Below are 121896 nucleotides of genomic sequence, written 5' to 3'. Positions count from 1 at the left end.
GGCTCTTCTGAAGCTGTTCACCAGAAACGTAAAACCAATGAAGGAGTTGTGGGTGAACTGAGCCATAATCTTCAGCTTTGGTTTTACAATATTGAAGAAAACGCAGAGGACAATCATTTATGGCAGTTCTAAAGAAAATTACATAGTTTTCTGTCTCTGCTGTGTGAAGGAGCAACTCTGGAATGGTACTGTATATGTCCACAGCTCAACTAGCACACATTAAATTCAGGTTTCAACCCACTAACAAACAACCAGCTGTTTCACCAATTTATCCATGTTCACAAAAAAATTAAAAATAAAACTTATTTTTACAGTAAATATTTCATATGAGCACTGTTGCCTTGCAGAAAGAAGGTCCTGGGTTTAAATGTTGGCCTTCAGTTATCCTGTAAGTCAAGCTCATTTGTCTCTTTAAATTGTTGTGTGTAAAGAAAATCCCGCAAGGCTTTATTTATTTATTTATTTATTTTTACAACGGTTTTAAATATTTGCAATGCTTTGTAGAACTATAATTACAACTGTGAATCTTTTGAACGTTTAGAGTCATTTTACCCCCCAATTCTTTATTACAAACTCAGGCAGGTTGATGTCCAGGTTTACTTTCCTCCACCTGCAGGGGTTTTCATGCAGGCCGGAGGGTTTAACCTTGGTCTCCACTGACCAGAGCAGCTTGTTCCGCGTGTTTGCTGTGTCCCTGATTTAGCTTGTGGAAAACTGAAAACAGGACTTCTGATGGCTTTGTGACAACCAGAACTTTAATATGGCTGCCATTGAACCATAAAGGCCATATTTATGGAGAGAATGAACAATAGCTGTCTTGCAAGCTAACAACAGCTCCCCTTGTGGTTAGTTTTATTATTGGAGTGAATCTGGTTGACTGATGTGATCTGAATTTGTACACATTAAACATATTGGTAAAAAAATGGTTTACTGATTATTTTTAATATATATCTCACAATACCGCAAGGTCTGTAAGTTTTAAGATCTATTTGCTTAAAGTCTCTTTTATTCAAATCACCCAAATACATGTTTTCTTTGATCTGGTTATGGTAGCAGAGTAATAAGGAGTCAGTTCAGTAGGGATGTTTGTAATTACTGTCGCTTATTAAGCATTTTAAGGGACACCTGAACTACTTTTCAAAGAAAAGTCCTTGAACCAAAGTTCCACACTGATGATGGACAGCTTTTATCAGCTTTTTAATCTGCGTTGCATTTGCTCAAGCTGCGCCTTTTACTTCTCCGTCAGCTTTGCAGAAAGGACAGGCTGTGATTTGTCCCTCATTAGAAGATCCCGCAGCGGTGATGGATGAAGGAACTGAAGCTGGAAAGGTTTCTCGCAGGTAATCCTTCCTCTCAAACTTACAGCTGGACAGCTGCCTGATGTTCTCTGGCAGAACGGCTCTGGATCGGATTGTCCCAATACCAGTACCTCTCTCTGCTTGGTGCAGGATGGACAGGTTGCTGGAGATGTTTCGGGGATCAAAATGAGAGAAATCACGGGGTGGGGGTTTCCTTTCAGCCAAAGCCATGAATAAATCTGACATCTGGGAAAAGAATTCCAAGAAAAGAACCTAGTTTTATTATGAACTGGAGTGGAAAGTGTGCTTCAATCCATCAGACATTAAAAATCAATTTCTTTGTAGTTTAATTCAAACTGATCTAGAAAGTGTTTTTATCAGTAGCTATCCAGGCTCCTTGAGGTATTTCAAAGTTTTTCTTCGGACTGTGACTGCTTTTTCATTTATTTTCATTCAAGTCCTTGAAACTGGTCATAAAGAGATAGTGTAGAATCTGCTTAAAATGATTAGAGGAAAAGTAGAGGACTAAAGAAGTTGTTTCTAAAAAAATATAAATTTGGAGCAAATGAACATCCTCTTAGTCATGTCTTTAACAACATCAAAATTAAAACTAAAGACCTGATGCAGGACCAGAGAAATGCTAATAGTGCACCTCTTCATTGCTAAAACATTAATTATCTGTAATTGTTTTATGGGAACCGATCACGTCTTCGAGACAGGCTCCAAGTAAACTTCCAGCTAATCCTTTGCAGATGCTTGGATTTTAGAAACAAGTTAAAGCCTTTTTAATTACCTTAATCCCATAAAACTCTCCACCTTCAGGATCACCATCCCTGTTCAGATCATCCATGACGCCTCAACAGTCTGAATGCATAAATTAGATGAGGCTCTCCTTGAATTAAAAAGATGACCCCAGTTTACTTAAGGAAAACTGGACAGAATGAATTCAGTAAGACCAAATTTAAACAATCATAGCAACATGTGTTTTTTTTTTTGGTCATTTGTTTTTCTCACCTAGAAAGTACCCCACACAGTGCATCTGTGGGCTTTTGCTCAATCTCCTGGTCCTTTCAGCCCCGGCCAGTTGTAGAAAGGATGGCCACTCATCCCAGGCCTGGTCCTGCTGAAGGTTTGTTCCAAAAAATAGAGCGGCTACTTTCTACTGTTGCCACATGCTGGCTCAGGCTGATCGATTGATGCAAAGTCATCAACTCGTCACGTCTTCTCAAAGAACTTTTTAATCAAGCGTTCCATTTTTTTCTTACAGAACCTGAGTATATTGCATTGCTGAGGTGAATTTGTATGCGAGTGGACCTGAATCTGACCACATAGCTTGAATTAACTAACCTGATTTTGTGGAAAATGTGACTCCACATGTTTGAATATGATTCAAATCTGTTCATTATGTAAAGATGAATACAAACTACCGGTATATAATCAAATGTAAAGTGTATTAATGTCATAAAACAGAACAAAGAGCTGAATTTTGCTTTTTATTATTTGTATGTACACAGACATATTGCACAGGTTAATGATTTGAAGAGCACACAGTCAACACAAACAATCTTGGCTCTGGTCAGACTAAAACTACCAGAAACTTTGTGTACTCTTACATGAGGGATACGTGTTTTTGTGCGTATTCGTTGTTCAAGGAATTGACATTTTATCTATTTACACGCAGATAAATACATACCTGTTAGAAGCCCATGAAACAGCTTCAAGACACTTGAGCTCCTCCAGTTGTTCCACGGATTAAACTGGAGAACAGGCCACTGCGCTACAGTGCATTTATAGAACAGCTTTGCCTTAATGTCTGGACGTCAGTGGAAACGGCGTACTTACTACCATCACACACTCTTAATAGTTTTAGGGACCAAAACCTCTCTAGTTCTGACTTCACGAACACCTTCCTGCACCAGTGTCCACTGCATTTATCATAAGATTTGACTGAAAATATTATGTGTAAAAAAAAAAAAAAAAAATAAAAAAATAAAAAAAAAATAAAAAATAAAAAAATGGATTAAAAACATCTAGCTTTTGATGTTTTCTCAAACAGGGAACTAAGACCAGTTTTTAAAACAAGATGAACTTTAAACTAAAATAATTCCTGGCTTCGACTACAGCTTGCTTTGAAATCTTCTAGGGCAAAAAAAAATAAAATAATGCATAGCTGGACTGATCTGGTACGCATGTGTGCGAATGGTCTGCAGGAAGAGAAGCGGCAGGAACTGAGGGTTGTCCGCATTCTTGAAGTTTTCCTCACGCCCAACATCCTCGTTGTCAGTCTCTCAGTCTTTAGAGAACAAGTCGGGGTTCGGACCCTGGGGAGGAGGGGAGGAGGGGGGGGTGTGGGTGGGCTTCCGCTGCGCTCAGATGTTGAAGCTTTCTCCGCAGCCACATGTGCCCTTGATGTTAGGGTTGTTGAAGACAAATTCACTGGACAGCTTCGACTCCACAAAGTCCATCTCGGTTCCCAGAAGGGTGAGCTGAGCCTTCTTCTCTATAAACACTCTCACACCTGAAAGAAAACACAAAAGGATCACTCTTAGATTTAAAAAAACAAAACAAAAACATGCAGCTTTCAATTCTAAATTTAAAGGCTTGATTGCATCATCACGCAGGCAGACCCATAGAATCAAGAGATCGTTTTCATAGAACACGTCTGACAAGATGAAGTAGGCTAAAAGATTTAAAAAAAAGCAACACATCAGGGCCTGAGCGGCCTAGTCAAAGTACAGATATAAATCCAGGGGGATTCAGGGGGCTAGTCACTTGTTATCAGAACAAGCCAGGTCAGTTCGGTTAGCTTTTTATTGTTTAATAAATCGGAGGAAATTGTATTAGGAAAATATGTCAAAACAGAGGAAGTACAAAATAGGTCACGGCAAAATTTAAATGTTGTAGTTTCCTTAATTGTGCGACTGATTTAGCAAAAAATTATGTGTCTATTATCAAATTGATGGTTATGTACATTTAATGGGTATTTGTTAAAAGTTATATTACCATCTACGGGGGCTCAAAGCTCCATGATAAATAAATATTGCTTTATTTGTTATAAAAAGGAACTAGAAATATACAAAAGAGGTTTTCAAGTGTTAAATTATAACAACAGTAGAGAAACAGTGCTCCTTCCTTAGGCTATAGCAGAAGATGCTAACAACGTTAACACCTTCATGTTACCTTCATGCTAGTAGAGCCATATTTAGACGAAAAATGGTCATTCTAGAAGTAAAGTTAAACTATTTACTGAATAAAACAACATATTGCAGGTACAACCCCTGCTTTATATTCATTTAATTTGCATTAAATGAAATGAACTAGGAATTAAACTAGGAATTTGCATCCTAGTTCTGGCTATGGACTGTTCATAACTAAACCACACTGGGTGAGAACGGTTGTTTTATTTTCAAAACAGACCCAAGGATGTAAAAGGAGTTGCCTCTTCAAACAACTCCCTTAAAAATGACAATGTACCGATAAGGTCTCTCCTTCCTTTAAAAGATTAAAATGTCTGAACTCTTTGAACCTTCTAAAGGAGACTTTTTGGCAGAAGCATCTGCTTATCAACAGCCTTGGACTTGTTGACCTTGTGAGAAAAATGACTCCATTAATCAAGGTTTCTTTGAAACAGTTCATCAAGTGTATAGTTGACTTTTATTAATCTGTTATGCTTTTGCTTTATTACAATGTAATAGTAAGTTCAATTAAAAGTAAATATGAGGAGTACAATATTAGGTAGCAACATTTTAAATATTAGTGCTGCACAACATATCTCAACTATATCATTACTTCAATATCAGCAGAGTGTGGATAGTGCAATTAAATATTTGCTGACTGTTATACTGCTTTATTAAAACTGTTTAAGGAGTGTATGTAGCTGGACCCAATTGACACGTGATGGTGATGTTAACGCTCCGTTTGAAGCTTCCTAATGATGGATCAGAACCAGGAGTGGAGAAAACTGGGAGTTATCACTACAGATAATGTCAGCTAATGATACTGTAATACAACATGTTGAAGGCTGCATGTAAGGACTAAAATTATTCATTCTATATTTAACACATAAGAGTAAATTATTATGATGTTTCTGATGCAGAATGACCCAAAACGACAGATGGTGCAGCTGACATCATTGTTTCGGGGCCGTCTTAAAGACGCCGCCGGTCTTTGCTCTGGCTGTTTTGTGATGAAGAACAACGCTCACCGTCCTGTAGCACTTCCTCGTCAGATTTCTCTCTCTCTGTCGTGTATTCCAAAGTGTAAGTCAGTCCATTACAGCCACGTGTTCTCACTCCCACCTTCAAACCGATCTGTTGGTGGAGCCGGACAAACAAATCAACACTTTTATCAGAAATAACAACACACACAGAGTGTATGAAGAACTCACGATCCAAGAAGTACAGGTCTGCTTTTATAATATATAACCAAGACATTTTAATAAAAACAATCCTCAACTCCAAACGTCTTGTATTTAAACTGCATTATCAGACATTTCAGACACGCTGAGGCCAAGTATTGGTGCTCTTGTCTAAACACAGTGGCATTTTGAACTAAACATCTATAAATCAATCTGGGAAGTCACTGCAGCCTCCTTCTACAAAACCCAACTGGAGATTTCTCTTAAAAGTAAATCAAAATAACAAAAGAACTGTATTTCCTAAAAACAGAAATGGCTTTAATGAAGGCGACTCTCAGTCAACCTGTGAGATTTGTTGCTTCTTTTTAACAAAACACAGATGAGTTCTCTGGAAAAACCAGTTTATCAAACAGCCCAACGGAGCGCAGTAAAGACGGAGGCGCCTCTGACTGAAAACGAGCAGAAAAGTTGCAGCGAATCGTTTGGTGTACTCACATATTCTGGTTTGTCCTGCAGCAACAATCTGATTTTGCTCACAGCTGCAGGAGTCTAGAGAAAAGGAAACCAACAGAGCGTAAAGCGTCAACCACAGAGCTGCGGCACATGTTGGCTTCAGATGGAGGCGTCCAGGACTTCACAGAGCAAACACAGCAATGCATACAAGCCAGAAATATGTAAAAGGTGTTTTTTTTTCCTGCTGTTTTGATACTTTTAATCTGATGTGAGAAAACAGGGACAAACTAAAACTTGTCTGAGATTCCATCCAGCACCTGCAGCGTGTCAAAATAACCCACGCGTTCACACGTGGAGGGGATTTGGGACTGCTGAGTGGAAACACATGGGCCACAAGGTGCTAATCTCTTTAAGCACTTAAAATCTGTGCTGTTGGTTTTAAATATACGGACTAGAGCTGCGTAGGGTCCTGCGTTGCAGTCGTCGTCGCAATATCCCCGAGTAAAGCACAGCAAGGGGTTGCTTGGATGCATTAACTGGTCGGCTGCTACACATTTCAGGTTTCCGTCTTCAGTTAGACGTTTAGCACCGACTCCTGCTGCCCTGAATGCCCAAACCTAAATTAGGTTCTAGTCACTGAGGTCTCAGAGTGGCGGCGGGGGCCTCGTAATGTTGGCAAACAAAAAAAAAAAAACAGGTCAAATGTTGTTTAATCCCAGCTGATAGTCAAAGCAAAGTTCAGCAATAGCATCACGTCTGTTTCCCTAAAGTCTTTCTGCCGTAGCTGTGTCACAACCTGTTATTTCATAACACCAAACAGTTTAAAAGCCACTTGTGAGATGAACTTCCATTTTTCCATCGGCAGCACGCGTTGTTTGCTTCTTCAGAAAAAGGCCGGTACCTGGTTAACCTCATTCCAGTTCCCTCATCATCACTGAGACCACGGCTATTCCTTGAGGGTTGAGTAAACGCTGCGTCACCTCGTGATGAAACGTTTACTCAAGGAGGGTTTATCTGCCGAGGCCACTGGACAAACGCGTTATCAGGCTGCTGCACTGCGAGCGGAGCCCCTCGGCTGATCGTCTCCATCAGCGACTCTGTTATCCCGCCCGATTCAAACGAGCCGCACCGACCGTTTACTTTTGGCTCCATTTCGCTGACGACAGACCGTTCGCCGCAACTAAAGCACCCGTGCATCGCGTTGGGTTTGACACCGCGGCTTAAAAGCAACACTTGGAGAAATGGCAGCCTCTGTTCTTCAACAGACACACTAACACAAATTAATGCTGTAAAAGATTTTGAGTTCAGACATATTACTAATAACACACGCAAGATCAGCTACTTCCATTACAGACATCTGGCAGACTCCTAACCGCCCCTCTCCTCTCCTCTCAGGTTCTTGTTCATTAGTGTGGGTAGAATATATTGATCAGTAGGATAGTGAAGCGTTCGCAGCACAGCGGACACTGCGCCGTCACCATCAGTTGTGCTGAAGAGGGTTGAGTCTAAAGATGAGATTTTTAATTTACCAGATGATCTGCATTCCTTTCCTTTGGTCACGCGCAGCAGGTAATGACCAAAGGAATGAGTCCAAGCAGCTAAAATGAGCCGCCTCCACAGGGTGGAGGGTTGACGTGCCTTCAGGGAAGGGGCGAGGAGCTCAAAAGGAAAAGATTAGTTGTTGTTTTTTTTCTTGCCGTCGCTGAATTTATACTTGTACTACTGGTTGCATCCTCTGCGCTAAAACAGCCTTTATTAGATGTCGCAGGTTTTTGTTCCAACAATCCCCATTTTTAAGAACCCACTTAACACCACCATCAGTTGTTGCTTTCAAGTTTCTATCTGAATTCCAGAAATTATCAATAATATTTATACGGAAAGAAATTAATATATATCAACAAAAAAAAGAAGTGTTTTTGCGTCAGGCCAGAATGTTTTCTTTGGCTGCTTTTTAAGTAGAAATTAACATATTGGTAAGTAAATGTTGGTATCATAGAGCTCCTACCGTCCCCGTTGTTGTACATCATATCAGTACAACAAATAAGGTAGCAATAAAAACTTTATCGGGGAAAACGTGCAGGCTCAGATTATTTTTTTAATCATATGACCTGAAGGACTATTAACTTAGAACATTTGCTAAAAGTTTACAGCAATCCCTAGTTTTGAGGTTTTTGAGTTTTATTGCAAAACGCGTCTAAATGCATAAACACGTGATCTTGGCATCCTTTGGTCAATTAATGTTCCTTCCTTAAAAAAATACTTTATATACAACTCGTCTGAATATTGCATTTAATAAAATGTATTGGAAAGGTTCCTAGGAAGGAGTTTTCAACGAGTCCAAACAGAAGAAGGCTCCAGGGGAGAGAGGAGATTTATTAGATTCTACAGGAGGGTCAGGCCGGGAAATGCTTCAGACTTTCCCCCCTGATGAGCTGGAGGGTGGAGCTGAGAGGAAGTCTGGGGTCTTTCTTTGACCTGGGCAGAAATAAGCAGGAGAAGATGGATATCTGCAGTTTTGTTGCTACTTGCCAGATTAGTGCGACCCGACATATTTCTATCCTGGAAATCTTTTCAAATGTGTGCTCTAGATTTGTTGTAACTTGAAAACATTATTGAGGACGTTCCTTTGAGAGAGGTTTTGTTTACAGAGATGTGCATGCTTTCCTGTCGCTAGAAACACGCACGACTAAGCTAAATTTATACATGAAAGAATTAAGATTTAGAGGAGCCTCGAAGTAAAGTCAAAATTAGGCTTCGGTTAAATGGCTCCTGTTTGGTGTTTTTTTTTGGGTTTTTTTTTTTTGTAAAATTACCAAACTGGTATCAGCAAGGAGGGTGGGACTAAATGCCCATTACGTTTTAACTTCATTTAAGATATTTTTAAGCGCGTAAATGCATATTGCCACTCTATTTTGTACAAATTAAGAAATGTATCTAATTTGATAGCCGTTGGTTTAATCGAAGTTTAGGCTTGATGTAAAATGCGTTCTGCCAATAAGCTACTTAGCAACAATTTATGCTGACCGATTGTTGTCGAGTTAAACGTAACTTTAAAGCCAAAAGAACTGAGCGCGTGCACACGTATCGGCTATAATGAAGCCGTTTCAGCAACAAAATAAACCCGGGACACCTTTTGGTAAAGGAACAAGGGCAGCGAGTCACGGACGGCTAGCTAACTTAGCCAACTTACACAACTGACACACCAACGGCCGCTAGGGCTGAACGCCGCACTTTGCAGGAGCCACGCTCACCAAGCGGAAAGCGAAACGCGTTTTTTCTTTTAAGTCCACAAGCCAAATGTTTAACTCACCAATGTTAAAGCGGCTCTTGTGGCTAAAATCTTCCTTTTATTGACCGCTCGGACGGTCGCTCGCACCAAGGAGGCAGACATGTTGATACTGTTAAAAATCATAACATTGATTTGCGCAGGCGTGTAAACACATCGGTGGGGGCGAGCCCTCGAGGCAAGGTCGGCAAATGATTGGCTAAGACTTTGACAGGCTGACGAGTCAACCAATGGTAAAAGAGGGAGCGGTCCAGAAAGATAAGTGTCATTTTCAGTTATATAACCTCGTTCTGTTACGTCCCATATGTTCTGTAAAGATCTTTATTTTATTTGATTAACTTTTTTTATATATATATATATTGTGTCGAGGGCTATATTTCTTTAAACCCTCGTGTTCGTGCAGAATGTTCTGGTTAAAACCACAACCGCACAACACGGCGAACGCCATTGTTTTCAGCTTCTGTTTTTGGATTTCGTGCCGAAAACATAAAGTTCGGGACTCAGTGTACCCGTCACGATCTAATTGTGTCCCAGCCCCGCCTCCATCATAACAAGCCGAACTATAAAGAAAGGACGGTGATTGTTTGGTAGCTTGGTTTAAATTGTTCTACCAATTTTACCTACTTCTTTTCCGAACACTACTGATAAGGTCGGAGTTACCTAATTTTGAGAATTAGTAAGGATAAGAATTTTTTTTCATTGTCCTTGCACATAAAATCTCAGAATTGAAGCTGTAAATTGACTTTGTATCATGACTTTATATAAAATAAAACAATTTTCTTTTGCTTAGTTCTAAACGTGAACTCGTGCAGATTAAGCTATTCTAACAAACAGTATTTACAAGTATGTGGACTGTCAAAGTTCCTAAAATACAATGGGAAAGTAATTAATTATGCTTGAAAATAATTCCTGATCATATGGGGCTTAACGGCAGGAGCACAGCAAGTTCAATTGGTCAGTGCAATCAAATGTTTTCAGAAAAAAAAAAATGTTTTTGAAAGATTACATCTTGTGTCTGCGTGTTATGTTTAATTTTCTGAGCCAATGTTTGTCTCATCAACAATTGAATTATGATAACACATAATGACAGTATTGATTCTTGATATCAGGGAAAATATTTAAGTAGGCACACTGAATGCTAGAGAATGTGACACTAACTTAATGTTCGTGTTTCATTATCCTAGAGTTGATAAAAAAATTGGCAAAAAAATTGGCAAAAAAAAAAAAAAAAAGAAAGAAAGAAAAAAGACAAACCTTTTTGGGAATAGGTTTTAGACTTTTTGTTACAGCTGTTGAGCAACATTTGTGACTTTTACATATTACTGAAATAAACATTTCATAAAAGTGCACATGTAGCAATATCTAACTAATTTACATAAAGAAAAACACTCCAGACAGGGTCATAAATTGATGTTTGTTTATTTTTCCCCCAGACAAGATGGATTGAAAGCCAGCCTTTCCTGCCTGGAATCAGATTTCCTTAATTGCATATTGAAGCTTTGATCATTTGAGTTCACCGAAACAAATATAAGAAAAGATAAGAAGGCTGGCAATAAAATAAATTTCAGAATTAGCCCTGGTCAAATCAAAAACATCTTTTTTAGAAAGTTTTAAAAAATAAAAAGGTATAATAACCATATTTTCAACGATGAATCAAATCTTTAAAACAAACCAAGCAGCAAAAAATTCTGAAGGGTGTGGACCCTCACAGTGCAGCTACCAATCTGTGGCATTCATAATAAAAGGACAAGATTTACAGGCTTGTGTGTGAAGATTGCAGCAGAGAATACAGAGCTGGTACAATTGGTGTGTTTTTTCTATAAATCGTAACCTCCTTGTTTGGAGAAACAGTGGAGGAAGTTCAGCTTCTGTCGTCCGCTGCCCACATGTAGGCAGATGAGAGACGGTGCAGCAGTGAGACGCTGAGAGGAAATTGCAGTTTAACAATACACTTGATTTTTGCCTTTTTTGAAGCCGAACTTAATGGAGGTATTTGGACAGCAAATAGGACTCAGTGCAGAGCAGAATTTAAGAGAGGATTTAAAATATATAGTGAAGAAAGAATGCCACAAAAAACACTGCCATTAAAATCCTCAAGTATTTCTTAAATTCAAAAGTCTTAATCTCTAGAAGACAAGAGCTGTGTAAACTGAGCTACGTCTTAGAATCGCAGTGATTTTAGTTTGAAATAGTTTGTTAATCTAACAGATTAAAGGCATCAAAAGATCGTCAACCTTCTTCACATTTCAGCAGATACTGTCTGTAAATAATACCTTATTTGTTTAATTTAACAGCTTTGGGAGCATTTGGGGGGGAGATGGGATTTGAAATTACCATTATTAGACTGCAGTGTAAATTATAATACTTAAAAAAAATAAAATAAAACTGAATGCAAACAAAGACACTGGACATGTATAATGGCTTCTCTTGATAAAACGAAAGCTTTAAAAGCTCCTTTGAGGAGGAAACACACATAAAAAGGCCCTATTTGGCTTCAAGTGTTGATGTCCAGGCTTTGGCTTTTTAATGGGCACCCCATGACCCAGTAGTTCCACTCAGGTTTAAGGATCTTCCCCAGTTTGGGATGCAGTCTGCAGGGACAACAGCAGAAATCCTGTGGTCTGAGTATCCAGTGGCCCCTCTCACTCCTCTGGGGTTTTCCTGGGACCAGAACGACCTACATTTCGACGAGCTAAACTACCTGAGACGACACCAGAAAGCAAAAGGTTAAGATTTTTGCAAGTGTAATTTTATCCAGACAAAATGAAGAGGGGAAAAAAAACAAAAAAAAAAAAAACAGCATCATCCACATATGTTTACAGTGGCTTTATTTTCTCCCCTAAAGTCTAGAAAACATTGATAAACAAATGTTCTCCAACTGCAAAGAAAACATATAAAAGGAGAACAAATATGCAAAGATTTAGACAAAATGGGAGGAAGACTGTACTCCACGGTCCAGAGGAACATGGAGGAATCTGGGTATGGTGCAAATATGCAATGCTCTCATTCTCTCTCCTCTCCACTCCTAAACAAGACAATCACCCACAATGTAAACAATACAGTAATTGACTTTTTCCAAGACCACTGATTTCGAACACCTTGGCCACAGAAGTGAATACGTCAGACACTAATGCTACATCCACACAGCAGGTCTTGATGGTCAATTCTGATTTTATGCTGAAATCTGATTTTTGTGGGGTGGCCGTTCATACTACTATGTAATGCGACCGCCATCAGACTGCTGCCTAAATGGTTCAACCTGCATGCGCATGCGCTGATAACAGAAGGAGACATCACACAGCAGCGATCTGTTTACGGAAGTAATGGTGAACATGGATACCGGCCGGCGTCTCTCCTCATTATTAGAAAGCTGCTGAGCAGTGGGAGCCGACAATATTAAGAACACATCATAGCCAGATGAAGGTAAGACAAAACCTGCCCAGCTATTAACAATAGTCTGTTGTGGAGCGCTGTGTGGATGTAATGAGAGCCAGGACAGTGACGTGAAAGATGGATAAAATGCGACGTTTTGAAAAATATCCAATATGTATGCAAATTAGTACCACACATGGAAGTGGCACAAATCAGATTTTTTGGGGGTGAAAAGATCGGAATAGGGCCGTTCGCACTGCCATTGAAAGAGACAGTTATAGGTCACATATGGGCAAAAAGATCAGATTTGGGTCTCATTTCCCTGCAGTGTGAACACAGCCTAAGTCTACCAGCTAAGATTGATGGCACGCTGACCATAGCCAGTAAACTATGGCTACGTTCACACTGCAGCCTGAAGTGACCCATTTCTGACTTTTTTTGCCCATATGCGACCTGGATCTGATCTTTTTATGACAGTCTGAACAACACAGATCGGATTTTTTCAAATGCGACCCAGGCCACTTGGATATGTGGTCCTGAATCCGATACGTATCTGATCTTTTCAAATGCGACCTGTGTCTGTACGGCCGGGTCGCATTTATCCGACCTGTACGTCACCGATACTCGACAAACGTCACTATTCTGCGTCCTGCTATGCAGAAACGGGAAGAAAGACGACACCCATAGCGGACTACAATGAGGAGAGCAGTCAGTGGAGAGAAAGCTCTGGTTAGAAAATAAATTAAAGATCGCAAAATGCGCGCCAGCATTATAATCCATGTTTACTTCCGCAAACACTGAGGACACTTGCTACTTGTGACGTCATCGCGTCCTCGAGTGCGCATGCGGGACACTTCGGTTCAACGCATTCAGTTCAAAAAAATCGGAATTGAGCATTAAGACCTGCAGTGTGAACATAGCCTTAGTCTGAAAAGAAGTAGCATCCTCGTTGGGAGATCACACCTAAAAGTCAAGGTAGCTAAGCATCTAACCATTGTGCACAAATCCCTCTGATTTAGGATTCTCCCTGCTAGGATTATTCAGTTTACTTGAAGGTGAAACTGTTAACAGTAATACGTGCAGCACACATATCAAATGCCTGAGTCTGTAGAAGCTGGGACAGGATTTTTCTGTCGCCTGTCTGACTTTGGTAGAGAGGATTTGGCAAGTTGTTCACGAGCGCAACCCAAACGCTGTACTCTGGACATATTTCCTCACTTATCGTTCTAAGTTTATGTCTTTATCAGCTGAAGTTGGGTCTTTTTTGACACTGACATGAGGATCATTGGCTATTACACCCAAGTTGCCCAACTTGCACCTTCACACAGTTTATGTTAAGCTTCATAACTATCGAGAACAGCAGTGTTAAAGAAACACTTTGCCTGACAAAATAGTTGTTAGTGGATAAGGAAACCAGAATCTTTTGAATATAATCCTCTTAATGTACAGTGAGCCACCTTCAGGAGATAAATGCTTTCACAATCAAGTGAAAGCTGCAGGTAAATGTCTCCCAACAGGGCTGCTTCATCAGGGGAGCAGCTTAAGATGTCCTTTAACTCCTTTACTCCTTCAACGTGTAGCCTTAAACAGAAAACAGCTACATTTGTTGTGGTTTTACATGTGCGGGCGGTATCAAGCTACCCAGTCCCCTGAGACTCAGTCTGCTACGTTCATCTAAGTCCACTCGAAGCAGAGCGAACTTCAGGACTCTGCGACAGGCTCTCTAACAGCAATGAAGACCAGGATTTCCCCCACCGTATTCTAAGCATCATTTGTTTGCTTGTTCTCAATGTTTAAGAGCATAAAACGCTCAGTAAAGTTCCCATCTGGGAGAAAACCTCCATAAGCTAACATGCTAGCTTTTATTATCTTGACCCACACTACGGTACCTGGTGGCACCCCTCCTTCAAGCTGCATTAACGCTCCTCACGCTTCCACTACCCACCACCTACCGCCAGGATTACTAAATTTTCTGAGGGAAACCCTGAAGACAACATTTCCACGATCTTGTGATTGGAAACAGTCCCAGCAGGTTTACGAGTCACAGTGGATGAAGTATACCCATAAGAACTTGCAGTAAAAATACTCTTTTTGCCTACAAGGGGCTATAACAACTTCACAAAACCTAACTTCCAAAGGTGTATTAAAATAACCAAAAAATAAATAAATGCGGTATCTTATGTAAAATACAAATATAATGCCACACATACTACATTGCCAAAAGTATTCACTGATCTGCCTGTGAATGCCATTGTTTTGTTTGTGCAATAATCTTGAAATCCAATAGATGGCGCTGTTGCACCTTATATAAGTTTGTACTTATTGTTTATTTTATATAGTTTTAATATTTGTGAAGTTGTACCTCATAATTATCATTTGTTTTGAAAATTATTCACAGTATTTAATTTAAATAACATTAAGATGGATGCACTTATTTTGAAAGTGACATTTCCGTTTCCTGTCAATGTTGTAAGCTATCGGCACCACACTTGTGGTACAGCGTGGACTGCAAGAGCTCACAAAAGCTAAGAACTACGTTTGGTAGTGAAAACAGAAGATTTAAACAGAAGAATAAACCCCAGCCTTAGTCACAACAAACAGGCCAAAGTGGTATGTTTTTTTTTGCTACATGTATTGTATGTTAAGTTATGTTGTGAGGCTAATTATTTCTGTTGTATTTTTGCGCTTATTTTGTCAGTTCTACGGTGTTTAAGACCATTAAACATCAGTAAAATTATGTTTAATGAACTCTTGTCTTCGCGTTGTAACTGAGGCCAGCATACTGCCTTCACACCCATATGAACTTCAGTGACGCCCCATTCTTCATCCAGAGTGATTAATATGTCCCCCTTCTACAGCTATGGAAGCTTAAACTCTTACAAGGAGGGTTTTCAGTAAGGTATAGGAGTATGTTTAAGGGAAAAATTACCCATCTTCCATAAGCACTTTTGTGATGACGGAGCCTGACGTCAGAAAAAAAAAAAAAAGACCAATCTCTCAGTCTCGACTCTTATTCAACCCAAAGATGTTCTGCCGGGTTGAGATCAGCACTCTGAGCAGGGTTAGGGCTAATGGATCCTTCCTTTGTGTGCCGGCATGAAGTCATGTTGGAACGGCAAGGGACCACCCTTGATCTGTTGGCAGTATGAAATTATCCAGGATCTCTTGGTATGCTGAACCGTTAGGAACTAATTTCACTGGAACTAGGCGACCTCTGGAGAGCCACTAATTCTTTCACAGATGTTTGCAGTCTGCTAGCCTGAGTATGAAACAGCTGTCGTCATGAAAATGATTGGAGCACCCAAATTCAATTATTTGGAAGGGTGAGCGAATACTTCCGGCAAAATAGTGTGTGGGGCCCAAAAGAAGATGCTGCAAACTCAAATACCTGCTTGCGGACTTAGAATTACATTCTGTTGCTTTCTCCTCCTCTCTTCCTGTGCAGATACCGCCTGAAAAAAAGAAACACAAAGATTACACAGCAGATCCTTTAAACATATATATTCTGACAAAAATCACTATGGTTGTGGGTCGACTTCAAGAAAACAAACCTGTTTCTCCTTTTCTCTCAAATTTTTAAGGTGGCCCGATGAGGCGGAGGTAAGGCTTTCCATTTTCACATTACCTGCAAAATGACACATTAGGATAATTAAAAAGGAAGCCAGAGATATATTTTCCTGCTTATCGGTTTCTTTATCTTTATCTGGTGTGGGTGTCTAATTTTAAGAACTTAAAAAAAAATCTGCCAGTGAAACTAATGTTGGAATAAAATTAAGATCCATCAAAGTTATGCAATAAAAAAATTCATACTGTACAGTTCACAAGCCTCTTATCTGATGAGGTAGTCTTGAGAACCAGCCCACCCTTTCTCGTCTTATCTCAGCTCTCATCGCCTCACTTTTTGCTGGTTTAACATCACACTGGAGCCATCTTCTTCCAATCCCAACACAATGAAGAAGCTTCTTTTATACATTTATTACCATCTAGCTATGAGGTCTGACACCTGGCGCCATCTTCATCCTAATAGGAGGCACTACTATCATTAGTTCAAGTTTGTCGTCAAACTGTTTTTAATATTTGCTTTTAGTTTCCATTTTCCCCAAGTTTTATTTGGTTTAAAATTTTCTGCATTTTATTCCAACTTGCTTTCATTCTGTTTTTATTTTCCTATATTTTAATCATGTAAAACACTTTGCATTGTCTTTGTACTGAAATGTGCTATACAAATACATATCACTTTGTGTGTTCGCTGTTGTGTTTTATAGCATCAATATTCCTTACACCTCAGTTATCCCTGGTATTGTCTAATTGCATCAATTAAACTTCCTAAAACCTTCACCAAAGCCTCTAGAACATCCTGTCAAATGCTTGAAATGTTGATTTCATATATCTCATAGAAATTTGCGAGAATGGAAAAACACAGCCCCCCCCCCCCACACTTGCACCCAGTGGCCCAAGGATCTAATCTCTCCTTCAATCCGCAAAAAGGTCAGTTACTCAGTGACAAATTCTCATGCTGAGCTTTGCAAGCAATGAGGAGCTTTTCTGCAACATTATACAACTCTTCAAACATATATTGGATTCAGTAAGGAGTTTATCCATACATGGGTCCTATCTTATTAACAAACTGGCTGCAGATATTGATTTCTGTCAGAGAAAGGGTTTGAAAGAGGACTTTAACCTAGATTATGATCTAGGTTAGAATCCATAGAGTACTGTATTTTTCGGACTATAAATTGCATTCATACAGAGGCGCGTTGCAGCTCGAAGGAGAGCCCAGATCGAGACAGAACCCCATCATCGGGCTGTCCGTGAAGCTAATAACAGCTAGCGTTAGCTTATGTTGTTTGGGCGGTTTACAATTTTGCTGATGCACATTCAAGAGCTTTAGTGACCTTTCTATGTTGCTGTCAAACATCCGTGTCAAAATGTTAGTTTAGCATGTAGCACCGTTATGCTGACGGTCTAATTTTAGCATAATTTTGACAACTTTCTTGCTGATAACTTGCTAGTTGGCTTGTTGTGCTACTTTCCCCCATTCAACCTCTGAGGTATGTTCCATGTTATTCAGCCTGTTGTGGTTGCAATTGTGTAATTGAATAAGTTGTTTTACCAGATTAAGTCAGTTTCTTGTCTTGGATTTTGTGAAAGAAATTTCTAAAATCAATGCGATTTATAGTCCGGTGTGGCTGATATATGTCTTTTTCCTCTTTATGACGCATTTTTTACTGATGCAATTTATATTCCGGAGCAACTTAGTCCAAAAAACACGTTATGTGCTTTGATTCTCTATATGTACCTGGTGATCTTGAATAATCTAGTGTGCATCTTGTCCCCCCCTGCTTATTTCTTTTTAATTCAATAAAAGTATCTTTGAGAAAAGAAAAGAGGCGTCCAAGAACCTGCGGGGCTTCTGTAAAGGTGACAGTCCTTCTTGATGTGGGCACTTGATCCACACAGGAAGCAGCAGCGTATGTCCAGTGCATCTCTTTTCTTCCAGTGTTCATTCTTGTACCTGACTGGATCCATTAAATCCTCCGCTGAATCAGGATCTCGTCTGTGCTTGGGTCTAGTAAAAAAAACACATACGTGTTACATGACGTTCCAAATGTTTCGATTGCAAACACAAGATTGACTCACACACACACACGTCCTGTGATTATACCCACTTGTTGCGCATGGGGCAGTCTTTTAAAAAGTGTCCAATCTTGCCACAGACGCGGCAGCAGCGATCGTTGGGAGCAACTTGTCCCTCAGTTAGAACTTCTGGATCAAAGAAATACTCCTGTGCACAACAAATATAATATCCCCGCTTAAATTAGACCAATAAAATGTAAAGAAATAGCTTCCAGCTTTCCAAAACTGACCATTTCACTGGGATATACTGGTGGCAAAACTTTCATCGGTGTGCCAAACACTCTTCTTCCATTGATGAATGCCTTCATGATAAAATTTGTCACTGTTTTGATGACAAAACAGGTTGTTACAGGGGATAACAGCTTTGCAAGGACAGAAGATAAAAAAAAAAAAAACGGGACAACAAGGTACAGACCATAAAGACGGAAACAATAAATTATCACATACTTCTCCTGGAGAGACCAGCACCCAAATTATGATTCAGGTCAAATGGATCTGGAATGTGAAGAGAGAGGCTTTAAGGAGACAGTCCGGCAACACATTTCTGAATCTTTCTTTGAGTAAAACAGACCTTCGATGACAATGTACTTGGACGTCCACTGTTTGTTGAACGTGGTGAGGCGGGCATGTTGTCGAATACAAACAACATGCTCTCTGAAGTCAAAGTCCTCTGTGTAGAAGCGGAGCAGGCCGAGCCAAAGCTCCCCCACTGTCTCGGTGTTCGTTCCGTACTGTGGCCAGAGACGAGGCTGCAGGTGGACCAAGATGACAACATACCACACGTTACAAAATCGTCACTTACTGTTTCACATGAACACACAAAAACCGTTTATTTGGAGTTATATTTAGATTTTAAAACCAACAGAAACTAGTTTAGAACTGTGAAGGGGAAGGGAAAAAAAGTGGACACGACAGCTTCTTAAACGATAGATGGGTTTTACAAATAAAACTCTGGAAAGTTGCATTAATAGAATGTATTCAGGCCCTTTTTACTCTTGCGCCTTAAATGAAATCAAACGTTTCTGATTTACTGAAGCAAGAACATGGGAAAGCTTGCATTACAATTCAATATTACCCCGATAAAATGCATTAGGGTTGTGAACAAGTTCATAGGCTATGAGTACTTTGCAAGGTACTTAAAACATACTCACCAGGGTTTTTAAATCATCAAAGAAGTACACGTTCCAGCCATCAACAGGCACTTCTGGCTTTGTTTTGCCATCAAAAATCTGCAAAACAACCGACACTTAATAAATCTCCTAAAAGGCTTTGAACTTTAATTTAATTTCCTAACTTACACAGAAAATACAAAATCATAAATAAATGAAACATTCCAGCACAAAGAGTTTCATTTGAACTTTTTTACGGTGCGTCATCTGTACCTCTTGCAGCACAGGAATGACTGGTGGGTTTCTCTGCTGAAGGAAGAACAGCACCATGAGAGTGTAGGCGTAGGAGGAGAGGCTGCCCCGTGAAGCATCTCCAATATCGCACATCTGTAATGGAGGGGGGGGCACAGAGTGAGATGCAGTATAAACAGAGAAAAAAAAGTTGCCTTAGGCGAACACCCTAGGCGTGTTCACCTTTGCAAAAACCTTCATGATATAACAGAGGATCTTCACTCTTCTGTCTATGGCAGCGTATGATGCTAGCAGGCGTGTGTTGTGAAGGGCCTGGAGAGAAAGAAAGAAAAAAGCTTTCAGTGGCCCCAATAATAACAAATCATAGAGCCAAGGACAGGGGCAGATTCCTACCAATGTGTTGTAGAGGCTGATGTCTCCCTCCAAGCCAGTGCGAATGTGATAAAACTTAACAATGGGTACTTTAGCTGTGGTGATGGGAAGTATGTTCTTAAGACCTGGCAACAGAAAATAAATGCCATTCAGACGTTACTTTAGCATAAACCACCAATGTTAACTTGTTTCACTTTTTAACATTCCTTAAAATGATTAAAGTCAACCCCTAAGTTAATCCGTCTGGGAAAACACATTTTGATGGTTGAGATTTTACTGGAACATTATTACCCAGAAGTTGGTGTACCGTATTTTTCGGACTATAAGTCGTTCCAGAATGTAAGTCGCATCAGTCAAAAATGCGTCATAGGGAGGAATAAAACTTATACGAGTCACATTGGACTATATGTCGCATTTCTTTAGAAATTTCTTTGACACAATCCAAGACTAAAAGCTGACATTTAATCTCGTAAAATAACTTATTCAATTACATAGCTGCATCCACAATGGGCTGAATAACATGGGACATCAATCGGAGGGTGAATGGGGTAAATTAGCTTAACAAGCCAGAAACTCAAACTGGGAAGGTTCTCGCTAGCGCACTTCAGCTTAACGCCGGTTACGCTGAAAGTTCAGTCAAATTAGACCATGAGCGTAGCGGTGCTACGTGCTAAGCTAACAGTACGACGCGAATGTTTCAGAGCAACACAAAGCTCACGCGCATCAGGGACGTAAACGGCCTGGACAACAGACCTGTAAGCTAGCGCTAGCTGTTATTAGCTTCACGGACAGCCCAAAAACAGGGTTCTGTCTTGGACTGGGCTCTCCTTTTGAGCAGCACCACGCAACGCTCCGCTGCGTGAATGCAGACTGAAACAGCAAAACATACAAACATGTTCAGTCTTTGTTGTCTAGAAGTTAATGTTTCACTTATTTTACTATATGCTGGTACAACAGCAGCATATAGTTTTCACAAGCCTAGAGAGCGCTCTTGTGGCTATAAATGATAATGTTTACTGGTTCATGTTGGTCAGTATGAGTTACTATTTAAAATTGATTTACAAGTCGCACCTGAATACAAATTGCAGGATCGGCCAAACTATGAAAAAAGTGCGACTTATGGTGGATAAAATACAGTAATTAGGTTAAAGTTCAATTAGTCATCGTTATCAAAAGTGAAATAGACTCAAAGCAATAACGACTAAGTGAATTCTGTCATACCTGGGTGTTTCTTCAGCTGTCTTGCCAGGCCTTTAATGATATTAATGCAGTCAAATTCCTGTCAGAAAGATACATAAGCAAAGATTGTCTGCATAAATATCACAAAAATTACAACTTATGCTTCTTTCACCAAAATATAAAAGTTCATCATTTAACTAAATACTGAATTAGCATAATTTAAAAGGTTTATAATAAATGCTGACAGACAAACACAGTATCTTAATAGCAGTGTGAATAACTCACATCCATGGTTTCTTTCCCCTCCAAAACCATGCAGATGTCAAGATCACTATGTCTGAAGCCAAAACCATTTTTGGATGAGCCAAACAGCTGCAGGCGAGCCCCTGTGCAGCAAAAGTGAACCAAAAAGAAAACGGTCTCCATCAACAATTCATACAGGCACAGTCATGTGAAAAACTGAGTACATCCCGTCAAGCGCCTGTAGACTTTGCTGATTGCACCACAAATCCCCTTCTCTCAGAAGTTCTGCAGAGGATTTCATGCTGTGTTTAGGATGCTTGCCCTGTTTATCACCTGGTTTGAACCAAGCCTTTGTTGTCAAACATGTCGTCTCGTATTGGAAGTGCTTTGAGTCAATGATCAGCATGGTGTCCGGGTTCTCTGGCTACAGAAACAGGCCCAAACCATCAGCCACAGTTGCCTTTCTAAGGGCACCACTGATGTTCTTACTCCTGGGAATAATGGTAACGCCCACCTCCATGCTCCAGAATAATAATAATAAATGTAATTTATACTGCACTTTCCATCAAAAAGCTCTCAAAGTACTACAGTTAAAAAAGAGAAAAGCATAAAAAGCCTGTTTTTTGGTCTAAAGAGGACCAAAAGCTTTGCTAAAAAGAAATGTGTTAGATAAGCTAACTCACAAAAATCTGTTCTCTCTGTTCTCATAAACCTGTTCTCTCTTGCTGATGATCAATAGATAAAGTGCTTTAATTAGAATCAGGTAGTTACTTTCACTTATTGTTATTATATCCTAGGTAGCAAGGATGTACGTAGTTTTTTCATAACTGCACTGAAAGTAAAGACATTTTTCCCCTTGACTGGATATGAAGGGCAGGTCAAAAGCTTGAGTAAAAAATAAATAAATAAAAGAAAAATTATTTAATAAATGAAAATAAAGTAAACAACCATATAAAAAAAAACACAGATCACCGTACCAGCAAACTGTCGTCGAACAAAGCTCTCCAGGTCTTGAAGGATGAGCTCTCTCACACCGTTTTCCCGGTCATCAGGGGCAAAGTCGCCTAAAAAAGAAAGACAAATCCGTTTGTGGCATCTTTCACATTATGGTGAAGTGATTAATGCAGCTCAGTCCTTCTGAAAGCAACTTGGATTCATTGTAGGAATCTTTCATTACTGGACAATAACAAACTAATATAATTTACCCCCCTAACTAAATTAATCCAATGCAGTTAATGTAAAAAGAAGTCTCTCAATGGTAAAGGCACTTTCTCAAAGCTCTTTAAATAATGTCTTTAGCTTCATTACAGACAGTTTGAAGTAATAACAGAAGTACTTTTGCTTTTAATAGCTCCATCTCCTTCTTATATTATTTAAACCTCGCAACTTTACAATGTTTAGTGAAAGGAAGAACAGGAAAGCTCAAAGTGATGTGGTTGCTTCAACTACAAGGCAGTACTCACTGTAGCATTGTTCACAGACTCTGTTTAGGACATGGAGGAAGTCTGGTGTCAGCGGGGGGAGAGGATCCAGCTCCACCTTCTTAAAATCCTCCGGACAGTCCTTCTTCAGATGCCCATCACGTTTACACAAGCTGCACACCACCGTGTGCGACTAAAACAGCATCATGAGTTTAATTCAGATGAAGAGTTTACCTTACACTTATACTGAAAAGTATAAAGTTATATTCTAACCCACCTTTCCTTTGGTAAAAGCCTGCTTGGTGAACTCGTAAGCCAGTCGGCTTTGTTGTTGGTTTTTAGCCTTGGCGCAATCATTTTCAGTTCCGCTTTTTGTAGGCGAAGGTGAAAGCCTGACATGTGCCAGCTCCTCCTCATCCTCCTCCTCCAGAGAACCCGGTGTGTCCAAATCTGGGCCCTCCTCGTCGGACAGAAGTTCCTCCCCAGAGATCTCATCAACTGGGTAAATGTCTTCGTCCTCCGTTGTGAAGCTGTCCAAATGCTGTCGATCATGCGCCTGAATATCACCATCGAGGTCTTCGTCCTGCTCCTCCTCATCCTCCTCATCTTCCGAGAGATTGCTTTTGCCCCCATCTGCCTTTTCTCTCTCTTTGTCAGAGTCACTGCACTCCTCGATCTCCTCCTCCTCTTCAATGATGCAGTCGGAGTCGTCGGGGCCGTCGTCTGCTGCCCGCGTTTGATTTGCACGTTGGGCCTGAAGGGAGAGCTGACTGAAAGCAGACAGGCCACTGAAGGCTCCGTGCTCACGGCCCCGCCTGGCCTCTCCTCTTTGGTCAGCAGCGGGCGTGTTGAGCGGAAGAGCGAAGTATTTGTAGGTGGTCTTGAGGCAGTGGAGGATGTAGTCAAACATTTGCTGGCTGTTCACAGAGCGGGCCACGTTTCTCTTTACAGCAAACGGGTCTGAAAAACAGAACAATGTCTCGATATTATGCCCCGTTTGCGTGGTAAACCTTCATAAAAGGTTCAAAGAGGGGGGGCCACATGAAGGGAGAGGGGGGGACTGATAATCAAGGTTTGACTCCCTTAAAATCAAAAAGCTACTACAGAATGTCAGGATTTTAGGATCCAGGTGTCACATAGAGAGGCACAGAAGTGAGAGATGGGAAAGTGTCCATCAATGCAGACAAATCTGCACAAACCTATATAAATAAATCATAATATCATGAAAAGGTTGAATCTCATTTGTCACTCATTACAGAACAAGAAACTCGTATATAGATCCATCACACAGAGTGAAGTGTTTCAAACCCTTATTTCTCTTGTTTTCGATGATTATGGCTTACAGTGAATGAAAACCCAAAGCTCACTGTCAGAAAATTAAAAATATTGTGAAAACAGTTAAACATTGAAAATTCATAGTGTCATAGTTTAATCAGCTAATCATGACACCTGCAAAGGCTTCCTGGGCCTTAAAATAGTCTCTCACTCTGGGTCAGTAGGCGACACAATCATGGGGAAGACTGCTGACTGGGCGGATGTCCAGAAGACGGTCGACACCCTTCACATGGAGGGGAAGGCGGAAAAGGTCAATGCTGAAGAACCAGGTGGTTCCCAGAGTTCTGTATCCCCACATTCAGAGAAGGTTGAGTTAAAGTAAAAAGTGAGGCAGGAAAAGGTGCACCAGTAACCGCAGCCTTGAGAGGATTGTCAAGCCGAATCATTTTAGGAATTTAGGAGAAGCTTTAGAAGGAGTGGACTGAGGTTGGAGTCAGCACACAAAAAGCCACGACCCACAGACAAATCCTGCACATCGACTACAAGCATCCTACGTGGTCTAAGGAGAAACTAAAACTAGACTGTTGCCCGGTGGTGCAAAGTCCTTTTCTTAGATTAAAGTAAAGTTTGCATCACTGGGTTTATATTTATATATATATATATATATATATATATATATATATATATATATATATATATATATATATATATATATATATATAAATAAAAAAGCCATAAACATCAAAATTAAAATAAATATGGGCTTGAAATATTTTAATGTGTAATAAATCGATGTAAGTTCCACGTTCTGAAATGAATAACTTTTTTTACTTTTCTATGATACAGACATTTTTTTGGATGAACCTGTATAGATTGGGCCATTTCCTCCCATGTCCCCTTTGGTCCCTCACTTTCTAAATAAACTCTAAATTAATCTAAAAAGCTAGCAGACAAAAGTACTGCTAAACAGCACTCAGAGCTTTCAAATGCCACCAAACAGCAAGGAGGCCTGTAAAAATCTAAACTAACATGCCCAAAGTCAGTCCTAATGACCTGCTGAGGAAGTAGTTCAGCCACTTGAAGCAGCTATTACAGTGCCAGGACTGGTCCTTGGGCACCAGAGGTGAACCCCCCGGATCTAGACCTCTATACGACCTGTATCATTATCTTTATTAAAATGTGTGTGTTTTATTGGGATTTTATGTGGTAAACCAGCTCAAGTTAGAGCCTAATTATTAAATGGATGGAAAATGATACAAGGTTTCCAAATGTTTAAGAATTAAAAACTCAAAAATGTTGCTTGAATTCAACTCCTTTACCCTTACATAAAACCCTGTCCAACAATTTGTAGTGAGAAATCACCTAATCAGTACGTAAAGTCCACTTGCATGTAACTCAAGCTCTCTATGAATCCAGCTGTTCTTCAAAGGGCTCAGAGGTCTGGTAGAGAACATTAGTGAACAAACACCATCATGGAGACCATGGAGCACAGCAGACAGGTCAGGGATAAAGTTGTAAAGCTTGGTCAGGTTATAAAAACCAAGTCGCAAGTTTTGAACATCTCGCATGACACTGCTCAATCAATCATCTGAAAATAAAAAGGCAGGTTTATCTATATAGCACATTTAAGTAACAAGACAACTCAAAGTGCTTCAGGCCAGGCTGGAGAGTCAGAGTCCAGCAGGACGATATTAAACATACAGCAAGAAATGGACCAATTTAAACCAAAGCGTAGTGGTGAGTTAAGATGCTGCAATCAAAGCCCAGACTCACAACCGAGTCAGAATCTGTGACAAGTCCTGAAACTCAATATCCACAGACCTTTTAACACCAATCTGATTGAGCCTGAGCTTTATCACATAGAAAAATGGACAAACATCTCCATCCCCGGATGTGTAAAGCTGGTAGAGACATACTTCACAGGATCTGCGGTCAGAATTGCTGAGTCAGGTGGTTCTGCTAGGTTTTGACCAAGAGGTGCTGTAAGCATATGCCTGCCACTTATTTTAAATGTTAAGCATAATTTCCCTTCCACTACCAAGTCATGCACGCCCCCCTGTGTAGGTCCATCACATAAAAAACCCAATTAACCATGTTGAGGTTTCTGGTATTTAAAGTGAAAAAAAGGTATGACTATTTTAGCCAAATGCCACGTTTCACAAAGGAGAACAGTTAACTTCGGAGAGCTCCTGACCCTCGATAGCGATGCGTTTCTTCGGCCAGTCTTTCATCTCCCTCGAGAGGACGGCGTTGGTTCGCACACCGATCACGTTGTCGGCCATGATGAATTCCAGCGAGTAGAAGCGAAGCATTTCTATCCAGAGGAGCCCCACTTCCACCGCAGGGTGGGCGCTCTGAAACACCAGCGGTACCTGAAAGTCACAGCCAACGAGCGGAAGTATGACTACTAGCTCTGAACTGTTCATTTGTTTGAAGCAAACCATGTTTTTTTTTTTTTTTTTTAGTAAATATCAACCATATTTATCATTATTTCTCTGTTTTGATATGGTTCTTGTTGCTCAGGGAGGTTATTGGGTTATGCAAATCTGTCACATAAAACATCTGATTAGCTTAGCCATTTTCAAAACACTATTTTAAATCAACTAAATGTTTTTATGAATATTTTACTTTTTTGATTTTTATTATTACCTTCCCCTTCATAGTGGAGCTCTTTGCTGGCTGGGAGGTTTCTTTGGCGGAAGGGGGGTTGTAGGTCCAGTGAACGTACCCTTCATCAGTATGTGTGAGATTGAAGGCCGACAGCCTACTCAGTGAAAAAACCTTAATCTAAAGACAATGAGATCCCAAGGTTAGTTTCTACAGACGGCAAATGGGGAGAGCTAAACATCGGTTGCAGATTTGATTAATTTCCCACTACAAATGTGAAGTAATACACACCCCCTGGTTTAGATAAGTAGGCAAGAGAGGCTCTTTGCGCTTCTGTAAGTAAAAGATAACCATGAGGGCAAGCACGTATGGAGGCAAACCCCCTTCCTCTGGACGGTCGATTTCACAGATCTATAGAAAAGCAGAAAACAAAAAAAGTTTTATCTACATGAAAAGTGTGGATGCTGCATCGGCTTTACAGACTGCCTGGCTAATCTGGGACAAAGTGAAGACGGACCTGCGCCCAGCGTCTGAGACCCAACACCAGAGGGAGGAGAACACCGTCCATGTTGGCAAGGGCAGACAGGTAGGAGGTGGTCTGGAAAGCGTTTTCGTTCCCGGCACTCACTTTGCAGATTAAGCCACTGTTGAGGTAAAAATCATCGTTTGCTGTCACAAGAAATTTGCCCACAGAAACAAAGTATCTTGCAAAAGTATCCATTTCCAGTTAGCTTTTTTTTACGTTATCATTTCCTCTACAATTTGTGTGACGGATCAAAAAAAAAAAAAAAAAAACCAACAGGATGCATAATTGAAAGGAGAAAAAAAAAGTTGTTTGAGCATACAGAGCACCTAGAAAGTATTCAGTTCTTTACAAAGTTCCACATGTTCTTCATGATGAAAGCGTTATTCCAAAATCAATTTTTTTTTTCCCCACTGAAAACTCTACCTGCCATATCCCATAATAACAACATGGAAAACATTTGATAATTTTTAATAAATTTGCTAAAAAAAACAACAACAACAACAACAACCAAGAAAATGTTTTATTGCTCAAAAAAAATTTAAATAAACTTTAAGGCACCTTTCCCAGTATTACAGTAATAGGGACATTCCAGTCTGTTTGGATAAGTCTCTGTAAGCTTGCTACACTGGTTTTGGGGTATTTTTCCCAGTCTTCACCATAGATCTTTTCAAACTGTCAGGTTGGATGGCCAGCGTCAGTAGGAGGCCATTTGTAAGTCTTTCTAAAAGGTGTATAATTAAAAGGCCAGGCTCTGGCCGAGCCACACAAAGGCAATCCCAGACTGCTGCTGAAGCCACGTCACCATTATCTTGGCAGTGTGCTTCGGATCAATGTCCAGTAGGAAAATTAATTGTTGCCTTTCTTGAAGAATCTCTTTATATTTGGCTTCTGTCATCTCACCCTCTATACTGTTTAGAGGCCAGGTTCCTGCTGCAGAAAAACATCCTGACCACATGATGCTGCCACCATGATACGTTACAGAGGGGATGATGTTAGCCGTGTGATGAGCAGGGACTGTTTTAGTCCAGACATGAAGCTTGGAGTTCAGGCCAAAAGCTTCTTTGTTTTTAATCAGACCAGAGTTTCATTTCTTCTGGTTCTAATTGCTAAGGTGGGTTTCTGCTAAGCTCATTATGCCCATTTATGTTACAGGTATGACTGGTAGAGTGCATTAGCAATTGCTGACCTTCTGCATAGCTTATGCACTTGTGATTTATTTTTACAACAATTATAATTACCTGTATTTGTCATAGCAACTTTTTGTTCAGTCTATTAAACATGTCCTCCACATTTAACCCACTCCTTAGGAGAAGTGGGCTGCCACTGAGCGGAGCCTGGGGAGCATTCTGGGGCTGAGGATATTGCTCGGGACCCCAGAGTGGCAGTCTGTGGGATTCAAACCCAGGACCCTGCAGCCTTTCCAGGATGTAAACGCCCTGCTCCATCTACCAGGCCACCGTCTTATTATACATTTGCAAACAACAAAAGAAAAACCTCAAACCCCTTTTTTTCTCTTTGTCAAAACGGAACAGGGTGTTTACATCTCACCCGGTCCAATTATTGCCACCGACCTCTTTCTTTCTTTACAGATGACCACGGGTACCCTGGCATGGAAATCAGCTTCCACATTAAGAAAAAGGGCTGAAAATAACAAACAAACAAAAAAACATAAGACATAAAACATTTAACGCAGATTAGCAGCATGACAGTTTTTATTATTATGGTGGGATTTGTTCTTTTAAACAGTGGTTTGAAGAATAAGGAGACTTACGGCTCCCAGAGAGGCTCTCCTTAACCAGCAGCAAGACTTCTGGCTGATGCATCTGTGGACACGTTTCAATTCAAAACATGGATATGAAAAATTAGAGGAATTTGGTGAGATCTACTACCCAAAATGTGAGAAATTAATTATATTATAGCAATACAAAAAAACCAATTATATTTTTAAATGAAAACTGTTACAATTATTCATGGTGTCAGACATAGGAACGAAAAATCGAACTGTTAAACTCAGAGGGGACACTTACGTGAGGCGGGTACTGAATGTCAATGTTGACATCCGAATCCTTAAATCCAAACTTTGTGCAAGATGAGCCGTATAACCGGAGCCTTATTTCTACAAGAGGATAAGACGAAAACAAAGACTGACATAAAACTGTCACCAATTAGTCAAAAGATTTAAGTAGTTTAACAATAGTAGCAGTAGTTGTTTGACTGTCAGTGAAATAGACGTAATTCAGTAAAATAAAAACAACCATGCAGGTACGGGTTTTTAACAACCGATGTATGCCTTGTGCTCAGAAGTTTCACCTGGCAGGACGGACACTAGAAGGTCTTGCATGATAGAAACAACATTCTCTCTCCGTAAAACATCCTGGTCATTCATGCCATGCTCCTGGGCAACAGCCTTTAGAGCTGCGGTCACCGCACTGACGTGCTCCGGACCCGGAGGCGTGATCTCAGTCAGCATCAGCTGCTCCTGTTTCTCCTTGGAACACAAACAGAGGAAAAGTACTCAGTACTATTTTTAAAACATGCACAATGATTTGCCACGCCTTGAACTTCATCACATTCTGTCATATTACAGCTCCAAACCTCAGTCTAATTTGTTGCGTGGTAGCCCATTATTGTGGAAGTGGAAGGAAAACGATACATGGCTTTCAGGGTTAACGTGTTTTTACTAAAACAAATCTGAAAGGCTGGATATGCTGGAAGGTATGCTTCACCCCAGTCTCAAGTCTTTGCAGCCTCCGGCAGGTTTTCTTTTAGGGTTTTCCTGTCTTGAGCTTCATCCGTGTTCCTATTAATTCTGATTAACTTTCCTTACCCTGCTTGAGTAGAGTACCCCCCACAGCTTGCCACCAGCATCACCTAGTTTAGGGATCTTCAACACACCTGAGTCAAATAATCAGGTCATTGGCAGGACTCGGAGGTAATTCAGCCATTTCATTCAGGTGTGAGGGATCAGGGACACATCTAAAAGTTCTAGGACACCGGACCCTAGTTTAACTGTAGGAATGGTGCGTTCAGGGTGATTTGCAGAATTTTTGTCTCGTCTGACCAGAATATCTTCGTGCGAATAAGCGCTATCCCCCTTTATGACCTGTCACGATCTTCATATGGGACTTTTTAAAGCTTTCAATCAACTAGTTTGCAACGGTTACCCTGTTGACAGATTATCCCGCCTGAGCGGTGCATCTCTGCAGCTCCTCCAGAGGTACAGTGAACCTCCTAGCCGGTGAACCTCCTAGCCGCTTCTACGATTGACGTTTAGGTAGCGTTTAGGTAGACGACACTGTCGTGGTAGGTTGACAGTTGTTCCATAGTGCCCATTTCCCAGCTGAACAGTGCCCTCTGAGATGTTTAAAGCTTGGGGCCCTACCATTCTACAACCATTACCCCACAAGAAGGTAAGGGTATGTAGTAAATTATTATACATCTGTGCGTGGACGCATTTATTTATTTTACATGGTGCCCTGATTACTTTAATATACTGAAAACATTTGCCTGATACGAATATGAGGATGATCACGTTGTTTAAACTGGATTATTATAAGCATTAACGCTCAATGCAGGATGTTCTTAACAAGTAAACGGAGTGCGTCAATGAAATAAGATAGCTTCTTTACACTTGGAAACCGCATTTTTGTTGCTAGATAGACCCCAGAATGGATCAGAAACAGATTCTAAATGTAATAAAATTAGAATTGAATAAAGTTACGCTCAAAAATATTCTAAACTCTGGCAGATCTAAATTTTAAAGAGATTTTCATTCAATTAAGTAGTAGGAAGGAAGAAAGGCAGGTAGCCTTTAAAACATAACCACGTATAAATGTACACGACAGACACTGAAACATAAAAAGAGACAGAAAAATGGATAAAAAAACAGAAAGATTAAGAGAGACAGAAGATGGATGCTCGTATAGAGCTGGATTTTGTGATAGTGATGGAAAGCTAAGTGGAAGTAAGCTCCCACAAGACAGAGTCTTCACAACACAGCTCGATTCACACTGAGATTAAATTACACACATGGGTGGCTTGTGTCTACCACTTAGGTGACTTGTTTAAGGCAAACGGTGGCGCTAGATTTATTTAGGGCTGTGAGAAGGGCGCTGCATATAAATGCTTGTCACACTTTCAGAATTTTATTTATAAAAAAAAAAAAAAAAAAGGATAACCAGGAATCTTTGCCTTCCATTTCCCAATTAGGTGTAACTTTGTATTAGTTTCTTTGCATTAGTCTCTCCCAATACAATACACTGAGGGTTGCAGCTGGAACACGTCAAAATGTGAAAACGTTTACGGGGTCTGAATAGTGCTGCGAGGCACTGTACTGCATACCGTTATTAAGCATTAGAACTTAGAAACGACTTCTTACCCGAGCCCTCCTCTTGTGTCGTTTGTCTCTGGTGTGTTTGAAGGCATGAGCCACCGACTCCAGGAGAATGTCACACAAAGTGCAGGTGTAAAGTGCCACCGGATTGCTATGGGGATTCTGAATCGAACAAAAACAAAACTCAATGGGAAACCTTTCTAACTGGATCACGTAAAAAAAAAAAAAAAAAACAGTTCAGATATGGTGTTCGTGACAGCCACTACCTTCCTTAGTGGGTGTATCTCGTCTTTTTTAAGCCTTCTCTCTGCTTGCTGAATGTTTTGGAGCTCCTGGACTGAGACTCTGGACTCTTCAGTTTCAAGGCCCCTATACTCTTCAACCAAAGCTTTCTTCTTGCTTCTCTTCCTACGCTTTTTTCCTTTAGAATAAAGAATTAGTCAGTAATTAGTCATTTAAATGGAACATAGATGGGGTGTGGGAATTTTTTTTACACACTGAAGAAAAATGTCATGAGTGACTGATGCAAATTTTAGTTTAACTTTGCTTTATTTCATAGGGAACAACTATTTTGCCAAAAAAAACTTACCAGGTTTATGAGCAACGTCATCCGCGTCCTCTCTCCTGCCGTACTCTCCGTCCTCATTTGGACTTTCTCCCTGGGTTCTCCTCCTCCAGTGCTGCTGCTGTGAATACCCTCGCCAGGTATCCTCTTGACTGAAATCACTGCTCACTGAGCCTGAAAACCACTGGGAGTCGTCCCTCCGAGAAGGGCTTTGACCACCTCGAAATCCACCAGGCGAGTGGGCCAGCGGTCCCAGCCCTCCCTTCTTGGGACTGGCCTTGTAGGGACCACCCTGGTTCTTCTTGCCCTCCAATCTTGAGTTATGCCCATGGACCTGGTCTTGCATTTTCCAACTTTCACCCGTGTCAGCTGCAGTAGCTCCCTTCTCCGAGGCTCTTTGCTTAGCCCTATAGGGTCTGCCTGAGTTTTCCATGATTCGACTGCGCTGTACCTGCAAGATGAAGTGTAATTGTAATCCAGAATTTTTTATTTATTTTTTTTTTTTTGTTGTTTTTCGAAATGAAACTGGTGGTGCAGGAGGAATAAACAACAGCATTTGAATGAAAGCTATGCAAAAAAATCTGGAACTCTTTTCGTATACAATTCAAACAACACTCTTGAATTGCCGTGGCTTCTGTATCTCAGGAAACTGAATTTTCTGTCGTGAAATCAGTTTTCCTTCGAGCTGTTTTTTTGTAATTTTAAGGTATTTGTTTTTTTGTGATATTTGTTTCATGGAAAACCTTAATAACACCTATGTCACACGTGGGTTCTACTTACAAATGACTTATAAAAAATATACTGCTCAAAAAAATAAAGAGGACACTTGGAGTTACATTGTATTAAGTGTTCCCTTTATTTTTTTTGAGCATTATATATATATTTTTTTTCTTCAAAAGGAAACAAACATCACCCTACTGTTCCTTTAGTTGTTTAAGAATAATCCTCTCGATAATTTAACACTAAACACCCGCTTGAGCAAACGGCATAAAATTTCTATTTTTTTATCTATTGGACTTCTGCAAACTAAGCTTAGCTACTCATCTTAGGACGTAACCACACACGTAGACGTATAATTAACCCCAAAAAATGTCGAATTAAAACAAAACTGTGCGAAAAATGAAACTATAACATTGACACGTATCACCAAGACACCGCGCACTAAGGCTGGTGTTAACGGGCAGATTTCTATTAGGCAACAGGGCTCAACATACGTGGCTAACTGTAACTTGACAATAACTGTGAGGTGTTGTTAGCTTAAGTTAGCAACGTCTGCGGCACTCATTCCCGTTAACGCTTCCTCCTGTTGAACCACGCCACGCCGTTACCCGCGTAACCAACAAATACCAGAAGTGTTGGCCAAACTTCACAACAGCGTTAACCGCAGCATAGTAACAACAATGCTAATATTAGCTGCTAATAGTGTTAGCTGCTAACATGTAGCTTGCAACTCAGGCTAGCTCCGCAGCTAGCCTAATGCTAATGTTACGCTTTGTGTTGCGTTTTTTCCCCCAGTCTGCAGCCGTGGGCCGAGAAGCCTTTTTTTTTGTTCAAATACAGATATACAAGTCCGCATTGTTGTTAACAATACGTTTAGTACGTAAACACGATACATACTTGTCGGGTTGCTCATGTTGTCTTGTTGAGTTTGAGAGATGACGTAAAGGAGAACAGCAGGGCAGGCTTAAAAAAAAACATGGGTGGATAATAAAATAGGATTAAAACGTGTAAATCATGACAGACAAATAGTCCCAATAACAGCGATATTATAAAATATTTATTTTAATACGGCAAAAAAGATGGAAGATCACAAATACGGAAATTATTTTAATAAGTGGCAAAAAAATGCCATTAATCAGAATAGGCAAATCATGGGAGAAAAGCATTACTTTTACGAGTACAGGTTTAAATGTATTATTTTAGTAGCACGATGAACTAAAACTGTTAAATTATACAAGATAATCCTATAATATTGCCATAAAGTATAACTGTCTTCTACCAACCAGTTTTATTTTATGGCAATATTATAGGATTATCTTATATAATTTAACAGTTTTAGTTCATCATCCGTACTTTTTGTCACCTGTTCCTTGCTCTCACCGCAGATCACAATGTCATCTGCAAACGTTACGGTGCATGCAGATACCTGTCTAACTTGATCTATCAACATGTCCATCACCACAACAAACAAGAAGATCTTCATAGCGGACCACGGATGTAGTCCCACTTCGACCTTAAACCCCTCTGTCACAGCTACAGCACACCTCACCACTGTCTTACAACTCTCATGCATTTCCCGCACCACTCTAACATACTTTTCTGCTTCCCCATATTCCCTCGCACAATTTCACAGCTCCTCCCTCGGCACGCTGTTATATACCTTCTCTATTCAATTCAATTCAATTCAATTTTATTTATATAGCGCCAAATCATGAAACATGTCATCTCAAGGCACTTTACAAAGTCAAGTTCAATCATATTATACAGATTGGGTCAGATTATACAGATTGGTCAAAAATGTCCTATATAAGGAAACCAGTTGATTGCATCAAAGTCCCGACAAGCAGCATTCACTCCTGGGGAACCGTAGAGCCACAGGAAGAGTCATCTGCATTGTACATGGCTTTGCTGCAATCCCTCATACCGAGCAAGCATGAAGCGACAGTGGGAAGAAAAACCACCCATTAACGGGAAGGAAAAACCTCCGGCAGAACCGGGCTCAGTATGAACGGTCATCTGCCTCGACCGACTGGGGTTACAGAAGACAGAACAGAGACACAACAAGAGGAAAAAAAAGCACAGAAGCACACATTGATCTAGTAATCTGTTCTACATTAGATGGTAGTAGCGGGTGAGCCGTCTTCTCTGGATGATGTCACAGTTAACAGAACGCCAGACCAGGTGTACCTACTATGAAGAAAAAGAGAGAGAGCAAAAAGTTAAAAGCTGAAATGACGACAGTCATTTCAATGTAATACAATGCAAAACTGGAGAACAGTAGACTGAAGAACAGTGGAAATCAGTAGAGTGAGAAAATTAGACCCTGATGTCCTCCAGCAGCCTAGGCCTATCACAGCACAACTATAGAGATAGCTCAGGGTATGAGCCACTCTAACTATAAGCTTTGTCAAAAAGGAAAGTTTTAACATTAGTCTTAAAAATCTACAAAACCATAATGCAGCTCCCTCTGATCTTCTCTGTACTTCTCTATCAACATCCTCAAAGCAAAAACTGTATCTTTTTCTTGGCATGAAACCCTAATGCTGCTCACAGATGTTCACTTCTGAGTCTGACCTCAGTCTAGGTTCCACTTTATTTGATGACTCATCTACTTTATCCCTCTGTAGCTGCCACAACTCTGCACACCTCCCTTGTTCCTGAAAGATGGTAAGAGTGAAATAAAATAGGAAAATGATGAAAGACAAAAAAAAAAAATTCTGGCAAAAGTAAAATTACATTGCATTAAATTAAACAGGCAAATCATGATAGACACATCGTATTGTTCGGACTATAAGGAGCACTTTAAATTTTTTTAATTTTCTCTTGGCCGATTACATGTGGTACAATACGCTCAAAAATGTGTTAAAATGTGTAAGTACGACTTTGGTTAGCAACGAAGCCGATCAGCTCAATGGATATTCGGAGCATTATGGTATACTGTGTTACTACCTGATCGGACCCCTGAGCTGTCAACAAGACTGCCTGACTGTAATGTCGTAACTAGAAGTGCATTGATGTAAGGCAGCCCGCGCCCAGAGTACACGCTAGCTACAGTGTCTTGATGGGTTGAGTAGTTGTCTTGCAATTGGAAGGTTGTGGGTTTGATTCCAGCTCCCCCTTGTCACATGTTGATGTGGCCCTGGGTAAGACACTCAACCCCAAGTTGCCTACTGAGCTGTGTATTGGTGTATGAATGTGTGCGTGTTACTGAGAGCGATTGGGTGAATGTGGCTCTAGTGTACAGTGCTTTGAGTGGTCAGTATGATTTGCAAAGAGGCTATTTAAGTTCAGCCTGTTTGACAATAAACTAATTAAGATAATTCAATATAAAAGTTAAGCTTATTATTTTGGCCTTATGTTACAAACAGGGCAGGGTAGTCGAAATACTCTAACCTCCCAGCAGAGACCAATAGCTCTCCCTCTCAGGAGAGAGCGGTGATAAGGAGGAAACACACCGGATGCGTTGCAAAGCAGCATAGGCGCGCCGTACGCTTAGGTTAGCTTTTCGTTTTAATCAGTCTGTAAATGTACACCAGAAGCATAATGCTACGCGATCGCTAAATTAGATTGAAGTTCTTATTTTAGACGCGTATATGCTCCTGTGTGGCAAGGAATAAACAGGAAAACATCCTGTGTCAAAGTTCACTTCCTGAAGTATCCCAAAATAAGAGTGATCAAAAATAAAGAGCCATGGATGATGTAGTTGTGACAAACTAACAAGCTAACAAACTAATACGCGATTTCTAATCAGATATGGTCAAGACACAGACTTTTATGATGATCAGATCATAGGATAATACTGCTAACCTTACTCATATATTACTGATAATTTGTCTTTCTTTAATTACTTGTCCATGACGAGAGTTCTTATCCCCGCAGAATCACACAGTTGTGTACTTTGCAGCGTCTGGTGTAAATTTGCACTTTTAAAAACACGCCCATAAGCCGTGCGGCATACATTACGCAGCCAGTGTATGTCCTCCTTAAGGTGACCAGATATGATTTCTCTAAGAAAAACTGGGGATACCACAGGTTTTGTCAAGCACATGTCAGAATGTCTGCCTGGGGGTTGGTTTGTTTTGCCAAACTGCAACACTGACAGGGGGCGGGGAAGGTGCGTTTGACAAAGCTCTACTACATCGGGACAGCGGCTGGACCGGGTAAATACCTGTTGTTGCGCTAAACTTTTTTTACTCCATCATGATGCACTGAAATCGGGGACATTTCGGGGGATAGCTTTTGCCGGGGACAGATCATCCAAAACAGGCTCTGTCCCCGGAAATCGGGGACATCTGGTCACTCTACCGGAGGATAGATAAAATATCTTCTTTATTGTTAAAATGGAAAGTTTTCGTGATCTCTTCCAAAAAAAATGTATCTACATATTTTGCGGCAATCTTTAGTTTCAAAGTTTGTGTCGGGCATATAAAAGGAAGGATATTACTGAAGTAGCCTACTCACAAAGATAATTAGTATATACATTTGTATAATGTGTATGTCTCACATATAACAAAATTACAACTGGCTATGGACAATGTGTCCAAAAGGTTTGCCGGCCAACATAGCAAAAAATAGATAATTTGGTTGCCACAAAACTTTTTAAATGAAACATTTTAAAATGGAAATGCAAAAGCAGTTTCATTGTGATTATTATTATAATACTATTACATGCCCAACAATAAACATGTAGGCCTATTAATATTTTGATGAAAGTAAAGTCAGATTTTTGTAGAAAAAGGATCAGTAATTCATGTTTAACCCACTGTATAAAATAGATATGTTGCCTTGTTTAAAGAGAGGCAAATTGACATTGTTTCGGGTCAATTATCAGTCAGGGGCCGCACAAATTCCTTCCTGGGGCCATTTGTAGTAATTTCACATTTTCAAAGGATTTTTTTTTTTTTTGACCGTGCAGCCGTCACTATACTAAATAGACAGGTCTAACTCTTGGGAAATCCTTTTTAATACTTTTATTTTGTCTGTTCAGTAAGCATAAAACCAACAGCTGGTAATTAAAGCCTAAGACGGGACGGTGGCACTTGGTTCCGGTTGCCAGAGCAACGAAAGAAAGCCGCGTCGCCAGAGCGGGGCATACCCCGGGAAAATGACGTCAGCGTGCGGCACCACTCACCGTTGCGCATCCAACACAGCGAGAAGTTTATGCGCAAACACTCCCAAGACCGACGGCCAGGTAGACATGGTGACATTTGGGCCGGACGAATCTGTTTGCGAAGCAGTTTGTGGAGGAAGACTCACGCCGCCTCAGCAGCAGACCGAAGAAATCACAGAAATCAGAGACTCATGTCCAAACTGGGCGACTCTGGATTCGAGGACGATCTGCTTTCCTCTCCCGTTCCGCCCCGTCCTCGAACAAATGCGCCCCGCCTAGGCTCGAAGGAACCAGACTGCGCTGATGGACAGCTGTCCAACTGGTACCTTCAGTACGGAGACGTCGGTTTCAGGATCCAGAGGGAGAAAGAGGCGCAGTTTCATCCCTGCCAAAGCCTGGCGCGTCAACCACAAGTAGGCTACAGCAAATATGGCCCATTGACAGTAGGCTGATGAATAACTGGCTGATCTACAGCATAGCTGGCTTTTTTTGACTCGTTTGCACATATGCAATAATACGCGATGTGCAATAGGACATTTTTTATCTCCCTATATTTTGCATCATATATTGGTTTTAGTCAACTGCTTTTCTTAAAACATATACCCACAATTCATGAATAATGTGTACTGCTGTAAAAACAGAGAGTTTAAAAAGAACAAAAATTAAATATATAGAATTGGAAGAAAATCTTTTGGGGATAGCTGTGCTGTGAAAAAGTATTTCCCTTGTACAGATTTCTTATATTTTGTCTTTTTAATTTAAACTAGTGACACCCTTGTTAGTGCCAACAATGTTTACAAAACCTGTTTGACATGATGAAGTAGGATAAGAACTCAAAAGGGAATGACACATGCCCCAAACTAAAGAAATATTTTTTTTATATCTATCATTCTTCAAAAAAAGAAGAAAAAAACTATTTTTAGAGTTTTTGAACTGCAACAGACTACCGTGAGACCTATTGTCAGCTAAAAGAGAAAATATAGAGGAGCAGTGAACCTTTCCTATTGAAAGGAGTGCATCCTGTTACATCTGGGGGAAACACAGTCATCCATGCAGTCAAACAGGGCTTTAGAAAGTGTGATGCTCTGGGGCTCTGTTGCTCCTTCAGGACCTGAATGATTTAGAATAATTGATGCAATCAAAAACTTTGCTCTCTGCGAATGGGTTAGGATGACTCTTTCTGTTAGTCACTGAAATCTTCCTCTGAAAACCGCATTATGTATTTACTTTAAAATATGTTTGATCCAAAACATTTAAGTGTAAAAAAATTGCAAACAAGTAAACTGTAGGGCAATGTATGTTTTAGGTCTGTTCTCTGATGATGATTGATTTTTGTCTCGTTCTGCTTGCAGCTGACTGCAGACGCGCGCTGTAAGCTGGTCAGCTGGCTCATCCCTGTCCATAAACACTTCCGCCTGTCCTTTGAGTGCTGCTGCCTGACTGTGAACATCATGGACAGATTCCTGGCATCCACCCCGGTGGCCGCAGACTGCTTCCAGCTCCTGGGCGTCACTGCACTTCTCCTAGCCAGTAAACAGGTCTGCCTTCAGTGACAGCTTTCAGAGTCATAGATCCCTCTGCCTTCTCGCAGATTTTCCCATCTCTGTTATCTCCCCGCAGGTGGAGGTGCGCTCTCCGTCGGTCAGCTATCTCTTGTCCCTGTGCTGCGACGCTTTCACCAAGGAGCAGATCTGCAACCTGGAATGTCTCGTCCTCCTCCGTCTCAACTTCCGCCTCGCCGCGCCCACCCTGGCCTTCTTCCTGGACTATTTCAGCAACCTCGTCGAGGCCGCCCGGCTTGTGACCGAGAGCAGCGGCAGCGATAGGTTTTCCGGAGTGAGTTCAGAGATAGGAAAGATCAGAGAGTGCAGCGAGCTTGCACAAAAAGTGTGCGAGTTGACCCTGGCAGACTACGCTTTCAATAAATACCCGCCGTCTCTGACCGCTCGCTGTGCCCTGAGACTTGCCGGTGAATTACTGAAAGCCGAACACCATTTTGCAGAGCGGGCGGCCGCAGAGCTGGCAGAGGACCAGTGGGACCAGTTCAGGGAAGATCTCTGTACGCAGACAGTCTGTATGCAGTCTTATGAAAACCCTGCTTTTAACCCTGGGGAGTGTTTGACGGCGGAGGCGTCTCCAGGCCAGGACTACAATCTGGTGCAGGAGTGTAAAGACAACCTAAAGCTGTTGGTGTCTCTCAATCAGGAGACCTTGAAGATGATGTCAGTGATGTAAAACATCACCTTTTTAGAAGCTTTCTTAAAAAAAAAAAAAAAAAAAGACAAATTACAGACCTTTATTTTAGATTATTGGGATTTGTTTAACGCTAATGTTTCATAGACTTGCACTGTATAAATACCTCATGAACAGTCAAATGTTTGCAACCACGAAAGGTTTACTTGGTGTTATATTTTTATTTATTTGTGTTACTACTATATTGTGTGAATAAAACCATTTTGTAACCTCTTTAATGAATGATTTGAAACCATGTTATTTATTGATTGCTTTAAGTAATAAACTGTATGAAGAAAAACTCTGCTTTTATTTTGATACAGCGATCCACAGCTCATTTGCTGAGTATGCCGTCATTGATCCTGTACTCATGCAGTCAAACTTTTACACGGGAGTGGCAGGACGAAAGCAATTGTTGAAATAAAACCCGAGGAAGTCCCTATTTAAACGTCACAAGCAACGTACAGTAAATGTTTGAATTTGATCTGATCTCTGGACAGATGAGACCCAAATTTGCACTTGGCCCACTAGTAAAAGGCTACCTGTGGAGGAAAACGGCCATCCCAAAGAAATAATTTTATTAAGCAGAAACAAGAAACCCGATCAGAGATTGTAGGAAGCCAGATGTTATAAAAACTGCATAAAAAAATTATGTTGCCCTTCTGGCAGGACAACCCATCCGGCCAGCAATACAACAGAATGATTTTTAAATGAAAGCCTACTGATGTGTTAGAACGGCCTAATCAAAGTCCAGACTCAAATTAAGCAGAGAAGCTTTAGCAAGACTTCCTAAAGCAAGACAGAATAACTCCATCCAACCCGACAAAGCTTGGGATATTTTCCAAAGAAGAATGGGGAGAGAAAAAAGTCTGTGCAAAACCGTTATAAAGCAAAAGACTTGCATCTGCAGCTGTAATGAAAGGTGGTTCGACAAGAGTATTGACTCTGGGCTGCTGAACACATGTACTACACACATTTTAGAAGTTTTACACATAAAAATGTGAAAACCTTGTTAATACTTTTGCCAAACTTTGTGTTGGCTCATCACATAAAATCTCAATCAAACACATTAAAGTTTGTGGACGTGACATTTAAAAAGGCTAATGTAATTATGCATAATTCCCCAGGGGATTTTACACGAATAACCTGCAGCGTGTCACTTAGTTCTAAAACAGTTGAGACGTTACTTCCGGCTGGATGATCCTGCACTGACAAAAAAAAGCAGAAAATCAAACCGAGAGATTGCGCCTGAAAGCCAGTGAACATGGTTAAGTGGGGCAGGAACTTTCCATCCTAGCGGTATTCCACTGGGATATCTATAAAAACTGAGGGGTAAGGTGGGGTACCTTACCCCTCAGTTTTTATAGATATTCAGATTTCGTGGTGTGTGTGCAAGGAATCATGCAAAGTAGGCATATCTCACAAAACTGCTGACAGAAAAAGAAAACCAGTGAAAAGAACCCTGATAATCCCTTTTAACCAGATTCCGAGTGACAGCAAGACTAACACAAGAAGCCACTCAAGACAGGGCCACGCAATAAACGCCTGGCCTTTAGCTGGAGTGAACAACACCGAGGATAAATACTTTTCTAAAAGTAGTGATTCCTGCGGCTATTGTTGCCCGAAGGTCGCCGTTTTTGTTAGCTGCAGTATTTGGAGACAAACTGTGCCAACACAGCCCAGGCAATTTCGCGGCTTTATCTGATAATCCATTACGCGTGGCAGCTCGGCCACACAGGTGCATTCAGCGCTGTAAGCACCAATTGACATCCCTCTGTTTGTTTACTAATTGGGACATTTGTCACAAGTGTTTGCTGAGCTGTCTGCTCTTAGTGCCTTTTTTTTCTCCCTTTTCCACTTCGCTTTTCATGCGTAACGTGCTCGAGGGGCGTGAATTGAGGATATCGTACGCGAAATTACGCACGAAAAAACCCATCAAGAGAAAATAAATTTTGTTCAGCATAAAGTGCTACTAAACAATCTCGATCATCTGCATCGAGGGCTACTGCAAACGTTGAGTGTATTTCCAGATATGTAATGCAACTGCAGTAAGATCTGACAGCTTGGGGATGAAGACGGAGGGACGGTGCGCACCTGCTGGCGCTGCGATGGCGCCGTTCTGCGCGGCACCTTTTTCTAATTTTATACAAGAAAAAAAACCCCGTACTGAGCTAATTTCATCTCCGAGGACGCCGACACTCCCTGGAGACCAAACGGGCGGTTTTGATTGGGCCAGGAGTGGGAAACCGCGGCACAGAGAGACACAAACCGGGAGAAAGTCGACTATATCAGCTACACTTTTAAATCATGTCCCTGTCAGCTTCTGACGGATGGAGTTGATCATGGAGACGCAAAAGAACAGCAACGCATTCGCTGCTGCTTGGCCCAACAGCCTGGGACAGCCGGGGAGGAGAGTGACTGTAAGCAGAGTGTCTCTCTTCAGAAAATTGTGCAAAAATGAATGAAAACCGTGATAACAGGCGCTATTCCTGCAGGATAAATTCCCAGTGCCGAGAAGCAGCAGTCCTGTCAGTGTTTATGTTGAATTACCCTGCATTCCTGACCAAGGTAATCCACTCATCTTTCATATGATGACCGAGCACCAAATAACATTTTCAAGCATTTTCACACCGTTGTTATCTTGCAGATTTTGCAACAATTGAATGGGATGATTTAAGGAACTGTGCCTCAGCAGTGAGACGAGAGAGCGCCTCATTTGACTTTCAGGTGAGAAGAAAATCCATTTTGGACAATAAATTAACCTCATTTTAAGATGGTTTTAACACTTGCTGACTCTTGGTTCAGCTTTGCAATTGATTCAAGAGCGATACAAGAGATTTAATGGGGATGCCGGTCTGAACCCCCTCTGTTAATAATTCACACATAGGCTGGAATCCTGCACAAGTGGTATTGTTTACTCATGACAGAGAGGCTACTAAACACTAGCACCTCACCTAAAGTCTTTTCCACACACTTCCCCTCTGCCCATCACACATCTGACATGACCAGCGAGATTCACTCTGGGGGCTCTGTTTTGGCTTGGTGGGATTTTCAGGTACAGCCGCTGTAGTGTCTTTGTTGATTTAGTTTTACCAAAAACACATTAATGCTCAGCTGTATTTGCTCACAGGGGAATGAGTCTGATCCGGATGAGCAGCACTATGGAGATTATGCGATGGAATTCATTGCAGGTGAGGGAACTAAGTCCTGACAGTGGGATGAATTCAACTTCAACTTCAACCATCCTTCCTCCTAAGAACTTCTATTCATTGCTTCCTTGGTGATCTGTCTCCTCTCTCAGATTCCACTGCCACAGGAGAAAGCTGTCTGTCTGAACTCGTCCCCTTTCAGGGATGTGTTATACCCCCCCTCACTCCCCAGAGGGATTTCTCTCCGGAGGACAGCATGGTCCACTCCTCCACAGACACAGCCCAGGATGGAGTTTCATGGAGGGGAGCTGCAGAGTGCCAGAGGTGGGCGCTGGGAGACTCCTTGGCCACCAACAAAGAGGTAACACCCAATTTTAATTATTTATATCAAAGGAGACGTGATTTTCTTTTACGTAACTTTCTGAGATGTACACAGTTAAGCAGAATGTGTACTCACTGTATTCATCAGTAGGGCAACACGCTAAGTAAATATCTCAACAATCTATAGATTGGTAATTTGAAAGAGGCAAGGTTTATTTAGAGGTACTTTGGGGGCCAAATTAAATTTGCCTGTGGAAAAAGAAGCCTAAATACCTTTACATTCATGCCTAAGTATGAATCTGTTTTAATTTGAATCTATGAACAAAAAGTTGCATGACCAGGGGATTCAAATCAGCTGTTGCCAAGCCTTGTTCTTCTGGATAAAACATGCATATAAAGACTGTATAGAAATGAATTTGGGAACTCAGTTCCCTTTGAACCCCTTACTAGCCCAGACACTATGTAAAATCACTTCCTTCTGGGTTTATTTACCATCCATCCATTGTTTTACATCATTTTCCTACAGTTATTTGGTTGCATACTGACCAGACCAGGCAGATCACCAGTCCGTTACTGGGACACACTCTCTTTTAATGGCGATTTAGAGACACCAATTAATCTCACATACCGATTTTTAGACAGGGGGATGAAGCGGAAACTATACCCGGAGAGAACCCATGCATGCACAGGGACAGATCATGCAAACCCCACATACAAAGCCCATAAATTGGGACTCAAACCCAGGACCTTCTGGCTGATGTTTACATAGCTATAAAGGTGCTTCAGAAAGAACACATATTGAGCGTTTTATAAAGTTTATTTGGAATGCTGTGTAAAGTAAAAGTCTTCAATTCATCAACAATGCACAAGAGTACAAAGCAGAAACGGATCAGTTAAAGAAGCAGCGGCTGCAGTCTCACAACTCAAGCAATTTAAGAGGTGTGGCATCGGGACCACATTTCAGACTGCTATACAGAAATTCAAACACAAGGGGTCTAATGCATGTTGGTGATTTCACAGCAATAAATAACATAACCAAAATGATCTTGCAATATTTGTCTGCAGCTCCAGGAGACTCTTTACAGGCAACAACAAGAACTGGACTCTCTCGAGGAAAGAAACCTGCACCTCAAGCAGCTGGCTAGTCGAGCAAAGCACCTCGCCTCAGTTCTCGAAGTGAGTGTGAGACAAGCTCAAAACCCATTTCATAAGGAGTGTTTCCACTGCAGGAACCGTTTCAAGAAGCAGGGATCCAGGAAGTGTATTTCTTAAGAAAAAAAACGTCTGATATAAACATCTGAACTTGTGATTGTTTTGCTTCTTTCAGAGACTGATGACAGACAAAGAGTCGAATGTAGGAGAACTGGCTGTGCCGCGCAGTGAAAACACTTCTCTGAGTCCCTGCAAGAGGCAGCGCCTGGACGAAGGCTATGAAACAGAGTCCTCGGACTCAGTGGAGGACATGCTGAGGGACGTCAGCACGCGCTGCAACGCTGTCCTGCTCAGCAGCGCTGCAGGAGCGCGCCAGGAGTCAGAGACGGTACGCATGTATGGTACATTCTCCAGCTTCCAGATGTGCACGCCCGACATCAGCACGGCGAAAGTTGATGCACCAGAGCCTGGAGAAGATGCTGCATATTTCAGAACCTCCGTCAGAGAACACTGCACCATTCGGACTCAGGTGTTTCCTCACGGGCACGCGTTTACGTCAAGGACCCTGCAGGGGGGGTACCGCTTCCGCTGGGTTCCCAACCACAGCTGAAATTAGAGACCGACGCAGGGGTTCTTGTACTGAAGGTGCCATAAATCTGAAAGAGAATGGAGAAAGGTGTGGGTGGGCAGCAGCTGTTAATGCTTAACTCCTTATCTATAGTGATATCTGTAAATGATTAAATGATCTCTTCCTCAGGTAGCTTGTGAGATAATCAGTCAAAAGTGGCGCTTTAAGGAAATAAGACTGCCCTCTCTGCTGTTTACATTTCTGTTTTTGTTGACACTCCTCAAAGTCTGTCTAATTTTGTATTTCATTGCATTTTTTTTTTTACTTGGATAATATATGTTTTTACAAGCCTGGAAATAAAAAGGTTTTGCTTCAACTGATGACCAAACTTGGATTTTTTGTTACTTCAGCAAATATGTACATGTGTGGAAAAGCGAGACGTGTTTAGGCAGTTGAACTGTTATCATGGTGAACTCTTCCTAATTAGAGAAACAAATGTAACCTAATGACCTGCTCTGAGAAGCAGAGGCTTCCTTCTCTTTTGTCTGAGTCTGAGAGACCATATAGTTTGAGAAAAGGTCTGGTTCTTCACAGCCAACATCCTTGTTTATATCCTTGTTCAAAAAATGTAAACAGCTTTTAGACTTAGACTTAGACTTAGACTTTCTTTATTGTCATTTTGTAGCACAGAGTGCATACAGAACGAAATTTCGTTTTTTCATACAGCTCAGAAAGATTGCAGTAACTCTACAGGATACCTTGCAGTGAATTTACAGTACAGGATAAGAAAAATGTTTCTTTTTTGTTTGCAGAGTTTACATGATCGATAAGACCTTCACCTCAGCCTGTTGCCAGTTTTAATGTGCAAGCAGAGGTCCCAAAACTTTTTCCATGAGCCAGATTTTTTTATTCATAAAACTCAGGAACATTTAATTAGAAGGAAATGATTATTGGTTTTAATGATAACGATGATTACATTTTGAATGGTTAATTGTACCATTTTAAAAATGAAATAACTGTTATTAAAATTGTAGGTGAGACCAGGAACATTAAAAACTCCAGGTTTTAAATGCAGTTTCTCAAATGCTATGGTAAAGCTATGGTTGGTAGTCCTGTTTAATACTTGGTAAAATGGTCCTTAAATAATGTATGTATGTATGTATGTATGTATGTATGTATGTATTCACAAATAAGAGGTTAAAAATATTATTTTCTTTGAGAGCTGTGTGCCTGTAAAAACTAACCAATCCATGCCCCTCGGTCCGAAGGGGATGGATTTTAAAAAGTTTTGTTCCTGCTTTCATTCCCTCAAGTTCCGGGGGTATCGCCTTATCTATTGGTTCTCCCACATGCCAATCATTCTAATGCACTCACGTAACTCCAGTGTCTGTTCTCATTCCTTGAAAGTTTCCGCTTGCTGGCTTTGCATGCACACTTCTAGTGTTTATGTATTCGGTTAACTTAGCGGCAAGGTTAGTGGTTAGTCATCCATTGTAGCTCCACTGCTCTGACCGTAGACTTTGGATGAGAGTCACATGAAGTGAACCACGATCATGTTTATGAGAAGAAGAGGAAGGACTCAGTAGAACACAATCCCCCTGAAGAGTGGAAGAGCGAAGTAAGCCTGTCTTGCCCTGCGCAGTTATTCAAAAATGGACTAGGGGAAACTTCTGGAAAAACCACCGACCCCAGCTTTAATGAAGAGCACCAAGCATTAAATGTGCCAAAGAGTGCCAAGAAAATATCCTGCCTTCCACTTAAACGTATTTTACCTTCACAGTAACTTAAATCATCTTTCTTTTCCATTCTGATGCTCTGTGTGTAATTCAGCAAGTCATCTTCACCACATCTAGGTGCCTAAATCTGTTGCAGTGATGCCATTCATAACTTCATATTTGTGTTAACAAGCAATTGAATAATTTTATCTATACAGTGGACAGCTAGATGTGCACCAATGGTACTGATGAGGGGGTAAAGACCTGGACACAACCTGGGCTTCCTTGACTCATCCGCATTGTTCAATCTGGTGTTTTTCATCTTCCTCAAGATACTCCACGGGTTCCTTAAATGGGTTTGATTCAGGCAAGGTAGTCAGCCATTGAAACACAGTTAAAGCTGGTGTTGGTAGATTTGGCAGGCAGGTCATGCTGGAAAATGAAATAAGCATCTCAATTAAGCTGAAAAGAGAACTTGAAGCAACAGTCCAGTCCTTTTTTTCCTTGGCCCAGGTAAGACGCTTCTGACATTGTGTTTGGTTCAGGGCTTAACACCAAGGATGTGACAGATGTGTTTTGTGTCACATGTGTCTGTCTAATTTAAGAAATTGTTTAAAATACAGTATATCGGCTGTGTGTGATGAATATACTTTTACATTGAATTACTTGAATAAATCGACCAATGGCGGTTCTAGACCAAATTTACCAGGGGGGCTAGGGTTTTTCCATGGGGGCACTGAAAAAAGAATTAAACCAGGAAAAACTGAGCAAAATGTAACCATTTGATATATTAAGTGAGCTACAGAGCCAAAGAGCAGCTTGTGTCTCTGGAACTGCAGGTTGCAGACCTCTGAAAACTGTTATCCTGTCTCAATACGGCTGAAGTTAAAAGTGAAACACAATAATTGTAAAACCATTATTACAATAAAAATGTAAAGGTAAAAGATGAAATGGGCACAAATTTAACCAATTAAGATGGCAACAAATTGAAGGAAGAAAAGAAAGCTACAGAGGCACCATGAGTTTATCAGGGGTTTAAACAAACTAGGGTGATAGGAAAGATGATATAGGATGAAAAGTAGATAAACAATAACATAATAGGGTGCGATTTAATCTAATCAGTGGAAAGAATAGATGATTAAAATATTACGTCATTCTGATTTGGATTAAGCAATGACAACGTTCTAACGACAGATACGTTTTTTTTTATCTTTTATTGCAGTTTTCGGTGGCTGAGTCAAAAAGCAGAGGTTTGTCGCAGACTGCCTCCGCGCGCACCTGTCGCGCACTTAAAGGGCCGAGCTCGCGCCGCGCGGTGTTTGAGGGCCCATATGGAGGTGGCAGGTGGCCAGAACGTGCGCCGCGCTCGCGCCGTTCAGCGAGTTTAGCGCCAGAACCGCGGCTCGTACCGCGCGGCCACAGAACACAGTTATTGTTTCTGACAGATGTCATACAGGCGGCAGAGTCAGACTCAGCTTTAGTCGCCAAGTTTGTTCACACAAGTAGAGAATTTCACCATGTCATCAGCACTTTGCTTTCAATAAAGACATTTAAAAATAGAATAAAGGTAAAATAAGGATAAAAAGTATTTGTTAAATATGCTTGTATACAGTTATTTTACTTGTTTTTATTTTGTATTGTTTTTAAAGAAGGCAAGGTGGAATCAGTGGATGCATGCATGGGTACATCAGATGGAATCCCTGCAGGAAAGAAACTGTCTGTGGCGGCTTGTTTTAGTAAATATCTGCGGCGTCTATCTGAAGTTAAATGTCTAAATATTTTATGCCCAATGTGTGGGGGTCTGCAGAGATGTTAATTGCCATTAAGCCTCGGATGGAGCGATCAGCCCTGATGATCCTCGCTTCAGGGCAAATTGTTCGTTGTAAGCTGGACCTGTCCGGTTTTGTGAATGAGCCAAATCACACAGTAATGTACGAACATGGGACAGACTGAACGATGGCAGTGTAGATGCTTTATTTCAACTAGGCAGGATTACTTCCTGAATTTTCTGCAAGGTGATATTAATTGCTCCCATCCTAATGGGAAAAATGCAGCTAAAATTAGTCATTTAATTAGTGAAGATATCCCATATTTTCGCTGTGTCTAAAGTGCACATATAACGAAATCAATAAAAAAAGTGCAACTATTTAACTATTATAACATGATATTTGTACAATGTTCAGGTTTATTTAACCTAAATAAGAAACGAATCTATTTAAACACCTAAGGTATTACATATTTTGTATTTAATAATAGTTTAACTTTATTGATCTCACAATGGAGAAATTCACTTCCCATCTCCTTAGGGAGCAGCAGCAACCTCTGGGACCGAAGCTCTGTGCTCTAACCACTAGGCCACCACTCCAGAGGACTCCATGTAGGCACGGGTGGGGTTCGAACCCACGATCTTCGGTTTACGAGACCGACGCCTTACCACTTGGCCACCGCGCCGTTTCCCCTTTGTAACACCTTGGACACACACCATCACAACACCACACACACACACACACAGATCTTATCTATCGATCGCTATCTCTTATCTATAGATATCAGATATATATAGAGCCGATATATATAATCGAGCTATGAGTATGATATCTATCTTATAGAGTATAGATTTATAATCTTCTAATATAGATAGAAGATATATATATATCTATATATATGTATATATATATATGTGTATATATATGTATATATATATATGTACTATATATATGTATATATATATATATGTATAATATATATATATTATATATTATATATACTATTATCTATATAATATATCTATATATATATATGTGTGTGTGTGTGTGTGTGTGTGTGTGTGTGAAAAAAAATAACACTATGATCTAACAACAAATATCTATTTCTTTTTATCACAATAAGAAAACAATTACATTTGCAAATACAAGAACGAATACAAAATCGTCCACATTCCTTCTTGGCATTATGACGGTAAATCCGGCTTTGTCATGTAATTTAGGCTTGAATAAATGAATAAAAGTCATGCAGATCGCTCTTGTTGGGCCAACACGACGCTGCCGCCTCCTCTATTAAAGCTTTACCGCGTTGCTGTGTTTCTTTACTTTGTCTACCTATTTGTTGCATTGGAAACAAGGACGCGGATGACATCGCTGAACACGCCACTAGAGGAAAAAACCCGGACCTGAACGCCAATGGCAGAGCAGAAGACTGAGCTTCCCGCTCCGCTGTCCGCCCTGCAGGAGTATTTAGGAGGGGAGTCCGACTGGAGAGTGGACCGCAGGTGAACCAGGACCTGGAGGACCCGCCTCTGTGCTGCCTAAAGGGGTTTGAAAAGAGAAGTTGGTATCTGTGAGAGGTGGGGAAAAAAAACACAAATGGAAGTTCAAATACGTGGGTAAGTATGATACAATTTTGAAACTAAAATACTAAGTTGTAGCCTATCAGTGTAATTTCTTTACCATGTTGCTGCTGTTGCTCCTAGGCAACAAATGCAAACTTTAAACAAGCCACAGCTCCTCCTTGGTTCTTCAGCCAGATATAGAAGCTTTTCAATGACTCTCTTACTATAGCTTTTAGTCTTGTTGGGCCCGTTTTACTGTTCAACTTTCTATAAAAAAACAAACATTATTTGACTGATGAACTGATATTTTGCCCCATTGTCTTCTTTATTAGGAGAACGATGAGATATTTGAGAAGAAGACCTTATCCCTTTAAGGTAAGATGTAAAAATTAAATATTTGTATTAAAACTAAATAGGAAACACTTTGATTTTTAGATTTTGGAGAGCTAAGGTGGTGATGGTGCAGGGCTCTGCTGCCTGTAGCTGCACTCCTCACCAGAGCCGGCCACAATGCTGCATCCTAGGCGAAATTTTAAATGGTGCCCCGCTACATGAGGGGTTTACGTTTACAAAGGAAATTTGAAAATCAATGTCACCCGATTTACATTTTTAACAAATTAGCAATAAAACAAAAATCTAATATATATATATATATATATATATATATATATATATATATATATATATATATATATATATATATATATATATATATATATATATATATATATATATATATACCACATCATAACATTCTGCAAAAAATAATTTAATGTAATAATTACTAAAAATGTAATAATTTAATAACAATAAGGTAACAACAACAGTAATGCATTATATATAGGCTACACTAATCAACGACAAACATCAAATTTAAATATTCAGTTAACACACAAGAACTCTATATACAAGCTACATTTAAACTATGCAATAGCTATATAAAAAAACGAACTTAAAGAATTATATACAAAAGATACATCAAATACCTACAACTATATGCAAACCTTTGTACAAAAAGGCCATTGTACTGACCTCTAGTGGTGCTTTTTATTAAGGCAGTCAGCAGTGTGATAAACCATGCAACCCCACACACATCTCCTGCTACAGATAAGATAAGAAATCCTTAATTGTCCCACAATGAGGAAATTTGGGGGCGACAGTGGCAAAGACACAGACAGAGTAACACACAGTTCACAGTAGCATATCTAATCTAGAGTTAGTTCTAAAGCAGTAGATGATTAAGTTTATCAGAAATGGCAAAACTAACAGTAGAATAAATAAGTAAGTAAGTAAGTAAATAAATAAATAAACGTCAGAGTAAATAATGGACAATTGTTGATAATATGGCATGCTCGGGTAAAAATAAAATACAATATATATTCCAGTTAACAGTGGAACAAAAATTGAAAAGCCTATTTACAGAACAATCTGAAAAAATATGCAATATGCATGAAGTAGAGGCATATGTCATTTTAAAATGTATAAAGTGTCTAAAACTGTGCCTCCTGTAGCGAACGTTGATTTTTTTAACTGTGTAGTAACAGCAATCTGCCACTAGATGTCAGTTTTCCCACAAAACATTAAAGCAACCCAGATATTTCCAAAAAGAGAAAATAGTGATGCAGAATGATGAGTTTAAAGTGTAACTCACCCTAATACCAACTTTTTTTTGCAGATGCACTGTATAAACTGGGCCTAAGGGTGCTACTTTTATGTTGCTGGACGTTTTACAAATAATTCTATGTGAACTGAAATTAAATCATGAAATCAAAAGAAACATTCTACACACGTGCAACCGGCCCTTCTAATGACTTCATGATGCCAAAGTGACCCACTATAGAAATGAGTTTGATGCCCCTGATGTAAACGATTCATGACCAAATTTCACCCAGCAAAATCAACTGTTATATGATTAAATGGCAACTACATATAGTGATATTAATTTGGCATTGCTCAACAATGTAATCTATGTTAGACTTTGAATTTTTAAGGAGTTACTGGAACAACTTGTTTTAAAATAATTGTACTGAAAGAGTTTTTCCCCCGATTTTGTGGTGCCTCCTGGAGAACACGGTGCATATACCTATATTGTCTTATTGGTCAGCCAGCTCTGCTCCTCACTGCTGCTGTCATGTCCTCAGGCATACATGCTGTTGAAACTGGGATGCAAAATCGCCCACAGGTGTTTGCTGCAGAAGACCTTTCAGTTGTGACTGGTATGGAGGCAGTGTAATGTTAGCTGACAAGTCCTCAGTCAGCTCACACTACTCTGCTACCTTAACAGTTACATTTAACCTCATTCAGCAGATGTTGGACGACTTTGCACACAACTCCAGTAAAGGATCTCCGGTGCATTCGGATGGTTCGTAGGCAGTGTCTCGTTAGCTGGTTGTGTCTTCAGATGCCAGCTTACCTGCTGCTGCCCTCCAACTGTCCGAGCAATCCACAGCTACTTGTCCTTGTGCGATCTTCGGTTTTAATTAATTACCGTTACGGTTAAACTCAGAGCTGATTTTGCAATTTCATATCTTGTTATGTTTTTCTGATTGTGTTGTGCCCAAATAATACGGAGAAATCATTACCATGTACCCACGTCACACATCACAGTCATCATTAACAAATACGAAGCCTCTCACGAAAAAAGCTTTGTTTATAAAAACTAAACCGCTGCTTCCATTACATTTAAGAAGAAAACCAGCGGACAGGTGCCTCTAGTGAACGCTTTTTATCGACGGACCGCGAGCAACTGAACTGTAACATGTTGGCCTAGTAAGTTACCTTTAGCGTCAGATTGCTCCCCAGGCGCTGTGAAAGCTGCTCTCTAAAGGGATGGGTTACATGCAGAAGACAAATGTCGTTGGAATGTAATAGCAATGACAAACATTTAATCTTCTGTAATTACTTTAATAATGGAGTACTGGTGCCTATCTGCAGTGGTCATTGAGCATTAGAATATGCAAAGTCCAAGCAGAAAGTCCCCAGGCCAGAATCTAAACAGTTGTTGGCACTGGTGCATGGCAACAGCGCTAAAAAGTATAAAAAGATGTTTACTGAAATTTAGTCATACAGGTCATACGGCACTCGTATTAAGAAGGCTTAGTTAACATTTCCTTCACACTAATTTAAGACTAAGTCTTATAAAAACAAAATGTGGTTCTACAAGCTATACTGAACATGGACCTCTTTTCCTCTTTTTATTGACAGTATGGATTCTATTGTCTTTTGTACACTTTGGATTTGAACAATATTAGATAAAATCCAAGGGTCTGTTTTCTTTCAACAACTACATCAAACGATATTTTAAATTATAAGCCCAGCACATGTTTATTTCGCAGCTCCAACTAAAATGTTGGTGTAATAGCGAAGCAAATGAATCATTTCCTGTACAAAAACAAAATATATTAAACTTAAGAACTTGAGGTGAATTATTTTATTGTTGGGAAAATGCAATACATTTTATGAGGCTCATATCAGGCACTGAGAGATGCAATGGCAGACTTCATCTTAAAAACAAGACTGTAAACTTTAGAAAATGACTGTAAAAAGCACAAGGCGAAAAGATCTTTTTTTATAAAAAGCCAACGCTAAGGGCTAAACAACCTTTAGGTTCAGTGGTTAGCAGCCAATAGAATGGCCGACTCTGACAAACACGCATGCAACATACATCACGTATGTTTCTGGAGCACCAGGTCTCTCACACACGCCCTCTGATCACACCTCAGTCATTCCTGGCTTCACCAGCACGGCTCCATCTGACATAAAGTGGCAAAATGTCCCCTATCTACTAAGGATTTGCCATCATAGCTCCCCGCGTTTCCTTATGATGATTTCTCGCACCAGCGCTGTCACCTCTTTTCGGATGCTCTCCATGGGTTCGTCTGTTTTCCAGAACCGGACCACTTTTCCTTCTTGATTCACCAGGAACTTCCAGAAGTTCCACTTTGGTAATTTCTGCACAGAATCTGAAAAGAAAGAAAGAAAGAAAGAAAAAAGGACAGTTTGAATGCATTAATTTAAAAAAACAGTTCTAATTTTATCACCAGGCAGGTTGTTTGCAATACAGATGTTAAGATAGAAACAAAATCAACTCTAAGATGATTTTCTGATAAGGTGATGTTATAGTTATGCAGAAACAAAGACATTTAGATATTTCTAAGTGCATTTATTTATCTATTTGAATGTGTGCTGTGACCTAATCTGGTGAAACCACACGGATCATGAGCAACTGGAACTGTTGCTCATCCCATCTGCTGGGAAGTTTTCCACACTCATAACTGATGTGATTTTCGTTCTTTTCGTGTTTTAAATTATTTAGTCAAACTGTTCTTTTTTTATTTATCCCAGAGTGAAGGGATTATACAACTAGTTTAATCAATCTTATGAACTAAAAGCTGGGGGCAACAGATTGAATTTACTGTGGATTTTCTCCAGCTAACAGTGTCATAACTACACGCTCATAGATACACAGAATAGAAATATCCTTTATTGTCCCTCGTTGGGGAGATTTAGGTGTATCAGCAGGTAAGTGACATGCAAAATGGAAGCATGCAAATTCACACAGGCCAAAATATGACAAAAATATGAATAAGATACTGCAGAGTAAGGTCAAATGTACAGCATAAGAAAAATAAATACAATACAGTTACTAAAAATAGCATACTCATACTGAGATTCAAAGAAATGTGCAACAGAATAGGATCGTTTTCTACTTTTTCTATTTTCTATTCAAGGTAATGATTTTTTTTATTACAAAATGTGTCTGAATGTTTGTGCATAAAAAACAGAAAACAAATTAATATTACCAATACTATAAAAAACTACAACGACCAGGTATTTAAACACTTATTGAGTTTGATGGGAGATGTGATGGTTATAAAGTCTCGCAGCTGCAGGGAGCAAGGATCTGCAACAACGTGAACTCAGGACGCTGCAGTCTGTCACTGAAGGAGCTCTGCAGCTCTGCAACAGCTTCATGCAGACATTGTCCAACAGAGATGTTATTTTTGCTATAGGTCTTTCTGTCTCCCACCACCTACACTGGGTGGAGGGGGCATCCTAGGACACCACAGCCTTCCAGGTAAGCTTAGGTTATTGTTTGGAAGTAGCTGATTCTCCATTGGCGATAATCTTAACTTAGGAAGACAGTTGGTTTGCCTAAGTCAGGGGTTCCCACACTTTTCTGTCTGTGGCCCCCCAAAATAACAGCCAAAAGGGGGGACTGATGACTTCAGTCTATTCACACCTGCACAAAAGAACCAAAGGTGGGAAACACACTCTGGTCCCATTAAAGTGGACCAAATGTTGCAGGTCTGAATACATACTCAATTAATTTTCTTTCTTTTGAGGTAAAGAGAATTTGGTGTTCTAACACGACAATGATCTGAAACACCAATCAAAACTAACTAGATGGTTTACAATAGCCTTCCAGGATTTCCTTCCTATAGTATCTCTTTTTATCTCCAATCCTATTAGAAATTTGTGCACACGCCAAAAAAAATAAAAAAAAGGAAAGAAAAGAAAGGTCTGTGCAAGGAAACAACCTAATAAAAATGGACCGCAAAGAGTGGAAAAACATCCAGACAGAATTATACAGGAAGCTTGTTGGTGACTAGAAAAAGTTACACTTTATTATCATTAATAGCCTAAATTACAATTATCTAAAATTAAAACTTCTCTTAAAACAAACAGTTTCTCCTTGGCTTTTAATTAAGCTTGAGATGTTGGCTCATATTTGATCTATTTATATAGGTTTGTTTTATTGTTAATGTTTATTAATTGGTTATATCGTATTTATGCTCGCAAGAACTGGTAAGTGTATGTTTGTGTTTTAGTCGTTTTTAATCAGTATACAGCACTTTGGTTAACAATGATGTTTTTAAAGCACTCTATAAATAAAGTTGGATTATATTTTATCCAGATATTAGCAATTGTACGGGCCGGTTTTAACCTTTTCAGGTTAAAACGCAACCAAGAACCTTAAGAACCATGCATTTAAAACATCTGGCTGGATATGTTTGAGCCTGTATTTGCGCGTTTGACCGTATGTTGGTTAGAGAAAATCTTAAGTAAATTCAAATGGAAGTTGCTTGTTGCGTAACCACTCCACGCTAAAAACAAAGCAAAAAACAAACAAACAAACAAAAAAACGGATTAAAACAATTAATTAACTCCTGATCGGAGCTTGTAAAACATGCAACAGAAACGGTAAGAGGCAGCCTGTGTTTTCCTGCCGACCTGTGAGGAACCTGAAGGCAGGCTCAGCCTCTGTGCCCAGGATTTTGATCTTGCTGAAGAAGGGGAACGTCACGCCGTAGGTGGACTTGGCGAAGGCCTCGATGTCGCGGCCCATCCCGGGCTCCGTGTCCCCGAACTGGCCGCAGGGGAAGGCCAGCACGTTGAAGTGGGACGTGCCCAGCTCCCGGTGCAGCTCCTGCAGAGACCTGTAGCTCGCCTCCGTGTGCTGGCAGCGACTCGCCACGTTTACAACCAGCGATGCCTGGACGGGAGGGCAAACCACCGCGCAATTACAAGCAAACTCCATGCAGAACACGGCGTTAACCGAGAGGAAAATAAAGAAGCGTGAGATTTGTTTTTTTTTTTTCAACAGAACCGGTGACTACAGATAATTTATGGGCAAGCCTGAGACGCCTGCTGATGATGTGGACGTACTTTTCCTCGGTACTTCTCCAGGGAAACCGTCCTCCCCTTCGCGTCTTTCACCTCAAACGAATAAAAGTCATTCTGTTTCCTGGGCTTCACCAGGTGCGTCTGCAGGAGGAACAAGCAGCCCACGCCGACTGTCATGCTCACCAGGACCCTTAACCTTTTTATCCTGGCTTTTGAGGACTTGGTGGGATAACCTCCGAGAGCCTCCATCTTGGAGGGGGGGAGTCAGGAATCCTGGCTGCAAAAAATCTGGGCGGACCCGAGGGGGATGAGAACTGTGAACTCCCCCCAATACACATGGAAAGCCACTGCCTTCAAAGGAAACACTAGTTTGTAAAGGTTGCAACGTTTTTACACTAGTCACAAAAATAACAGAACTTGACAGTAAGTCACGGTGATGCAGAAAAGGGAACAGAAAGGTCCCCCCCTTATTTGGAAATGCAAGTTTAAAAACTCAAAGGTTCCCCACAAAACCTCACAATCCTGAAGGTTGCATGTTAACTTACTTATCCTTCAAGGTTCCATTGTGAAAACTGCAGATAACCTTCAGGAAACATTTCTTTAAACTTTTGATTAAAACATTCGGGTAACTTTTATGCAACATTTTCCCCGAGGTTCTCCGATCGTTACTGCAAATGTTGTAACACGCTGGTAAGCCTGTAGGGAGGCCCAGTGTTCCCCAAAGATTCCCCGAGGGTCATATTGTAAGAGTCACAGCTAACATAACATTAAGCTGACAGTGTTAACTTTTCAACTGCAAACAGGCTTTAAATCGGAGGCAACCGGACTTTGGTTCAGTTCTTTCCGAAAACGTTTCAACACCTATCCAGGAGTCTTTGTCAGTGTTTGCTGTTGCGATGACCTGCATAACTGAGAACTTGCACAGGCATGTAACTTTTAGGGAACCTTAGGACAATTTAGCTTAAATGTTCCCTGATCATATTGTTTATCAAATTTTTAGCAAACCTTTTAGGAGTGTTCCCTAAAGGTGTATCAGTTGCAGCTAATCTAGAATTGAATAAAATATTTTATTACATTCATATTTACAATAATCTTACACTAGGCTTGGATTTTTAAAAAAATTTTCTTAAATAATTGTTGTAAAAGTTCAGCCGACCATCAATAAAACCTTTTCAGGTGTTTCCTAAAGAGTCTCTTAGGAGCTGCAGATTCTCAGGCCGATGCTTCAACACACCCGAGTCAAATAATCAGGTCATTAGATGGACTCTGGAGAACTTGACTGCATAAGTCAACTGAAATTCAATCAATTAAAACACAATGTTGCAATGTTGCCATGCAATGAGACTCATTTGTCACATTAAAAGAGCCTTATGAAAATAACTTTAAGAAGGTACTAAATTTTGCTTTAAGCCCATATTTCTGTGTTCAAAATATTTCTTCTTTTATTGTTTGGATGTAATATTGTAATCTTAATGTAATGTTTTAATTTGCTATAAGTGGAAATCATCATAATTCAAACAAGTAATGGTGTAAAAACATCAGTATGTGTGTAATTAATCTATTTTATTTAACTCAGTGAATTTAGTTATTGAAATAAAACAACCTTTCAAAAATATTCAAATTTATTGAATATGAACATTTTGTCACAACAGAGAAACATTACACATTAAAAAAATACCTTGCTCTATATACATTTTGATATTCTCAGTCAAAAACTGGGATTTTCATAGTCATCTTGATATCTTTAATAGTTAAACTCAATGTGATCAATAGTTTTATAATAAATAAATAAATAAATTATTTGAATTATTAATTAATTAATTAACAATTTTATAGCAAGCCTCTGAATGTAATCAAAAACCCAGATGTTACCTTTAGTATACATTGAGTTATGAAGAAATGTTTATTTTTATTTTTAAGAATTTCAGTCACAGTTCAGAGTCACTGAGCTATATAATACACTGGAGTGCTGATTTTGCCGAAAAACTGAAGTCACTGGCCGCCATCTTGCTACTCCCTACTCTCACAGAACCCCACAGGATTTGCTTGCAACAACAAGCAGTTTTCTGGCTGAGTGAAAACGTTTCACAGGTAATTCTACAGTCAGTGGATGTACTAACACTATCAGCTACTAGGAAATTAGGTGCTGAAATATTTTACATGTTATTCATATTAAATATACACATATGTATATATAAATATGTGTATATGTATATATGTATATATATGTATACACATATGTAAATATATGTTTTTGTATATTGTTATTTATATATTTATAAATGTTAAACATATATATTTAAACGAATAAAATGCAAAATATTTCAGAACATGACTTTCTCAGTACTTGATAGTTTTAGAACATAACATAAAAGTATATGGCATTTGACATTTTAAAAGTCTTAAGCCCCCCCTGAACATGAGAAAATCCTCGTTATTCGATGCTGTAGCGCACATATTCCCTAGTTACTGGGGGGAAATAGGGAGTACCAATATGGCGGCTGGTGGCTTCAAAGCGACTCGTTCAAACAGACGGTGATTAGCACTCCAGTGTATAATATAGCTCAGTGTTCAGAGTCACGAACATTTTATTGTGAAATTCCTAAACGGAAACACCTCTTCAAAAGTAGATTCCACTGCTTGTAGCCAGTTTTGGTTTAGTTGTGTTTGTTGAAGTATTATTCATCAAATATGTAATTTTGCAAACCAACTCATTTTCTAATACCATTCTTCTTTATAGGGCCAAATCGACGCCGATGAACTCGCATACAAACGCTTCAAGAGGCGGCTCATCCAGGGGAGCAGCAGAGGAGGTCCAGCTGCGAGTACACCGCTGCCCTCTGGAGGGCGCTGTGACTCTGGCTTTGAGTTCGACACCGTCTGTCAGAGGCTGGAGCTCGAGTCTTCACCGAGAGATCACAAGCCAGCACACGGTGTCCTGCAGGAAATAAAGCAAGGTGTTACGCAACACAGCAAAACCTTCGTCATACGAGATAAACATAATAATAATAATAATAAAAAAAAAAGAACAATTATACCAAAAGTTACTACAATTAGGCTTAACATTCCCTTTAAAAAAGAAGTGAAACAAGAATGTATGTTATGCTCATTTTCTGCATTCAAAATTTTTACGAGTTTGCGACGTGTCTATTTATTTATTGGGTTGTAAAATATATCCAATCCTTTTACAAGCATAAAATATACCTTCATGTTGAAGCTTTATTGTAGATTGTCCTCTAATCTGTATTTTATTCTGATATTACAGCTATGAAAAACAAAAAACAAACCAGTGTATTGAATGTAATGGCACTGTGCATGTAGCAGCATCCTTCTGATGCTGGCTTTAAACCACACTGAGGGTACCACTGAAAGCGTAAGACTCACACTTGTGCACGTCTGCGTTGCAAAGTCACACGTTTGCAGTTCAGCTGTGAAAAACCACGCCTTGACATATGGTTTGAATGTAGTTTCACTTTAGTCATTTTTTGTTTACAGGAATATGAACGACCCCCCATCTTATTTGTGTCAGATAAATATAGAGTTAGAAAACTCCTGTACTGTTTTGTGATCAAGTGTTTTTTTTTTGTGTGATGTTATGCAGCCGAGGCTGAGGCACCTCTCGTGGGCAACTGCAGTCAAACGTTTGGGCCTTTAAACTCATCTCAACAACACACTATGAGAGCCAGAAGATGGCTGGACACAGAGACGTCAATGAATAAGGTTTGTGTAATAGAGATGTGCAACACATAGCTTTTGCAGAGGTCTCTGACTTTCTGCAAGACGTTTTCTCTTACAGAGTAAAAAACAAAATTTAGCATACAATTTAAATTTATTTTTGTATTTCTCTAATCCAGTCAAAATTAAATACACCGGGTCCAATAGAAACATGTTCTCAGTTAGTAGTGGCAAAGGTCAGCAGCTTGTACTTTGTCTTTGGAAGGTCAAAATTGAGACAAATGAGTGAATCTGCGCATTGTCTACATTTTGAGAGCTCTGAAGTCCTCAAGTTGAATTGGTACCTCAAGTCTACAGCCTCCCTCGCCTTGCCTTTTTTGCAGTAAAGACATCTATAACACCATAAGACAGCTGTTGTGAGACTACATGATTTATACTTATGATAGAAAGTCCCATGAGGAAGCAGGAGGACATAAAAATTTCTTCTTGAAATGTATTATTTTATATTACGACTCGAGGAAAAATACTCCAGATATTGTCCAGCACGCGGGATAGAGCTATAATCACAAAACATTTTGACCAATCATAGGACAGTCCGTGTCCGGCGTCAATCCATTGTTTAGCTGGCATTTCAAAGGATATGTCTTCCAGAAATCCTAACAGTTATCTCCATGGTCAAAGTGACCTAAAGGAAGCGCAATATAAATCAAATACAGTATTTACTTTTGTAATATAACATTCATACTAACTAGCATTAAATGAGACCGGCATCATACTTCTGTCTGAATGGTTGAAGACCGCAAAGCAACCTGCATGCGTGGATAACAGAAGGAGACGTCTAAGAGCAGTGCGCTGTTTACGGAAGTAATGGTGAATGTAATTGTTTCTAGAAGTGGTCAAAAAAAAAAAAAATAAAAGGATACAGGCTAGCATTTCTCCTTGGTCAAAAATATCACCAAGTTGTTTTTTTTTACTTTATTACCAGAGGCCAATTTAATGCCATTCAGATTAAGTGATTGATTAAAAAGTTTATTTTTTAAACACTCTGATCCAAAGATGACAACTTCTGTCTTGTCAGAATTTAAAAGCAAAGCAATTGTAAGTCATCCAGGTTTTGATGTCATCAAGACATGCCTGTAGTCTAAGTAACTGACTTGATTCATCAGGATTTATGGATATAATCCCATGCTGTCTGATAATTTTACCAATGAAAGTATATATAGTAAAGAGAATTGGCTCAAGGACTGAAGCCAGTGGTACTCCACAAGTGACCCTGGAGTTTGAAGAAGATTTATTGTTAACATTAACAAACTGGAATCTGTCAGAAGGATAAGATTTCAACCGGCCTAATGCTTTTCCCGTAACCCCTACAGTATGTTCACGTCTTTCTATTGTGATCAACTGTATCACATGCAGCACTGAGATCTAACAGGACTAGTACAGACGCAAGTCCTTTGTATAATGTCGGACTTGTCAATAAAATTGTAGCATTATGGTTGGTTTCTTAGGCATTAAGCTGGCTAGTAGCAAACTGTTATGTATTTATTTTCAACAACACCTTGTTCAGGCAGAACATAGGCCTGTCGCTTCCTGATGGCTAGAAAAACAGTGTGGTTGAGTTACAACTTGCAGACATTTAACCAAATATTTATGAGGTTGGAGCTTGAATGTGTAATTTTTGACATTTTGTAAATCGAGGTAAGTGATGCTTTTGTTAAATTAAAAAGAAAGGTTCAAATACTTAAAATTCCCAGATTATTACATCAACCTGTCATGTGCATGTAAACTTCTCAGCAGATCTGTATTTGTACTGTTTATTCAAAGATCGGGTCAGGTCTGTTTTTATTTAGTATATTTATGCTGCTCTGAACCTAAAATCGGTTTGTCTAAGATTTTAAACCTGCAAACAGTGAAACATACAATCAAAGACATAGTCCAGAACTAATCATAATTTATTACGATTGCAGAAAGTGGAGTGGATTTGGAAAGCTGCGCATCAGTCACGTAGGCATTACCAGCAAACTGGTAAGTCATGAATGATAACGGTAATAACGGTGCTGCCTATCTCTATTAAAACCACAGTGAATACTCTGATCAACCTGGAGATTAATAAAGGGGCAGAAACTGCTAGCAGTTGCCTGTGTTTGCCTTTAGACTGACATGCATTAATATACTCTATTTATGTTATTGCTAATTATAAATTTTTTTTAACTTACACAAGTCCTATCTAGCTCTAAAGCATCTTGGTTCTGATAGCAGAACATTTGAAAACCTCTCTATAGAAACCACTTTAGTTCACCTGTTAGTCAATCAATATAACACATCCCAGTTAATCAATTTCTGCATGTATGCATTGTTTTGTTGTTGCAGATACTGATGAGAGAACATGTGACTTGAAGCCTTTCGATAATATGAGTGTGCAGGGAAACGAACGGATGACTTTGTGGACACCATCCCTGCTGAACGACTACTGTAAGAAAGAACACTTTTAACATAACTGAATTTTGAATTTATCAAAATTCTTGTAACAAACAATAACTCAGAAAAGCGTAACCCTGTTTTTCCTATTTTGTTTTTCTTTTTATCGTTCACATATATACATTATGCAAAATCCAGGCAGAAGATACCCAACTAAAATTTCGTGCAAAAGAAACTTTCACAAGCTGCTTTGAGTGAGAAATGAGGTTAGAAGTGCGGTGTGTAGATAGGAAGTGCACTTTGACTGACGGCAAAAAATCGCTCTTCTCTTGACAAAGTGGTTGTCGTGAACCACACTTCGATCACAAAAAGTGAGCCTGTACAAAGTTATATGATACTATATTATTAAAGTATGTCCTTTTTTTCAATTCACAGCAAGACAAATTGTCCACAAAGGATAGAAATTGTTGCTACTCGTAAAGATGCACAACACCTTGGCTGCATGAAACAGAAAGCCGTGCACACTAATCATAAAACCGTATGGTGCATTCAATTTCTAAGGCTAGAATTTCTGAGGTCCACAATATACAAATAAAATAGAAATCCCATATTCTCAGAGTTGCAGGAATACACAGTTTATTTGCATATTCTTGGGATGATATTCCAGCAATGGCACACTGATTTTGTATTATGTTTGGCTTTTTAGTGTTTGAATACATAAAATGGCTAGGAATCTATTATTTCCAACCTGTGCAACTAGCAGTTTAGTGTGGTCTCTGATCACATTCTGAGTGGGTTTGCATAAGGGTTTTGCTCAAAGAAGCCTTTACCTCGAAGCTTAAAATAATATGTATTATCATGATAGAGCTAAAAAAAATAATATGTAAAAATAGAATCTGTTGTGCTTTTATAAATTAGAGTAGATAGGTCATTTTAAAACACATTTATCTAAAAAAAGAGCCTATTAACCAGACTGACAAGCCAACGAAAGATGTTTATGAGCAGAAAGTTTTTCAGGAAAGAAGATGCTTTCTTTTTCTAATAATTAGCTGCTACCAATAATTCTGCTTATTGTTGGTTGCAGATGCCATCTGATAATTTCAGCCCACCTTACACCCACCTCATGTTTAGCTCTAACTCAAGGGGAATCTTTGGGCCAAGTGACATGAAAGAAAACTAATCATGAATTGACTTATTTGGTTTGAGTGGTGTGACTAAGTCTTCTTTTTTTTGGATAAGGTTTTTGCAGCTGCTCGGTTTGCTAATATTGTATTTATTTTAAAAAGTGGATCAAAAACTAGTTTTAAACTGTTTTAAAACCCTCGCAAAGCAGGGCTATATCACTCATTGTCACAGTAATCTTATGAAAGGATGGTCATACGGCAAGAACTATCAGCTACGGCAATGGGACATCAACAACAAAAAGCAACTGAGAAGGACGTGAAAGATGTCTCTAAAATGCCAAAAATGAACAATCAGCTACTGCAAACAGCTTTTTCATGACATCCCAGAAATCCTGAATAATTCAAGCATTTGTTTTGGGATTGTCTCTAGAACATCTTGTAAAGTAAATCTAGTAAATCTGACAACTTCAACTCAATAACTACGAGAAAAATGTTCTTTGTATTTGTAATCTTTGTACATTGGAGTTGGAGTGATCGTAACTTACAACAAAATTAAATTAACATTTATTTAATTCAAAACCGAAGTTCATGTGATTGAGAAGCGTCCACAAACTTGTAATGTAGTTATGGGTTGCCTTTACTCTATTGACATCTTCGTATAGGCCAACTTGTTTAAAAGCATCTTATCTTTTGTCCTTTTAATTTGATACAATTTTGTCTTTTGCGTTCTTGTATTAAAATAAGTTTGCACAGAAAGGGGAAACTGACTTCCCTTATTCAGCGATATGAAACCAAGTACAATATTCTCTTTGTCAGTACTTGACTTGTTGGGTGCAGAGTATTTTAGTCCGTTTCTTCTCCCCTCTCTGTCCGTTCAGATGCCAATCTTCTGGACTGTAGTTGTGATGGGATGATTGCTTTAGCGCTGGGATCTGCTGTTTATCTCTGGAACTCAGAAACCCGTGCCCTGGTGGGACACTTCCAGCCGAGTCCAGATCCAAGTCAACCTGGCTGCAGGGCTCTGTCCGTCTCCTGTCTGAGCTGGAGCAGGGACGGCAGAGCTCTTTGCACAGGGAACAGACGAGGGGAGATACAGGTGAGCTAGAAGCTATAAAACCATTAAATAATGATGGTGGTCTCCCCGAGGGGAAGGCGTCTGACTAATTTGTACAAGTGTGACAGTTTTTGGCGCCTCACTGTTTCTATTTCACGTTTTAGTTGTGGGATGTTGACCACAAGCAGAGAATGTGGCGTGTTCAGTCACACCTGTCTGTGGTGTCGGCTCTTTCCTGGAAACAGCAGTTGCTCAGCAGGTACTGAACAGTCGTTGATCCTGAACAGAAAGTGACTTATTTAAGCTGTCTTTCCTATTAAGGTCTGGTTTAGTGAAAATGCTGGAGTAGAAGGAAGTTATGCCAATTAGAAGCAGATGATAACCACTAATACAACGTTTTTCTGGAATCATAGTTTTTGCTGTTGTCTAACGGTGTCCACAATCTCACAGTGCCTCCACTCTTGGACACATCCATCACCTAGACCCTCGGGCTCCCGTGCCTGTTGTAGGTGCAGCCACCCAGGAGGAGGGCATCTGCAGCCTGGAGTGGTCACCGGGAAATGAGTGGCTTGCCAGTGGCTCCAAAGAGGGGCTTCTCCATATCTGGGACGGGGACACTGCAGGGATCAAAACATCCCAGCAGTCAATTATAACGATGAAACAGCCCAGCGCTGTTAAGGTGACTTCAGTTAGAATAAAATTAAATAATAAAATTGGTCCTTTTACTTTGCTCAAATAGTCTATTCTCAGCTTTGAATCTTATTATAGACAGACAGACAGACAGACAGACAGACAGACAGACAGACAGACAGATAACCTAATCCCGAAGGGAAATTACGTCATCATAGCAGTCCAGTATATCTGGATACAATAGAATAAAATAACGAGATAGCGATAATTGAATAGGTACAAACGCACTTAAGATACACAAGTAAATAATACTTGTCTATCAAAATGATAGCAATAATGATAATGATATGGTGGTTATATTTTTGTTGATAAACTTATGTGTAATAATTTTAACAGTATATAGTAATAACAATATTACCTATAACAATATTAATAAACAATGGTAATAATACAGGTACACAGTGCACAAGGTGAAATGTAGTATTTAGTCTTGTTCTGTGATAGTGGCTCAGGCAGAGATGGGTGAATTGTAAAGTCTTATTGCAGTTGGCAGAAATTACTTTCTGTTCGGTGGCCATGTCATCTGAGAATGTCTGCAGATGACACAACTCATTGCAGCACTGAAATTCAGCAGGATGTGTGGTGAAGAGCAAGGGGGACAACATAGTTCTCTGGAGGCGACGTGTGTCTGATCAGGCCACGTCAGACACACAGTCCCGTAATTAAACATACTGCGGTCTTTGAATCGTTTTATTACTGAAAGGTGCTTTATAAATAAACCTGCCTGCCCTGCCTTGATCGTCAGACTGACCCCAGTGATGAGGGGAGCTCCCCCCCCCCGCATGTTCTCCAGTTCGGCCTTCAGCAGTCTGGTCTGTACGGTGTTGAAGGTGCTGGAGAAGTCGAGGAGAGTACTCTATACTGAGGTGTTGGGTTAGGGAGGGAGACATATAGATATAGTCAGAGAATCATATGGGTAACAGTAAAGTTCAAAAGTATTCATACAGCCGATAGATTCGGTTTAAAGTTATTTTACTAACATGTTCTGACTGGACGTAATTTTAATGTTTTGGAGTAGCTCAGCCATGGTCCTACTTGAATCTGATGGACATTCTGTGGAGAGATCTAAGAATGATGCTTAATTTGAAATACTGTTGCAGGACTAGTGAATACTTTTGTATTTAACTGTGGGGCTAGGGTTCTTGAATTCCCAGGTTTCTACCTAGTCTGGAAAATTGTGGGAAAAAAATAATGTAATATTCTCTGAGTATTGCAATATTTAAAGGTTTTACCTATATATTAATCCAGCCATTCATTTATAGTTACAGCAAAGTCTGGCTACTGCTTGAACATCTGTCATGTATTCAGGCTTTGTTTTTTTTCTCTTTTTTGGGGGGTGGGGGGCAGGTATAAAAACTCAGAAATAAAGTAACGTTACTCTAGAATTTGAATTAAAGGCATGGAACATTTCCATCAAAGGTTATAGGAACTTTGTTATCTGTACTGCATTTCACCACCCGAACATTAAGTAAAATGTTTTAACTGAGATGTTCCTCATAAATGAAAATAGTGTAATGGTGCATGTGATGAGCTTCATTTGCCTGACTGGAGACAAAAACCAAACAAAAAGACAGATTTTGTTGCAGAACCATCAGAATACAGATGTTAGAGTTGTGACGATTAAATCAGATGAAGAATACATTATCCACAGGTGGCTATCAATCTCATTCCCAAGACCTTACATAGTTGTTTTTTATTGTAAGTACATGGAGCTCTCCACACCAAAGCAATGCAAGAATCACTGGCAATGACGATGGGCTTGGAGACACTGCCTCTTATTAAATACACACTATCAGACACTCAATGAAAGCCAACTTACATTCAAAGACCATTATGGTGGTGAGTTTTTGAAAATTCATTTAATTTGTATTTTCACATTGGGACAAATTATTCAGTCTTGTATTTTTTATTTTTCCTGAGGTCAGGGTCAAATTGATCAAAAGAATAAAACTGTCTCTTTTCAAATAGGCTATTGTTATTTTATTTTTTTTACAAAATATGCCATCACACATTATGAATGATACACTAGACAAAAACAACTTGGTTAGTCATGTTTTGAGATGTGCCATCTGGGTAAGTGTTTGGTTTGGATACTATATCTATGGCTCTCTGAGGCCTTTTGAAGTGATGTTCAAAAAGTCAATTTTATAGGTTTATGTTCACATTGGATGTGTGCAAGTTCTCTACAAAGGGGTTATCCTTCACTTTTGTCTCACACATGTTTACTACAAACTGCATGAAATATTTTTTTTTATTGTTTCAATCTTACAATGACATAACCATTGGCAATGTCCCCCTATGTTGTGCTGTCACAGCGTGGAAGTGGGTTATTTGCTGTGAAAAGAAACTTAGCATTTATTTCTGCTGCAGTATCGAAACTGCTTTATGCCGTTACCCCATCAGGACCATGGTTATGGGCCAAATGTTGATTTACTTCTACCATCACTGCTCTAGTAATAATGCATTGTTTTTATACGTATTTAAAGTGTTTTTTGTTTTTTTCTTGGGACTCTAGGCATTAGGATGGTGTCCATGGCAGAGAAAGACGATTGCTACAGGAGGAGGGTGGAAAGATGGACAGCTTAGAGTCTGGGACACACAATCAGGGTCTTGTTTGACATCCATCAACACAAATTCACAGGTGCGGATGGTTAAAAGTCTATCTGACGCCTTATAATTATCATTTACCGTGCAATAAATGCTTCATGGGTTACTTCCAATAACTCAATTTCCAGATCTGTTGTCTCAGATGGGCTGAAAAGAGGAGATATCTGGTCACAGGCCATGGGTTTCCTCATAACCTTATCTCCTCCTGGAGCTGGGAGTTCCCCTCCGTCAGCCCAATGCGTCAACTCACAGGTCAGAAGATTAATGACGCCCTATTTGTTCCACTGTTGAAGCAGTCACAAATTTCTGTTTCACACATTTATGCCACTCTGTTAGGAATAAGTGTACCGCATCATCACACTGCTGAGTAATATTATCACAGCATATCTGTCATATCCCACCAAGAGAGCTCATAGTTGAGGCAGTTTTCCCTGACTCATTATTGCTGGGGGTCTTCAGTGAAAATGAAACTAACAGTTAAATGTGATGCCACGGTTTTCTGTGGTGTTTTAAGGTTAAAGAAAATCTACTTAAAAACAGGCAATCCCGCTTTTGTCACATTCGATCCGGGTTCGTGCATTGCATAAAAAAAATAATCCATACATAACACTAAATAAATAAATAAATAATCCATATATAACAATAAAAAGAAAACATAAAAAACAGATTAAAAATAAGCTAGAGCTGTCTTTTAGTTAGCCTCTAGTCTGTTGTTTTTTTGTGCTGGCTGCCTGTTTTCCTCCTCCTGCTCCTTCACCTGCCGAAGTTAATTATCCTGCAAGTGTTTCCTCCTGGCACTTTGGTTGTGTACCTGCCTCTCGGGTATCGAGTATTATCGAGTTCCTTGCCTGATGCTTAACAAGATTAAACAAAGCAGATAAAACAAGGCAAATACAACCAAAAGTTCCACCAGTTTATTAAACACTTGCCTGAATAAAAAAGTCAAGCTTTGATTTAAAAAGGTCAAATTCAGCTATAGAGCGATGAATCTTGTGGAGGCTGATACCAGAGCTAAGGTGTGACCATAGAAAACGCTCAGTCACCACAAAGTTTGTACTTTGTTTGTTGAACTGTGAATAATTATACATTTTTTGTTTATTTGGGGGAGGAGGGGGTCCAGGTCGTTAAGGGCTTTAAGAATAGATAGTAATAAGTTTCAAATCTAAAATCCTAAAATAGACAGTAAGCTAATGAACTGACAACAGCAGAGGCGTACTGTGTTCCCGTCTGGGATTGTGAGTTAAAAGGTGATGCCTTTTAAACAAGATGGAGGTGACTAACGAGAAGGGATGACCGGGGAACACAGACATAGAGGATTGCAATAGTTGAGTGTGGAACTGACAAAAGCATGAACAGCCTTCTCCAGGTCACAATGGTTTGAAAAAGGCTTGACCTTAGACAAAGGCGTAGATAAGAAAAGCTAGACCGAACTACGGAGGAGATTTGTTTGACAAATTTTAAATCCTTGTTGAACACAGCCATGTGGACGGCAGTAAACATGGTCATAGACTCTTCACAAACACAGTCAGTAGACACAGTCACTGAAATTAGCTGTCAGAACTCCAAAGTTAGTGACAGCTTTCTTGTTAATATTTTACCAGGGGTGTATGCACTTTTAAAGGCCAGAGTACATCCATTGTCCATACCCACTTAAATCTATCTCCAGCGGTCATTGGGTGAGAGGCGGGGTACACCTTGGACAGGTTGCCAGTCCATCACAGGGCAACACAGAGACAGACAACCACACAAACACACTTACACTTAAGGGGAGTTTAGACAGACCAAATAACCTAACAGTCATGATTTTGGACTGTGGGAGAAATACCCGGAGAGAACCCGTGTGCACAGGGAGAACATGCAGTCTCCATTTAGAAAGACCCCCAGGCCTGGGATTAGAGCCCTGGACATTCTTACTGCAAGGCAAACACAGTATAACACATAATATTCAATATATATATATATATATATATATATAGAATATTATGTCTTTGTGACGAAATATGTTTAGACTTTTTTTCCAAAAGTAGTACATGTGCACCAAGTACTATGGTGCACATGTATGAGAACTTTTATGAGTGACTGGCTCTGTTTGTAGTTATCTTGCAATCCAAAAGCTGTGAGTTTGATTTCAACTTAATCTCAATTTGAAACTTGGCAAGGCACTTAGGCCTGAAATTCCTACCAATCTACATATCGGTATATAAATGTGTGTTATCATCGTGACTGGAGAAGCTGTATGAATTATGTTCATGTACCATTTTATATGTATTATACACATAACAGTAAGTGTAATCAATCAAAAACAAGATTTAACGATTCTCAACTACTTCTGAACTAATTTGCTAATCTCAAAAAAGTAATGCTCTAACAATCAGCTATCAGCTGTTTAAAAATAGTTTTTGTCAGCCACCCTTTTAAAAAAAAATCTTTTACAAGTGAAAAATGTATCACCAGATTATATTGTATTTAGTCGTCTTTATCCAGTGCCAGTTTAGTACAAACCAAGATCAAAACTAATATTAACAATTAAATAAACCTTTGAATAGGCCTCTATACTGGTTTTATGTTTTTTGCTTCATCATTTCAGGAACTAACGGTAGCGCAGCAATGTGATGTCACAGATTTTCTGTAACCCCCTTCTTTTAACTCCTCTAAGAAAAAAGAGGGAAAAAAGCATGTTGTCATCAAGATGTCCTTTACATGTTATGTTACAACATAGACATTAAATAAATTCAAAAGATGCTTTAGGATTTTAGTGATGAAAGTGTAACTCTTTGTTTTTTGTCTTTTAAGGTCATTCACATCGAGTTCTGCACTTGGCCGTAAACCCCGACAACGCTCACATCTTCTCAGCTGGAGCCGACCAGAGCTTCCGCCTCTGGGATCTGTAGTTACCTATTTAGAGACTGCAAGGTGGCTTCAAACTGAGAAAGTAGATATGGAGCATTAGATACTTTTCATTGAATCAGTTTGAAAATTAGAAAGCCATGAAAAAATATCTTGACGGTTGAAGAGCGTATAGTGAACAAGGAAGAACATTTTTGACTGTTGGTGAAGAAGAAAAGCAGAAAGATAAGTGTGGGATGATTTTAGTCTTAAAACAACTTCAAAAATGAAAGGAAAACTATGTAAGAGTTTGAAAAGCAGTGGTGTGTAATTTGAGGATGTTTGCTCTAATGAAAAATAAAATGAAAACGAGGAGACAGATATAGTGAACACAAGATTGACCGGGGTTCATAAGTGATAGTGTGTGGGTGAACTTATTCAAATTACCAATACTTCCTCCAACATCACTACATTAAACTGAAATAAAGGTGCCACTTTAACAAATAATGAAGAAAATCACATCACAGATCACATATCCCCCATCTTGAAGGGGACATATCATGTAAAATCAACTTTTTTAGCCACTTAAATATATACTGCTCAAAAAAATAAAGGAAAAACTTAAAGAACACAATATATCCAAGTGTTCCCTTTATTTTTTGAAGCAGTATATTTTGTTGTGTACTTGGAGTCTCTAGAAGTGCAGAAAATTTAAATATAGACTGTCCAGGAGCTGCATAGATAGCTTTATATTTTTTTGGGGGTCATATTTTTTAAGTTGTTCAGTTTTCTGTTACTTTGTTTTGAACAATAATGTCACAGTATTTGCTGTGGAACTGCTAAACAACGTCACGGAGGTCCGGTTTACCAAGTTCGTCAATCTGCTGTTTTTATTTCTCGGAGTGATTTTGTAGTCCAAGCTGAAAGATGCTGTAGCTACAAGTGGATAAGTCATCTATTGTTCATTACATCCTTCCCCTGTATACTCAAAAATGGCCAAAAGGATAGAAGTGGAATGGCGTTACCTGGAGGGGGTTGGGGGGTAAAAAGGTGGAATGTGCCGATAAATTAACGAGGAATTCAGACCAAACCTTCATAGTTTCTCTTTATATACACCACAACTGAGTGATTTGAATGTGAAATGTGAATTTAATTATTTATTGGGACATTTAATTGTGCATTAGTTTATTTCATGATATATTTATTTATTTAATATCGTCCCCTTTAACTCTCCATACTGAAAATCTCGATGTGTCCCCTTTAAAGCCATGGATGACAATACCGCTTTCAATCATAGAACACGTTATTACAATAAAAAATGATGATAATACCAAAACTAAATTACTTATTTAAAATGATCCCAATCCAACCCAACAAAATACTGTACAATATCTCAAAGTACGTCTTTAGTTATTCCTTTTTGTTTCATTTATGTGTTAATTTATTTATTTGTTCATTTATTTATTTACTCTCTTTTTGATTCACTGAAAACAAGAACATCAAAAGAGCAGAGGTAGATGGGTAAATGGTGTATGTAAAATGGACAAAAAAATATCAGCCAAATATGTAACATGATTTATATACCCTTGAATACACTCCTACGGCGAGACACTATGCCACACTATCTGTCTTTGTTTGTTTAGCCATTGTCCTATTTTGTAAACCAATACTGCCAGCCTGTTTCGCCCTTTTCTGGTCTGTACTGCTTTTTTTTTTATTTTTTAATCAAAAGCAGAACATGTGCACCAAAGAAAATACACATATTTTTTTTTATTACGTGGGTGAACGTCTAGGTCAAGGAATTCAGTGCAAAAGTGAAAAATAAAAAGATGTAAAGCTTTGGAAATGCACTGGGGGGGGGGGGGGTAATATTGGACAAAGGATGTTGAAAATTGAGCTCATGGAAAAGTAGAAAACTGAGATCAGATTCATAGATGCAGTTGAATAAGAAACAGAGACAGCCTGTTTATTTGAGTGGTGGTAATTACTATTCATTCTTGTCAGTGCTATGTGAAATGGGTTTTTGCACTCAGCTAAAATTCTTTGTGAATCTGGTACATTTAATGCACATTTGTCCTGAATTAGCATAACACAGACTTGGAGTTTTTACAAAGGATGCATAAAAGCAGAATGAGGAATATTATAGGCTTATAATGATTCTTTATCATAAGGATAATACATCTGCTGCTTCTTAAAATAATAAATTGCATGTTTTTTTGTTTATACTTTGACACTTAAAAGAAACTTCATAAAAACTAATTCATATTTGTATTTTTTTTTTTCACAATAAATGTGGAATAGATGTGGAAACATACCTGCAGTCACAACACATACCCATGATGTTTACTGTATCGACTAATTTACACTAAATTAGAATATTATTGAGTTGTTAATTTGTTTCTATAACTCAGTTCAGTAATAGCACTGTGCACTGTGGCTTATTTTAATACTGGCCGATTTTCTCTTCACTTTGACTTTCAGAAAGCAGAGTGAAAAATCCTTGTTAGTGTGACATGAGAACTCTTTGTGCAAAAAGAATTTCCGTTAAAAAAACAAAAAATAATGCTAGACCCTCTGTTTATGTGTCTTATGTTTTCATTAATAAGCGTTGCAGAAATAGTCAAAGGATTATTTTTAAGACATTGTCAACTAAACAACCTGCAAAGAGTGTATCAGTACTTACCTTCATTAAAAAGGGGCTTCATCCCAGCGCTGTTGCTTACAGACAGACGCACACAAACTGAATTCTTTCTGCTTTCCTTACATAAGACAAAACCGTTCAGCAATCTTTTTTCTGTTCAACATGTCCAGTTGTATCTTCAAACACACAATCATGGTTTAGGACTGTCCTACTTCTAAAACTTATGTTATTATTCTGTCATGATTCAGGCTTTTGTCTCTTTTGGTTTGGACTTTTCCTATCAGCCTGTCATCTCTCAGCCACCAGTCATCATCCAATCAGCTCCGTCTCCCTCCAGCCACCACCCTACTTCTAGATCATCTCCACCTGTTTCCACTAATTAGTCAACTCAGCTCACCTGTGCACTTGTCTACATATACCTGCGTCAGCCAACTCATCCCTGCCAGAACGCCTCTCTTCTTCTCTTCTCATCTGATATGATCGCATCTCGTGTGATGGGCTTTGACTACCAGTTCCTGTGTGCTCAGCCAGCTGGACTCTTCTGTTCGCTTCTTTGAAGAGGGTTGCCTGTTACTGCATGCTGCAGCAGTTCTGCCTGTTATCCCAGTGAGTTCAAGCTGCTTGCTCTGGTGGTTTACCATTCCACATCGCCTGTTCTGGTCAGTCCTTACCTGCATCTTCTGTTCCATTACTTTGTCTGGTTCTGTTTGTCTGCCTCACCCGCCACTATTCATCCCTTACAATAAACCTTTTTAAAGATGCGTAACTCTGTTGTCCGGCTGAATATCGGGTTCACCAGCGCCTTCCATGACATATTCCCAAGCTAGAAGGAAAAGTAATACAATGAAATAAATGTACTTGTTGCTGTCTTTTGCTGGCTGCAATGAATGACTAACACCGAAGTCAACTGCTAACCTAACCGCTAAGCTAACCTGATACATAAACATTAGAAGTGCGCATGGGAGCCAGCAAACAGAAAATAACAAGGAACGTGCACGCACATTGGCGTTACGTGAGTGCATCAGGGTGATTAGCAGGTGGGACAACCAATAGATAAGACGATTCTACTGAAACTTGAGGGACAGAGGGGAATGAGACCAGGAACAAAACTTTGACAAATCCCTGCTCTTTGGTGCGAAGACTAGGGATTTGTTTTTACAGTCCTGCAGCTCCCACAGAGGTAGATTTTGTTAACTTCCTTTTTCTGAGTACATAATGTGAATGTATTTACTACTTTAAGGATGGAAGGACCCTTTTACCCAGTATAATGACAAGTTTTTCTGAACAGATTACTTAAAGGCGGAAAAGCCAGTCGACGGCCGGTGTCGGTTTCAAGGAGCAATGGGACTACGAGAGGGAGAGGGCAAATACAGCGAGTGGGAAAAGCATGGGTGTTCAACCATCTCAAAAGGAAAAGTGTGGGTGTTAAAACGCCCATATCCCCCATGGATGTGACACCCATGCTCCCCAGTTCCCAGCAAAGTGAAATACAAAGGTTAAGCTCTGTAGCTGCAGCAGTAAAGTGAATACCTTTTTTTTTTCCTTTAACAATGGCAATCATCGGTGTAAAGCATGAACAAAACCGCTAAGCTTACACACCCCTTGGGTATCTCGGCGTGTGTGTGTGTGTGTGTGTGTGTGTGTGTGTCAGGAGATGATAGGATCTTGCTAACTTTCACCACCTGGATTCTGTTGGGAAAGAAGCATAACTAAAATGTCCACTTGCATTGAGTTAAATGCAGACAAATAAACCAGAAATGTATGTATGAATGACATTTATCTAAATGTTTGGTAAATATACGGCCCAGGGTGGCAACACCAACCTCTGTTCCTTGTACCTGCTGGTAGGCAAATTGATTTGGATCAAATCTGTCCTGAATTGCACGGACAAGCTCCATTCATTCATCTATTGTCTATATCCGCTTATCTAAGCAGGGTTGCTGGTGAGCTGGTGCCTGTCTCCAGGTGTCATTTGGTGAGAAGGAGGGTATATCCTGTACAGGTCTCTAGAGCAACATGCACCGGACAAGCATGCCCGCACATTCACATCTAAGGGCAATTTGGAGTGACAAACCCATGCATGCATAGGGAGAACATGTAAACTCCAAACAGAAAGACTCCAAGCCAGGATTCGACCTAATTGCTGCAAGGCAACAGTGCAACCAACTGTGCTGCCCTACTGACAAGATGATGGAGAAAAATAGTACGTACAGCCTTTAGAGGTAATGACTTTAGGACAAAAGTCCCTGGAGTTCTTTAGGACACACATTTTGGGTGTTGGCTTAATATGTAATGTTTTCCATAGTGAGGGGACTAAATGCAAATCAACAGAAGATTATAATATCAAATATGACTTTCTTTATGGTGTCCTATATTGGGGTACCGGATTTAAATACGGCTTTTAATTTCTTACTGTGAACTAATTTTGCTTATCCCAGTTTATTTTCTTACTGGTTTTCAATCTGTTTCAATGGTTTTCTATTTATTTGTGAAAGCAACTTTCCAATTATTTATCACCAGGGTATGTCTTTGGAAACATATGACTTATTTGTATAGATTGTTTGTTTCTTTTGCAGAAATGGCAAGATGCATTCAAAAGTTAATAGAGTTAGTTATAACAGATATAGCCTCATTAATGAGCTAATGTGAAATATACTCCACTCATTTAGATAAAGTAGTAGCTAGTAGTAGATTCTTTCTTCCTGAAGTCCAAGTTTATATAATTTTCTTTTCTGGTTTATGTCTTTTGAGTTTGGGTTCACACACATGGATCATGTGTTCAACGTTATGGTCACAATTCAGTACTGGAGGTCTGTATTTAAATATATATGCATCTTGCGCCCAGGGTTGCCAGATCTGACAGACAGTTTCCAGCCCAAACACAATGTAAAACCCATCAAACTCCAAAAGAACAACAAAACACCCAGCCCAGATCTCAACCTGTCTTAAAATAATGTTAAAAGTGTAGAACTGTTAAACACACGATAAAGAACACGCTGTTAGCACACAACTGGACTAAAGCAAAAAAAAAAAAAAAAAAAAAAAAACTTTGCATATACAAGAAAAGTTTTTCTTTTACAGCCGATCAGGGTGTAGGTCAACTTGCAGATCTCTTTTAACTTTTTCACTTCCAGGCTTTTCTACGTGCAATGTTTGCTCAGAGTAGAATTTCACAATGACAAGGTACACTCAAGTTACCTTTATTCTCACTGCTGGCTCCCAAAATAGACTGGGGGGAGGAGCTACATGAAGGTATTTTTAGTAGCTCCCTTTAGAGTTCACCTCTTTCCTCTTCAGACTGTTAATCAAAACCAATGTTGTTCCAATGATTCAAGCAGATTTCTGTGCTCACAACATGCGGATAAGAATCTGTTGTTTTAAGATTCTTATCAGCAGGTAAAGGGAGAAAAGATTAACTTCACTGCAAGAGTTAGTAACCAGTTGTGGGGATAAAAACATAATAGTTTGTTCTGTCGATCTGAACAAAACAATCAGCAAAACTTCCTGAAAGAGGTGAAACGGTGTGGAAACTCTGGACACTCCCCTTTTCCCCTACCTCTTTCATAATCCGGCAGAGTGACCTGGTTCTATAAAATTCCCAAGCAGAGAGAGGTTTAGGCACATAAGGAGACGAGAGCGAGGGCAGACTTGATAGTATTTGTCAATTAATAGACAACTCATGTTGAGGTTTTTGATGGAAAAGGAAGGAAAGGGTGCATATCGCCTTCTAGGAAAGCACACGGATACAGCTGTATGTTTGCCAATGAGACGCAGATACTCCAGCAGCTCACTGTTCTGGGTAACATAATCTTTCTTTGCTTGGGTTTGAAATGTTATGTAATTTACCTTTGTGTGGATCAGGTGTGATAAGAAACTTCATTATAACAAATAAAATATCACAAACTTGCTAATCCTGGGTTTTACCAAAAAAACAACTTCATGTTGAATACTTTTTTAAGAGTTTCACTGGTTTTGTGATTCACAGGTGAAAATGCACACCATTGTTTTTAATAAGGTCCCAACATACATGACTATATGTATTCTTTTTTCTTAATGTGTTCTATGCAGTGAGATAAAAACAAGTCCAATTCCTGGAGTTAGTTTAACATAGGTGGCACCAGCAGTGATTAAAGATGGCTCTGGCCATGGCTACATTTATATAAATCTAATAATTGTATTGTTTGGCTTTGTCCAATTCATTTTATTTCTTGCCCAGGTTAAAATGAATTTTTTCCCCCCTTAAAATGTACAGTGATTCCCTGCGATGAGATGTGAAATCTCAGCAAACTTCATATGTAAATTATGGCTGGAAGAGCTCATCTGAAACATTGTTTTCAAACAGGTTTTGATGTAAAAATGAGTAAATTAGACCTGTTTTGTCCATTTATGTAAAGTTCAAGAATTTAACTCAACATTGGCAAAGTCCACCTCTGTTGGACTTTCCAGGTTTAATCTTTACACATTTGCCCCAAAGAATGCTTCTCCTTTATATACACCTGGTACAACATTTGTCAACCTTTGCAGTTCACAACTGCAAAACCCAGAACATGATTTTCCCTCAACTGGATGGGTTAATGCAGGATAAGTTTCAGTGGAATGAATGTTCCAATGACAAATAACGATGATGATAACCATGATGATCATGTCATGCAAGTGTAGATCTCTATTCAAATAACTGCATATCAGCACCTAAGGGTGTTTCCTTATGGAAGTAGTTAACATTAGCTAAACCGGAAAGAAAAGCGTGCACAGCAAACTTCCTGTTTTGTTCCTCTCTCTGTAAGATAAGATAAGATAAGATAGCCTTTATTGATCTCACATTGGAGAAATTCACATGTCACATCGGCTCAGTAATCAGTAATCAGAAGAAGGTGCCAAAAGTAGGACAAGGTGCATCAGGTATATACAGTGTGTCCTCGTTTATACAGTGGATCAAAAAGAAGTAGGTAAGAAAATAACAATAAAAAATACAAAATAGAAATAAGGTAGCATTCACGGTGACTTATATACATGCGTATATTCAGGTGTAATAGCAGCTGAAGTCACTTCTCTCTGAATTATTGCACAATGTATTAATTGGAATTGCACATTAGATATTGCACATAGGTTATTACAGTTACAGTTATAATTACAGTTATTGTATTATTGATGTCCAAGATGTTTTGGTGCATTTATGTAGAACTGCATCTGTTCTGTAGTTCTTTTGAGTCTCTTTATCATAGCATCTGGCTACTTGTTCTGAATTATTTGGTAAAAACAATTTTTACTGTTTAATCAGAGATCATGGTATAAGATACTGGATTTAATGTATGATATATCAAACATCTGAGAAAGTATTTTGATCTCTGCTTGTTCTAGTGGTATGCCATGGCTTAGCCACAGGCCAGATCATCTCACATTACTTCTTTGTCCAAAAACCCATGACCTGGGTCAAAGGCCATGGGTTTTGCCGGAGCCACTTCGTGGACCTCGCCATCTTGAGCACAGAGAGGGAATACTTTGCTCTCATCAATGCTATCCCAACAAACAAGACCATCTTTTGGCTTGGTCTGCATAGGCAGAGCAGTGGCTGGAAGTGGACCAATGGGGAGGAGCTGAGCTATACACGATGGTACAATTACAACTATGAGGGCCGCTGTGGAAGTTTGGAGGCCATGTTGAAGAAAAATGACAAGCTACTGCCTCGTTTGTGCGATGAGCAGCACAGGATTGTATGTCAGGGTAAGAAATATTATTTAGATCAACCAATTCTCAAAGAATCCTACCCCTACTTTATTGCATTCCTCTGCATATGTGTTTCCCCCCCCCCCTGAAATGTATAGAGAAAGTGAATGTAATGTAATGTAAGTAAAAGCTTACATTACATAAGCTTCACGAACGACACCTTAATGGTCGGATTACCTATATGATTGGATTTTCTATTAATGCATATATGCTCACATAAGGGTGATGTGTGCATATATGCATTAAACATATTAGGTATTAACACCATATGTTAATACCTAATATGTTTTAGGTATTAACATATGGTGTCAAAAGGCTGGTCTAAAACCTTTTGTGAAACTTTCCAGGGCCCGTTACCCCTCCGTCAGTGACCGTGGACCATGTGAGCGTCGATCAGGTGAATCTCAGCTGGAACATCTCTGCACCCATGCAGATGACTTCGCACTATTACAACGTGACGATATGCAGCCTCGTTTGTGAGACGCTCTCCTACTCCTACACGAATGGCTCCTCCCTGATGAGCATCAGCATTTCCAACTTAACTGCAGCCACAGAGTACGTCATACAGGTTTCTGCAGCGGTTGTCCGTCTTGACAATGTGACCGGCAGGAAGGTGATCCTTCAAGATCATCCCGCAACTTTAGAAGTTAAAACAGGTGAGAAGGGTTTCAAGGGAATGTATGGAACTTGAATGTTGACATTAAAGGTCAATAAGCAAATCTGCAGCACACAGACAATAAAACATACAGTGCTTTGTAAAAGTATTCATACCCCTTGAAAGTGTTGTCACATTACTGCCAAACCCTTCAGTGTATTTTGATGAGATTGGGCTTTTACAAACAGATATATGAAAAGTGTGTCACACACTTGGATAAAGTCCCTGTCAGTTGATGCTTTGTATAACCATCTTTTGCTGCAATTCCAAACGCACTTTTTTAAGGGTATGTCTCTACCAATTTTCCACAACTCAACTCAAGACAGAAAGTTTTCTCCGTTATCCATTGCTAAAGATCTCAAGCATAGTCATATTACATGTAAAGCATTTGTGAGGAGCAGCTGCTCAGGTTTGCAAAAGATTCTCAGTTTAATGTGGGTCTAGTAACACATGAATATGGTTTGATCTCAACCAGTTCATTGTGGCTCAGGCTGCATGTTTAGGATTATTGTTCTGCTGAAAAGTGAACTTCCACCCCCGTCTAAAGCCTTTTAAAGCCTGTCTCAGGTTTTCCTCCAGTAATATCCTCTATTCAGATACATTAATCTTCCAATGATCTCTGGCAGCTGTCCTGTGCCACCATTTTATTTTTTTTTTTAATAAAGGGGATATTGTGTTCCATGTTAGGTTTTTTTGCCACACGTAGTGTTTTTTGCATGTTAGCAAAATGGTTTAATATTTGCCTCATTTGACCAAAACATCTTCTTCCACATATCTGTTTCCGCTATATGGTTTGGAGAAAACTTTAAATGGGACTTCTCATAGTTTTCTTTCAACATTCACTTTTTATTTTGCCACAACTAATAGTTTTCCCATGTGAGCTGTAAAACGCCGCAGCAACCTTTCTTTTTTTTTTTTTTTTTTTGCTTTTCTGGGTAATTCTCTTCCTGCAGCCTCTCAGTTTAGGTTTGTTAAACTATATCTTCGCTGGTTTAAAGTTGAGCTATACACTTTCCATTTTTGCAAGATGACCAGAACAGCACTCCACAAGGTTTTCAAAGCGCGGCATATTGTCTTGTGATCAAGTCCTGCTTTAAAATTTTCCACATTACCCTTGATCTGCCTTGCTCCTCTGTCTTCATAATGTTGTTTGTTCACTAATGTTCTCCTAGCTTCTGAAGCCTTTACCAAAATATTTAATTTATTCTGAGATGAAATTACACACTGGTGGATTTCTGAAGACATGTTTTGATTTATGTCAGAGTAAAAAAAGGCAAAGTACATGCACCACATTCTTTCAGATTTTTACTCCAGTGGTGCCGTGGCTATTGTCACTGCTATCTTTTTGAAAGAAAGCCCTTTTGCTTCCCTGTTTACAGCGTAGCTATAGTCATACCACTACACTAGCCCTTCCTGCCAATCTTATATAAGTGTTTGGCTGTTTCCATTTTCACACCATTTGTTTGTTTTTGTTCAAAAAGTCACACAATAATGTAAAAAGTCTTATTTTTACTTTAAAATGCACTAAATATTGATAGATGTACTTAGTGCTCAGATAAGAACTATAAAGTAAAATAAAAGTGGTGTTAATACTTTTGAGATGTCCTGCACTTTTTATGAAAGTGAATTTGTGCTCATGAGAATCTTTTGTCTTCCACAGCCACATCTAATAAGATTCACAAAATCCTTTTCATCGATTTGTATTTACTCATCCTGGTGTTTCTGGTGCCACCCTTTGTGGTTATTTATCACAAGCTGAAAAAAGGCAAGTCTCAGTTTCTTTGCCTGTATATAAACATCTGCCTACTCAGGCACTAATAGCACACATTATTTCATCTCATTTTCAGGTGAATCCACAGAGAAGGTCCAGGACAGATCGCCAGCGGAGGCCTTAGCTCAAGAGATGGTTGTTGAACTGTTACCTGAAAGAAGAGGGTTAGAAGACCAGAAGAAAGTCATATTTTAGCAACTGTGAAAAACATTTTTTAATTTCAAGTTAAGAAGATGTTAAAGTTTTTTTTTTTTTTTTTTTTTTTAATTCAAGCTATAAAAAAATCTAGATGTCAGTTTGGTGCTCCATTGTTCTGTACACTGCCTGGGTCCATATCAGTGAAGCTCAGTTTTAGATTCACATAATCCTTTGGGTTTGTAGCAGGCAAAGTTACCATGATTGATAGACTATCCATCAAACCCCTTACATCAAGGGTCACCAACATGGTCCCCCCGAGCCTATTATATAAAAAAAAAGCACAATCCTCGATTGAGCTGCATCTAAAACTTTATTTATTTCCGTTACTCTTCTTGTTTATTCACACTTGCATTTATATAGATATAAAAATGACAATATGTATAACAAAGCATGAAAAATGTATTTATTATAAGTTAAGGTGAACTCTGACTCAAGTTCAAAGGTCAGTACTAGTAGCTCTTCGTGTGACACAACACCAATGAAGTACCTCTCAGTTTCAAAAGGCCTGGTGACCCCTGCCTACACATCCAAAGTTTCCTTACATAAAGTATCTGGGCTCGTGATCCCCTGAAAAAATATCAACCATTAACTCACCATTGTTACAGAGTCCAAGCTCTGTCCAACTGCCTCTCTGTTAAAAAATAGGGAGCCTCTCAAATTCTCTCCAGACAGTCCATTGTATGGAAGAAAGGACATCAAACAGTGATCTCGTATTGTAATGATCTCATATGGGAAGGTCTTCAGCACAGTACATGTTGTGAGAATGACCCGCTGTCACTATTGCATCTGTATCTTTTGCAGTGGGTAACTACAAATTTGCAAATGCATTTAAGTGAAATGTCCTAAATGTGACATTATCAGCGTGACTGCAACCGAGAATGCAACGTTCACAGTTGTTTTCATGGTGGAGGAAAATCAGCTATGTAATCGTTACAGAATTGTGATCATATCACAGGTAGTGTGCCATTGAATAACGTTAAATGACTCCAAGGTTGATTAATGTAGTGGTATGACGTTATGTTTAATGTAAAATACTGTGTATTATTTAAGTTGTTCCCTTTCACAGTGGAAAGGACCTAAAAGCCAAGCTTAACTTCGAGTTTTGTGGCAAGATAGAGAAATGGATCACTGAAAATTTGGGCCTATGATAATAGTATATTGGGTAGGATCTTTTGCAGTTTTGTGCATTTTTTAAAAAAGAAATCAAGCACTTGTATTCATATTTCTTACTTAATTTTTGACCTTTAGTAAGGTTGTTGTTTTTGGCTACAAAATAAGCCTCTGTAGCATTTGTTAGCAGGGAACTAATGTTGGTGTCATGATCTCTAGGTGTTTGGATTTTATCTGTATCTTTGCTGTCATGTTTCCCTTGGTCTTCCAATTTTTTAGTTATTTCCTTATGTTTATTACTCTTAGGTTTATTAGGTTACTTTACTTTTGTTTGTTCCCATTTCTATTTTCTAGTCGCTTCCATTTTAATTAATTCTTGGTATATTTTGTAGATATATTTCCTATGTTTCCCTTCAGTTTCTGTTCTTTACACTACTCACACATCAGCTTTTCCGTTGTTCTAATCTGATTGCTCTTCTTTCACTCAGTCCCAGCTGTTCGTCATCCCTCCTGATTAGCTCTTCTTTGGCCTGCAATCTTTCCTGATGATATATCGTCTCTGGTTTTCTTTCTCCCCCTTTGGTTTCTTCAGTTTGGTTTCCTGTTCCTAGTAGCGCTGCTGCTCTTCTTGATTTTTTCGCCATATTTGCCTGTTGTGACTTTGTCTGTCTATCTATCTATCTATCTATCTATCTATCTATCTATATATATATATATATATATATATATATATATATATATATATGATCCTGTTTGCATTTTAGTTAAGCAAAACCCTCACAATTAATGACAATCCATGTTTTACATGTTAGTGAGACATGTTAGTTTTAAGGGCTAAATTAAAAGTTCTTTAATTTTGTTTAACACAAAGAATGTTAAGACGTGTCTGTATTTTTTCAAGTCCATAATTTTAATTTTCTTGTTTTATTCTTACACTGATCTGATGGCATCAGATTGTTTCTTTCACAACAAAGAAATACTATACTGGTACACGTTTCAGACAGATTTGGGTTTATGACTAGATTTATCCAAAATGATTCCTTTTACGATAAAACAGAACTTACTTGTTTACGGTTTGCTTTATGGAACTGTATAACAGCAAAGAACAAAATTTAAAAACAACAAAACTACTTATTTGCCTTTCTTAAGAATTAATCATAATAGGTTGTCTTTAGTTTTTCAGTATCTTGCAAAAGTTGAGTACACCTCGTACATTTTTTGTAAACATTCTTTTGTTTACATGTGTCCTGTCTGGCAGTTTAGCATTAAGACTTGCTGTCCTAATATCAAAGAGAGCCCAACAGATTTTACTTTCCCAACTGGAGCATTACTTCTTATGCCACAGTGCTCCGGTTGAATTATATATGCAAACAGCTTTATTAGATTTTATTTTGTGACTATTTCATGTTCAAAGGACACAAAAATGGGAAAGTAGAAGAGACAAAAATAATAGAAAAAGATGAGATGCAGAGTTATAAATATTTTTGGTGAAAGTAAGCCGATAAGGTCTGGTACTGTGCATGCAGGAAGCAAGGGGGGGGTGGCTGCCAGATGAAGTCTTCTTTCAGAACCAGTCATGGCTGCACGTTGGATCAGAAAACAGTTCTGCTAACCAGATGCAATCTAAAACACCACTTAGTCTGTTTGCACGTTTCTTTAATATTCATTCCGAATTGTTTCTGAACTGTGTGTGCTGCGTTTCTGTGCCTCAAGACTCCTACCGCAGCTCTTCCCTCTCCTCCCCCGGGACAGTTCAGGGGCTTTTATCAGCGGCCAGCGTTCAAAATGTGAACCAGTATGTTTAATGTCCTTCCACCTGTAGCAAAATGTCTCCTATTAAAATCAATAGCAAAGTTAGTAGTTGTGTTTCATGCCATTATTTTTAACGACACAGAACCAGTGGCGCTTCAATGAGTTGCTGCTTCGCAATGCGCTTGTATTCAGGTCAGCATAATTAAGTTACATATAATTTAGATACACAGTTTTAAGGGACATTTTAAGGGACTTATAGCATTCAGGGGCTTCAGCTCAGCACACCAATGGGGGAAATCTGCCCACCTCACAGCCTCAAACTGGTATCATTAACTATAAATTATGCTGATACCAGATGTTACCAAAAAAAATATTTTATTTTCTACAGTCACTCAGGAACCAGTGAGGTGGAGAGCTTGAAAAGCTGCACCTATATTCATCAAATCTGGGGTTGCACTGCTTAAAAAGTGCTATATGTCCTATAGGATTCTGCCTTTAAGACTATTAGTGGGCTAAAAGCGAAGCAGAATGTAATATTTTAGACCACATACAAAACATACTCGCAGAACAACTTCAAACTCAGCCTTTGGCTTGCGTAATTACGCACTAGAGCGCGAGGAGATATATTGTCTGTTCAGGACGAAGACTGAGATGGGAAACCTGTCGCTGTGAAAGGTGATGATAATGGTTATAAACTCTAACAGGCTAGAAGTGCATGGAGCTGAAAAGAGAAAAACACCAGCAGCTGGATTATGCATAAAAATGCAATGTGAACCCCTGTGTGCTTTAAGTGTTGCAACCGAGGGGAAAATGTCGCACCATATAGGCTTGATAAAACTCAGGCTCATTAACCAATGAGATTATAGACCTACATTGATAAACAAACCCGTAGATTAATGATAATCAGGGGTGTTTTCATTGCCTGGACGTGAATCTGATAATTCAGATTGTGCCTTTTATAATTAACTACATTTTCTTATTAAAGTCAGGAAAATAAAGATTGTGTTATGTTGTTGAGCTGTTGAAGAACGTCTGTGTGCAAAACAACCATATTTTCCCCTTTTAAAAAATATTCTCAACTCAACATTATTCATAAAATCTAAAGACTAGTAATTGAAAACAGAATAAAAAGTTAAAGCCAGCAAAATGCAAAGTAAAATGCAGATCCACAAAAACAGACAATGAAAACTGTTTTAAGAGAACATTAAACACAGAAAGTGAAATGGCCTGTCTGATATGTAAAGCTACTTGAATCCAGAGTTTTGTGCAATGACAGAGAAAGTGCAGTTACCTCTTTGCACACTTGTTTTTTGAGCGACTAATAAAAACTGATCTGCAGACATGAGCAAACGAGAGGGAGCGTGCATATGAAGCAGGTCTGACACGTACTGGAAAGAAAGGCCATGAAGATATTTAAAAGCAAATAAAAGTTTTAAAATCAATCCGAATGTGCAACAGTAGCCAAGTAATTGCTGCTAAAACTGGAGAAATGTGCTCTCATTTTCTGGTACCAGTTAAAAGAAGAGCAGCTGCATTTTGGACCAGCTGCAGTCAAGCCACAAGAGTTTTGTTACGCCCAGAGTAAAGTGTGGTGCAGTTATCTAAGCAAGTTGTAATTAAAGCATAGATTAAAATCTTTAGTCAGCTGTCGCAGTTTGAGAAAGATAGACTAGACACAGATCTTAACTGTGCTTCAAAGCTAAGCTTACCGTATTCGGAAGTCTTACACCCAGGTCTGTAGCACCATGTGTCAGACGGGAGAGTCCTCCAACACATTCCAAAGAAGTTACATCAGCAGTCTCATCGGTGACCAAGTACTCCACTCACACCAAGCAATAGCTTCCAACGACCCAGGGTAGTGACGGGTGGGTCATTGATTTGCATCTAACAGAATGCGCCAAGGAGGATGGACCTCCGTGTGCTTAAAAACAGCATTGCACCAACTGCAAGTTGCTCAAATGTGAATCTGAATCACCAGAAACAGGTGAGCAGAGTTGGAAGTAATTACTGGGAGCAGATGGAGCTGATCTGGGCTAATTGACTGGTGACTGAGGAGACTAAGTTGATTGGATAGTGGCTAATTCAAGAAAAGTTTGGTAAAGTACAAAACAAGCAAAAACCTAAATCATGACAGCATCAGCAGTCTCGTCATGAATCATTTGACCAAGTACTCCACTCACACCAAGCAATAGCGTCTAACAACCCAGGACAGTGACGGGTGGGTCATAGATTTGCATTTGACTGAGAATGAACCGAGGTGGATGGACCTCCATGTCCTTAAAAACAGCAGCGCTCCAACTGCAGGTTGCTCAAATGCCAGCCACCAGAACTGAAAAAGACTCCTTTGACCCTTTTACCCTTAAAGGGTAAAAGGGTCAAATGTAATTTTTCTGGCTCTGTAGTGCTAGATTAACTAATACCAATTACCTCAGTGTGTGGTCTATCTTTCACAGGTCAGTATTTGGTGCTCTTTGCTACAGCTGGAGCTCTACTGAATCCATAAACAACTGTTTCTGTATTGTTAGAAATGTGGCGTATGAGTAGAATGTAGAAATGGGATGAACGAGTGGAACGTCGGTCCTGGGAGCAGCATGCACACTTAGACAGACTGGGACACAAGGCTGGGACACAAGGTCATCAGATAGCACCCAAGTGGTGACACATTATTTTACTGACGACATGTTAGGAAGCGTACAGCCCTTGCATGGGCGTGTACTTAGACTTCTTCATAATGCTTAAGAAATGATCAGTCGGGGCTCTTGCCACATTCATTGCCGTTGCGTCATGTTCGATCAGGAGCCCATCAGCGCTGATGTGTCTGTAAACCATTCCTCTGCCTTTTAGATTAAATATGGTAAAATATAGTTACGGTTTGAAGAGTCTTTTTATTATTACAGAAGTCTACAATGCAAACACCGCACTATCAGATAAAAGAACCAGGGGAGGCCGAGAACAGGTCGATACCTGAACAATGGAAAGAAAGAAAATATATAATAACATAATATAAATTTTGAGTCACTCAGTCATTTGTGACAAGTAATTTTTGTATCTAATTTCCTCATTTTTGATCATGTTCTCTTCAAAATCGCAGACTTTTAGCTATTTTCCATGTAAATCCTTGGTGGTGCTTGATAGCGAAGCCGGTGAGGCCGCAGCGAGCTTCGCCTCCCCTGGGATTGCGCAATCCCATGTTAACCGTGCTGGCTTCCATTCCGTGAAAGCGTCTTCCTGTCTCTAGATCATAAATTCAGTTGTTCAAAGAGTTATGAACTGATTTTCCACAATTTTAATATATGTGGATTACAAATTGTGTTTTGGTCATCATACTGTGTGCAGGTAACATGTTTTCGTCCTGCTGCACGATCATAAAAGGCAAAGAGCTGGTTGTAGGTGAGGCCAGCAGTTCCTTGGCCTCTAGGCAGGGGGCGCTCAAGGGGCACCGCTCCTGATCCCAAATAGTTGAGTCAAAGCAAGTTATGAATGTTTTATTAGCGGGTTTTGCTAAACAAGTAAAGCACTAAAAAGACTCTAAACGTACAGCTGGAACAGGACTGATCAATGAAGGCTTTTCTCCCTGGCGGTGAGCTCTATTAAGACTGAGAGTTTTAAATCTGAAGAAGATAAAGAGAACTTTTACCGGAAAATGACTGACATTTTTGTTCAGAAAGAGCGCCGCATGGACTTAATTAATAAGTAGAGGTAAGACAGAGATAATTATTCATGTTTTGTTGTTGTAATAAATTGTGCGTAATGTGGGTTATAGTTTTTAAATGTGTTACAAATGCAGAAATCTGTCATAACTCATAAACTGTTACCAATCAAATGACAAATAATTGAGTTTTTTTTTTTTTCATCAAAGAATCTATATTTTTTCCATGTCTCTTGGTGAATTGATTTGGCTCAATCAGTCTCCTTCAGCACTTTGCAATGAGTCTACTATTTATTTGTAAATCTGACTCTGATGACGTCAGTGCCTCACCAGCTATGAACCCTACCACACGTCACTGTTTTGCTGATAGAACATATATTTACCAAGTTTGCAAAATTCTCACGTAATCATGATCATGTAAGGTTTGATGTATTTAGACGCATTGAAAAGGGTTGTAGCTTATCTGCTTTTAGTGGCTCTGTGATGTTTTAATTGGCTAACAGCATGTTAGAATCTTATGGTGGATCAGATCTTATTGCGTTACCACACATATTTTGCTGATTCATGCATCTGGATGATCAGACCACATCCTTTGAGAAAAACATATAAAAACAAGGTGTGCATAGTGAAGACTACATTCATCATCAGAGACAGACATTAGAAGGAGGAAATGTTGTGTCTGAGGGGTTTCATTGCTTTTATCCTTGGTGCCTTTCTCCTTATTGTCAAATCCAGTGAGTGATATTTTGTGAATTATGTAATTTTCTTACTAATAACATTGTTCAGCGCCATAGAGAGAAAGAGTTGCGGCACTCCCATTGGACTCCGTTGTACGCTTTTTACCGCCTACTTCCAGGGTATGCAGCCTCGCGTAGTTCCAAAAAGCCATTCTATGGCGTTGGACATCATTCACTTCCATTGCTGACTGTCGAGTAACTTCTGAGGTAAGTTGATTAAATAGCGACCTGTTTTGAATTGTCAACTGTCTATATTGTATCATAGGCCATTTACGATGCATATACTGATCTTTTGTTGTATGTACACAGCGTAATTATATATATTTTTTTATCTTGGTAGACAACCGATTGCCTGCTAGTTTGTTAGCTTGACTTGCCTTCTGTGAGGGTAACGTTATATCCAGGGGTAAATTGATTAAATAGCTACCTATTTTGAACTGTCAACTGTCTATATTTTATCAGAGGTCCTTTATGATGCATATACTGATCTTTATTTGTATGTACACAGCGTAATTATATCAATCAATCAATCAAATTTTATTGTCAATTACAATATGCATTGCAATCGAAAAGTCAGTTCCAGTACAACCGTCCATCACATACATTTAAACAAACAAACATTTGGGGGAACGATTGACTGAGGCCTTGCGTTGTCAAGGAACGCAGCCAGTCAGCCGCTGCTAAATAGCGCAGCCGTCAAGGCCACATTCCTCCAAACAGCCCCGAACCCCGCCTACACGGAGTTCACGAGGCGCTGCCCTTGAAACTGTCGAAGGAAGAGCAACAACATGGGGGAAAGAGGGGGGGAGAAAAAAAGAGACAGATGTTTGCCTATTTATGCTCTCACCAATAAAGAGACAAACAACCAACACACAAAAAAAAACCTCATAGCACGAAAAGCACAAATAACACAATACAACATGTATGCAGAAGGTAAACATTTGAGACCTGTCGCGTGTGCGTAATTCATCAGTTTTATGAGTATCAGTTATGCGTGTGTGTATGGGCGAAAGTGTTTTATCTCCGTGAACACTCTCCAGAGGCCATTGTCCTTGATGTTATCAGCCGGCCCACAGTTCAGAGAAGCATCCACTGGTGTCAGCGGGGGAGGGGGGTAGCCGGGGGCTTTTTCTGAGCACTCTCCACCATCGCAATCCAGGAGTTGAGATAGGGAGGGAATCCAAATATGTTATTTATGAGACAAGCTGCAATGCCTTTCCTGTCAGCTTTTAAGTCTTTTGCTGGCTCCACATAAATCCAATTTTCCAAATTATTGGGCTTTTTCGCGCTTCACTTCCAGATTTTATCCCATCTCCCCTTGAGTTCAACCACCAAAACCAGTCTGCGTTCCAGCACAGCCAGCTTTTCGGCTTCGCTCCATTTCCTTCCAGGTTTGTCCGTTCACAGCCATTGTGAGCGTGTCATGCAGCCGGCAGCCTGATCAAGGCCAAATGGCTCGGACAACCGCTGTATTTGCCGATACTTTAAAAATCCACAAAAACCAATAAGTAGCGATCCCAGTATCCTTAATCCAAATGTGAAAATTTCAAACGTCCAGGAATGACAAGGTCGAAAGACACACCGTTTTCCTCCAGGAATTTAGGGAGTATCTCACAAAATGAGTCAAATCAGGACCGGACGGGTCCCCCTTTCGTTGCCTACCCGTCGAAAAATATATATATATATATGTTTTATTTTGGTAGACCACCGATTGCCTGCTAGTTTGTTAGCTTGACTTCGCCCTCTGTAAAGGAATAGCTATCTCTTTTGAATTGTCAACTCTGTATATTATATAAATGGGCCCTTTATGGTGCATATGCTTATATTTATTTGTATGTGCACAGTGCAATTTATATATATATATATATATATATATATATATATATATATATATATATATATATATATATATATATATATGATGTATGCAAGAGAAAGTATTTTTCTAGGCAGTCCTGAATGAACTGGCTTGAATGAACATATTTGTGCCCCTGTCTTAACAGATCTTGCTGGACCACCAGTATCGTTGTTGTGGCCATCACAGGTTTCAGTGGAGCCCCCCCCCCCCAAAAAAAAATAAAAAAAAATGGTTAGGATACCTGTTCTTAACGCCTGTTTACACATTTGTTGTTCTTGTTCACACATACTGTACATATGATTGTTGATATTATTCATGCTTGTTCCCATTTTTTTTGTTCCACACTGTTCATTTTTTATCTTATGCCAGGTACCTTTATTATTAATGTTGTCCTTCCTTTCAGCCCTGATGCACTCTGAAGCCTGATGTATGTGGAGGATTTTTTTTTTTATGTATTAATCACTTATAATATTCCTCCCTGTACCTTCACTTTGTTCTTGTTTTTCCAGTTAGACACACACACACACACACACACACACACACACACACACACACACACACACACACACACACACACACACACACACACACACACACACACACACACACACACATCTTGTTGTCTCACTCAGTATTCTTTATTAAACAATATTTGATTCATTCATCCAAGCTTAATGAGTTGTTATTCTTTAATATATTTGATTATTTGTGTATGGCTTAGTATTAAAATTATCATTGTTGTGTGGCCAACTCCTGCCTCATCATAAAAAGTGGGTGTAAATGCTGAATGGACTGTTCTTTCTCAAAAAAGCAAAAAGCAACAACGGAGTCCAATGGGAGTGTTGCCTGTCACTGTTCCCTATCACTCTCTCTGCAGCTAACCTTACTCTTGCTCTGTGCATTAACCCAGAGACGTAGAGAAAAATCTTAATAGCTCTGCACTTACCTATAGACCCAAACATATAAGCATAATGCTTTTGATAATATGTAAATGGCTTAATCTTAAAATTATATTCTTAGTCTTAACATGATCATGTTTCACATTGTGGTCTGGGGGTGACCACTTATCAGAAGTGAGCTAGCTGCTAGGCGAATGCTGAATGGAGCACGGCAGACCAAACGCTACCACCAAGGTAAGCTAATGGCTGAATCGGAATTTATAAGCAAAATCATGAGACATCTGTCATCACATGAAAGATATGGAAAAGAAAACTTAAGTTAGAGCCGTTCTAGCCTGTACTCCAGTTCATACGAACATGAACATAAGCTTTTCCCTCCAAAAATGTAAAACGTATCTAAGTAATATACAGCTTTTCGTTGTCACCCTGCCTCTCAAAATGGAAAACTGACATTAACAAATATGTAATCATGCAATAACAGCTGAAAAAGTAATAGGGTGTATGTTTATATATATATTTACCGTTGAATAACGCAATCTCTGCTGTCTGTCCCATAGAAGAACATGAAAGCCAGCGTATGTTTTGGAACTATAGCGGTTTACACGAACCACGTGACTGTCCTGGCGGTGACATAAAAGAGTGTCGCAACTCTTTCTCTCTATGGCGCTGACATTGTTCCTTAGTTAAGGGTAAATTCTTCGGCTATGTGAAATATGACACCTGGATTTTCTTTTCTCTTTTAGGTCATGGTTCTGAGATTATTGATGGGAAAGAAGTGACGCCCCACTCGATGCCTTTCATGGCTCTCCTGGAGGCAGACAAGGAAGAAGGATACTGTGGAGGAATACTAATTGATCCATTATGGGTTCTGACTGCTGCACACATCGGAAAGTAAGAACAATAACTCTTTCTCTTTTTTGATACCTTTTGTTTGTGTTTCAAGCAACATTAGAAATCCATCCATCCATTATGCATAACTACTCATCAGTGCAGGGTTACAGGGAGGCCTGTACCTACATCCTTGGACAGGTCGCCAGTCCATCACAGGGCAGCACAGAGGCACACACCTAAGGGCAACTTAGAGAGACTAATTAACCTAACGCTCATGTTTTAGGATGGTGGGAGGAAGCCGGAGTATGCACAGGGAGAACATGCAAACTCCAAGCAGAAAGACTCCTGGTTAGGGTTCGGGACTTCTTCCTCCCGTAGAAAGTTCTACCACTGTGAAGCCCTAACACTGGAGACAGAAAACACAATCTATTGTTACATTGACTGGTTCTGTGCTAATCTGGTTCTGCCTTGCTCTCCCAGCCACTTTTAACAATATTTAAAAGCAAACCATTCAACTATAACCTGCAATTCAATAGTCTTGCTATAAAACATAATACACCCATTTCAAACAGGGGATTATATAAGATTGATTCACCGACATTGGTTTATTTTTGAGATGTTAAGTTGTTAATGTCTTGTTGCTCTCCCAGCCCTAAGACCGTGTCACTGGGGGTGCACTCCCGCAAGGCACAGGAGAAAGAAAAACGTTACAGGCAGGTCTGTAAGGTGGAAAAGAATGTTTCTCATCCTGACTTTAATTCCAGTACATATGACCATGACCTCATGTTGGTGAAGGTAAGTTCGCTTTGTTAAATGAATGACCTCACATCACTCTAAAATAAAACTACATGCAAAATGGAAATATTTAAGATTAAGACCGCTGCTGAAATCAAACCTTCAGTTTTCCTGTAACTTCACAATATACTTGACTTGCATGTGATTATTGTTTTGTTAATATGTTCTTAAAAACCGTCTAATAATGATTGCCCTTTTTCTTTAATTAAAATCATTAAGCTCTAAAAAGATCCTTTGCACTATATTTCACATATGATGTATTTTCATAAAAGGAAAACTATTAAGTCTTTATCTAAACTTATAATTATTTATTTATTTTCAGCTGAACAAGGCAGTGAAGCGAACCCAATGGGTGAGCAGCCTCAAGCTGAATGAAGTTGTCAACGACCCACCAGCCGGTTCAGTCTGTACGGTGGCTGGATGGGGAAAAACAGAGATGGGTGTTTTATCAGATGTCTTGATGGCGGTCAATGTAACTGTGGTTGACAGGATTAAATGCAACTCCAAGGATTATTACGACTCTGATAATTACATAACTAAGAACATGATATGTGCGGGGTCAGACGGTAAAAATGTTGCTGACGCTTGTGATGTAAGTGGGCCTAACAGCCATTTACACAAATGTTAAACGATGCTGCTACCCTAAAATGTGGATTACATGTTTCTTCTCTCTGCAGAAAGATTCAGGTGGGCCAATATTGTGCAATGGAGCTCTAGTTGGAGTCACAAGCTTTGGCCCTGGGAATAAATGTGGAAAGAAAAGACAAGCCTGGAGTGTACGCTTTCCTTACAAGAGATCATCTTGAATGGATCAAGAAGACAATGAAGACATGAAATTTTTTTATAAACTTTCCTTTGAATTCAGCCATGTTATTCTTTAGCTGCGTCTCTGATACTCTGCTTCAATTCAACCTGCATTATATTAATAAAAGATGTACATTTGTACAATCAATAAACATATTGCACAAATCCTGAGCTTTCACTTATTACATCAACACTTGAAAACAGTTAATAAAAACAACTTTAAGGGATTAAAGGGTAAATATTATTTTCTGGCTCTGTAGTGCCAGAAAAACTATTACCAGTTACTTCTGTGTGGTTTATCTTTTCCATGTCAGTAGTCAGTGCTCACTATTACAGCTAGAGCTCTACTTAATCCTTGACTAAAATAGGTTGTATAGATGTGAGGAATGTAAACAACCATTTCTGTATTCTGACTTTAACCTAACTGGATTGACTGTGTGGTAATATTCCAGTGGTCCACATGAAAAAGTTTAAGAACATGGCTAGAACAATGGCAATAAAAAGTTCAATATATTTAATAACTAAATTAGATTTTTTTTATATAACATCAACATAATACCAGTTTCTTTCTTTTTTCTTCTTCTTTTTTTTTAAATATAAGAAGGTAGGAAAATGAGGCTTCAGGAGTGGAGCACTTTGACCAGAGTGTGAAATTTTAAAAGATGACTTACATAGATGAAAGAAGAAGCACGTTTATTCTAACTAGAATAAAAAGTTTCTCTAAGCTTAAAAACTAATTTCATTAGATAAATGGAGCAGAAATTCATATTAAGTTTCTTGCTAAATATCACAAAAGGTATCATTATACACTCCTGCAAAATGTTTTTTTCATCAATAGTAAAGTTTCTCTTCATCCTTCACTTCAAAGGGTGACAAAAGGCTTAAAACCAAGTAGAAATATTGTCAACGTTCTTTGTTTGATTCACTATAATCTACATTCAATGGAAACTCAGCCAGTGCTGAGAACTATGGAGCTAAAACAGTGACAGCTTGCAGAGACATTAAAAACGAGATTTGGCATTGTAAAATCAAACATTGAAAAATGAAACGTTGAAAAATCACTTGCAATAACATTGAAAAACAGATTTGACATTGAAAAATTGGACATTGAAAAAAATGTTCAAAACATTGTTCGAAAGGAAAAACTTATGACAATATTCTCATTTTATGCTGCAGCTTTTTTTTCAGTGAGAGATGTTTTCAGTGTCACTGCAGAATTCCTTCCGCTACGCTCTCACTACAAGCTGGTACTGTTTTGGCATCGGTTGCGAGGCTAAATTGAAGGCCCCTTCATGGGCTTTCCGTGTTGCGGTACTCCTCATCATCTCCCTGCTGTCAGTGGTTTAGCTCCATGTCACTACAATCATTAGCTGTATAAGCTAATTAAGTTAATATTAATGAAAATAATAACCTATCTTGTGGTCCATCAGCAGTACTTGGTGATGATGATTTCTAATTTTTCAAAACCAAATCTCTTTTTTGATGTTATTGTAAGCGATGTTTAATTTGTCACCGTTCGATTTTACAATGCCAAATCTCTTTTCAATGTCGCTGCAAGCTGTCACTGTTTTAGCTCCATAGTGAACTGGTACAACTTGTCCTATATAAGTTTAATTTTAAATTACTTCTAAACTAGGCTGCTGTCTTACGAAAACATTACAACATAGGGCTCAAGCCTCCAATGTTTCAGGCCCCTATAAATACCCCTGGAGGTACCTCTACTTTATCTTTTAAATTGTTCCAGGATGGAGCTCTTAACTAAAAGTCTAACCCCCACCCGCTACCCCAACCCAAATACAAAAAACAAACACCACAGTGCAGGTCTAATAGATTTGAAGGTACTTATTTTATACCCAGAGGAGTGAATGAGTACTTCTCTGTGTTTTCAGTTGTAAAGTGTTTTAGTGATACAAATAGCTTCTTTCTGTATCTTATCTTATTGCTGCAGGTTTCACAAACTTTAGCGACTAGAGCGTTCAACCCTCCTGTAGTAGACCTAAAGTTATGCTATTGTGCGTGCTCTACTGCAACACCATCATAGTATATTTTTTGCACAAACATGACATAGAGTGTTTTTTCTGAGACAACATTCAGTTTTCCAGGTTTGCAAAATCTTAAGTGATAACTGATAATGTAAAGTTTGATGAGTTGATTAATATAGAACAGCTCCGTGCTTATGATCTGCGGCCATTTTAGATTTGTACAAACATAGAGCTTGAATAGTTTACTTTTGGGTCAAATAGTCAACCGATCTGTTCTGAATATTGTCTCAACAGACATAATATGGCAATAGCACTGCTGCATTAGTATTGGTATCTGCCAAATTGACTCATGATGTTACGACCGGCCGGTTTAGCCAGTTTAATCTTTCTAAGTTACTGACATGAGTCTGAATTATTTCCATGAGAAATAATGACATTAATAAAAATCAAATGTCCTAAATTTTATTGATTTCTCTTTAGCAAATTATTCTTTAAAATGTTATTTCCTCAAATAATGTTTTATCTAACCTGGAGTTGCACTGTGAATGGGTTGAACACATACCAAAGGTTGTTCTAAATTACTTAAGATCATTTAACCCCATTCCATATTCTTTAAGATGAATTTTGTTCCTTGGTATATACATAGTTCCTTAATTTCCTTAATCTTAATTTTTAAGTTTTAGTTACATTTCACTAGCCTAGTAAAGAGGAATTTTGTGGATTAAAATATAGTTTTAATTTAGAACAAAGACACCTGCGTAGGTGTCAAAATGTTGTCAGAAAGAACTGAGGGAAAGTCCAGTTGCTTCTGATTTATGCCTGTTTGTTGTTCCGACGACCCGGATAACTGAGAATTCAATAATAGTGTTCCCTGATATGCATTTATTTCTGTTAATAAATTCTTTTCAGACTGTAAGTTGCACCTAAAATCCTTACATTTTCTCAAATTTGATGGTGTGCCTTATATTCAGGTGTGCCTTGTATATGATAACAATATTTGTAATGCTTACTGATTGATTTTATGTAATACAATTCGCTCAAAAATCTGTTAATATGTGAAAGTTTTACTTCGGAGCATTACGTTACACTGTGTCACTACCTGATCGGACCTCTGAGCTGTCTACAAGACTGCCTGACTGTAATGTCGAAACTAGAAGTGTATTTATGTAGAGGCCCCCATATACTTGTCCCCGAGTATGTGGGGGGCACTTGTATGGGGACAAGACCCAGGACACTGACAGGTGGGTCATTGATTTGCATCTGGCTGAGAATGGGCCTAGGAGGATGGACCTCCATGTCTTTATAAACAGCAGTGCATGCGAGCCACCAGAATTGACAATGGCTCCTATAGGTGTTGAAACGTTTTCAGAAAGAACTGAATGCAAGGTTGGCTCCGATTTAAGTCTGTTTGTGATTTGCACAGACATATATAAAATACAGCTTATAAAAAGTAAACTTCTAGTACAGTGCCTTGTTTTAAGTATGAAGTAAGTATACTCATAGTACACTTGAATAAACTACTTTTTTACTATGGACCTGTATTCAAGAAATAAACCATTATTGTTAAAATGTCTGGTTTGAATTTGGTATAACTTTGGTTATGTGTTCATATCATTTACTGTGAAGGTCTAAATTTGGAGTTCGAGTTTGTGTTTGAGGGTTGTAAAATACTAAAGATTGATGACATGTGCAAAACCACTGGGCAATAAACAATCAGTACAACCAGAATTGGTTTATACATATTATTCATAGCACAACAGCTTAACTGCATTAACATGACTATTAAAATGTGTTGATTAATAATATCAATAAACTCCTGAAAGAGTATACAACTTAATGTGACAGTTATTTATCTTTAATATTAATGGCTTCGTATTATTTTAGGCATATTTTTAGCTTGCTTTTCAGACTGAATTTCTTTCATTTTTCAAAATTGGTGCAACTGAAAACATTTGAGAATCACTGCTTTAATACATCAAGCCTTGAAAACTTTCTGAAACACTCTTTATGGGGTAAAAGAATAAAATGTCAATTTATCTGGCTCTGTAGTGCTAGATTAACCAATACCAATTACCTCAGTGTGTGGTTTATCTTTCCCAGGTCAGTAGTTGGTGCTCTCTGCTACAGCTGGAGCTCTACTGAATCCACAAACAACTGTTTCTGTATTTTGGCCTTAATCTGACTGGATATGTGTGGTAATATGCTAATGGCCATGTTAAAAAAAAAGAATGTGAAGAGAACAAAGCCAAATTTATTTATTATTAAAAAAACATTGTTTTTAGAATTTGTGTACCTTTCATAAATTGAGGTTGGCGAACCCAAACTCAGCTGCACACAGAGTTTCGTCTTAAGAAGTTTATTGAAGGAAATGAGCAGTGTAGGATGAGCCCAAAGAACAGTATCAGACTAGAGCAGGAACAGGTGGTCAAAGATGAGCGGATGGCCGAAGGGTGCAGCTCAGAGCGGAGCAGAATCAGGCAGAGACAACCAGGGTGCCTCCAGGGCAGGTAGAGCAGTCTGCAGCGACCCGGGCACTTGGAGAGACAGCAGGCAGGATACGGCGAGAGCGAGAGAGAAAGACATTCCGGCGGTGAAGAGTTGGCTCAGGAGGGTTTATGTAGGCTGGTAGAACGGTGGACTGAGTAAACCTAATTATGGCAACAGGTTGTGATCATCTGGTGGCTGGAGGTAAACTGAGCTGATTGAATAATGGGTGAGGGGTGAGAGAGGTCCAGAAAATGTCAACCAAAAAAAAAAAAAAAAAAAACTACACCATGACAGTACCAGTCTCCTGTTTTGAAATGCAACAAATTGCAACCATAGTGCCTTGGGAGTGGAGGAACACTTTGACCAGAGTTTAAAACATATAAAAATTAAACTCTGATAAACAACATTTGTCATATGAACTGACCAGAAATTAAGATTAGGTTTCTTGCTAAATGTCATGAAAGGTATCATTATTCACTTCTGCAAAATGGTATTTTCTTCCATAATGCACTTTTTCTTCATCCCTCATTTCAACAACTGACAAAATTTTTTAAAACCAAGTAGAAATATTGCAAACCTTCTTTGTTTGATCCAGAATGATCTACACTCAACAAAAACCAAGACGAGATTTTGAACCTGGTACAACTGTTACAACATGGAACTGGTACAATATGTCCTATATTGGTTTAATTCTAAATTATTTATAAACTGGGCCACTGTCTTTTAAAAGTTTAACTACTGTACTTAGGACATGAGTTAAAGTCCTCAGTGCTTCAGGACCCCCAAAAAACCCTGTAGGTACTGTTAATTTAATCGTACAGGCCTAATCCTGCTTAGCTCTGAAGGCCCATTTTTACCCCGGTTTAAGATTTGACATTAAATGAGAAAAGCATTGATCAGAGGTAAACATTGTAATATGCATATTTAATTCATTAGGAATTCCCAATGGAGACAAGAGTTACATTACCAGTGTACCTACGTCCTTCTCCCAGGTATTGCAGCTTTTGTCTGATCTAAGTTTTCCAAAGACATCCTTTTTACACTGAGTGCCCTCCTCCGCTGAGTTAGGAAGGGAGGGAGTCTGTGGGCTATCTGTTTCTCAAACAAAGAGGCTGTTCTTCCCGGTAAGGGGTCAAGCCAAATGACCTAACAGCCATAAAACCCAGATGCATGTTACTTTACCCTGAAAGGAAGACACAACAAAAACCATGCATTCTCAGTTCTTCCATGTCAATATAACTAAGATATTTATTTTCCTCACCAGTAACTATACTTTATTTTTAATTTGGTGCTCTTAGCTGGATTTATTTATATGTTGAATCAATTTTCCTTATTGAAATGAACTGCGATACAAAATTTGAATTTGTAAAATTTGTATTTATCTTGGCACTCGGACGAGAAACAACTGCTTTTGCTGATAGAACATATATTTACCAAGTTTGCAAAATCTAACGTAATCATGATCATGTAAGGTTTGATGTATATAGAGGCATTGAAAATGGTTGTAGCTTATTTGCTTTTAGTGGCTCTGTAACGTTTTAATTGGCTAACATAATGTTAGAATCTTTTGGTAGATCAGATCTATTTTGCTGATTCATGCATCTGAATGATCAAACCACATCCTTTGACATTTAAAAAGCAAAGTGCGCATAGTAAAGACTACATTCATCATCAGAGGCAGACATTATTAGGAGGAAATGTTGTGCCTGAGGGGTTTCGTTGCTTTCATTCTTGGTGCCTTTCTCCTTATTGTCAAATCCAGTGAGTGACATTTTTGTAAATTAAGTAATTTTCTTACTAATAACATTGTTCCTTAGTTACGGGTAAATTTATCGGCTATGTGAAAAATTACATCTGGATTTTCTTTTCTCTTTTAGGTCGTGGTTCTGAGATTATCAATGGGACAGCAGTGACGCCCCACTCGATGCCTTTCATGGCTCTCCTGGAGGCAGACAAAGGATACTGTGGAGGAACACTAATTGATCCATTATGGGTTCTGACTGCTGCACACTGTGGAAAGTAAGAACAATAACTCTTTCTCTTTTTTTATGCGTTCAGTTTGTGTTTAAACCAACATTAGAAATCCATCCATCCGTTATGCATAACTACTCATCAGTAGTAGTAGTAGTAGGAGAACATGCAAACTCCAAGCAGAAAGACTCCTGCTTGGAGTTCTAGCTTTCTTCCTCCAGTGGAAGGTTCTACCACTGTGAAGCCCTAACACTGGAGACAGAAAACACAATCTATTGTTACATTGACTGGTTCTGTGGTAATCTGGTTCTGCCTTGCTCTCCCAGCCACTTTCAACAATATTTAAAAGCAAACCATTCAACTATAACCTGCAATTCAATAGTCTTGCTATAAAACAAAAGACACCCATTTGAAACAGGGGATTATATAAGATTGATTCAACGTCTTGTTGTTCAACGTCTTGTTGTTCTCTCAGCGTTAAGAAGGTGTCACTGGGGGTGCACTCCCGCAAGGCACAGGAGAAAGAAAAACGTTACAGGCAGGTCTGTGAGAGGGAAAAGAATGTTCCTCATCCTGACTTTAATTCCCATACATATGACCATGACCTCATGTTGGTGAAGGTAAGTTTGCTTTGTTAAATGAATGACCTCATGTCACTGTAAAAAAAAAAAAAAACTACTTGCAAAAGGGAAATATTTAAGATTAAGACTGCTGCTAAAATCAAACTGTGACCTTCAGTTTTCCTGTAACTTCACAATATACTTGACTTTCATGTGATTATTGTTTTGTTAATATGTTCTTAAAAATCGTCTAATAAAGATTGCCCTTTTCTTTAATTAAAATCATTAAGCTCTAAAAAGATCCTTTGCACTATATTTTACATATGATATATTTTCATAAAAGAAAAACTTTTAAGTCTGTATCTAACTTATATTTATTTATTTATTTATTTATTTATTTTCAGCTGAACAAGGCAGTGGAGGAAACCCAATGGGTGGGCAGCCTCAAGCTGAACGAAGTTGTCAACGACCCACCAGCCGGTTCAGTCTGTACGGCGGCTGGATGGGGAAAAACCGACAAGCATGCAAATACAATGTCAGATGTCTTGATGGCGGTCAATGTGACTGTGGTTGACAGAATTAAATGCAACTCCAAGGATTATTACAACTATGATAATTACATAACTACGAACATGATATGTGCCGGGTCAGATGGTGAAAACGCTGCTGACACTTGTGTGGTAAGTGGGCCTAACAGCCATTTACACAAATGTTAAACGATGCTGCTACCCTAAAATGTGGATTACATGTTTCTTCTCTCTGCAGGGAGATTCAGGTGGGCCAATATTGTGCAATGGAGGTCTAGTTGGTGTCACAAGCTTTGGCCCTGAGAATGAATGTGGAAAGAAAAACTGGCCTGGAGTGTACGCTTTCCTTACAAGTGATCATCTTGACTGGATTAAGAAGACAATGAAGCAATAAATATTTTTTATAAACTTTCCTTTGAATTTAGCCATGTTATTATTTAGCTGCGTCTCTGATACTTTGCTTCGATTCAACCGGGATTATGTTAAAAGATGTACATTTGTACAACCAATAAACATATTGCACAAATCCTGAGCTTTCACTTATTACATTAAGCCTTGAAAACAGTTTATAAAAACAGCTTTAAGGAATTAAAGGGTAAATATTATTTTCTGGCCCTGTAGTGCCAGATAAACTATTACCAATTACCTCTGTGTGTGGTTTATCTTTTCCATATCAGTAGTCAGTGCTCACTATTACAGCTAGAGCTCTACTTAATCCTTGACTAAAATAGGTTGCATAGATGTGAGGAATGTAAACAATTGCTTCTGTATTCTGGCTTTAACCTGACTGGATTGACTGTGTGGTAATATTTCAGTGGTCCACATTAAAAAGAAAATTGTGTGTGTGTTTTTTTTTTTAGATTCTTTCAATTTGACTAAGATTTGAACATTATATTAGTTTCTTTCTTTTTTTAATGTAAAAAGGTAGGAAAATGGAGCTTCAGCAGTGGAGCGCTTTGACCAGAGTGTAAAATTTTAAAAGATGACTTACATAGATGAAAGAAGAAGTGCATTTATTCTAATTTATTCTAACTAGAATAAAAAGTTTCTCTCAGCTTAAAAACTAATTTCATTAGATAAAAGGAGCAGAAATTAATATTAAGTTTCTTGCTAAATATCACAAAAGGTATCATTATACACTCCTGCAAATTTTTTTTTTTTTTTTATCAATAGTAAACTTTCTCTTTATCCTTCACTTCAAAGGGTGACAAAAGGCTTAAAACCAAGTATTCCAAAAAAAGTAAAAAACAAAGCAACTGGACTTGTTTTCCATAGTAGAAGACGTTTCGCTTCCTCTCCAGGAAGCTTTCTCAATTCAAAAAGCCTGGAGTAATGTGGAGTAACAAGCTTTATACTACTGTCCAAACAAAGGCCTTGTAATGGCTTACATAACATGCAAATACAGGAACAGAAACAGGTCCACCCCTTAGTAATGGGCGATCGTTAAAGACATTAAACCAGCAGATTGAACCGAAACTGGTCCACTCCTCTGTAACGAGGAGTCGTTAGGGTCGTTATTGGCCTGTCTTAAAGGAACGATGTTTTGATCACCCGAATGAGGGTGAGAGTTGAGGTGATGATTGGCCGGAATTATTCCTATAGCTGGGTTGTAAGTTTTTGAGAGTTGGAACCTAAGGCCTCCTCCTCTGTTTAAGGTTGTTTTTTCTCTCTTAACGTAGATGGCTTCCTTCACACCCCTTTCAAACCCTCTGTCTTCTTTGTCCAAAATGTGAACATTTTGGTCCTCAAAAGAGTGTCCTTTGTCCTTAAGGTGTAGGTGGACAGCAGAGTCTTGTCCTGAGGAGGTAGCTCTCCTGTGTTGAGCCATGCGTCTGTGGAGAGGTTGTTTGGTTTCTCCAATATAAAGATCAGAACATTCCTCACTGCACTGAACTGCATACACCACTCCGCTCATCTTCGTTTTGGGGGTTTTGTCCTTGGGATGCACAAGCCTCTGTCTGAGGGTAGAAACCAAGCTTAAACAGAGGAGGAGGCCTTAGGTTCCAACTCTCAAAAACCTATAATGCAGCTATAGGATTAATTCCGGCCAATCATCACCTCAACTCTCACCCTCATATGGGTGATCAAAACATTGTTCCTTTAAACCAGGCCAACAACAACCCTAACGACTCCTCGTTACGGAGTAGTGGACCAGCTCTTTGCCTTTTATGATCGCCCAGCAGCACACGAAAACATGTTACCTGCACACAGTATCCACATACATTAAATTGTGGAAAATCAGTTCATAACTGTTTGAACAATTGAATTTATGATCTAGAGACAGGAAGATGCTTTCACGGAATGGAAGCCAGCGCAATTAACATGGGATTGCGCAATCTCAGGGGAGGCCAAGCTCACTGCGGCCTCACTGGCTTCACTATCAAACGCCACCAATGATTAACATGGAAAATAGCGAAACGTCTGAGATTTTAAAGAGAATATGATCAAAAATGAGGAAATTAGATAAAAGAAACTTTTATTACAAATGACTAAGTGAATCACAATTTATATTATGTTATCATCATTATATATTTTCTTTCTTTCCATGATGACATGTTAGGCCTGGCCTCACTTGCCTCCCCTGACTGCACGTTACTGGTACATACAGTATGTTAGAACAGTTCAAAGTACTTCCAATGGCAATATCTACTGTTAACTGTACGTTCTTTTGACCTCCAAATGCCTCATTGAGCTCAGCACATAGAAAATAACATTAAAATAACAAAGCTTGTGTATATATAAGACGTCTCACTTCAACATAAACTGTAGATTTTTCTCTCTCTGGTGCAATTTTGGTCAAATCAAGTCTGTTCTTCATGCATCAAGTTACTCACAGTAAGTAGAGTAGCCAGAAATTTTACTTAAGAGTAGTGATACTGTAGTCATAGTATGACTCAATTAAAAGTAAAAACTACAGTGTGGTAGAAATACTCCTAAAAGTACATTTTATTCAAAAAGTTACTAAAGTAAATGTAACAGAGTAAGTGTAACTACTCACCTCTGCAATACCCTTAGAGGTACCTTTATTTTATCTTTTAACTTGTTCCATTATTGGAGGTCCTACCCAGTTAGACCCAAAGTTATGCCATTGCCGTGCTCTACTGAGCCACCACCACACGCAATAAAATATAAAAAAATTTGCAGATGCAGGCAACATGTTTTCTGAAACAACATACATTTTTTCAAGTTTGCAAAATATCAAATGTTAAATGATCATTTAAAGTTTGATATTGTTAGAGAAAAGAGTTGCTACCTGTCGGCTTTTAGTGGCTCTGTCACCTTTTAATTTGCTAACATCATGTATGGTTGGTAGAGATCTTATTTCATAAGCACATCTATTTTGCTTAAAGGATGTGGTTGGACCACATCCTTTAACAAAAACTGATAAAAAGCAAGGTGAGCAATGTCAGGGGTGCATTTATCATCAGAGACGGACATTAATAAGAGGAAATGTTTTGTCTGAGAGGGTTGGTTCCATTCGTCCTCGGTGGCTTTTTCTTATTGTCAAATCCAGTGAGTGATATTTTCCTTTTTTATTAATAATATTTTTTCTTTAATTTAGTGTAAAATTTTCTGCCATGTGAAAAATTACATCTGGATATATTATTCAGTTTGCTTTTCAAGCTACATTAGAAATAGAAAACACAATCAATTGTTACATTTGCTGGTTCTGTACAAATCTTGGTCTGCCTAGCTTTCTCAGACACTTCAAATAATGTTTAAAATCAAACCATCTAAAGATAATCTGTGATTCATCAGTCTTGCTATAACGTAAAATACATCCATTGGAAAGGTGGGCTGTGCCGTGCACCCCCTTCGGTGCTCCCAGTTTTAAACACACCTGAGTTCAACATGCAACAACACAACATCTCAGCGGGCGCAGGGAGGATCGGGGGTCTTTTGCACACCCCCGATCTCCGATCGCGGCATGGAGTCTGGGGCCTGGAGGAGGTGCGGGCCACTGGGTCCGGGGTCTTGACGGGGGGCTGCTGCGGGTAGCCAGCGTCTTGCTGGGTCTGGGGCTGACGCCTCTGCTCTCCCCAGGAAGGGATGGGGGCAGGGGTGGCTAGGGTAAGGTCGGGGTGGGAGGGGGTTTATTAGGTATATAGTGGGTGAGGGGGGGTTCTGGTCAGGTGGCCCGTACGGGTGATGTTGGCCCCCCCTCTTTGGGGGGCCTGATCCGGGGGGCGTCTGGTCCGGTGGCGGGGCCGGGGGTCGGGCACAGGCAGTCGTATAGTTGAATTGTGGTAACCCCCCCCCCCACTTGGGATTTTTGGATGTGAATGTTATGTGGGAATGTGTGTACAGCATCCTTTTTTTTATGTCTGTGTGTGGTGAGTGGGGCACTAGGGAGGGATGGTGTGAATGAGATTATTTTTTTTTTTTTTTTTTTTCCAGGTTCGGGTCCGGTCCGCTCCCTCTCCCAAGAACATCTCAAGTCTCCGATAGGTGCGGAGCCCATCCCCCCACGTCCTGCCCTCCTCCGCTGCGCTGGCAGGCGCCTTGGCCCTCTGGCGCATTGACGGTCCTCTGGTTTGGGGCGGGTTCCCGGGTGGGCGCCGCCCCATTCCCGGGGGCGGCTTCGTGGGGCCTGGCCCCTTGGGGGGCGGCCTGGGCCCCTGCCACGGGGGCGGGGCTCTCCCGGGGGCCTCGTCCCCGCGGCTCTTGTGGGCGTCGGCATTGCGGTGGCTGGGGGATTTCCTCGGGGTCGTCTCTCCTCTTTCGTTTGGGGGGGGGGGGGGTTGCAGATTTCCTGTGATGGCCCCTCTCGGGCGCACTGCTTTGGGGACCCCTTTGTGAGTCCAGCGTTATGGGTCCCCTGACCCCTGCCTCTGTGCTCGGGGAAGGCAGGCCTTTGGTTCTCCACAACCACTATTGAGCTATTTCCTTCTGTATAATTTTCACCTAAACTAGTGCACTCTCATAAACTCCCACAGGTGCTGGGTCCCAGGTATTAAATGTTCACTTATATACAGAAAGCCTATAATTTATTGATTTATTTTCTTTCACTTTCTTTTTTAAGGTATCACATTACACATGTCAGCTTAAATAATAATACATATGATTTAGCAATGGTATCAAGGTGTTACTCGATGGTATCTGTTGCTTTATGTCCGTTGGCTGTGCTGTTTTTTTTCGTCTCTTTCCAGGTGATGGAGCAGACAGAGGACGTTTTATTATTCTCTTCCTTTTATCTCTTCTTTCTTTCACCTCTTCTCTTTCCTTTTTTTTCTCCTTGTTCTTCCTTTACTCTCCCACTTTCCCATTGTAGTGTCCATATAATTTGAAATTCTCCCTGCAGGAATCGAAGAAAAAAAGAAAAAGGAAAGGAAAAGTAAAGAAAAAAGGAAAGGAGAGGGAAAGGGAAGAAAAAAAAAAGGAAAGGGGGTTATATTAATTTGAGTACATCGCTCCAACCTTTCAGATATTAAGTCATTCCAAATCCATAATGTCTTGTTGCTCTCCCAGAATGAAGACCATGTTGCTCGGGGTGCACTCCATCAAGGACAAGAAGAAAGAAAAACGTTACAGAAAGGCTTGTAAGGTGAAAAAGAGTGTTCCGCATCCTAACTATGATCCCAAAAAAGATGACAATGACCTCATGTTGCTCAAGGTAAGTTCACTTTGCTAAATGAGTGACCTTACACTATTACAACTCTTACATAACCAAGAACATGATATATGCCGGGTCGGATAGTGAAAACAGTGCTGACACTTGTGTGGTAAGTTGGCCTAACAGCCATTTACACACATGCAAAATGTTGTTGCTACCCTAAAATGCAGATTACATGTTTCTTCTCTCTGCAGGGAGATTCAGGTTGGCCAATATTGTGCAATGGAGCTCTAGGTGGAGTCACAAATTTTGGGGAGGGATGTGGAATCAAAGACAAGCCTGGAGTGTATGCTTTCTTTACAAGAGATCATCTTGAATGGATCAAGAAGACAATGAAGTAATGCAAAAATTACCAAACATTTCCTCTTAATTTAGCCATGTTATTATTTATGTTATTATTTGCGTTTTTGATATCCTGGTCTCATTCAACCGGCATTATGTTAATAAAAGATTTACATTTGTACAACCAATAAACATATAGCACAAATTTTCACTTGTTACATCAAGCCTTGAAAACTGTTTCTGAAAACCACTTAAAGGGATTAAAGGGGAAAGTATTATTTTCCTGTCCCTGTATTGCCAGATTAAGCAATACCAATTACCTAGGTGTATTACAGCTAGAGCGCTACTGAACCCATGACTAAAATAGGTTGCATGAAGTTGTGAGGAATGTAAACAAATGTTTCTGTATTTTGGCTTTAACCTGACTGGATACGTGTGGCAATATTCCAATGGTCCACATTAAAAACTCTGTTAAGAACACGGATAGAACAAAGTAATTTTTTTTATGTTTTTCCTTACTTGAAATAGATTATTATCGTTTTAGGATCTTACCATCTGAATAAGATTTAAGAAAAGAAACTCCGGCGCCCTGAAAGAAACTGAATTCATACATAGCTGTATTTAATGAAACGACTTTTGGAGGTATTGCCATGAAAACAAATATTACTATTACTGGAGTGGACACACTGACAAAAAGTGCTTAGGATTTAAAAAACTTAAAATAACAAAATAAGGACAATCAGTGCCGTTTACGTGGCCAGTTCATTGTTATTGTTTTGATTCGGGTTTTTCGCGCATGCGCGCTTGACTGGTAGGCAAAAGGCAAACACAATGGCGGATGCAAACAAAGGAAACGACGAGTTCTCGACGTATTTTTGTTCTTTAGATAACGTATCACAAGAGCGTTATAAGAGTAAGTTGATGGTTGATGATATCTGATTGTCAGATCCATAAAGCAAAAGCCTGAAGGGATGGAGCGAGTCTGTGAAATGCTGTGTAGTGTTCTGTACGGTGACATATACAGCTGCCCTATAAACACGGCAGGCCAGTACACACGAAAGAGCATGAAAGCCATGAAATCACTGGACGGCTACAATTATTTCATATCGGGACATGTTCAGACATGTTTGTGTAACATGCGAAAGCGGAGTCGGACACAGACAGCGCCTCAGCAAGGAGGAAGGTTAAAGAAACATTGTTCATAAAGAATTATTTAGGTGTTTTTGTCTTATTAATCCTTTTCAGAGACTCATGCCAGAGTGTTTGCATACATTGTACATGTCATATATTATTACGAAACGAGCGTTTACGTCTTGACTTAAGTATATATCCTAATTTTTAATTTATATAATTATTTAAGTAGAACAATGACCAGTGCAAAATTAATTTGTATTTACCGGAGATGAAATGTAGACTGCAAATTTTGTCGTGGTATGATGGCTCCCACATTCGATTGGGATTGTCTGCCTGCGTCCCCTTCATTGAAAATATCCATTTCTTTCTTCTTTCTTGATCCTTTGGTAAACAAAAGAAACGTACAGTACATCCAACGATTTGGAATGCCTCTGTGTGCAATCGGGAGCACAACAAGTCATAGGCATTGTTTAGATCCCAAACATAAACAGTACGCTCAAATTCACCCGTTTTGTCACGCTGGTAGGCAAAAACAGTAATGTTTTTGTCTACCAGTGTGACCCGGATGTAGCTTGTGACATCAGTCGTGAACCGGTTTATTCATTTTTTAAAATTAATTGCTCCATTTCTGAAAATAAAATCTGTTGAGCTCTATTTGGCATTAAGACATCAATTGTTATTGCTACATTGTTAGACACGACTCTGGCAAAAAAAATAAAAAAAATAAAATAAAATTAATAATCGATACTTGCCGTCAAGAATCGATGCAGTAGATCGCGAAAATTAGAATCGCGATGCATCGTCATGACAATTATTTTTGCACACCTCTAATCAGCAGTCTCATCATGATTCAGGTGACCATGTGCTCCACTCACACCAAGCAATGGCCTCTAAAGACCCAAAACAGTAACTTGAAATGCGCCTAAGAAAATGGGCATCCATGTGCTTAAAAACAGCAGAGCTCCAACTCCAGGTTGCTCAAGTGCGAGCCACCAGAATTGACAAAAACTCCTGGATAGGCGTTTTCAGAAAATCTGAGTGAAAGTCCAGTGGCGTGCTGTTTAAACTGATGTTATCAGAGCTCTGTTTTATTTTCCATTTGAGTTTTTAGAATAACTTACAACTCAAGAGAGTCTCAAGGCCTTGGTTACTGAGCTACGGTGTGGTATTGCAAAACAGCTTTATCTCAGGCTTCCCATAGTCACCAGCCCCTGTGTTCACTACACATACAGATATTCTCAGTACCACAAAATGTCTCCTTTCTACAATTTCAACTGTAGGACATAACTCTACATGGATTTTGAAGACTTGAAGCCTCTTCTCCTCATGTCTATCTGTTTCCATGTGTGCACTCCCAAAGGATGTGAGCTATATGCTGTAAAAAACAAAAAACAAAACTCCATCTAATACCTGATGAATATCTTTGGTTCTGTTCTGGTAAATGCCACCACAGGTTTCAGATTAACAGCATGCATCAGGTCACTGCATGCATTTTGCTGAATCATGAGTTTCTGTGGCCAAACCACATCCTTTGAAAAACATGTATAAAAGGCCAGAGGGAACATAATTTGGTGTACATTCATCTCCAGATCAAAGAAAGATAGGAAATGTTGACTCTGAGGGGTTTTGTTGCTTTCATCCTCTGGGCCCTTTTCCTCATTACCAACCCAGGTGAGTAATATCTTAAGTGTGGCAATTTATCTCGGAAAAGAAAAGAATACCTTCTCATCATTAATATGTATTTTTTTGTATCTCTTTGGGGTGGGGTTTGGGTATCTGTCTCTGTCAGGTCATGGTTCTGAGATTACTGGTGGGAAAGAAGTGAAGCCACGACACTCAATGCCCTTCATGGCTTTGCTGGAGGCAGAAAAATGGTTCTGTGGAGGAATATTAATTGATCCCGAATGGGTCCTGACTGCTGCACACTGTGAAAAGTAGGAACTATAAAATCCACACATTCAGTTTAATGTGGTATCATTACATGACAATATTATTGGGACAAATTTAAATAGAATTTAATGCTAAAGTCTGTAAAGGCTTTATTAAAGATGTACTATAAAATAGTTTACCGCTACATAAGTTATAGGATGATTCAGAATAGGAAAAGGATAGCTCATACAGGTCTACAACTAGGCGTATTCAAATAGCTCCTATCGCATTTTGCAACTACACTTGCTGAAAATCTGATATTTAAATTAGGCTGTTTTCTGTTCACATTCCTACTGACAACGAAAATATGTTTGCACTTACTGTTCAATGTCAGTGAATATGTTGTTCAGATAGTCTGCTTCTAGTCATACACTAGAAGTAGATACAGTTCCGGCTAAGGAAGAAAACTATGTGACACCATTAATGGAGATTTGACTCATTTCAAGAAAATACAAAAACCACAAGGCTTCAGAAAAGAGTTGTTCCCTGAAAATCGTTTGTTCCAACGCTAAGTTTGAATTTCCAAGTAAAATCAAGTAATTGAAAAGATAATGAGCATCCACCCGATACATTTATTTACATTTTGTCAAATTACACTAACAGCTATGCTGTTATTCTAACAATATGTAAATATATGTAAATATATATATATATATATATATCAGTGGCGGCTGGTGAAAAAAAATCTTGGTGGGGCTGGCCAATAGATTTCCCTGCCTAACCCAGTACATGCATTTAAATTAAAAGTCGGAAAATTACTACGATTCCACAATAAGCATTTAATTAATAAAAAAACATTGTTCACAAAGGATTATTTTGGTGGTTTTGTCTTATTAATCCTTTTCACAGACTCATGCCAGAGGGTTTGCATACATTGCATACATTGTTTTAATAATTCTTATTACATGTAGCCACGTACTATTAAGTAAAAACTGACATTAATAATACTTTTAAAATCTATATATATTTTGACTTTTCCTCTCCACATCTAGGGAGGGCAGCGCCCGAGCGCCCCCTATGGGCCAACCGCCACTGATATATATATATATATATATATATATATATATATATATATATATATATATATATATATATATATATATATACAGCTGACGGCTTTGCTAGGGCCCGGGACAGCGCACTCTTTTTGGGCCCCCCTCTACACACACACACACACACACACACACACACACACACACACACACACACACACACACACACACACACACCAAAACAAAGTCAACTGTACACTTCATGCCCTGGAAATCTCTGTATTTTATACTGGATATTTTCAACCCATCTATTGAATTTAGTGCACTAGTTGATCTTTTCTTCAGAAGAGAACAGCAAGCACTGCAGCCAAAATATGACCTTTGTTGACCTGCTGTATATTAGCTAGGCCCTAAGCTTGATATATCATGAAACTGTTGACCTTTCAGGTTTTGTGATTTTTATTTTATCATTAAAATTAAATAATAATAATAATGTTATGATACTGTTATGATCATAGTGTTTTTTCCTAATCCACCTCTTATATCTTTCAACTTTATGTAATTGTGCACCTGCCTGTTACTTTAATCCTATACATTTCTATCCTTTATATTTCCCCGCCGTGGGATAAATAAAGCATTAGCTAATGTTATGTTATCTTAAATAACACTTTTTAATAGGGTATATGTACTGGGTTCTTTCAAGGTCTTAATTACATTTTCTGTGTGGGCTCCAGTAACATATGATAGTTAATATCTACTTTCAAAGTTAATATGAACTGCTGTGTGAGTGAAGATGACCACTCTTATCTACCTGGATGTTCTCTAGAGGACTGAAACGCCTTAGTCAGTGATGTCAGTCTGTGGGTCTGGTCTGTCGGGGCAATGAGAGAAGTTTCGTCTCCTCTCTCTGTTTCTGTAGCTCGACGTTTTCTTGCTCATGGTTTGTCAGGTGCTTATATAAAATTGTTGTGTTTCAACTGAATTTAACCAGCTTTTTACAAAACATGCAGCTTGATTTAATTTACGGTATTAAAAAGGCGCTACTTTCCCACTTCATGTTTTTACGCTGCTGTGGTCTCTCTCTCGCTCCGAGTCTGAGCAGCAGCGAGGTTGTTTGTGTGTTGAATTTGTGTGAGAGCTGAGTGGGCGGGCTAGGCTAAACCTGTGTGCTGATTGGCTGATGCTGCTGAACCATGTACGAGAGGGGAAGGAGAGAGGGACACTCTGACCATTTGTCAGAGTGTCAGTTTTGCCCCCCCTCTGTCCTGGGCCCGGTACAACTGACCCATTTGTCCCCACCCTGTCGGCGGGCGTGCCTATATATATATATATATATATATATATATATATATATATATATATATATATATACTATGTGAAAAATCAACTTAAGCTTGATTTAATAAAAATATTTGTAAAATCAGATCTCCTGTGTGTATTTAAGTTTCAGTATTAATGCAGCATCTCTGTGAAAGCCTTAAATGTATGTTAGAGAACATTCATGAACAAACAGCATCATAGAGACCAAAGAATGGATTACGGATACAATGGTGAAGAAGATCATAAATTTTTTTTTATCATAAAACAGCATCCACAGCTGTATGGCATACTTGAAAATCAAGGTCACTCTGGAGGAACTGCGGTGGTCTAAAGCTCAGGTGGGGGACAGTCCACCAGTCTCTCCTTTCTGGAGTTAGCTGAGAAGAAATCTTGTGTTCAAACAAAGCCACACAAAATCCTGTTTACAGTTTTGTCCCAAGCCTTGTAGATTGAAAAGCAAATGTGAAAGAAAGTGACGCCAAATTTTAGCTTTTTGCAAAATTCTGTGTGTGGTGGAAAACAAACACTAAACATCCTGAACGTTCCGTCTCTGCTGTGAAACATTACAACATTAGCAAATTATATTCCACACTGGTGATTGGGGAAAGTTTTCAGAGATGGTGGGAAGGTGGATGAAGCAAAACAGGGCAACAATAAAAGAAAATCTGACCAAGGCTACATAAGATTGTAGAGACTTTGAGGCCTACAGTGATCCTAAACATTGCAGCTAGAGCAACAATTAAATTTTTCAGATCTAAGCATTGTCAAGATTTGTGGAGTTGAACCCGAGTTCAGCCACACACAGAGCCACATTTTAAGAGTTTTTTTTGAAAAGAGGATGAGTGGTGGATGGACACATGCATCACTGGGCTCGGGAACGTTGGAGGCCGGCGGGTCCTCCTGGACCCGGACCTCCCGGAACTCGGGTGCATTGGGTCCTCCTGGACCCCCTCCTCACGGGTCTTGAGAGTGAAGGGTGTAGGCGGGTCTCCCTGGACCCCCTCTTGGGTTTTGAGATCAGTGGAGGCAGGTGGGTCCTCCTGGACCACCTCTTCACGGGACTTGAGAGTGCTGGAGGCCGGTGGGTGCTCCCGGACCCAGGCCTTGCGGGGCTTGAGAGTGTCAGGCGGAGGCGGGTCCCCCTGGACCCCCTCTCGGGACTTGGGAGCATTGGAGGAAAGTGGATCCCCCTGGACCCATTCCTCATCGGGCTTGAGAGCATAGATGGAAGGCAGGTCCCCCTGGATCCGTTCCTCACAGGACTTGAGAGTGGTGTGGAGAAGTGAAGCAGGCCCTGCGGCAGCGAATCAGGATCCCCTGAGTCGGCCGACGGAGCAGGAACCTCTGTGACGGTTGGCTGAGGAGGAACCTCTGTGACGGCCGGCGGCACATGAACCTCTGTGAAGGCCGGCCACGCAGAAACCTCTGTGACGGTCGACGACGAGACAGAGTCCTTGGTGCCCGACTCTCTGGTGTGCACCACACCCACGCCGTGGCGTGCGATGCATCTCCGCGGACACAGACGGACCAGCTGTGGACCAGATCGCCCCTGTTCTCATAGAAGACGTCCCATAGCTGGGACTCTTCTAAGAGTGGCGATCTGGCGGGAGGAGGCATGGCTCTCAGCGCAGTGGCGTAGGATTGTGTTCGGACGGCCAGCTGAGTGTTGTGATGGCCCGGCTGAGCCTCAGGTGGAGCGGCGGAGCAACAGAGGACCTGGCCTCTGCGCTGGGAGGCGCCGGGTGGCGAGGGAAAGGCTGCTGCTGGCGATGATGCAGCGGGAGCTGCGGTGGGAGCAGCAACAGTGCCGGGAGCGGCAGCAACGGGAGAAGCTGAGTTTAGAAAGATAAAGGAGAAGTGAAAGTTGTTCCAGCGAGGATGAGCAGTCTAAGGAGGGTAGGCAGAGTGGCAGGTGGAATCAGTCTTGGCTTAATTGGCGGCAGCAGGTGGCAGTAATCAAAGGTGGAGTGGAGAACTGGGCTGAATGAGTGGTGGAAGGACTAGAATGAGTGGTGGAAGGACTAGAACTGTCTGGTGGAGTAACCAAAACTGAGCCCTGACAAGTATATTAATGGGTTGGAAGGTGGCAAAATTCTGTGATAGACTGGCGACCGGTCCAGGGTGTACCCCGCCTCTCGCCCATTGACAGCTGGAGATAGGCACCAGCACCCCTCGTGACCCCACAAGGGATAGAAGTGGATCGATCAGCTAAAGTTGTCATCTTTAGATGCACAGACTCGATAGACATGCTTTAAAAGATTTGCAGGTGTAATTGCAAAAAGGAGGTTCAGCAAAGTATTAACTCAAAAGAACAAAACACCAAAACATCCCATGCTTTTCAAATGTCTATCTTTCAAAATTCTAAACCATGTATCAACCAGAACTGCAACAGACTTGCGACCTGTCCAGTGTGTACCCCGCCTCTCGTCCATTGAATGCTGAAGATAGGCACCAGCAACCCTCACGACCCCACAAGGGACAAGTGTGACAAAAAATGGATGGATGGATGGATGGATGGATGGATGGATGGATGGATGGATGGATGGTATCAACTAGAATTTCTTTTTAGGTCTATGACATAAACTCCCAATATAACATATTGAGGATTTATAGGGCTGAAGTGATTAAAAAAAAATATTTGTCACCTTACAAATTTATTTTAATTTTATTTACAGCAATTTACAGCATCTACATAACAATAACCATCACATTAAAACAGCATAAATTATAAAAACTATATGCTGCTGTCCTTGACAGCCCTTTAAGTGGGTAGAAGTTACCGACCCATTGTGAGAAAAACAATTGTTGAGATTATAAAATAATGTCAGAGAAAATAATCATAAAATTGTCAAATTTATTATAATTCAGTTGCTATAACATGCATTTTAATAGATTGATTTGCCTGTAAGAAAGTAATGAAGCCTCATAGTGCACAGTGCACACTCTCCTTAAATCTAACACCATCTTGTGGTTTTACTCTTGCAGCATTAAAACTGTGACACTGGGGGTGCACTCCATCAAAGAAAAGAAAACAGAACAGGAGTATAGACAAGTCCGTAAAGTGAAGACATACAGGCCTCATCCCTGCTTTGATCACACTGAAAAAGTCAATGACCTCATGTTGCTCAAGGTAAGATAAGAAGGAGCTTATACCCGGATATGGTTTAGAAAAAGTTTCAAGAAAAGATAAAAATAAACTTAATTAAAAGTTGGTTTCAGTCCAGTCAGTAATTACAGTGGAAAAACTAAAATAAATCTGCTTCCTGTCTCAAACAAGCAACTTTTGACTCTGTAGTTTCATATCTATATTGATCTATTTTCCCTTTCAGTTGGACAAGCCAGTGAAGCAAACCAAGTGGGTTAGAACTCTCCAGCTGAATAATGTTGTCGAAGAACCGAAAGCTGGCTCCCTCTGTCTGGTGGCTGGATGGGGAGCAACAAAAAAAAAAGCTAAAGTTGGTTCAGATGTTTTGATGTCTGCTAATGTTACTGTGATCGACAGAATGAAGTGCAACTCCAAAAAACATTACAACCTTAAACCTTATATTAATATGCACATGATATGTGCTGGGCCAAAAGGGAAAAACAAAGCTGACACCTGCCAGGTAAGTGAGGCCCAACAGCCTTTGAGCCAGGTATAACACATAATTTGACCATAAAGTTGTAATTCTGTTTTTTTCTTTCTCTCTTAGGGGGATTCAGGAGGACCAATAATGTGCAAAGGAGTTATTGTCGGAGTCACATCTTTCGGAGGGAAATGTGGATCAGTGAAGAAGCCTGGAGTCTACACTTTCCTGTCAGAAAACAATCTTAACTGGATTAAGAGGACAATGGAGGTACCTGCAGCTGAATAAGTCTTCTGTTTGAGTGATACAGTTACACTTTTCTAAACTCTTGGGCTGCTTATTTTTAACCTGCATTTTGTTACAGTGTGTAACAAAAAAAAATACAAATAAAAAATAAAGCATAGCTTCTGACTCTTTACAGCCATTAAAACTGTCTATAAAAATTAATATAACAGATTGAAAACTTTACCTCTTTGGTAGTCTTATATTGTAGTCATATCAGTCTACCAGTTCTGTGTGTGCAGATGTATGTGCTCCTGTCTATGGTGTGTGTAATGCAGCAGAGCCCACGTTAGGGTTTAAGACCAGAGCTGTCGTGTGCATTAGGTTAAGCTCAGGATGTGTGCGCCACGTGCATGTTACTGACAGCTCAGTGCACACCTAAAGCATCTAGCTGTTCCTCCTGTGTGCTCTACATGTGTGGATGTGGTAATTTAAATGAAGGCCACAAACTGAAAAATCCTAATAAAATTGTTTCTTCAGTATTTCAAGTGTTAAAGGAGTCTTCACCTTAGCAGTTCCTTGTCCCAATCCATGTAAAAAGTAGATGGCTTGTACAAAGCGCTTTACACAACAGTAAGCCATTCACCCATTCACACCCTGAGCTGTGTTGGTAGCCACAGCTGTCCTGGGGCAGACTGACAGAAGAGAGGCTGACAGGCTTTTTGCCACGCGTGGTACCCGATAATTCCGCCGGAAGTTATGTTGCGCTTAAAGGTTTATTGTGAAGTAAAACGATAAAAAAAATGGGGAGATAGCAGAAAAGAGTCCAAGGTGAGCAGGTAATGGGCAGAACTGATAACAGGCTGCTCACAACGAGGATGACAGGCTGGTGCCAGAAAGCAGAATCTTGAGACAGGCAGGGGTTATAAAAGACAGATCCAGCAGAAAAAGGCAGAACAGTCCAAGGGGCAAGGCAGGAATCAAAAACCAAAAACAATCCAGGAGTCTTATTTATAAAACTTTGCGTAGGATCCATACGAAGAGTGTACCCAAATAAAGAAACGGCATTTGCCAAAAGAAGAAAATCAGAGTTATAAAACCATGTACACGTACACCAACACATAATTTTCCTTTATAGATCACAGCTGCATCTGAAAGTTTGCGTACCTGGTTCTGCCTCATGTTCAGCCTTCTATACGCCCAGATTCAACCACAAAGGGTCAATGCAAAGCACCTCATGATTATTTTTTACGCGGGTAAAGCGGCAGCCATGGAGAAAAAGCAAAGAAACTGCAAAAAATAAATAAATTCAGAGAGAAGTTTATTAAATGTGCAAATCAGAGGTAAAAGCACAGAAGTTGCTCGCATTAAAATACCTCGTTAAAATTTTTTTTATGGATGTTTTAAACGTTGGATGACAGCCATGCTCCTTGTTGAAATTCCTCTGTGCGTTCAGTTTGACATTCAGAGGAAGGAGGGAGACCAGGAGAAATGACATAATGATAAAGATGCCACCCACCCACCCAAAAAAAAAATTAAAAAAGTATTTTAGGAAGCCGATGAAGGCTCAGCGCTCCATGGGTATGAGCAGTAAGCTAAGCACACATCCTCTGTGCTCTGGACATTGGAGAGTGGCTTTATAGCACCTAGGAGTCAATTTCCCCTATAGGTTATAGCAAAATGCAATGCTTGGAGTCTAAAGTGGCATGTTGGCCAGTCATCATCATTGGCCAGGATACATTTGATCCCTGAAATAGTGTTTCTTCCAAATTCTCCCATCTGCAAGGTCTTCCAACAGTGCCAATGCATCCACCATGTAGCATTACGCATAAGTATGTTTGACCGTTTACAGCAATTAACGTAACTGCCGCCCACCTTGTTCCAAAAATCTGTTAATCTGTGGTACACATCACTCTGGTGAGCATCAGTTAGAGAATGTGATGGTAGAAAACCCGATAAAATGTTATTATTTAAGATTTAAGTTGGCTTGTGGGCATTTTATTTATTCGAGTGGTCTTTATGCATAGTTGTGTCACCAGCGCAAGCATGACTAATAGGGGTTATGAATTGTTATGATGAAGTCGATCTATGATTAGAGTCTGATATGGAGTGAAATTGAACATCTGAGAGGAATCATCATGCAGTTTGGCTGCAATTCCCCACTTTAACAACTGAACTGTCAATTTCCCTGTCTCCAAAATGAGCATACATATGGGTCAGAGTTGCTATAAAGACTGCATATTTTCATGTCAACTTTTGCATGGAAAGTGATGTACACATGTTTCAGGCCCCATTCGGTGTGTATGCAAGCATTATAAATGAGACCCAAGGTCGTCACCAGAGTCAGAAACCGATGAGGTAACCAGCAATGGCAGGCCAAGCTGAGAATCCCCACAGGGACAAACAGGTCTGAGCAGGTAGTGCACCCAACGCTGGGCACTAGCTCATACGTGGCAAAGGAAACAATCTGGAGCTGACTGGCTGTTAGAGGCAAGTTTAAATAGGCAGTGATACAGGTGGAATGATTTGCAGGTAATTAGAAACAGAGCAGGTGAAGCTGATCCACTAATTGGCAGAGTTGAGCAGAGCAGAAGGGGAAAACAATCAGCCAGCCCAAAAAAACAACAAACAGGCAGGCTGCATGACTGAACCTTTTTACATGTTGTTCCATTCCAACCTGAAGCCTGTTCTAGTCTAGGTTAACTTTCCACCATAAGTCACCACAGTGACAGACCTAGATTCCCGCTTTGTCATACTGAGAATCTAAAGTGTATACCTGAAGTTACCTCGATACACTCTTAATGCTGCATCATACTACACGGCAGGCCCTGCAAAGAGGGCTGAGTCAAATTCCAGTCCTCTAGTCTAGGGCACAACAACAAATGTTATTCCTAAAAAAGTTGTCTTTTTCGGAATAACATGTCTCGTCTTCGGCCGTCACAAAACAAAACAACTGGACTTTTTTCCAAAGGTTGAAGACGTTTTGCTTTCCATTCAGAAAGCTTTCTCAATTTCAAATGTCTTGAGTAGTGTGGAGTTCCAAGCTTTATAGTATTGCCCAACAAAGGCCTTGTTATGGCTTAGAAAACATGCAAATTGAGCCGAAACAGGTCCACCCCTTAGTAATGGGGAGTCGTTAAGGTCATTGTGTCATGAAACAAGGACAGAAGGACCCAGTATTTAACCAGACAAAAATGTTAAGACTTTAAGACGGTTTATTAAAGTCAGAATGGCAAGACAGAGACAGGCAGGCTCGGTGGTCAGAGTAACAAATCCAGGCTTGGTACACAAACAGACATACTGGCCAGATGAGGACAGGCAGATGCGGTGGTCAGAAACAGTCCAGAACGGTACACAGATGAGCAGACTAAACAGACAGGGATAAGGCAAACTCAGATACTCCACCAACAGAACTAGACTCACCAAAAGGCTCTGATCTGGCACTGATGACTGGTCTGAAGGCTGGTTATATGCTAGAAGATGCAGGTGGATAAGATGAGAGTTGATTGCAGAAGGGGTGGAGCTTGGCAGATGTGTGTAGTGAGTGATCAGACCAGGCATCAGGGCCGAGATCCTAACAGAACTTAAATTAGAGACTGAGACAGAATATAAACTATAACAGAAACAAAAAAAGAAAGATACCAAAACAGAACCTAAATTAAAACAGAAACTCAAATATGACACATTGTTGGCCTGCAAATTAAGCCGAAACTGGTCCACCACTCTGCAATGGGGAGTCGTTAGGGTCGTTATTGGCCTGGCTTCCAGGAGCGATGTTTTGATCACCTGCATGGAGGTGAGTATTGAAGTGATAATTGGAAGGAATCAACCCTATTGCTGTGTTGTAAGTTTTTGAGAGTTGTAACCTAAGTCCTCCTCCTCTGTTTAAGGTTGTTTTTTCCTCTCTTAACGTAAATGGCTTCCTTCACACCCTTTTCAAACCAACTGTCTTCTTTGTCTAAAATGTCAACATTTTGGTCCTCAAAAAGAGTGTCCTTTGTCCTTAAGGTGTAGGTGGACAGCAGAGTCTTGTCCTGAGGAGGTAGCTCTCCTGTGTTGAGCCATGCATCCGTGGAGAGGTTGTTTGGTTTCTTCATTAAAAAGATGAAAACATTCCTCACTGCACTGAACTGCATACACCACTCCGCTCATCTTAGGCTCATCATATTTTATTAATATCACATATGTTGTGTGTATGACCTGTCCAAACATTAGCTAAAATAGTTCAATCTGAAAAACTCACAGAGAAAGAAATGGCAATTAGAAGGATTTTATTGATACAATA

At 39.6% G+C, this 121896-nt stretch overlaps 10 protein-coding genes and 1 non-coding gene across 12 annotated transcripts; 7 read left to right on the top strand and 4 right to left on the bottom strand.

Annotated features, from left to right (window-relative positions):
- Window positions 1–3315: 3315 nt before the first annotated feature.
- Window positions 3316–9556, bottom strand: isca1 (iron-sulfur cluster assembly 1). Of its 2 annotated transcripts, XM_012865644.3 has the most exons (4): window positions 9419–9556; window positions 6151–6204; window positions 5503–5608; window positions 3316–3816 (listed from the first exon to the last, which is right to left on the bottom strand). In XM_012865644.3, the coding sequence occupies exons 1-4, from the start codon at window positions 9518–9520 to the stop codon at window positions 3668–3670; spliced, it is 411 nt and encodes a 136-aa protein (XP_012721098.1). In that variant the 5' UTR covers window positions 9521–9556; the 3' UTR covers window positions 3316–3667. The 2 variants fall into 2 exon arrangements, with proteins under 2 accessions (XP_012721098.1, XP_035999913.1); XM_036144020.1 differs by lacking the exon at window positions 6151–6204 and having other exon boundaries at window positions 9419–9538.
- A 1238-nt stretch (window positions 9557–10794) lies between these two features.
- tut7 (terminal uridylyl transferase 7) lies at window positions 10795–33980 on the bottom strand. The gene is made up of 29 exons (XM_036144019.1): window positions 33903–33980; window positions 32310–32736; window positions 31987–32141; window positions 31766–31882; window positions 29698–29875; window positions 29415–29503; window positions 29159–29210; window positions 28959–29028; window positions 27379–27505; window positions 27153–27272; window positions 26904–27041; window positions 26449–26626; window positions 23257–23939; window positions 23022–23172; window positions 22536–22622; window positions 21601–21701; window positions 21358–21415; window positions 20158–20261; window positions 19987–20076; window positions 19786–19899; window positions 19555–19632; window positions 18975–19152; window positions 18851–18898; window positions 18634–18725; window positions 18436–18551; window positions 18169–18335; window positions 16318–16391; window positions 16155–16218; window positions 10795–12095 (listed from the first exon to the last, which is right to left on the bottom strand). Exons 2-29 carry the CDS (start codon window positions 32716–32718, stop codon window positions 12037–12039), a joined length of 3897 nt encoding a protein of 1298 aa, XP_035999912.1. The 5' UTR covers window positions 32719–32736; window positions 33903–33980; the 3' UTR covers window positions 10795–12036.
- Window positions 33981–38037: 4057 nt separating this feature from the next.
- Window positions 38038–40648, top strand: LOC105928372 (cyclin-O). The gene is given in 4 exon segments (XM_012865607.3): window positions 38038–38283; window positions 38286–38528; window positions 39468–39653; window positions 39736–40648. Coding segments are annotated over 4 exon segments (1218 nt in total). The 5' UTR covers window positions 38038–38109; the 3' UTR covers window positions 40351–40648.
- A 1683-nt stretch (window positions 40649–42331) lies between these two features.
- On the top strand, window positions 42332–45861 carry LOC105928351 (multicilin). Its single transcript, XM_021318097.2, has 7 exons — window positions 42332–42767; window positions 42843–42915; window positions 42995–43074; window positions 43478–43538; window positions 43649–43857; window positions 44883–44993; window positions 45145–45861. The coding sequence occupies exons 1-7, from the start codon at window positions 42678–42680 to the stop codon at window positions 45577–45579; spliced, it is 1059 nt and encodes a 352-aa protein (XP_021173772.2). The 5' UTR covers window positions 42332–42677; the 3' UTR covers window positions 45580–45861.
- Window positions 45862–49631: 3770 nt separating this feature from the next.
- On the bottom strand, window positions 49632–49703 carry trnat-cgu. The gene has a single exon. It is a non-coding gene; the product is annotated as a tRNA-Thr (tRNA).
- An 823-nt stretch (window positions 49704–50526) lies between these two features.
- LOC105928350 (cell division cycle protein 20 homolog B) lies at window positions 50527–72053 on the top strand. Its single transcript, XM_021318065.2, has 12 exons — window positions 50527–50634; window positions 50913–50955; window positions 59948–60164; window positions 60809–60927; window positions 62850–62907; window positions 63253–63354; window positions 65303–65520; window positions 65643–65737; window positions 65929–66157; window positions 68684–68809; window positions 68904–69027; window positions 71569–72053. Exons 1-12 carry the CDS (start codon window positions 50615–50617, stop codon window positions 71664–71666), a joined length of 1449 nt encoding a protein of 482 aa, XP_021173740.2. The 5' UTR covers window positions 50527–50614; the 3' UTR covers window positions 71667–72053.
- gpx8 (glutathione peroxidase 8 (putative)) lies at window positions 53996–57505 on the bottom strand. Its single transcript, XM_012865559.3, has 3 exons — window positions 57250–57505; window positions 56815–57076; window positions 53996–54542 (listed from the first exon to the last, which is right to left on the bottom strand). The coding sequence occupies exons 1-3, from the start codon at window positions 57454–57456 to the stop codon at window positions 54379–54381; spliced, it is 633 nt and encodes a 210-aa protein (XP_012721013.1). The 5' UTR covers window positions 57457–57505; the 3' UTR covers window positions 53996–54378.
- Window positions 72054–77861: 5808 nt separating the features above from the next.
- LOC105928341 lies at window positions 77862–82653 on the top strand. Its single transcript, XM_012865560.3, has 5 exons — window positions 77862–78041; window positions 79601–79963; window positions 80314–80622; window positions 82282–82386; window positions 82469–82653. The coding sequence occupies exons 1-5, from the start codon at window positions 77996–77998 to the stop codon at window positions 82585–82587; spliced, it is 942 nt and encodes a 313-aa protein (XP_012721014.2). The 5' UTR covers window positions 77862–77995; the 3' UTR covers window positions 82588–82653.
- A 7117-nt stretch (window positions 82654–89770) lies between these two features.
- LOC105928349 (granzyme A) lies at window positions 89771–95177 on the top strand. The gene is made up of 5 exons (XM_036144803.1): window positions 89771–89835; window positions 93339–93486; window positions 94077–94221; window positions 94544–94813; window positions 94899–95177. Exons 1-5 carry the CDS (start codon window positions 89772–89774, stop codon window positions 95025–95027), a joined length of 756 nt encoding a protein of 251 aa, XP_036000696.1. The 5' UTR covers window position 89771; the 3' UTR covers window positions 95028–95177.
- Window positions 95178–101159: 5982 nt separating this feature from the next.
- On the top strand, window positions 101160–103323 carry LOC105928408 (granzyme A). Its single transcript, XM_021318098.2, has 5 exons — window positions 101160–101255; window positions 101372–101513; window positions 101941–102085; window positions 102430–102705; window positions 102791–103323. The coding sequence occupies exons 1-5, from the start codon at window positions 101192–101194 to the stop codon at window positions 102944–102946; spliced, it is 783 nt and encodes a 260-aa protein (XP_021173773.2). The 5' UTR covers window positions 101160–101191; the 3' UTR covers window positions 102947–103323.
- Window positions 103324–111167: 7844 nt separating this feature from the next.
- Window positions 111168–118139, top strand: LOC105928405 (granzyme A). Its single transcript, XM_012865651.3, has 5 exons — window positions 111168–111253; window positions 111372–111516; window positions 116809–116953; window positions 117153–117428; window positions 117516–118139. Exons 1-5 carry the CDS (start codon window positions 111190–111192, stop codon window positions 117675–117677), a joined length of 792 nt encoding a protein of 263 aa, XP_012721105.2. The 5' UTR covers window positions 111168–111189; the 3' UTR covers window positions 117678–118139.
- The last annotated feature ends 3757 nt before the right edge of the window (window positions 118140–121896 follow it).

This window comes from Fundulus heteroclitus, chromosome 12 (genome assembly GCF_011125445.2).
Source record: "Fundulus heteroclitus isolate FHET01 chromosome 12, MU-UCD_Fhet_4.1, whole genome shotgun sequence".
NCBI classification, from domain to species: Eukaryota; Metazoa; Chordata; class Actinopteri; order Cyprinodontiformes; family Fundulidae; genus Fundulus; species Fundulus heteroclitus.
This window is presented reverse-complemented; position numbering and strand designations above follow the sequence as displayed.

Coding starts and splice junctions, on each gene's coding strand:
- LOC105928341 (XM_012865560.3), top strand. CDS start 77,996: ATGTTTGCCAATGAGACGCAGATACTCCAGCAGCTCACTGTTCTGG. Junction 80,623..82,281: donor AACTTTAGAAGTTAAAACAG/GTGAGAAGGGTT, acceptor TGTCTTCCACAG/CCACATCTAATAAGATTCAC. Junction 82,387..82,468: donor TTATCACAAGCTGAAAAAAG/GCAAGTCTCAGT, acceptor TCTCATTTTCAG/GTGAATCCACAGAGAAGGTC.
- LOC105928408 (XM_021318098.2), top strand. CDS start 101,192: ATGTTGTGCCTGAGGGGTTTCGTTGCTTTCATTCTTGGTGCCTTTCTC. Junction 101,256..101,371: donor TCTCCTTATTGTCAAATCCA/GTGAGTGACATT, acceptor TTTCTCTTTTAG/GTCGTGGTTCTGAGATTATC. Junction 102,086..102,429: donor ATGACCTCATGTTGGTGAAG/GTAAGTTTGCTT, acceptor ATTTATTTTCAG/CTGAACAAGGCAGTGGAGGA.
- LOC105928405 (XM_012865651.3), top strand. CDS start 111,190: ATGTTGACTCTGAGGGGTTTTGTTGCTTTCATCCTCTGGGCCCTTTTC. Junction 111,517..116,808: donor ACTGCTGCACACTGTGAAAA/GTAGGAACTATA, acceptor TTACTCTTGCAG/CATTAAAACTGTGACACTGG. Junction 117,429..117,515: donor ACAAAGCTGACACCTGCCAG/GTAAGTGAGGCC, acceptor TTTCTCTCTTAG/GGGGATTCAGGAGGACCAAT.
- isca1 (XM_012865644.3), bottom strand. CDS start 9,520: ATGATTTTTAACAGTATCAACATGTCTGCCTCCTTGGTGCGAGCGACC. Junction 6,205..9,418: donor CAAGAGCCGCTTTAACATTG/GTGAGTTAAACA, acceptor CCTTTTCTCTAG/ACTCCTGCAGCTGTGAGCAA. Junction 5,609..6,150: donor TGCAGGACAAACCAGAATAT/GTGAGTACACCA, acceptor CTCCACCAACAG/ATCGGTTTGAAGGTGGGAGT.
- LOC105928351 (XM_021318097.2), top strand. CDS start 42,678: ATGGAGTTGATCATGGAGACGCAAAAGAACAGCAACGCATTCGCTGCT. Junction 43,858..44,882: donor CCTTGGCCACCAACAAAGAG/GTAACACCCAAT, acceptor ATTTGTCTGCAG/CTCCAGGAGACTCTTTACAG. Junction 44,994..45,144: donor ACCTCGCCTCAGTTCTCGAA/GTGAGTGTGAGA, acceptor TGCTTCTTTCAG/AGACTGATGACAGACAAAGA.
- gpx8 (XM_012865559.3), bottom strand. CDS start 57,456: ATGGAGGCTCTCGGAGGTTATCCCACCAAGTCCTCAAAAGCCAGGATA. Junction 57,077..57,249: donor TGGAGAAGTACCGAGGAAAA/GTACGTCCACAT, acceptor CCTCCCGTCCAG/GCATCGCTGGTTGTAAACGT. Junction 54,543..56,814: donor TGCCTTCAGGTTCCTCACAG/GTCGGCAGGAAA, acceptor CTTTCTTTTCAG/ATTCTGTGCAGAAATTACCA.
- LOC105928350 (XM_021318065.2), top strand. CDS start 50,615: ATGGAAGTTCAAATACGTGG. Junction 50,635..50,912: donor ATGGAAGTTCAAATACGTGG/GTAAGTATGATA, acceptor CTTCTTTATTAG/GAGAACGATGAGATATTTGA. Junction 62,908..63,252: donor TAGGCATTACCAGCAAACTG/GTAAGTCATGAA, acceptor TTGTTGTTGCAG/ATACTGATGAGAGAACATGT.
- tut7 (XM_036144019.1), bottom strand. CDS start 32,718: ATGGAAAACTCAGGCAGACCCTATAGGGCTAAGCAAAGAGCCTCGGAG. Junction 22,623..23,021: donor AGTCTGTGAACAATGCTACA/GTGAGTACTGCC, acceptor TTTCTTTTTTAG/GCGACTTTGCCCCTGATGAC. Junction 16,392..18,168: donor CCTTTACAGAAGCCCCGCAG/GTTCTTGGACGC, acceptor GTCATTTTGCAG/GTAATGTGAAAATGGAAAGC.
- LOC105928349 (XM_036144803.1), top strand. CDS start 89,772: ATGTTGTGTCTGAGGGGTTTCATTGCTTTTATCCTTGGTGCCTTTCTC. Junction 89,836..93,338: donor TCTCCTTATTGTCAAATCCA/GTGAGTGATATT, acceptor TTTCTCTTTTAG/GTCATGGTTCTGAGATTATT. Junction 94,222..94,543: donor ATGACCTCATGTTGGTGAAG/GTAAGTTCGCTT, acceptor ATTTATTTTCAG/CTGAACAAGGCAGTGAAGCG.